Source organism: Camponotus floridanus, unplaced genomic scaffold, assembly GCF_003227725.1.
Source record: "Camponotus floridanus strain SB8 unplaced genomic scaffold, Cflo_v7.5 scaffold52, whole genome shotgun sequence".
Classification (NCBI taxonomy): domain Eukaryota; kingdom Metazoa; phylum Arthropoda; class Insecta; order Hymenoptera; family Formicidae; genus Camponotus; species Camponotus floridanus.
Genome location: NW_020229681.1, coordinates 293,665 through 408,257, shown reverse-complemented (window position 1 = coordinate 408,257; position 114,593 = coordinate 293,665). Strand labels below are relative to the sequence as shown.

Genomic DNA, 114,593 nt, shown 5'->3' with positions numbered 1-114,593 from the left:
TTCAATTTGTTACATCGTAAAAGATTCTGTTTAAATACATTTTATTATTTTAAAAAGATATTAAAATATTATTTTGTTACAATATGTAACAATATATCTTATCTAATTTCTTATGTATAAATTTCAAGAAAAAATCGATTATTATCAGCAAAATCTGATTTCCAATTTGATAAACGCAATTGTTTATGTATTATAATCATTAAGTTATTTTAGATTAAAATTTATATCCAAAAACTCGAAATCTAGATATGCAACCATCCGGTTTAATTGAAAGTTTCACATAAGCCATTTTCATATTTTGATGTTGAACAGTAATTTCTTGCTTAGAACCTTCATTCACCTATAAAATATATCACAATATTTGATTTTTATGCTCCCCTGTCTAAACCTTATGTGCGTTTATAAAATAAGCAAAATTTATTTTCGCAATACAATATTAAATTGAGACAGTAGAATAAAAAAAAGTGATCGTGTACTTGTATGAGAAAATCGATCAAATTTATTAAATATTAAATCAAACTTACGAGGGTATACGGTATAATATTCTGCCATGGTTTATTATTTATATCAGTTGTATCATCAATTTTGGTAAGTCCCTGCACCCGCACAACGTACGGACTATCCCCTTCGTAGCATGTTGTATCGAGCATGATATTAACAATTTTACCACTATAACCCAATTGAAATATAGCCCATTCTTCGCCGATTATCTAAATTCATAACATAAAAATTGTTTTAAACTTATTATCAATTGTAACACATTATAACATAAACAATATACATATACAAAAGCGGCACGTTGTGAAGAAAAACTATTTGTTATATTTTTGAGACGATATTGAAATTAATGTAAAATGAACATTGTATCATAAGGAAAGATAGTTTTCAGTTACAATTTCAGTATTATTACTTTTGCTATTTTCTATGTACCTTATTGAAGTCAGATATATCTGGATTATCTGAGAAGTCTTCTGTAGATCTAATAAGACTTCTCGCAGTTTGCCATCCATCCTTAATGTTAATACTTTTTGAAGGCTTGATCAAGTTATTAGGATGCGTATTGTTATAACTACTACTATATGCTATACAATTACCACCATAAATCTGCGAAACAAGATCGATAAGAGGATTTTGAGGTGATGATCGGATTGGATTGGGCTCCACTTTTCCGTAAACACGTAGTCTACTTATACCCCCGTCTGGATAGATATTGAGTCGCAGATGAGTGCAATCTCTTCCTATTGATGATATCTTAAAAAACTTCTTATTCTTCGATGAATAACCAGGATCTAAAGGTTGTTGTGAGATTAAATATGGCCATTCCTAAAATCACGTTTAATAATCATTAATTGTGTATCAATATATAAAATTATCGAGAAAGGAATAATTCCTCGCAAAAATATTCTCGCAGAAAATATAATACATTAGGGAAAAATTATATAATTATCTACATAAAACTTAACAAGCCATGTTTTTCTTCATTGATGTATTATTTTTATACAATTTTCATAAAAATTGATTTAATAATGATATATAAAAATATATAAAATCCTTTAATGATACAATTTTTACAATATTTTATAATATACAATATTCATTGATAAATAACCAAAATTCAGATTTAGCGATACGATAAATGTAACCAATTGTAAAGTATGATATTTGTTAATTATTAATTGTGCATCTTATGTAATAAAATCATCGAAAAAGAGACAATTCCTCGTATATAGGAAATGTGATGCTTTAAAAAAGTCATATTGTTATCCATAAGAAATTAGATAACAATAAATTGAAATATTTTTCTTCGTTCGTATATTGTTATTATAATATTTACAATAAAAAATAAAAATTTATTGCAGAAATCAAGAGGTTAAATAGCTCTATATGTGAAAACATTTTGACTTTTGTGGCTATAAGAACTAGATACGTGAAAATAGAAAGAGAGAAAGAGAGAGAGAGAGACAGAGAGAGAGAGAGAGAGAGAGAGAGAGAGAGAGAGAGAGAGAGAGAGAGAGAGAGAAGATCAATTTCACATATATACACATACAAAAAATTAATTTTTCTCTGATTAATGTGCATGGGGCATTTTTTTTATTCATATATTTAGCGTAAATATCAATTCAACAGTTTTTAATAAATTCTTTTTTCCTCGTAAAGAAACAGCAAGCGAAAGATTTAAATAAATTGATAAATAATACGGCTCTATGTATTTAACAACATGATAATTAAGAAACGAGCAATAAGAGCCTAAAAAACGCGATGGTAATGCGTAAATTTTTTATGCGAAAGATTTAAGTTCGATTACCCATTCAACAATTATGCTCTAATATTTTTTTCGCTTATGCTTCTTCAGGAATTCATTAAAAATTGAATTGAAATATATTCACACCTGACACCTACATAGACCAAGAAAAATTCGTGTCCAGTACACATTAATTAGAGAAAAATTAATTTTCGATGAAATGCATGAAAACGCATTATCATTTTGTATCTGATATTAGCTGCGAAATACAAGTTTATGACTTAAAAATGTTAAATATATAAAATGCTTTAATAATGTAATTTTCAGAATATTTAATAATAATAAAATTTTTGTAAAACCTTTGATTCAAGTTTGTTAATTTTTATCCATTCAGCCCTGGTAGCACGTCTGCCTACGCTAAGAGGAGTGGCTTCATTGAAACGTTTTTGATAAATAGGAAGTTCTGTGCATAATAAAAAATACATTAATACACATACACACATGCACGCACACGTACACGCATATGCATAAACACACACACACACACACACACACACATACACACACACACATATACATATACATACATACATATGTACAATTAAAAATAAGAGATTAATATCAAGTATTTTAAAAAACAAAAAAGAGAAAAGAAAGAAAGGAAATGCATGGTACAAAATTATTCCTATCAAACCTCTTGAACATAAATTGAGGGCTTGTACAGAAAATTGAAGCGCAACATTGGAGCTGACAAGAGAAGTGGTATCTACGCAAATGAATTGTACTATAGTTCTTGCTGCTAATTGAATGATCACGAATTGGGGAATTTGCTCTCTAAGTCTTCTGGTTACCCATGCATCCAGTGCTATATTTAAATTGTCCTTAATTGGTTCACTCTGCTAAAATGAATATTATATATAAAATATATATATATTGAAATATTATTTATTTAATTATATATTTTTCTGCACATGTTTTCTATATATTCAATCATTGTAATTATATTTAAATATTACTTAAATATAACTATTACTTGTAAATGTAATTTTTTTTAATATTTAAGTAAAAATACTTGAATATAATACTTAAATATAGTTAAATAAATATAGTTAATTATTAAATAATAATTAACTATAGTTTTAATTATTAAATAATAATTAACTATAGTTTTAATTATTAAATAATAATTAAATATAGTTAATTATTAAATAATTATTAAATATAGTTAAATTTTTTTAAATATTTAAGTAAAAATACTTGAATATAATACTTAAATATAGTTAAATATAAATATTTAATATATTTAAATATACTTAAATATACTTAAAAACATTTCTTTTGTAACTATGTTTTATATATAGTTTACATATAATCTTTCAATTTTGCAATACTTAAATAATAAATACTTTTTTACTATACTGAAAAAATATATATTTCTACAATTATCTACAAAACAAATCGATATTTAAATGTAAAGATATCAGATCGGATCATTAATGTATCCCAAATAAGAAATGGTATAATCTAATTATTATACATTTTTTATAATTATCTCCAACGTAATCACTTACTTGAAGTAGATTTTCAGCTACACCGAAAAAATCATCAGATGCAAATAAAATTAATGCCCCATTCTGAAATTCACACATACAATGGATTGTCATATACTTTTTCTTACGGTTGTGACTTAAAAAAGGTTTACGGTTTACTTAAAAAAGTAACATATAAATATAAAAATATACTAAATTATTGCAAAAAATATCGATGCAGAAAATAAGAGAGAACAATAATTTTAAAAAATTAAAAGGAGAAAAATATATTTAAATCTCAATATGAAACAATATGACCAGTAATATAGACAAAATGCGTTATTATAAGATAAATGTAATATATAATTTTCTGTATAAAATATAATTTAGAGAGAGGAATAAGGTTTAAAGCAAATTATTATTAAAATTTAAAACTATATATATAAATATATATATGTGTGTGTGTGTGTGTGTGTGTGTGTGTGTGTACGCACACACACACACACATACATACACACATATATTGTTGTGTTAAAATCTAAAAGTAATATAAAAAACATTCCTAACATATATATTGAATTCTTATATTTCTATTAGTACAAAACCTTTAAGAAGTTACTACATTCACCCAAACAGCATATTTGGCTTGTGTTATCTATTTATCATATTACATTATAAAAAGAAATTACTGTTTGGGATGACACTTCGCACAATTCTGTTATGTTTATCCCTGATGAGATATTCCTATGAGATCCCTGCATAGTTCTGACTGCAATGCAAAAAAACGTATTATTTTCAGATAAAATATAAGATAAGTTTACATCAAATGTTTAAGATAATATCTAGTATTTTCGAAATATATTCTATATCATGTAATAAATATTAATAGACAAATACATGCTAGTATATTAATATATACACAAGCATTAATATACACAATCAGCGCTAATAATCATATATAATAATATTACATTTTTTAATCGATGAAATTTTGATGAAAATTTATTTCGATATCTTAAAACTTAATAATACATCCAAAATAATGTAAATCATTAATAATAATTAATTATAGCTAATTAATATATTCTGTAAATCATTGTAGGTACATAATAATATTCGTATTATAAAATTGTTATATGTAAAATATATTCAAAATTATTTAAAAAACAATATTTGTCCAAATAATAACTGTCCAAAACAACACTTTTGCATTGCTGTTTCTCGATTTAAATATATATTTGTTCTTATCTGTTCTTACACATATTTCCAATCAATGCTTTAAATCAACTAAAATCTTCTTACATACTTCCAATCAATGCTTTAAATCAACTAAAATCTTCTTACATACTTCCAATCAATGCTTTAAATCAACTAAAATTTTAAACCCTCTATGGTACATACAATGTCAGATAAATTCGTTACTGTAAATAAACAGTAGTAACATTTATAAAAGAATATAAGAAAATTCAACTTTATTTGAGTCGCTTGTTGATATTTACTTTTGGTAATTTTATGATTATAAGCTATGTTCCTTCGCTTTTATGCATGATGATTATAGAGGTTCTATTACAAGTGCAATTAAATTTGTCACAATTTTTACGCATACTTGTTACATTTGTAATAAAACCTCGCACATATTTAAAAAAAATTATTAATTTATAACTACGTTTATTTAATTATGCACATAACTAAATTTATTTATAATGAAATAGAAGGATTATATCATATACATTTTTAATACATTTATTAACAGTTTATTATTTTTTTTAACAAATTTATTCTTAATTTTAAAGAAATTGCATCAATTAATAAACACAAATCCCACAGATTTATTATATAAAATAAATTGCTATATATAGAAACAATTGCAGTCATGATTATCACAATTATGGAATTTTATGTCAAATTTGATATCTATTTTGTATATTATTGATACCTGAGTGGTAGGAGTCAATTTGCATAAGTAATAGGAGACAATTTGCATAAGTAATGTGATAGATTTACATCTACAAGATAACAAAATAATATAATAACATTTATAAAAAGTTGATTGAAAATAATAAAGTTTATTGATTATGCATAAAATTATCTGATTGGATATGATATAATTGCTATCGTTTATATAATTACACAATATTCAGACATGTTTAAGTAGAAATTGCAAGAAGGCCTCACATATAAGATTTCTCAATGGTATAATTAAAACTAATGATATAATAAGAAAAGTGTGATTCTATAATATAAGTTGGGAAACTAGAATAAAATTTTTGATTGAAATAAAATAAAAGATTTGTATCCAATCAAGTGCAATCTCCGATCATATTGTATATTAATTTAAAGGATAAATAAACCGCGGCCCATTATCCGCTTATATTTCGGAAATTACATTTCATCTGATAAAGACATTTATTATTTCATCGGATAGTCCAAGATCCATTCAAAACCGATCGGATAAAGTTCGAACGGTTTTTTCCGATTAGAACTGCTGGATATTTTTTTCAGTGTACTCTTTAATAAACAACGACGGCTAAAATCTTTGGAATGTTATTCAGGACGATGATCTTAACAACATATGTCAAGATCAAAGTCATACGAGCAACCCCTTTTATGCAAGTTTACCCTTTTAGCATGCGACGACAAACTTTATTTAAAGATTCCAATTCTCGTTTCTGCAACTTTTCGGAGATATCATTGATACGTAATGAAAAACATTGATGGCTCCTATCGTTATATATACGAGACATAATGGAAAATCAAATTATTTTCTGATGACGCAAAATACTACATACAATTTGGGTACGATAGGAGCCATCAATGTTTTTCATTACGTATCAACGATATCCCCGAAAGGTTGCAGAAACGAGAATCGGAATCTTTGAATTAAGCTTGTCGCATGCTAAAAGATTCCCTTTAATTTTATTATATTTGATGTAAATATTATTTTGATCGAGATTAAAATATTATTTGTTACAACAGCGTAACAGTATTATCTTATCTAATTTCTTTTATCTAAATTTCAGAAAAGATGATTAAAAGTAATATCGGCTTTCCATTTTGATAAATGCGATTGTTTATGTATTATCATCATCAAATTAGTCTAAATTTTGCATTTCTATTAAATCACTCCTAAAACTCGGAATCTAGATACGCAGCCATCCGGTTTAATCGTAAGTTTCACATAAGCCATTCTTATGTTTTGATGTTCATTTCCAATAATAAGTTGTTGGCTAGAACCTTCATTCACCTATAAAATATATATCACAATTAATATATTTGATTAGGATCCGTTTATGTTTAAATCTTATATGTATTTGTAAAGTAAGTTAAATTTATTTTCGCAATGGAATATTAAATTGAGACAGTAGAATAAAAAAAAAATTGATAAGTATATGAGAAGTTCGATTAAATTTCCCAAAATATTAAATATTAGTTCAAACTTACGATGGTAAACGGTACAATATCCAACCATGGTTTATTACATATATCAGTTCTATCACTTATTATAATGCCTTCTCTAAGTCCCTGTACTCGTACAATGTACGGACTGTTCCCTTTGAAGCCTACTGTATTTATTAAAATAGCAGTAATTTTACCATTATATCCTAATTGAAATATAGCCCATTCTTCCCCGATTATCTAAAATTCATAACGCAAAAATTGTTTTATAATTGTTGCAATATATACGAAAACAGCACTTTATTAGAAAACATCATTTTCCACATTTTTCAAACGATATAGAAATTAATATAAAATGAATATTGTATTATGAGGATTGATAGTTTTCAGTTACAATTTTAGATTATTACTTTTTGTAGATTTTATATACCTGATTGAATCGAGTTCGAATAGGAGGACGTGGGAAGCCTGCAGTGGATCTCATAAAATTTCTCATAGTTTGCCATCCGTCTTTCTTGCTAATACTGTATGTAGGCTTGATCAAGTTATTAGGATGTGTATTGTTATAACAACTACTATATGCTATACAATTACCACCATAAATCTTTGAAACAAGATCAATAGTAGATTCTCGATCTGGTGACACGGGAATGGATCCCAACACTTTTCCGTAAACACGTAGTCTACTTATACCCCCGTCTGGATAGATATTGAGCTTCAGATGAGTGTAATCCTGTCCTGTCGATGGTATTATAAAAAACTTCTTATTCATTGATGGATAACCGGGATTTAAAGGTTGCCATGAGATTAATAGCGGCCATCTCTAAAATTACATTTAATAATCATTGTGCATCATATAATAACATTATCGAGATATGAGTGATTCCTCACAGAAATCTTGTAGCAAATATGATACATTTAAAAAAAAATTAATATAAAAATTTATATATAATTATATATATAAAGTTGCAATAAATTGCCATGTTTTCCTTCGTTGATATAATATTTTTAACATTTCCAATCAAAAATAAAAATTGATTTAAGAATGATATACATATAAAAATATATAATATGTAAAATATATATACACTGTAAATATTAAATACAATTATTTATAGTATTATAATATTTATTGATGAATAATTGAAATTCAAATTTAGCATTACGCTCACACACACAAATGTAATCAGTTATGAAATGTGATATTTGTTAAATATTAATTGTGCATCTTATACATAGCAAAATCATCGAGAAAAGAGACGGTTTCTTATACATAGAAAGTGTCATACGCGTTTGGAAAAGTCATAAATCCATCAAATGTTAGGTAACAATAAATTGAAATGTTTTCCTTCGTTCATATATTATTATTAATACGTTCAATAAAAAACAGGAATTAATTTTAGAAGTCAGGAGTTTATATAGCTCTATATGTGAAAGCGTATATTTGAATTTTTCGGCTATAAGAACTAGATGTGGGATAATAGAAAGAGAAAAGAGAGAGAGCGAGAGAGAGAAAGAGAGAGAGAGAGAGAGAGAGAGAGAGAGAGAGAGTTTTTCATGCATGCACACACATGGAAAATTAATTTTTTTCTAAAACTGATTAATGTGCACGGAATATGAGCTTTTCGTAATCCATATATTAACCATAAATATTAATTCGAGATTTTTAATAAGCTTTTTTCTGGAAGAAATGGCAAATGAAAGATTCGGGTTCGATTTTAGATTCAATGTTTTCGCCCTGATATATTTTCGCCTACGTTTCTTCAGGAGTTTATTAAAAATCCCGAATTAAAATATATTCATATTATAGACCAAGAAAAATTTGTATTCTGTGCACATTACTCAGAAACAAATTAATTTTCGGTTAAATTAACGCATTATCATCTCGCATTTTAGTCGAGAAATATAAATTTGTGACTCAAAAATATTAAATATATAAAATGTAATTTTCATAATATTTAATAATAATAAAATTCATATTTGTAAACCTGTGAGTTAAATCCTGCAATACGCAACCATTCCTCGAGGTTAGCATGTGTGCCTATTCTATTAAAACGATTTTGATAAACCTCATCACCTGTGTACAATAAAAAATATATTAATATATACATATATCTATTGATATTTACATATGTATGTGTGTATGTGTGTTTGTGTGTGTACACATATATGTATATACATAACAAGTACAATTGAAGATAAGAGATTAATATCAAATTTCTTATAAAAATAAAAGAAAGAAAAAGAAAGATAGAAAGAAAAGAATCGAAATGCGGACTATTCTTAACAAACCTGTTACAAGTGATTTAGCTTGCACAGAAAATAGTAACGCAACATCCCCGACAAGAGAAGCAGTATCTATGCAAATGAAATGTATTTCAGCTCTTGCTGCTAATTGAATAATCACAAAATTGCACATTCCGTGTCGTACTCTTCTGGTTAACCATGCATCCGGTTTAAATGTTACATTTACTGTGTTTATATTTGGTTCTCTTTCCTAAAATGAAAAATGACTATGCGTATGTAACTGTAACTATATTTTATATATAATTTAAATATAAATGTACAATTTTACAAAATTCAAATAATAAATTTTTACTATAAAAAAATATATTTCTTCAATTATCTATTACAAAACAAATCTATTTTTTAATGTAAATATACTGGATCTGATCTTTAACGTATCAGACATAAGAAATTTTATAATTATTACATTTTTTACAATTACGTACAATGTAGTCACTTACTTTAATTAGATTTTCAGCTACACCGAATGAGTCATCCGTTGAAAAAAAAATTTTTGCTCCATTCTAAAATTTACACACACAATAGTTGTAATAAAAATTTTCTTACAATTGAATAAAAAAATAATATATTTTATATAACATAAATATATATTAAATTATTTCAAAAAATGTTGTTGTAAGAAATAAGAGAAAAAATAATTTTAAAAAATTAAAAGGAGACAGAAATATAATTAGCGATAATAATTTGTAAGTATTTAAATTTCAGCATGAATTGCCAATATACTAGACAAAGCGTGCTATATTAAAATAAATAATTTTCTATAAAAGTCCAAAGATTGAATATAACTTAGGAATAAGCTTTATGTTTAAAGCGAATGATTAATGAAATTGAAATTTAAAACTATATATATATATATATATATATATATATATATATATATACATGTATATATACAGAGTATATTATATATATTGCTACTATTTTGCTAAATTCTGAAAAGATAACATCAAAATATTCTTAACTTGTATTGAATTTTGTATTTCTATTAGCACATAATTTTTAACAAGAAGTAATTTTTAACACGAAGAATTATATTCGCACAAACAGCGTATTTGGCTTGTGTTATCTATTTATCATATTACATTATAAAAAGAAATTATTACATTACAAAATAAAAAGAAATTACTGTTTCGGATGATAATTCGCACAATTCTGTTACATCCATCTTCTTGAGATCCCAGTATAGTTCCGACTGCGATTCAAAAAATGTATTACTTTTAAATAAGATTACATCGAATATTTAAGATAATATCTAATATTTTCAAAGTATATTCTATATCATATAATGAATATTGATAGACAAATATATATTAGCATATTAATATATACACCATCAGCGCTAATAATCACTTATAATAATATAACAGAACATTTTTTTTTAATCAATGAAATTCTGATGAAAGTTTATTCCAATATCTTCAAACTTAAGTATATCCAAAATAATGTATCAATAATAATAATTAATTATAGTTAATTTTATAGTGAAGCTAAATTATTATATTCTGTAAATTCTTGTACATAGTAACACTTGCATTGTAAAATCGTTACGCAAAATGATCAAAATTATTTAAAAAACACTGTCCAAAAAACAATAATTTTGTTTAAATGGTTTCCAATTTAAATACATATTCTTACCTATTTTCACAAATATTTCCAATGCTTTCAATCAACTAAAATTTTAAATCCTCAGATGTAAAAGCCTACATATGTCAGATAAATTCGTTACTGTAAATAAACACAGTAATAACGTTTATGACACATTATAAGAACTTTATATGAGTGGCTTGTTGATATTTACTTTCGATAATTTTATAATCATGATAAAGCTATGTGTGTTTGCTATGTGTGATGCTTACAGATTCTATTGCAAATGCTACTAAATTTGTCACAATTTTTACGCATACTTCTTACATTTGTAACGAATTATCGCACATATTTAATATTTATTAATTTATAACTATGTTTATTTAATGCTCCACAAAACTGAATTTATTTAGAATGAAAATCAAAGGATTATATCATATTTACGCTTTTAATAAATTTATTAACAGTTTATTATTTCTCTTCACAAATTTATTCTTAATTTTATAGAAATTGCGTCAATTAATAAATATAAATCGCAAAGATATATTATATAAAATAAATTGTTATATAGAACAATTGCAGTCATAATCATCACAATTATGGAATTTTAACTTCAAATCTGATATCTATTTTGTATAACGATATCTCAATGGTTGGAATACAATTTGCATAAGTGATATGATAAATTTACATCTAGAAGATAACAAAATAATATAATCGAATAACATTTATAAAAAGTTGATTAAAAATAATAAAATTCATCGCTTATACGTAAAATTATTTGACTGGATGTGATATAATTTTTATCATTTATATAATTATACGATATTCAGATGCTTAAGTAGACAGTGCTAGATGGACCTACATATAAGATGTCTCAATGGTATAATTAAAACTAATGATAATAAGACAAATAATTTCTGTATGAAAAAATTCTGTATGAAAAAATAAGTTGGCAAGCTAGAATAAAATTTCTTCGCAGGAGATTTTATTTTCGAGAAAAGTGGCGATTCAAATTGAAAAGTTAGTAAAAGTTAATAACATATAAAAGTTACTAATATACAAAAGTTGATGACATATTACGTATTTTTAAGAGTTTAAATAATTTCTAAAAAACATTTATTACCTTTAATTGAACTTATATTGATCATAATCACGAAATATATAACTTAACATACATACGCACAACACCTTTTTTATTGAAAAGTCTATTTGAAAAAGGAATCTATTGAAAACATGTATATAATATTTCATCAGTGTGTAATTTAATTTTATTTTTAATTATATTATTAAATATTTAATTATATATTTAATTAATATATTTAATTAAAATATTTAATTATATATTAAATGAATTTATGTTAGATTAATAATTGTTGCCGAGAAATTAAATTACATTACATAAATACATTATATTACATTATATTAAATACATTATATAACAAAATATCATTAAAAAGATATAAATATTAATTTCTAGATAATTAATTTTTTATAGATATTATTTTCTAAATTTCTAAATCGATTATATAAAAAGAAGTTCTGCACATTCTTATACAATTATTTTTATCATGTAGAATCATCATCTTAACAATTGTACCACTTCAAATTGTATGTAGTATTTTGAGTCATCAGAAAATAATATGATTTTTCAAATCATTGTGCGCTTACACGATAATGAGCATGTATGTTTTTCTCTATGAACAAAAATCTCCAATAAGTCGTAGAAGCGAGAATCTGAATTTTTTAATTAAACTCGTCGTCGCATAGTAAAAAATTCCCTTTACATTTTATTATTTTTGAAAAGATATAAATATTATTTTGATTGAGATTAAAATATTATTTTCTTACAACATTGTAATAATATTATCTTATCTAATTTTTTATATGTAAATTTTAGGAAAGAACTGATGATTATAACTAATATTGACTTCGCATTTTGATAAATGCGATTGTTTATATATTATCATCATCATCAAATATTCTAAATTTAATTATTTTGCATTTCGATTAAATCTCTCCCAAAACTCGGAATCTAGATATGTATCCATTCGGTTTAATTGAAAGTTTCACATAAGCCATTTTCATATTTTGATTTTGAGCTGTAATTTGTTGCATAAAATTTTCAGTCACCTATAAAATATATATTTGAATCCGTTTATGTTCAAATTTTGTATATATTTATAAGACAAAATTTATTTTTGCAATGGAATATTAAATTGAGACAGCAGAACATAAAAAAGTAATCAGAAAGTTTATGAAAAAAATCGATCAAATTTCCTAAAATATTAAGTATTAAATTAAACTTACAAAGGTATACGGTATAATATTCTGCCATGGTGGATTATTTATATCATTTTCATTTAATATATTTAACGTAACGCCTTCTCTAAGTCCTTGCACTCGTACAACGTACGGTTTGTCCCATTGAGAGCAGATTTCAAACTTAATAGAAGCAATTTTACCACTATATCCTAATTGAAATATTGCCCATTCTTCCCCGAACTGAAATTCAAAACATAAAACTCGTCTTACAATTGTCGTTAATTATTAAAACAATATATAAAGCGACACTTTGTTAGGAAAAATTATTTTCCGTATTATTGAAATAATATTGAAATTGAAGTAAAATGAATTTTATATCATAAGGAAACATAGTTTTCAGTTAGAATTTAGATTATTATTTTATGTAGTTTTCTTTATACCTGATTAAAGTTAAATGGTTGAGCGAAATCATCAATTCTAAAACGACTTCTTGCAGTTTGCCATCCGTCCTGCATGGCAAGACTTGCTCCAGGCTTGATCATATTGTTAGGGTGTGTATTGTTATAACAACTACTATATGCTATACAATTACCACCATAAATATTCGAAACAAGATCAATAAGCCAATTTTGAGATGGCATATGTATGGGTCTCAATACTTTTCCGTAAACACTTAGTCTACTTATACCCCCGTCGGGAAAGATATTGAGTCGCAGATGAGTATAATCTTGTCCTGTCGATGGTATCATAAAAAACTTCTTACTCATTGATGGATAACCGGAATTTAGAGTTTGCCATGAGATTAAATACGGCCATGTCTAAGGTCACATTTAATAATCATTAATTGTGCATTATATATAATTAGATTATCGAGAAATGAATGATTCCTTGTAGAAATATTTTGTAGAAAATATGATTACTTTAAAAAAAATTATATAATTATCTATATAAAATTGCATAACAATAAATTGCCATGTTTTTCTTTGTTAATATATTATTTTTAATATTTTAAATCAAAAATAAAAATTGATACAAGATGTTATACATACAAAAATATATAAAACGTTTTAGTAATGCACATTTTTACAAGATTTTAGACTACTTATTGGTGAATAATTGGAATTCATATTTAGCGGTACAATCAATGTAATCAGTTGAAATGATATTTGTTAATTATTGATTATGTATCATACATAGCAAATTATCGAGAAAAAAGGCGATTTCCTGTATATAGAAAATGTGATATACGTTTAGAAAAGTTTCATATATCTATAAAAAGTTGAATAATAATAAACTGGAATGTTTTCTTTTATTTTTAATACATCCAATAAAAAATAAAAATTCTTTTCAGAAATCTAGAGATTAAATGGCTTTATATATGTAAACATAAATTTATATTTTGCGGCTTAGAAAAGCCAGATACGAAAGAGGAGGGGGGAAGAGAGAGAGAGAATGCGTCAATTTGACATACATACATACACATCAAAAATTAATTTTTTTCTAAAAAAATCTGATTAAATACATAGAACATAAATTTCTCTTGATCCAAATACTATTTCAATTCAAAATTTTTAATAAATTCCTCTTTATTTCCCTGAAGAAATGACAAGTGAAAGATTTCAGTTTCAGGTTCGATTTAATGATTTCGCCTCTATATATATCCCACCAACGCTTCTTCAAGGATTCACTAAAAATCTCAAATTGAAATATATTCATATATAAATATAGAGATCAAGAAAAATTCGTATTCGCATATTAATCAGAGAATACATCAAAGAGAAATTAATTTTTGATAAAATTGACGCAATATCATCTCGTATTTTAACGATATACAAATTTATGATTAAAAAATATTAAACATATAAAATGTTTTAATAATTTTTATAATATTTGAATATAATTAAATTTCAATTTGTGAAACCTCTGAATAAAGGTGCCTAATATGCGGCTCTACGTTGGTGATAGGTCTGCCCCTTCTATTGAAACGATCTTGATACTCCTCGAGAGTGTCAACATCTGTACATAATAAAAAAAAAGAAATATATATATATATATATATATATTTCTTCTTTTTTAATTATATATATATATATATATATATATATATATATATATATATATACATAAATTATAAGTACAATTAAAAAACAAAAGGTTAAAATCAAATATTTTAAAAATAAGGGAAAGAAAAAAAAGAAAAAAATAAGCGGGAGCTACAAAATTATTGCTAACAAACCTGTTGTTAATAATTGGGAGGCTTGTACAGAAAATTGGACCGGAATATTGCCAGTAAGATAAATAGTATCTACGGAAATGAAATATATTTCAGCTCTTGCTGCTAACTGAATAATTGTAAAATCAGGTTTCCAATTCCTTCGTTTTCTTCTGGTTAACCATGCATCTGGATGACTACATTTAATATTTGGTTCTACCTCCTAAAAAAATGAAAAATCGATAACAATAAGTATATATTAGAATATTGTTCATTCAACTATTTATTTTCCACTACATGTTTTCTATATATTCATTTATTGTAATTATATTTAAATATAATTCTATTTCTTTGAAACTATATTTTATATATAGCTTAAATGTAATTTAACAATTTTACAATACTGAAATAATAAATACTTTTTACTATATTGAAAAAATATGTATTTTTATAATTATTATTGTTAATGTAATGCGAGGATAATTGTGGAAGGATCACTAGAATGATCAATACGCGTTGTTCTTTTTAGACAAAAAAAAAACTTTATTCTTATGACGCTCTTTCTTAAGTCGCTGCAACAAGATTGATCATGCTCGAGTTACCGAACTATATAGGCTTAAGGGTCGTCTACAATGGCCGTAGCATAAGATTGATCATGCTCGAGTTACCGAACTACATAGGCTTAAGGGTCGTCTACAATGGCCGTAACATAAGATTGTAAGGTTGTAAGCGAAATGAACCAAATCCATTTCCTACGGATTTCGTGCGTTCTACGGCGGTCGTGCATACGCAGTCACGGAAAAATTCTGTGTTCTTAATTCTGATTGCGTGTCCGCCGTAGAACATACATAATAGCCGCAGGAAATGAATTTGGTACATTTCGCTTACAACCTTACAACTTTATGCTACGGCCATTGTAGACGACCCTTTATACGCATGCGCTTATGGTACGACACTAGGCTAAACAAAAAGACAAAAGATTATACCGATTTTCGGTTGAACATAGGCGTAACAAACTGCTTTAACAATTACAAAACAAATCAATTGTAAAGATACCGAATCAGATCATTAATATAAGAATGATATAAAAAATTGTATAATCTAATTATTATAATTTTTACAATTACCTCCAACGTAATCACTTACATTAATTAGATTTTCAGCTATACCAAAAAAATCATCGGTTGAAAATAAAATTCTTGCTCCATTCTAAAATTCACATATATATATATTTTTATATAAATTTTCTAACGATTGATTGCAAGAAATTATGTATTTTATGAACATAAGAATACATTAATTAATTGCAAAAAATATTGATGTAAAAAATAAAGAGAAAAATAATTTAAAGAAAAGAGAAAAATTATAATTTAAAAGGTAAAAAAATCTACGGTAATTATTTATATTTAAGTATAAAACAATATAAAATCAAAATAGTATAAAATGCGTTGTTGTTGAGATAAATATATATTTTTCTAAATATAAAATATGTATAAAAGTTCAAGTATATAAAATATGTATAAAAGTTCAAGTACTTAATATAAGGCATAATCTTTCTTGTTTAAAGATTAGTTATTATTTGACTTTACAACTATATATATCGCTATTATATTTATTGAATGTACAAAAATAACATTAAAACATTTTCCCAATACATATTGAATTTTTATGCTTCTATTAGCATAAAATTTTAACATGAAATTACTATATCAAATCAAACAGCATGTTTGTGTTATCTGTTTCAAATTGTTATATTAAAAAATAGAAATTACTGATTCCGATGACAATTCACACAATTCAATTGTGTTATCCATTTTAGGTTTCTTGAAATGGTCTTCTGCACGATTCCGACTGCAATGCAAAAAATGCGTATTATTTTTAGATAAAAATACAATCGCGCGCGTTTAAAAAAGTATTTAATATTTCCAAATATTTTCCATATCATGATGAATACATATCATACTGATAGAATAGATAAATATACATTAACATATCAATATAAAAACAATCATCGCCAATATATAATCATATATATAATACTTTAATAAAATTTTTTTTAATTGATATAATTTTACTTAAAATTTATTCGGATATCTTAAAACTTAATAATATGTCCGAAATAAAGATTTATTAATAACAATTTATTATTATAATGCTAAAGAAAAAATTATTATATTCTATAAGATTATCTTCTAAGACTTCTTAAAGACTATTATATTCTGTAAATCGTTGTATATAATAACACTTGTATTATAAAATCATTATATGTAAAATATTCATAATTATTTCAAAAACACTGTCCAAGAATAATAATTTAGCTTAGATGTTTCTCCATTTAAATATACATATTTATTCTTACCTGTTCTCTTAAATACTTCCAATGAATGCTTTAAATCAACTAAAATTTAAAAATTTTAAACTTTAGTAAGGCATACAATGTCAGATAAATTCGCTACTGTACACAAATAAGTAATAGCGTTTATGATACAATATAATAAAATTGAACTTTATATGTATCGCTTGTTGATATTTATTTTTTGTAATTTTCTGATAAAGCTATGTTTCTTTGCTTTTTTGTGTGACGCTTATAAAGGTTCTATTATAAATGTCGCAATTTTTACACATTTTTACTTGTTACATTTGCATTAAATTGTCGCACATATTTAAAAAGGAATTATTAATTTACAACGTTTATTTAATTTTCTATATAACTGAATTTATTTAGAGCAAAGGTGGCAGAGTTATATCACATATACTTTTAATAATTTTATTAACAGTTTATTATTTCTTTCAACAAGTTTATTGCTAATATTAAAAGAAATTAATTGCGTCAATTAATAAATCGCACGGATTTATTATAAGAAATAAATTGCTATATATAGAACAATTGCAGTCATGATAGCATCATAATTATGAAATTTTACTTCAAATCTTATAATACCTATTTCTGTGTATCAATATCTGATTAGTTAGAATACAGTTTGCATAAATAATATGATAGATTTACAAGATAACAAAAAATATAATATAACAACATTTATAAAAAGTTTATTGAAAAAAAGTTTATTGAAAATTTGTCGATTACATAAAATTCTTTGATTGGATATGATATAATTGCTATCTTTTATGTAATTATACGACATTTAGTTTAAGTTAAAAATGCAAGAAGACTTTACATATAAAATGTCTCATTAATGTATGATAATTAAAACTAATGATAATAAAAACAAATGATAATAAGAAAAGTAACGATTCTATGAAAAAATAAGTTGGGAAGCTAGAATAAAATTTTTTCACAACATATTTTATTATTTTTGAGAAAATTGACTATAAAAATTAAAAAATTAATAAAAGTTAATAACATATAAAAATTAATGACATATTAAGTATTTTTAAGAGTTTAAATGATTTCTAAAATTTTTTTCTATTACACATAATTATATTGACACATTTATATTGACAATAATCACAAAATATGTATAAGCTAATGCATATGACATTTTCTCTATCGAGAAAATGGAATTTATTTGAAAATTTTATATGCAATATTTCTTCAATGTGTAATTTAATTTTAATGTAAATTATATTACTAAATATTATATTATATTATTAAATAGATTTGTGTTAATAACCGTTGCTAAAATAAATTCAATGTTATCTAACAAAAGATCATTAAAATGATATAAATATTAATATTATAGTTAAGTTTTTGTAATTATTGATTTTCTAAATTTTTAAATCAATTTTATAAAAAAAAGTTTCCCACATTTTTATACAACTTATTTTCTTTATGTAGAATCATTATCCTGAATGATTATATCACTACAGACTGTATTTTGCATCATCAGGAAATGATGTTTCTTTCAAATCATTATGCCTCGCATACATAACGATGGAAGCATCAATTTTTCGTTATAAATATTTCATCAAACTTACGAGGGTATACGGTATAATATCTTGCCATAGTGCATTATTTATAATATTTTCATTTAATACATTTAACGTAGCGCCTTCTCTAAGTCCCTGCACTCGTACGGACTATCCCCTTTGAAGCCTGTTGTATCGAGCTCGATAGAAACGATTTTACCACAATATCCTAATATCAACGAAATCTCCGATAGGCCGCAGAAGTGAGAATCGGAATCATTTTAACTTAATCTTGTTGTCGCAAAAAGTAAAAGATTCTCTTTAAATTTTATCTTTAAAAAAAGATATTAGTAATATTTTGATTAAAATTAAAATATTACTTTCCCCATAGCAAAAAAAGTCACAGTGATATCATAATAATATGTCACAATGAGATCATAACAAAGTCATGATGATATATTATATTATATTATATATATATTATATTTATATAATATATTATATTATATAAAAAAAAAATATATATATATATATATAAGTATATATAAGTATATATATATATATATATATATATATATATATATATATAAAAGATCATTTTGTTATATGTGTGTGTGTGTGTAAATCACCTCAAATAACATTTTATTTAATATTACAATGATATCATTATGATATCACTGTGACTTTTTTTGCTATTTGTTACAACACTGTAACAATATTATCTTATCTAATTCCTTATATGTAAATTTCAGGAAAAAATTGTTGATTATAAGTAACATCAGCTTCCCATTTTGATAAACGCTATTGTTTATGTGGTATCATCATCAAATTATTCTAAATTTTGCATTTCTATCAAATCTCTCCCAAAACTCGGAATCCAGTTACGCAGCCATCCGGTTTAATCAAAAGTTTCACATAAGCCATTTTCATATTTTGATCTTGAACAGTAATTTCTTGCTTAGAACCTTCATTCACCTATAAAATATATATTTGATTAAAATCTGATTAATATATTTGATTAGGATCCGTTTATGTTCAACGTTTCCATGTTCAAATCTGATATGTATTTGTAAAATAAACAAAATTTATTTTTGCAATGGAATATTAAATTGAAACATTAGAATAAAAAAAAAATTGATCGGTAAGTGTATGAGAAAATCGATCGAAATTTCCAAAAACATTAAATATTTCATCAAACTTACGAGAGTATACGGTATAATATCTTGCCAAGATGCATTATTTATAGAATTTTCATTTAATACATTTAACGTAGCGCCTTCTCTAAGTCCCTGCACTTGTACAGCGTACGGACTATCCCCTTTGAACCCTGTTGTATCGAGCTCGATAGAAACGATTTTACCACAATATCCTAATTGAAATATAGCCCATTCTTCCCCGATTATCTAATTCATAACGCAAAAATCGTTTTACAATTATAGTCATTTACACAAGCAATACAGACAAAAGCAGCACTTTGTAAGAAAAAACAATTTTTGGAACGATATCATTCATGTAAAATGAATATTGTTTTATAAGAAAAGATAGTTTTTAGTTACAATTTTAGCATTATTACTTTTTTAGTATTGTTACTTTTTGTGATTTTCTATATACCTGATTAAAGTTAAATGAAGAATCATTATGTGGGAAGCCTTCGATAGATCTAATAAGACTTCTCGCAGTTTGCCATCCATCCTGACTAAACATAGGCGTGATCAAGTTATTAGGGTGTGAATTGTTATAACAATTACTATGTGCTATGCATTTACCACCATAAATCTTTGAAACAAGATCAATACAAGAATTCCAAGGTGGTGGCATGAGAGTGGGTCTCAACACTTTTCCGTAAACACGTAGTCTGCTTATACCCCCGTCTGGATAGATGTTGAGCCGTAGATGAGTGTACTCTTGTCCTGTCGATGGTATCATAAATAATTTCTTATTCATCGATGGATAACCGGGATTTAGGGGTTGCCTTGAAATTAAATACGGCCATGTCTAAAATTATATTTAATAATCATTAATTGTGCATTATATAATTAGATTATCGAGAAATGAATGATTCCTCGTAAAATAAAAAAATGTGACATATTTAAAAAATAATTATATAATTATGTATTAAAGTTGCATAACAATAAGCTGCAATAAGTTTTCCCTTGTTGATATATTAGTTTTAACATTTCCAAAAATAAGAATTGATTTTTTTAACATGTAAAAATATATACGCTTTAATAATACAATTTTTATATGTTAAAATATTCATTGATGAATAACCGAAATTCAAATGTACCAGTACGATCAAATGTAACTAGTTGCAAAATGTGATATTTGTTAAATATTAATTGTGCATCTTATATAGCAAAAAGATTGAAAAAAAGAGATGATTCTTTGTACATAGGAAATATGATATGCATTTAGAAAAGTCATGTATCCTTAAAAAGATGGATAACAATGAATAATAATAAATTGAAATTGATGTTTTCTTTCATATATTGTTATTAATACGTCCAATAAAAAATAAAAATTTCCAAAATCAAGAGATTAAATAGCTATATGTGAAAACATATATTTGAATTTTGCGGCTTATAAGAGCTAGACACGGGATAATAGAAAGAGAAAGAAATAGAGAAAGAGAGAGAGAGAGAGAGAGAGAGAGAGAGAGAGAGAGAGAGAGTCGGTCAGTTCCATATATACACATATGGAAAATTAATTTTTCTCTAAAACTGATTAATATGCACTGAACATGAATTTTTTTATCGATATACCAAGCGTAAATATCAATTCAAGATTATTAATATTCCTTATAATTCCTCTTTATCTTCCTGAAGAAAGCGATTTGAGTTCAATTTCCGATTCAATAATTTTGCTCTGATATTTTTTTCGCTTATGCTTCTTCAGAAGTTCATTAAAAATCGAATTAAAATATATTCGCACCCGGTATATAGACCAAGAAAAATTCGTGTCCTGAGCACATTAATCAAAGATAAATAATTTTCAATGAAATTGACTCATTATCATCTTGTATATATTAGCTGCAAAATACAAATTTATGATTCAAACATATTAAACATATGAAATGCTTTAATAATGCAATTTTCATAATATTTATAATTAAATTTATATTTGTAAAACCTCTGAACGAAATTGGTTAATATTCGACCATTCTTCATCGGTGGTATGTCCGCCTACTCTATTGGAACGATTTTGATAAAGCTCGGAATAGTCATGTTCTGTGAATAATAAAAAATATATTAACATATACATATACATATATGTATATATATTTATATACAGAGTGGCCCCAAACGTTCCAGCCAGACTTTGAGATCTTATAGGAAATTTAATTCTGAACAAAAAATTTCCTATAAACATGAGTCGAAAAATACTTCCTTAAGAAGTAGTATAATAGCACGTAATAGTAGAAAATGAATAAAGACGTTTTTCAAGAAATTTATTTAGTTTCATTTTCTTTTTATTTCATTTTTTTTTTCACCTTTTGCTCTTCCTTCAGCAGAGATTTTTGAGCGATAATTTCTTCAGGAAGCATTTTTCGATCCATGTTTATCGGAAATTTTTTGTTCAGAATTAAAATTCCTATAAGATCTCAAAGTCTGGCTGGAACGTTCGGGGTCATCCTGTATATATATATATATATATATATATATATATATATATATATATATATACATATATATATATATATACATATGCAGAAGTACAATTAAAAATAAGTAAATAATATCAAGTTTTTTTACAAAAATAAAAGATAGAAAAAAAATAGAAGAAAAAAAGACGTTCGTTACAAAATTATTCCTAACAAACCTATTGATAAATTGGTAGCTTGTACAGAAAATTTGAGCGCAGCATTGTTGAAAAGATTAGCAGTATCTACACAAATGAAGCATATTTCAGCTCTTACTGCTAATTGAATGATTACGAAATCGCAATTCTGCACTCGTTTTCTCCTGGTTATCCATACATCCTGTGGTAATCGACATGGCATATTTTCTATGTCTATATCTGGTTCTGTTACCTAAAGTAAAAAATCGATGACAATGTTTATATATTTATTGAAATATTGTGTTTATTCATATATTTTTTTGTACATGTTCTATCTTTATCAATCACATTGGTATTATATTTAAATATAATATATTTCATTGTAATTGTATTTTTATATATTTATATATAGTTTAAATATAATTTTACGATTTTATAATACTGAAATAATAAATATTTCTACAATTATCTATTACAAAACAAAACAATTGTTAATATATTATTATATCTGATATAAGAAATTGTATAATCTAATTATTATAATTTTTACAATTACTTGCAATATAATCACTTACTTGAAGTAGATTTTCAGCTACACCGAAAAAATCATCGGATGAAAATAAAATTCTTGCTCCATTCTAAAATTCACACATATAATAGATTGTAATATAAATTTTCAGACCATTGATTACAAAAAATTATGTATTTTTTGAATATAAAAATATATTAAATTATTACAAAAAATATTAATGCAAGAAATAAAGAGAAAAATAATTTAAAGAAAAGAGAAAAATTATAATTTAAAAGGTAAAAAATCATAATTAGCGGTAATTATTTAAATCTAAATATGAAACAATATGATCAAAGCAATATGAAATGCGCTGTTGTTGAAATAGATATATTTTTCTAGAATGTAAAACAATAACATTAAAACGTATTTTAAATACATATTTCATACATATTTATTGAATTTGTATGCTTTTATTAACATAAAATTTTAGCAAGAAATTACTAAAATTGTTAAATATTAAATCAAAGAGCATATTTGGTTTGTATTCTCTCTTAAAAATTGTTATATTAAAAAAAGGAAATTACTGTTTCGGATGACAATTCATATAATTCTGCTGGATTGTTCATTTTAGCCTTTTAATTATCTTGTATTTCGACTGCAATGCAAAAAAATGTATTGTTTTTAGATAATATATAATCGATCATTTAAGAAAATATTTAATATTTCCAAATATTTTTCATATTACAATGAATATTGATAGAATAGATAAATATACATTAACATATTAACATAACGATCAAGAGATAATAATCATATATATATATATATATATATATATATATATATATACATATATATATATATGATTATATATATATATATATATATATATATATATATATATATATCATATAATAGAACTTCTTTTAATTGATAACATTTTAATGAAAATTTATTCCAATATTTTCAAACTTAATAATACGTCCAAAATAAGGAATCATTAATAATAATTAATTATTGTAATGCTAATTATTATATTCTGTAAATCGTACATAATACTACTTCTATCATAAAGTTGTATATGTAAAATGTCTTATATGTAAAATGTTCATAATTATTTCAAAAACATTGTCCAAAAACAATAATTTAGATGTTTCTTGATTTAAATACATTTTTATTCTTACCTGTACTCACAAACACTTCCAATCAATGCTTTAAATCAACTAAAATTTTAAAGTTTTAATAAGAAAAATCTTAATAAGATATATATACAATGTCAGCTTTAGTAAGGCATACAATGTCGGGTAAATTCGTTATTGTAAATAAAATATTGTAAATAAACACAATAATAGCGTTTATGATACAATATAAGGAAATTAAACTTTATGCGAGTGGTGGTATGCGATGGCTTGTTGATATTTACTTTTGATAATTTTATGATCATAATAAAAAAGCTATGTTCCTTCGTCTTTATGTATGACGATTACAGAGGCTCTATCTAAATTAAATTTGACATTCTCTTTCACACATATATTTGCTAAATTTGCATTAAATTTTCGCGTTATATTTAAAAAAGGATTATTATAATTTACAACCATAATTACATTTTTCCCCGCCTAACTGAATTTATTTAGAGTGCGGATATGTGGTATCTTTTTAATAAATTTATCAGCAGTTTATTTCTTTGTTAGTATATTTTCAATTTCAAGCAACTGTGTCAGTAAATATGAATTCACAGATTTATTATATAAAATGGATTTCTATATATAAAACAATTATAGTCTTGATAAAGTCACAAATGTAAAAAATTTTACTTTTAAATGTTATAGAACTTATTTTATGTATGTTAATATTTTATTAATGATAATTTCCATAATTTATAATAATTTTGTATATTTATATTTTATTACATGCAATTTATCCACAAATATAAATAGTTCGACAGATTTATCCACAACATACTGAAATAATATAATAAGTTATCGTTTATTATAAGATGATTTAAAATTATAAAATTATAAAATTAACTAAAATAAATAAATTTAAAATTTATTGTTTACATATAAATATTGTTTATATATATATATATATATATGTAAACAATATTTATATGTACACACATATATATATATACAATATATATATATATATATATATATATATATATATATTAAACAATATTTATATGTAAACAATATATATATATATATACTGTTTATATAAATAAATTTAAAATTTATTATTTATATATAAAATCATTTAATTAGATGCGCTATATAATCGCTATTGTTTGTGAATGGAATCATTCTACTAAACTTGTATATCGTATCGTGAAAAATTCTCTTTAAATTTATTATCATTTTCGAAATGCTAAACTAATTTAAACTATAATATTATTCATTTTAAACTATTATTATAATAATTTTGTTATAATATGCAACATTTTATCTAATTTTTTGTATATAAGTAGCAAGAAAGAATTAATGAGCAGCAATATCTCTTTTCCAGTTGGATAAACGCGATAATTTGTGTTTCATCATTATCGAATTATTCTAAATCAGATTTTCCATTTTTACTAAATATGTTATTATTCCTAAATATGTTATTATTCCATTATTCCTAAATTTCCGGAATTTAATATTCTCGGAATTTTCCTAAAACACGGAATCTAGATATACAGCCATTCGGTTTAATCAAAAGTTTCACATAAGCCATGTTCTTAGTCTGATTTTGCGTAAGAATTAGTTGTTTAGTGCCAACATTCACCTATAAAAAATATCACGATGAATATATTTGATTAGAATTCGTTCATGTTTAATGTTCCAAATTTTACATGTGTTTGTAAAATAAATAAAATTTATTTTTACAATAAAATAATAATTTCAATAAAAGAGTCAACGGCTAAAAAGTGATCTGTAAGTATTTGATCGGTCAAACTTTTTATTAAATCAAACTTACGATAGTACACGGTATAATATTCTGCCATAGTTTATTATTTATATTAGTTGTATCATTTAGACAAACGTCTTCTGTAATCCCTTGCACTTGTACAACGTACGGCTCTTTGCCTACGCAAAATGATGTATCGAGTATGATAGAATCGATTATACTATTATATTTTTTTGAAAGTTGAAATACAGCCCATTCTTCTCCGAGTGTCTAAAAATCATAACGCAAGAATTTTAAAATCATTGTCAATTACACAAGCAATATATATTAAACTGGTACTTTGTAACGAAAAATTATTTTTTTATTTTTTTGGAAGAATTTTGAAATGTAAAATGATAATATTGTATCATAAGAAAAGGTAAATTTCAATTACAATTATAGGATTATTACTTTTGTAATACCTCATCAACGAAGTAATTAAATAAATTTGTAGCACTATTTGAAAAATCTTTAGGGAATCTAATAAGACGTCTCACAGTTTGCCAACCATCTTCATCGTTAATGCTTTCTGAAGGCTTGATCAAGTTATTAGGATGTTTGTTGTTGCAACAACTACTATATGATATACATTTACCACCATAAATCTTGGAGACAAGATCAATCTGCATGTTCAGAGCTGGGGGTATAAAAATGGGTTTCGTCACTTTCCCGTAAACACGTAGTCTACTTATGCCACCATCTGAGAAGACGTTAAGCCGTACATGAGAGTATTCTTCTCCTTTCGACGGTATCATAAAATACTTTTTACTCAACGATGAATAACCAGGATTTAAAGGTTGTCGCGGGATTATCTGTAACCATGACTGAAATCACATTTAATAATTTCATTAATGTTTAGTAAAATTATCGAGAAATGAATGATTCCTAGCAGATATATCTTATAGAAAATGCGATACATTAGAAAAATAGTTATATAATTATCTATATAGTTATCTATAAAGTTGCATAATAAAAAGGTGTCATGTTTTTCTTCGTTGATATGTTATTTTTAATATTTTCAATCAAAAATAAAAATTGCTTCAAGAATTATATATGAAACAACAATATATGAAACGCTTAATAATACAATTTGTGCAATATTTTATAATATAAAAATTTGTATTTTTGAAATATACCTCTGAATTGTACTGCGTAATACATTCCCAGTCTTCGTTGTTGGCAGAATTGTTTAAGTTATGTTTACGTTGAGGAATATCGGGATCTGTACATAATAAATAATATATTAATGTATGTAAAATATATAAATACATCTGTGTACACACACATACACACACAAAATAAAATAAGAAGTATACTTTAAATAAGAAATAAGAATAAGAAATATACTTTAAAATAAGAGATTAAGTCTTTATAAAAATAAAATAGAAAAATACAGAAAAAAAATAAACAAAAAAGAGAAACAGAGGGAAAGAGGGGAGAAGGAGGGAGAAAAATGGAGAGAAAGAGAGAGAGAGAGAGAGAGAGAGAGAGAGAGAGAGAGAGAGAGACCAAGAATGGCTACAGAATTATTTGTAATAAATCAATTAATTAACCTAATAATAATTTGCCAGCTTGTACAGAAAATTCAGGTGCAAAATTGTCGATAAGAAGAGCAGTATCTACACAAATGAAATGTATTTCAGCTCTCGTCGCTAATTTAATAATTACAAAATCATGTTCATAAAATATTTGTTTTTTTCGAGATATCCACGCATCCATAATTTCATATCCATTCACTTTTGATTTCTGTTTTTTAGGTTCAGTCTCCTGAAATAAAAAATTGATGATGATATGTATAATATATATATCTTGAAATATCATATATCCATATCTTGAAATATTATATATCCATATATTTTATTGCACATGTCATCCTTTATATATTTAATCGTTATAAAATTATATTTAATCTATATTTTATAGTTTAAACACAATTTATATAAAAAATTGAAAAAATAAGTATTTTTTTACAGTATTGAAAAAATTAATATTTCTGCTATTATATTGAGATAAAAATATTTAAGTTATTTTATATGCGACTTCTTACTGCTTTTTTCACTTTTTGCATAAACGTGCAGTCGAAATATGGAATTATTTATATAAACAAAAAGGCGTGTTTTTATATGTTATGAAGCAAACCATCATTAAATGTAAATATACTGCATCGGATCATTAATCTGATTGTACAAATATAATTGTTACATTTTTTTACAATACATTCAATATACATTCAATCACTTACTTTAAGTAGATTTTCAGCTAGGCCGAAAGTATCATTGGTTGCAAATATAATTTTGGCACCATTCTAAAATTCAAAAGATCGTCATATTACAATCTATTTTTTGATTAATTAAAAAAAATAATTTTATGAATATATTAAATTACTGCAAAAATGATGATATAAGAAATAGAGAAAAAAATAAATTTTAAAAAATTAAACAAATAAAATTATAAGAATATATATGATTAATGAAAAAAAATCTAAGAATGTATGAGATTATTTAATCAATAATGCAAATTAAATACATTATTGAAACGAATATACGTTTTTCTATACATAAAATCTCAAAGACTTAATATAAACTTGTTTAAAGCGATTTATTTGACTTTAAAATTATATATATTGCTATATTTATAGAATTTAAAAAATATCATACATTCTCAACATATACATATATGTATTGAATTCTTATACTTCTATTAGCATAAAAACTTTCTAGCAAGAAATTAGTACATTCGCTCAACCAGCCTATTTGGCTTGTATTATCTATTAAAAAAAAATTGTTACATTATAAAAAGAAATTACAATTTCAGATGACAATTCACACAATTCTGTTATGTCGTTCATTTTAGACTTTTTTGAGATGAAATTTGAGATTGAATTGAGATTTCTGCACGCTTCTAACTGCAATACAAAAAAGAGCATTGTCTTTAAATAAGATATAATCGATCATTTAAAATAATATCTAATATTTCCGAATATTTTCCAAATCATAATGAATATTGATAGAATAAATAAATATACATTAACACGCATTAAATATATATATATATATATATATATATATATATATATATAATTATCACTAATGTTCATATATAATAATATAACTTTTTTCCTAATCGATGAAATTTTATCGAGAATAGTTTATACTGATATTTTCAAACTAAAAAACCAAAGTAATAGATCATTTTTGTCATTGATAATGATTACTTAGCGTGACGTTAATTATTATATCTTGTAAATCGTTGTGCACAATAACACTTGTATTATAAAATCATTGTACATAAAATATACAAAATTATTTTTCAAAAGTAATACTTTCCCTTTGGATATTTCTCGATTTAAATATATTTACTCTTATCTGTTTTCGCTAACACCTTCAATCGTTGCTTCAAATTAACTGAAATTTTAAGCATTTAATAATGTACACAATGTACACAAGGTCGTTATCATAAATATCTCGAAAAATGATTTTTTAAAAATAATGTTTTGTATATTTTCAATTGCTTCTGTATTTTCAAAAAACACTATTCTTTTACTTAATCAAATTCATAATAAAATCTAAAATATATGCAACACTAGAAAATTTGTATAACATAAAGTTATATCAAATTTGACTATCGCTCCTAATGAATCTATCTTTGACTTTTAACATTAATCTGATAATTATTTGATGTATTCTTATTTTATTTTACATTTTCATATTTAGTTTTTATAAAAAGAGATGAAGATTTATTTTTATATTTGATAATAAGTATTTGCCTTAAATTTGCAATCTATAAAACTTATTAGATGTATAATATTTATCATTATCAAATCTGCAACATTAATGAGCAAATAATAATGATAAATAGCAATTTATTAGCACGCAGAGAATACAATGTAAAAATCATTTATTTATTATAATGAAAAATACATTCAATTTTATTATATTTATTTAAATATATAGAAGGTGTTGTATTATCTATGCATAGTATAATCGTATAAAAATATATAATCGATTATTATTGATTAGATTATTATTTTAAAATTATTTTTCGCAAGCTGATTCATTTATTCTGACGTTTCTGATGATATCGACTAATTCCTTCACTAATTCCTTATCAGTCACATTAATAAAATCATTCTCGTTAGAGCCCAATATTACTCTATTCGCGTAAATCACCATTTTTCGTCTCTTAGCTGATGCATGAAACTCTTTGGCACCAGACTCCATGATTTTGCGAATGTTATCTTTTGTGATACCAGCTCCAGGCATAATTATTAATTTTTGTGCCTTTTGTACTAATGTTTTTATCAGTTCTAATCCTTCCAGAGCGCTATTTCTCTGTCCCGATGTCAGAATCCTCTGGAAACCAAGATCGGCGAGGACTTGCATCGACTGGACAGGATCGACCATGAGATCGAAAGCGCGGCTGAACGTCACCGGCAAAGGATGAGCGGCGGAAATAATTTTCTCACATGCGACAGTGTCGATCTCACAGTCGGAAGTTAATGCGCCGAAAACGAATCCATCCGCCTGATGATCCTTAAGAATCATCAGATCGTGCAGCATAGCGTCAATTTCTTCAGTAGTGTAGACGAAGTCGCCACCGCGAATGCGTATCATGACGTAAAGCGGGATCGTCGTGAAGTTTCTTATTTGCTTGAGTAGACCTGGACTCGGTGTTAGACCACCTTCCGAGAGCGCGGAGCAAATCTCCAATCGATTGGCACCACCCTCGATCGCGTTTCTCGCAGATTCTAAAGAATCAATGCAAATTTCCATCTACAAAATAAAATGACTAATTAATGATAAAAATAATTTTTCTTTACAAATACATATATATTGATTAATTAATTTTTTCAAAGTACAATTATATGTTTTTTTTACATTCCACATTATTTTGGATATAAAAGTCTCAAAGTAAGATTACTAAAGAAAAATTTATATTTTATGAGATATTTCATATTTTATCATATGTAATATTATATCATATATTCTTGAATATATAAGTCAATTACATGATAAAAAATTACATTAAAAGATGACAAATCGATATCTGAAATTATCGATTGAAGGAAACAAGAATCATTTTTAGAAAGATAGACTTTTGTTTTTTATAATGAAAAAAATGATCGAAACGCATGTTCGATTGAATTGAATTGCCAATGACTTACCTCGGTTGAAATCAGCTGGTTGATAATAATAATAATAATTAAATAAGTTGATAATAGAACAATGTGCTATGTGTTTCGTTATATTTTCATTCGAGATTTGTTATCTCTGATTCTATTACGTAAAAATCAGCTTATGTATACTGATAACAAAATACGTGTATATATTCGCGCCGAATATCTCGAAACGTGCCGCGAGAACAAAATTTTTGCCACGCTCATATCAAGCTCACTGCACCTCAACGCATGGTTGCAATACTGAATATCGTTTCCAGCTATCTCTCTGTAAATCGAAGCTGTTGTATGCGAGTCTCGCCATCTGTATTTTTCCGAGAAAAATGTCATGTATATTGTGTAATGATAACGCTATCGTTCGTTGACAAATGCCTCTTCGTTAAATTGCCTAATAACGGCAGTTCAATTCACTTGGCAATTTAACATGAATATATGATAATAACATAACATAAAGATAATTTCCAATGTTCATTGTCAGTAATTTTTTAAATTTTACTAAAAAATCAAGGCTTAAAAAATTGTTCTTCTTTTAAGTGAGTTTACGATTATTTCTTTTGACGATCAGATAAACTAATAAAAATTCTATTATTGTTATATGCTGTGTAACACAAAAATGTCTCATTATTGTCGCTATATATTATATATGCATATTTATTTCAACATCATAGATAATACTTCTTTAATTATCGCTAATTAACGCACATTTACAAATAATTCTTTAAAATTATCTAGCGTATCTATAAATTCACAGAAATATATAAAATTCTTATTTATTAAGGGACAGATTTTTGGATACAAGGTCCATGAAGCGTAATGTAATATTGTATTATACACAACATATATGTAATAAAATAATACCAAGTGTGACGCATATGTAAATAATAATAATAATAATAATAATAATAATAATAATAATAATAATAATAATAAAATCAATAAAATAATAATAGTAACAAATATATCAAGCAAATTTTACGAGCGATGACAAAAAAATTTTTAGAATTGAAGGGAAGAGACACTTTTTTAGTAGTATTACAATTTATAAAGAATCAATTCATTCAAAGTTCGTTTTTTTATTGACAATTGACGAATATACGTACAGTGCGCATATACTCTAGAATAAACTTCGCACGTAACTGAGTTGAACAGGAAGCACGTGTTTTCGTCGATTGTTAATTTAAATCGTAATTTCGCGTCCTCGATTTACAAGTCGACGAATATTGCGATCAAGATGCAGTCACATTTCTTCGATTCATTTATCTAACGCTTTCCAAGCAAGATTATGATTCTCGAAGAGAGAGATTCGCGCACGTTTCTCTTACGTTTGATTCCTCCCGGAAAAAAAGTTTATATATAATTTATATATAATTATATGTAATTATGTATAATTATATATAGTAAGATCTATTTATATTATCTTTTATATGTTATTATATCAAGATATTTATAACTTCATATCAAATTATATAGAATTATTTTGGATTTTCTTTTTCGAGTATTATACTCGATATTTTTGCATAATTCGATGTAGAATTAAAAATATTTTAATATAATTATATGTGTAAATAATCATAATAAATAGGTCTCATTATACATAATTATATATAATTAGATATAATTATATCTATACAATTATATATAATTAGATATAAATTTTTTTCGCGGATGATTACTGTTAAATATACAATTAATGCGTATTCGCACACGGGCCTAACGTAATACAAAAAATGTACAATTTATTATAATTATCATCGCGCATTATTTTCCGACCACAGGCGGATCTAGCTTTTTGTTTTTAAAAAAAATGTCAAAACGATAAAAATACATAAATTTCTTTTCAATTTGATTAATATCTATCTTGCATATTTCCGAGAAAAAGAGAAAGAGTAATTTCCATCTAGATCCACCTGTGAATCCGATTAAAATTCAATAGCGATGTACAAGAAGAGAAAAGAATGAGACGGGACCGTTTGGAAAATCAGAGATCGCCATTTGAGACCGCGATCGGCGATGGGCTCGTGGAATTATTGGAATTCGTTGTCGCCCATTTGTTCTTGTGTGGATCAACGCCAAAGCCCTCGTCGTAGTTTCCCCGTGTGATGAAGAGCTGCTTGAAGTGCGGGATGCAGTACAGTTTGCCGTTGTTCAGCGTAAAGGAGTCCATCCTGTTCGAACACACCACGCCGTGACGATGATTTCGTAACGATAATTTCACATTTTCGTGAGCGAGTTAAAAGTTGTATGCGAAAAATTAAAAAAAAGCAATTATGATATTTAATATATAATATATTAAGCACCATTTTCATATTTGATAAAAAAATTATCTAAAATTAATTGCCAATATTTCTCTGTGCATTAATGATGTTAATGTATCTTTGAAGTGCATCTGAATAAAGGATATTCCACTGTGATTAATAATTATAATACAAACGAGAGTTTAAACGTGTCTTCTTTTATGTTACCTTAAAATGCAATTGCACTGGAGACACCGGAAGCATTGCTTATGGAAGATTTTGTTATTTGTCTCGACCTTCTCCAAGGGGTAGACTTTCTTCTGGCAGCTCTCGCACACGTCCGTACAGCTCGTCTGGATCTCCTATACGATCGTTACGTCAAAAGTGGACGATATAATTAAACTTATATCCCTATGAATACTCCGCGACAGTCGAATAAACGGGAAACGATTTGTCGAAATGCATGATGAGATGTGTGAAGAGGTGTTTCAAGAAGGATATGCGGACGCTACGTGAAAAAGAAGAAGAAGAGGAAAAGCGTCGCGATGTTCTCGAACCGAGAGAGATCTCTCCCTGCTCCTTTCTCCTCCTCCTCTCACTCCCACGAAAGAGATTTAACATCTTCTTTATTTACCACTTATGTATTATCGTAATAAATGTTACACGTGAACAGAACAAAGATCGTTATACATCGATAGAAATGATACGTTAACAGACGCAATAAAATCGTATTAACTTAGTATTATCGCTAACTATGCTACAAATTAAGAGGCCGTTAACGAGAATTAACTTGCTAGAATCGTCACGCGAGATTGTCCCTATTTGATAGCTCGATTAATGGAGCGAAATCAAAACCCAGCTTAGCGCTTTCCGCTACAAATCTCCTCGAATCGCATTCGTGACTCGCACATCTCGAAACTTATTATTGCACAAACGAAAAAAGGAAGACGGGAAATGTACGCTGTCGAGAATGTACATCTTCGAATTTTTTTTTCTCTCCTCCTTCTACAGTACTTAGATTACATGTCTAGGAAAACTCGTACAGTGCTTTCAAAAAGAATCCATTTCGTACTCGATTCGAACTCGAAGAACGATCGCATTTTACCCTGATATTTTATGACCGAAGTCAATCGTGTGTGTACTTCTCTTTTCCAGAAATATAAAGTGTATTGATATAGAGGCATATCGTGTCTCTACATATACGACGAAGTTCTCGTACCTAGATTAGCGCGAAAAATATGTCGAATTTACAGCAAACTTACTACTTTCTTACACGATCTTACGGTAGTATCAAAAGCAGTATGACAGAAAAGAATAACATGACAGATACACACGATAGAAAACAAAAGTTATAAAATCCCATCGATAAAAATGCGTCTCACTCTTGAAAAATATAATACAATGTATCTAGATATAATACAACTAAAGGAGAAAAAGATTGACAACTTGATATTCGCGCTTTGTAAGACAATAAATACCTAATCACAATTTCTTGTATTGCACAAGAGATGCAAATGCGCAACGTGCATTTCGCGAATATTCCAATCGTTCGGATCAAACGGGAGAAAGATATTTTCGTTTCCGTTTATTTAGTCCCCGAGGGGAGATCGTTTCGATGAATAGACGGATATAAAAATCTACTTACTACCGCGCTAAGCTGTAAAAAGATTAGAAATTTAAAAGCGATCTCGAAATAGCTATGTTTCTCTCTAATCGACTAATCAGCTCCTGGAGCACTTAAATAGCGCCTCGAATATATGTATATATATATATATATTCCTCTGTATGTAAATGATAATTCTTCGCTCAGGCCCTCATCTCGCAATTTGGAAAAGCCATCATCTCTCCCTTAGTCATTCTTACGCACTTTTTTTCTCTTTTTTCTCTCGCTCACTTGTTTTTCTTCTCGTTCATTTGTCAACGAATAACTTGGCACTTATGAAAATCAAAAATCTAAAGCGATAGATCGTGTGAAGATCGCAACGACGCAAAAGGAAAGTTCTGTATCTGTGCATAAATATGAGATAAACTAAGATAATGAAAATTGTCGTGTGAAATAAAATGTGGTTTCATTAATTCTCTACTATTTTTATCTACTCACAGTATACATTTTCAAGGAGCATTTTTTGAATTCATTTATTTACTGCTCCGAAAACTGAATTATTCAAATAATAAAAATTAAAATATATTATACATATAATAATTATATAAATTATAAAGATTCCAAAATATTTATTACAATAAAAATTATTATTATATTTATTGAGAAATCACTCAAATTTATTCGACAAAATTTGGCACTCTGTAAAGTCATTGAAATCGTTTATAATGACTTTTGTCTTAATTGAAAATTGTAATATGGAAATGAGATTAATCATATATACTTAATTATACTTCGATTATTTGTGTTTTAAGGGAGAAATATTAAGTTACAAAAATAAATACGCATCGTTACGAATTTCACTGTTGGGAAGCGAATCTCATACGTTTTACAAAAATCTTGGCATCATCGCATGTATGTAGGCACCTTAAAGAAAGAATCTTTGCGAAAACGAAACGCGTTACTATATGCGACACAGATGGATGCTTTTTCTTTCTCGTCTATCTTTTATATATAATGTAAATTAGCAAATAATAAGATTTTCTCTCTTTATATATATATATATATATATATATATATATATATATATATATTAGGATAGGTCGAGCGCGTCGCTGTATAAAGAATATTTGTTTTCTGTAATAAAGTAAAATATTATTAAATATGTAATTATTATAATTTTGACTGTTGAATTTTCCTGGTTCCTTGATATATAGAATTTTAGAAAAATTTTAGAAAAAAAAATAATGATGCAATAGTCATTATATCAGTTAACGAAATGTTTTATGGAACCTCACAATTTGTACAAATCAATATATATCAAATTTCTCACAGAGTTTTTATATTTCTTATATGACTCAGCACATTATCGTCCCAAATGCTTTACAGCCATCTGTTAATTTTTTCTCTCTGTTGGCGTAATTTTCCATTTCTGATTGGACAAAACGCTCGACAGATCCAACAGTCATGCGAACTCTCATACTATAATATAATATGTATATATTTTTATATATATATATTAACACGCAACATATGGTACAGTCTATGGGCTAAAAAGACTCACTATACGAACATAACGCTTAATGTATGTGTGTATGTTAAAACCATCCCTAAGAAAACGAAAAGATCGTTACAGTAACTGACGATAACCGAACATTATTGCCGTTGCGAGAGATTAATGAAAAAAACTGCTTTCCCATCGCGGTTGTCCCAACGACGTTTTTCTTCCTCCATCGATTCTTCTCTTCCTCCACTCTTTTCTTCTTTGCATTCGATTTAATCCAGGCGTATTTTTCCTCCGTCTCTCTTTCTCCCTTTTACTGCTCCGCGTCACAAAAAGAAGATCACTTGATTCTGTTTGCAATTATTTCTCTCTACGATATCACATACGACACAAGCGGGCAAAAAATTTCGACCAAAATATCGCATAGGCAGATTTAAAAAAAAAAGAATGTAAGAACGATAACGACAAATAAAAAAATAATTACACCGATCATGCTTGATAATAATCAGCAGAGGAATAAAGATGGTTGAACCATCGATGCTCGTGTTTGAAAATATATGTATTCGTAATCTCGTCCGCGTAAATTTCATATTTTTATTGAGCTAGCAGATTATTTTTTGTCCTTTATAACAACAGAATTGCAATTTTACCACCATCTGCATTTACATCAAGTGAACAATAATTTCACATTATAAGAGTGAGCTTAAAGAATTATTCGTCACGATGCATCGATACTTCATTCGTATAGAATATTCTGACAAAATATATTCTCATAAAAAAAAGATGGTTTTAAAATTAAAAATTTTAAAAACATAAGCGCTCGGGTAACATATTTCGTCATTAAAACAATATATTTTAAAATTTATCATTTTAAGTACTATTTTTACTCCAAAATGTAATAGCACATATTGGTAATTCTTTTGATTACAAAACTATTTATAATTTTTCTGCTTAATATATTTTGATTATGAAACTAAAAACAAATAAGTAATTTGAAAGTATATTGGCTAATATATTAAAATACACAATAGTCGCCAATATATTACTCTTTATGTAATATATCGCAATTTTAATTTCAACATTATACAGTGGAAAAAAATAAAAAATTAATTTTTCATGCGATGAAAATTATATCATTTATCTTGTAAAAAATTCTGGTAATAGCGAACGGACGTATTTTACATTCGTAGAATTCATTGATTATACGAAGCGGATAAGTAGCGGATTAAATTATCATAAGCAACATTTAGTCTTTATCGTAAAATATATATACGTCGCCAAAATAAAAGAGTGCAAAAATTAATTCTTGTATATATAAACATATAAAATAAAATAAAATATAAATCATTCGTGCTTTCAAGCAGTGTTTTTATCGCGTTTGGATCGTTGTGATTTGTTAAATTAAATAAAATGCGTTTATTAGAAAAACGCGTATCAAAAAATATATTTTTGAAATTTCGACGCAATATAAACACTGCTCACAATTTAAATTTAAAAATACATTTATAATTCCAACATATAAGTTGATAAAGCAGGCAGAATGACGACAATTCAAAATCACACCATGCGCATACTTCATGATGCCTTGTTCAGAAACAAAGGAGGAATTTTCATTAGGAGAAAAATTTGTGGTCTTTCATGTCTCTGACTAACACACACACAATTAGACGCATATAAGTCAGTCAGAGAAGTAGTCTTGTCACGTTCAAAAAGAAAGAATAAAAAAAGGTATGCTTTCCAAGTTTGAGCAGTAGTAGTGGAAAGTCAAGACACAAATGGACGATGGATGAATGTAAGATGATGGATGCAGGACAAATAGCGATGACTATGAACGACGAATCGCGAATATCGTATCGGGTGTGATATTTGTCGAGGGAAAGGATGAAACGTGTGCGATTATATTCGACGAAGTGCTTCCACAAGTACTTACCACGAATCGATTAACTTTGACCTTCGGTGCGCGCGGAGATTCGTTGTTCTGCGAGCCGAGAGACTCGAAACGAGCTCTCAGACTGCTCGCGGATTCTATGCTGGATTGTTCACCAGTACCTTGGGCCATTTCGATTTCGGCGATGTGATGACTGCTGACCTTGCCGTCAGTCTCCTCCCAATGCTCGAACTTAGCACGAAGGGTCTTGGCGCGCGCTGCATTCTGCGCTTGTTTCAAGAACTCGTCCTCCACCTAGACAAGAATAATAGGTGAGAGAATTTCGCAGATTATAGGGTAACACAAACAGGAATGAAAGATAACTTTTCTCGAAACGATTAAACCTAAAATATAAACTTGCTCCGAAAATTCACGTCAATTTATTAAAACTGAATGACATAATCCAACTCCTTTCAGAATATCTCTTTTCAAAATATCAGATTTTAATTTACTTATAATAAAATTAAAATAATGAAAAATATATAATGTGTAAAGAATTTGAGATTTTCAGAAAATTTTTAGATAAGCGCAAAAGAAAAATTTACAAAATTCTATACTTTATATATTCATTCTTACATGAAATGTCTTAATAGTTACAAAAAATTGAAAAATTCTCTTTTTATAAAATTATTAGAAATTAATCCAATTAGAATTTTATACATTATGAGAGAAATTTTATGCTCATTCTTATTATTCTTTACCTTTCATATTTTTATTAAACAAATTCAATGTAAATATTGCATGCATGCACGTATACCTTGTCAGAAGCACGAACATAGTTGGGATCTTTCTCCTCGGCGCTCTCGTCGCCCTCGGATTCCTCATTTTCTTCATCCTCGTCCTCCTCCGAGTCCGAGGCCGTTGCCTTGGCGAATTTGTCTTCGGGGGGCGGAGTGAAGCGCTTCAGGGGTTTTGGACCCTCCGGAAGTTCCTCCTTGCACGCGTTTTCCTCCATCTGCCGGAAAATGGACAGCATCTTTCTTGCCGTGTCCGTGTGAACCACCTCGTCTACCCTGTCATCGGCCCTGACGACATCGGGATCGCGGTATATCTCGCGATCCGGTGAATCCATCTGTTTGAATAATTAAGACGATGTTACAATATGACGATATGATAATTAAATAGCTCGAACCACATTACTTGATCGTCCAATTTTGCTACCGGAAATAATCTCAATCTTTCTCGTTATAAAAAACTTAAGATTGTACAAGACTAATAGGTTTTATTACTTGTTTCTTTTTCAAAGTTTTTCTTTTTTTCAAGTTTTTTTCAAGTTTTTAAGGAGCAAATTATGTAGTTCGATGTTTATTATTGCTCACTTTATGCTCAATGCTTTTATTATGAATTGTTGAGTAGATATTAATACATCAATCACAAATGTTACAAATGTTATAAAAATATCTAAAGAGATGTTTCTAAAATGGAGTATAATTAGAATTGTTAAAAATAACGAGGTTTTTTTCTATTCTTGTAAAACTTTGTAGCAAATAAAAAATATTTAAAAAAAGATGACTTTTCAAACTTATGACTACATTATTATTTTTATATAAAGAAATGACAGAGTTTCATTATGTTTCAGATAAAGTCTTTCATTTTCGCAGATGTGTTTATTTCTTGATAAAAGCATGTGTTTTTAATCGGCGGATTCCTCGACATCACACATCTCTGAAACATTTTTTTATAAAAGGAAATATTTCTTCTTGACATGTGCAAAAGATAAATATATGAAAGAAATAATATTATTACAATTATATGCATTCTAAGCGGATTATATTTTTAATGTACAAATAGTAATTTCAAAAATTTATATTTATTTAAAACAAAATAGTAATAACAATTATATTATAAAAATATTCCATTTAATCAAAAGAAGAGTTTTATTTTTCTAGAAACGTATTAAATAATTATTATAAGATTATTGGAAGTTAAATATTTATTGTATTTAGCTATGCAATTTTTATTCCAAAACTGATAGATAATTAATTGATAAATTATATGATAAGGTGGGAAGGACAGATAATTGAAAGGAACATATTTCGTATAAGTCGTTTATCGCAACGATAATTTTAAATCGAATGTTTAGCCATGATGCAGACATACATATACACGCACATATATGTATACACATCGTTAGGAAGGATTCCAGGTAAGCTGGAGATCGACGACCACAATGTTCTTTTTTAAGCTGACATGAGTCAGCTCTAGAGGTTCCAAGCGTAGGCGATATGACTATAAATCTTGTGTAGAAGGTACAATCTTTTTATTGAAAATATTATTTTATAAAAAAAAGATAAATATATAAATATATAAAATAATATATAATTTTATATATGAAACTATATGAAAAAGTTAGAAAAATAATATCAAAAAAGATAAATTATATAATTACTTAAATAATATCTTTTCGAAAAATAACAAATAGCAAAGTTTGTGTGTATATATACATGTATACAATTAAAAAAATATGTATATTATGCATTCAATTGTAAACAAAAAGCTTTGAAAAAAATTAACGTGTTTTTAAAAAAAAACTGATTTTACAAGAAGTAAAAATCACACACATGCAACAACTGAATATTTACGTGCTTCAAAGTTCCACAATCAGAGTACTGCAATATCAATAAAAGTTTTCTTATTATACAAAACAAAAAATCCCTTTTTTATAAAAGCTTGGCATTTCCTGTATGCATTTGTACCTGAACCCAAGCAGATCAGGTAAAAGTTGAGAACTGAATTGTATATCACGTGGAGCGATCAAAGGTTGCAATATTTTAAAAAGATAATCCTTGCTTTAGTTCAGGTCTAATCAGGATGAGGAGGCCAAGATTGTCGACCGGAATCGTCGGCTTAATCGGACAAAAGGGTCGTTTCAAGGTTGACGACAATAAATTGACAGGTTTAAGAGCAACTCACGCACTCTGTATGGAGCGATCAATTGTCATGTCACTTGCGACAACTAATATCGCTCTTCTCGCTTTCATTTATGTCGACGAATTTGCTCTTCAGCAAAAAATATTGAAGTGCCGTTTCTCTTGAGAGAAAAGCGACACTCTTGAGAGAACAGCAAGAGAGGAAGCAAGTCTTTGAGAACTTGTTAAAATAGATATGTTACAGTTGGGAGGAAATAATTAAAGTAATTAAAGTTCAAATAGATAGATCACGTAATTTTATATGATTAATTCTATATGATGATAAAAAAAGAAAATAGACTACATGCCTCGATTATTATCGTCATATTAACAATTGATCAATCTTAATTCTCTGCAAAAAAATATAACTATGGAAGGTAACTCTAAATTATCTTATCAACAGTCATGTTAAACTCAAACTCCAGAGCGAACTTTTCGTCGAAAGCGACAGGAAATGGAAAATCAATAATTGCTACGCGATGTTTCTATTGAATTATCAGACAGTCCCGGTATTTATCGCATTTAGTCTGGAATTGAGGAATTCCCGTCACATAAAATTATAAGCGAGTTGTTTTATTGCATCTTAATTCAAAATTATTAATATTCAAATATGAATATTATACTACTAATAACTGTTTATTGTTAATTATTATAATAATATTTATCAATAAATTGTCAATAAATTGTTAATCAAAACAGATAAAGCAAAAATATAACATAAATAATAAAATCGGAAATAAAAAATAGTGTATTCTCGAAAAAGACTCATTCATTTCTGGTGCGCTTTTAAAATTTAATTTGGCTAATTAACACGGTTAACGAGGCTATCATTTTTAATTAGGGTAGAGTGAAGGCAACGCGGTTTTGATTCTTGTGGCCAGATTTCAGATTAAGTCGGATTTCATATTGGAGTAATATAGCGGCGAGAGCAGCGTACGGGAGCATACTTCCAGCGGAATTCCATAAAATCACCAGTCCAGAAAGGATATTTGATCACACGGTATCCTTCTGCCAGCACGTCAAGACGCCGCGACGAGATTGCGCCCCGCAAGCAACGTCCGTTCCTTCACAGATTACCATCAACGGAAATGCACCTACGGTCGCGCAACGCGAAGCATTGAAGAAAAAGAGCTCGGTTGTACACGTGTATGTACGTCGAAAAGTAATTAAAACAATCGACAATTCGATGGGAACACGTTGCGCGATTACACGCGTATTAAATGAGATTTTCTCCAAATATGATAATTGCAACTTTCAAAAGTTTCTCGCGCAATTTCCACTTTTCCTACAAAAACATCAGGATGTATCACTCGATCTAGAATAATTTGTTGTTAGAAAAAAATCTATTGAAAAACTGAGTATTTGTATATTAGTTATGGATCTGTATTTTGTCGAGCGCGAATATATGCAATTAATTAAACAGATGGTTAATTATCTTCAGTCATAATCATTTTCATCGACAATTTCAGCGGATCAAAATGTGTTATTCAAATACAATGAACAATCTTTATTTAAGCAAAGCTCAGAAATACTGAAAAGTCTGATCGCAATTGCAGGACATTATTAACCGATGCGTTCATTGATTACTTTTTAATTACTATTATAATTACTAACTCATCAGCAAACGCGACACAGACACCAAATAATTGTTAATTATCAGAATTTCGAATATATCACAATCTCTCGCCGAATATGCGCAAGTTAATCACGATTTGGGACAACGGTATTAAACGGAGCGTTGATTATCTATCAAATTAGAAGCTAGAAACTGTCAACTAGAGACGTTAATCGAAAAGCGACGCGGGTCAGTCACCGAGCGATCCTCGATCGAGAGAAATCTTGAAAGAATATGTTACCGCAAAGAGCCCAGTGCTTTTGACGATAATTAACGATTGCGACTTGACCGCGTTCGCTGCGCGATAATTACCTTTCCGCAATATCTAATAACGCTTCCTCGGCGAGCGGATGAAGACTGAGCGTCGTCGCTCAAACCGTCAGCCACCTTCGCGCTCTCGAGGGAGACTCTCTTTCTCCGGTTCGTGAGAAGTTCGCCGCGACAGCCGGTCGCCAGTTGCTATGCCGTTCACACGAGGAGGATACGACGGTATGTACTCCTCCCCTTCGGGTGTGTGAGTTACTGCGATGAGGGGGACTTCGTCGCGCGCGCCCTCCTTCAGTTAAGTCCCCGGGCCCGCTGGAGTTCCCGGTCTGTTCGTTGCCCGTTTGCTCTTCACGAATGGAAGGATGTAGGAATACTAACGGTAAAAGTATGGTTTGCTGTTGCTGCTGCTGCTGCTGCTGCTGCGCTGACCACTTCGGGGGGGTTCAAGGACAGCCCGGTTTGTTGGAACGTTGACTCGTTCTTGTGTGCGTTTGCGCGCGCGACGCATCGCCGGACCCTTCATACAGGGGGCCTTTTATTATAAGCTGCGTCCACGAACGACGTCGAACTCTCGTTATCGCGCTCCGATAATTATCGATAGACCCGCATTCTAAAGGGATGCACTGACGGAGAGAGAAAGAGAGAGAAAGAGAGAGAAAGAAAAATAGAGGGTTCCTGTTTCTTTTGGAGTACGAGATAAACGATGTTTTATCCTTTGAGAAATAAATATTTCATTCTAAATAAAAGTATTTCATTTTAAATATTTGTATTCGAGCAGAATTTGAATTAGTTTAGAATATTTCCGAAACTTATATTTTTTTATCGTGAAAAATATTTAATGTTATAAAAAAATCGATAGACGTGCATTCTATAAGGATGCACTGACAGAGAGAGAAAGAGAGAGAAAGAAAAATAGAGGGTTCCTGTTTTTTTGGAGTACGAGATAAACGATGTTTTATCCTTTGAGAAATAAATATTTCATTCTAAATAAAAGTATTTCATTTTAAATATTGTATTCGAGCAGAATTTGAATTAATTTAGAATATTTCCGAAACTTAATATTTTTTTATCGTGAAAAATATTTAATGTTATTAAAAAATATAAAAAAACATTATATATATAAAAAATTTATTGTAACATAATATTTTTTCAGAAGGCTCTTATCTTTCTTGAAACACATTGCATGTTGAGTGCATTATATATATAAAATATAGATAAAATATATTCGAAAGGAATTAAAGTCTTATAGCTGTTACTTTATCTTGTATCTTTAAAAAAAACAGAAATTTTTTAATACATATAGACTGCTTTCGAGATTAAGTCTAATAATGATAAGTTCTTTGACGATTTCGGAGTCAATATCTTATTAAGAGATATAATTTTGAACAGTCTTGTTAAATAACACGAGTTATTTAATGCAATGGGAAACATTTAATCAGGAAAAGTAACAAAATCAGTTAATATTAAATTAAGAATAAAGTATTAAAACATAAAACATGAAACTACAAGTTGGTTAAAAACGTGATGCAATACAAAACAGACATCCGTGTATGATTGCAGACATTTCTGCTGTCTTAATTGAAAATGAGATTACGCTGTTTCTCCGGAAACTAATATTTTATGTGCGCGCATTTTCTTACAATCTTATCATAAATATCGATATATATTAATGTTTCAAGATATCTTTACATTTATCGTCGCTTTATCGATAATCGCAAAATCTTTATCAACGAGTAATAACGTCATTGCATGACTAATAATATGTTACATTTAAAAAATACGATAAAAATAAACTATGCCAAAAATAATACTATAAAAAAATAGTCATTGAAAGAATTATCTCTAGTAATAATTTTAATAACGTTATAATTTTGCACCAATTTATTTCCACATCAGTTACTTGATTTAAGCAAATTTTGGTGCCTGTTATATATTTTTTTTTTCCTAACTCGATAGAGAGTAATTTTTTTTAATGAAAATATGTATTCTGTCGAGTATGTAATGCGATTATTATTATATTATTGAATTAGTTAACACGCACACGCACTTGTTAGATTAAAAGTTGCACAGAAGCATGAATCAATCAACGACAATAAAGTCGAAGGATCGAACCTTGACTTGACCGTCGCGAGGAGGCGTGATGCGAAACTGTTTTCGCTGTTTCTCCGGTTCCCTGTAGGACTCGAAGAATTTGAACTTGTTCGAAATTTCCGACGTTTCTACGTGAACCTCCTCGGTTGCATCTGAGCTGCGTACCACATCGTCTGAGACTTGACGACCCATGAACGCCTTTTCCGCAAATATTTCGAAAATAATCCTTGTTACTAGACGCGATGATATTTGTATTTCGCGCAAATGTTTATATGTTTGATATCTCTTGTTCAAAAATTGATGTATGTTTGTTTCAAATGAAGTATTTTACTTGATGCAATTTTTGCTTTGAGAATTTAAACTGAGCGACACATTGAATAATATATATAAATAACACATAATATATGATAATAGCTAATATTATAATAAAAGAAATGTTTAAAGTTTCTTACTTTGAGAAATTAAATTAAATTAAATGTTTAAAAAAATAATATGTATATATATATATATATATATATATATATATAAAATTTTCTAACAAATATATACTTAAATGTATCTTAATAATTGAAAAATTAATATTTTTCATTAGAGATAAATTGTGCAAATTATATTAAAAAAAAAAAAATACATAAAATTTAAAAATTTTCATAATTTCAGACAAATCAATGTCTGATAGATTTCAAGGCAAATCGTAGAAGCGACTTAATCGAATAATAAATTTAAAAAATTGTACTTACGTCTCGTGCACGTCGTGAGTTCTCGGTTGGTGTCTTCGGATGCACTGGCGTTACCGGACGTCCTGTTTTCGCTGCAGAAGCGTCCAGTTCCAAAAAGAGCGATCGCGACTTTCTGCTGATACCTGCGTAAGAGATGTGACCAACATAAATTATCATAAATCAGTTTTGTGATTATAAATTGATAATTAGCATCGCCGATATTTTCTCTCTGCGCATTTCGACAACTTATAATGATCTGTTTTTATCTGGGACAAGAAATAAATCTCACAAAAGCTACTGAATATTAATATAACTTTTTAACACGGTCTTCTATTCTGTAGAAAGTTTTTGCACTAAATCATATTAGTTGCTTTCTTTCAAACTTTTCTCTAATTCATGACATGAGTACGAGAGAGAGAGAGATGTACATCTTTAAAATGTATCTCATAAAAAAAATATTAATTTATCATTCAAATATCACCTCGTATATTACTTTCATTTATTTGTAATTATCGATAATTCAGTTAATTTTAAAATGTAAAATGATATAAGAAGTGATACTCCTTGTATTTTTTATCGTAAATAGATTTTTGTTATATATTTCCAGTTATAACATAATTCCTTTCCGCTTCTTCCGTTCAATGTAACACAGTATTATCGATTAAATGTTTCTTCGATCTTTTTTACGATATAACTATACCTCTTTTTATATCATTAGCTTTCAATTCGCAAGTCATTTAATTAGTGAAAATACCAATTCGCACCTGCTGCGATCACCTCCTCGTCGGCTTTCTCCGGTTTCGGTTTACTGTCGGTTTCATCGTCCGAAGCTGCGATTGGCTCACCCCTTTCGAATCTCTCTTTGATGGAACGAGCGTGGGTAGCCGAGTGCTGGATCTCCTCCGCCGCATTTATCTTTGTGACGCGGTCATTTCCGGCTACTGCCTGTTGATACATTTCCTTCATCTTACCCTGTTTACCCTACAAAGCAGAGAAAGAGAGAGAGAAATTATAATAGTGTATTGCGATATTAATAGAATAATAAATAAATAATATGATGTATAATACTAAGATTATTCTTTTCCACTAATTTTTTTTCTCTTTCGAAATAATTATATTCCATTATTTTTTTATTAACTTATTTTTATAGGGATAAATTACCATGAATAATCGCGAGCGAATTCCTGCGATTTCTTCCTTCCTAGCCTCGCGTTGAATCTCGCGCCTTCCTTGCTGACTGGTGGATTCCCAACGATTCTTGATATCGTCCATCTTCGAGAAACTGATCGGTCGTTCGCGTGTAGTGCGTTTTGCCTTTATGATCTCGGTTTCCACCTCTGAAAAATCGAGAAAGCAAAATTAATACAATTACATTCAGTATGAAAGAACATGTATAAGAGAGCTGTTTATTGGGAAAAAGATTTTAAATTTAAATTAAGGGAGAAATTTACGCTCGTGCTAAATTTAATAAATTTGTGATGCAAAATTTTTATCGCGCGTTTTTCTTTCATTTTTTTCGTAATATCTTTTCATTTATCTCACCTTCGGTCTCCTCCGTCTCCACGTCGTCCTCACTTTCGCTCGATTCCTCGTAGGGTATGCCATTGAGAGATTCGTCCGCCACGCCAATATCCATGCCTTTCGCCTGGAATCTGCATGAGAAGACATGCAAGGCGGTTACAGATATTCCGATTACGCTTGTAACATGTTCTGTTGCTTGTGTGTTTTCTCGAGTTTCAAGTTACGAAAAGAAAACTGCTGACTGTAGAATACCGCGAAAATATCACTCGTACCGGTTATATCGCACGCGAAATAAATTAATATGATTTTCAACGATAAACTTTAATTTTTCACGTCATAATAAAAATCTTGAAATTTCTCTTGATTTAATTTTCTTTACATCCAGAAGTGTAATAATGCAATTATAATATTTTTATTATTTACTTTTTTTATATAAAAACTAATTTTGCCTATTCAGCAACGCTGTCGAATTTATTACTTAATATAATTTATTATTTTCATTTCTTACATAAAAAAAGTGTTAAAAATTTAATCCTTTATATAAAAGAATAAATATGGTGAAGAATATTACTAGCCTGTCGAGAAACACTAGCCCAACGAAATTACAAACTCATCATTATGCATTCTATGGAAGCGAATCTGTGTCACGGTAAGATATCACGGTTTAAGATTAACGCAAAGAAAGTCATATATGCTCAAAGAGAGACGTGACTTGAAGCAGCTAATATATAGACATAATATGAAATTCTCTGCGGATATTGTAAATAGATAGATTTTTAATCAGCGATTTTGCACTTTGTAAGAAATTTGTCATTGATTGCTCACTTGGCCAGTTTACTGAGGATGCTGGGCGATCTCTTGACAGCGATCTGCGACGGCGATCTCTCGATTTCATTGGCATTCTCTGCGGTAGCTTTCTCGAAGACTTGGAAGCGCGACTTGACGTTTAAGCTTGAGAGTTCCTCGAGTCCTAGGTCGGGTTTGTCGGAAGCTGAAAAATTCAGAGAAGAGATTTCTTTACTTCACTGTCCGCGATGCTTCCGTTCCTGTTCAAACATTTAGACACTCTCTCTTCTCGACGATGAATTTGTTAGATCGCCACTCGACAAGACAGCAATTCGCGGAAAAGACAAAGTTGCACACGATTCAAAATTTTAAAAAGCGTCCAAAATGAAAAAGAAGCTTGTTAAAAGAGAGAAAGAGGCGATCGCCTCGATAGTATATAGTCACATTACGTAGATCATATTACAACTTGTACACATTTTTTTACCTTCTCGTGGATGTTGTACATATCTGCATGAGATATCAGATACCGCTCGTTCCTCACGAGCTATTAATAATGTCATATATGCAATAATATGATTTTGACGTTCTTACTCATTCAAACGAAAATGTTACAATTATATATCTATTTTTATTTCCCTATATCCTGGCTATTTCGGAGACTATTTAATAATATCGGATATATTTAATAATAATCTTTCAAGAAATCTTGTAAATGTAAAATAAAATGAAGTTAATATATATAATACATTAAAAACCGTATCAAAGATAATTTTAAATTTTCGCAAATTTAAAGCGTTAATAACGGCATTGCTAATCAAATAATATTGATCACTGCACTTATCATGCAAAAGAAGAGATTAATTTTATTGTTGAGAGTAGAATTAGTTGTTTCGTAATTTCATAAAATATACCAGCAAATATATCATTCATCGTTTTGATGTGATAAAACGAATTATTAATTGACACGCTGATGCGAGACACCCAACATGATTTGATGCACAAATAATCCTTCGATTCGACAGAGCCAATCAATGGTTAAAGAAGCCACTCGCCAAAAGGGACACGCAACGTTAGGAGCAATCTCCGTTCCACACATGTACACACACACACACACACACACACACACACCACACACGCACACGCACACGCATGTCAAATATTGTTACCTCTGACCACATCAGGTGGCAACTCTTTCGGCTCGTTCTCCCGTATGATCAGCTCCGGCTTTCGAGGTCGCACTGCGGAGTTCAGAAGACAAACTCTTTGTCGTATTAACGATACCATTCATTCTCTTCGCGCGCGCGTGCACGCATGTAATTACACGGGAGGAGAGGGAGGGAGAAACAAGAACTCTGTAATTTTAGTCTCTATGTTTCTAAGAGCTTAACAAAGTAAGTCCGCGATATATATACTCGGTATTCCTCTCCTCCCTTTCCAAGTTATGCCAGCAATTAAAGCAGCATTATGCCACATCTAGATTCCCTTATGCACTGCTCTATCTTTGCCTAACGTCGTACAACTTCCTTTCTGTTATCTCTACATCAAGAATGCAACCTTGTTTCCAATTGTCTCTGCATTCTACATACTCATCTTCGGACGTATATCTCGTTATCGGGGGAAAAAAACACGGGACGCATAAGTTCATATGCAAAGTTACAAAACCTGCGACGAGTCGGGGGATTAATCGAGCGCGCCGGCTAATCATTAGAGCGAAAGAAATTTATGAGCATCGCGAGAGCCAACTTTATCTCTTTCAATTTTCCCGTCGAAACGCATCTCATGCGTTTACGTTCCTTTAATACATTCCGGCCGCTTTATCCGCGCAAGGTCCTCCTGGCCGAGAGAGATTAGCGGCTAGACGGGGTTGTCGACGATGGGGATTGACATCGATTAAGCGTCCGCGTTAAGATTTAACGTGTAATATTCGCAAGAGAGCGATATCCGTTTAAGCGGATTAACGCGGCCGCGGCTTAAAAAGCGAATGCGCGACTACGTATCTGCGCGAGAGACATAGTAATCATCTTACCGGGTTGTTCGGACTCCTCGACCGGTTTCGGTTGGAAGAGCTCCTTGAAGTGCGGCTTACAGTAAAGCGTGCTTTCATGACTCTCGTAATTGTCCACGTTGAGCTGCTTGCCGCACTGCACGCACCGGAAGCAATTCTTGTGCCAAACCAGACCCTCGGCCTTTGTCTGCTCCATTTGAAACACGACCTTGCCGCAGCTGCGACAATTCGTATTCGCTTCGCCACCACTTTGACCCACCTGCAACGCGACAAATTCATTAGCGCCTTTCGCGGCTTTCACTCTTCACCGTAGCCTCTTTAGAAGAAGCGAGCAGGTGAATTTCTCATCGTCGTTCTCGGTTAAACGTGTACCGAGATGTGTTAAGCAAAGAGAGTCTAACAAATTGCATCCAGAGGTACTTTCAAATGATTTTAGTGCAATGTGTCAAATATAGATGAGATGTTACTTGGATATAATTTTAGTATCAAATATAAAGGATTCGTAACTTTTTAAGTGAATCATTTTATGTTTCTTCTTAGGATGCTTGTAGAAATTTTTATGTAAAAAACAATATAGTTTCGAAGTTTTATGAATAACGAAAAGAAGGAGAGACTTACGGCATTTAGCTGCTGTTGTACTTTTCCTGCATCGACCGAACGTACGTGAAGAACTGTCTTCTTAGAGAGAGCATCGAATTTGTTAAAGCTTGATTTCTGTAAATATATAATAAAGGTCTTGTCAGAAAGTAGATACTACGAATCTGGAAGCTATAAAAAAGAGGGAAAAAATAAAGAAAACACGAAGAAAAGGTTCCGCAGCATTTCTTCTAGCATCGGAGCAGGAAAACTTTATCTCTTTCGCAATCTTTACTATTCTCAAAATGTAATATGCAAGGAGAGATATTTGTAAATTAGAAAAAAATAAGATAAAAAAATTATCATCGTACGGAAATGGAAATTGTGTACATGCAGAATTATTAAATTATTAAAATCTATTAGGATCTTGGATAAGATTTAGATATTCTATTTTGGAGAATAAATAATTGATACCAGAGAGAGAGAAGGAAGAAGAGAGAGCTAATGTTATACACAATTATTTATTGCAATTTTATTATTTATTTAATAATAAATATTTTCATAAACATTATAAACTGTATTCAACTTCTGCACGAATTGTAGATTTCTAATTTCCACAAAAGAGTAATAATTGATTTTCCGAAATGATCAAGTACAAAGGTCTGAGGAAGCAGAAAAATCAATCGCAAGCTAAAAAAGCAAAGCATATTTCTCTCTCTCTTTCTTGAGAAAAAGATGGCAAAAGCAATGAAAAATTCTAGATCAAGTCAAGTCAAACCTTTGTACGAGAATCGATCTTATCACGCTTTATCTCTCTCTCTCTCGTCAATATTTTTCTTACCTCAAACTTCGGCTTCTCGCATGCATGATCCTTGTCCTTACCCTCGCTCGTTAAGCTTGCCAAACTACAATAGGAAGCCCTCTGTCCCCCGGGGTCGGTTTCAGTGATTGTCAATTTAGGGTTTCGCATGCCGGGAAGAGGTAGACGAGTCGAGAAGAACAAAGAGAAGAAACGGAGGCCGCGAGTTAGTGAAACGGTGGCGTAAAACGAACAACAGGCGGAATACGGTACTCGAATACTTATCACGGGATGCAGCAGTTAGCGATATTCATTATCCACGGTTATGGCGTCGCCAACGACGCGGCCGGAAATTTTAAAGTCATAATTTGCAGGTAGAGATCCCTCACGCGGCCGAGGACAGGTATATACGCGACGACATCATCATCATCGTCGGAGGCGGAGACGGTGCTTGAGCCTTCGCTAATATTTACGTTCGAGAGTATTAATTTTTTTTTCTAAACATACATTCTGTGTACCGTGCACTCAATATAAAATGCATCGTCCTTGAAACGAGCGAGGAAGAAGACGATTTTGCGCGAAGGATCGCCGGTAAAACCAAAAGATATTTGCTTTATGGATGCCACACACATTGTTAAGCAGTCTTTCTTTATCTTCAATATTTTGCTCGCAATCTGTGTTTTAAGCCTTTAATTATTTATGTATGACTTGTTGCTCCCTTTGAAAAAAACTTTTTTTCAATTTGAATTTTAATATCTATGAACACTGACGAGTACGTGTCACTTCTCCGTCGCCTGCATGCGATGCGTTTTAATCGAAACTTTGCCAACTGCTGCATCAGACGAAGGGAGAGAGGACAAACAAAATGAACGACAAAGGACAACATTGGAAGTAGCACGGAATTTATTCGTTGTTTCGTCGCGTCGGCCGATCATTTTACGTCACAAGCTCACATCATCATTTCATCTCGAATTGACTTTGCTTTCGGCACCATCACGCTCTATCAGTCGCATCAATAAGCTTTCTTCAATAAAACGATACGATCATGCACGTTTAATGGGTTGGCATTACCGTTAACATGATATATCTCTATGGAGCATAGAATCATAGAATGGAATTATGTTGAATTATGTATCCTAATTGGAATAAAAAGGATTAAAGTTTTCTCGTCAAATGCACTTCAATTTTCAGATAAGATCGAAGAGAGACTCGATCACGTTGTGGTAAAAGTTAACGAATAAAAAGAGACCATCGCATTTTAATTATTAATTTACCTGAACAGTTCAGAATTATAATTTCTTGATATTTATTCTTTACATGTATATTTATTAATTATTCATGGTCTTATTCTTTTTATTTTATTTTATAGAGACATTCACTAGTTTGTTTTAATTTTGCAATTATAAAATAAAAATTCTAACAACTTTGCGACACATTTAGCCTCATTGCGTTAATTCTCGCGAAAACATTTGACCCGCTTTTCCCGCTTTCCTTTCCATGTTCGGATCTAAGTCGACGGAAAACGGCAAGTACGTGAAATTTCGACGGGACACGCGTGCCCCGTCGACATTCCCGGGGGCGAAGTCGTGCACCGAAAACCCGATAACCGGATAACCGATAATCGACGGATGGAAAAAAAAAACGCATAATCGCCATCCGGAGTTCGCGTTTCCACGCAATCGGCTGAAGTAGGGCAAATGAGTAGTGGTTATTATCAAGTCGGCCCTTCCATAAATGGAGAGACGGCATTCGCGGCGCGATGAAATCAACTGTTCTGCCGTGTGCATGCGAGTTCTCGGAGAACACTGTACTTGACCGAGCGCTTATTCAAGGAGAGAACCCATATTACCAAAATTCCTTTCTCACCTCGCTTTCCGCCGAGAGATATGCGTATTAAGAAATTATAAGGTTAAATCGAAGTTAAATCTCCTGCCCTATATAGCCTTAATATCAAGTAATGCCATGTTTTACAGAGTAAATTTAATTAATTAATGAATAGCGTTAAAAAGAGATAAAGATGCAGATTTATGCCAACACACACAGTGAAAGTCAACTCGATCAGGTTTGCATTATTTTTTGCGTGAGAGCTGTTAACTTTTTCAAATATTAAAACTAAATGAAAAGGAGAGACAAAAGGAAATTAATTGCCTTCCACTTCCACGAAAATGATCGCGAACGTTATACATCTAGAACGCAACGTCCCTATTTTTTCCTTCGTTTGATTATTCGCGATTAATGCGAACGAGGCAAATAATCGACGGTCTTCACAAGTACCGGATAGGATAAAACAATTACACGCCCACCGTCATCTACTGATCGTTGGGCTCGGATAGAAATTGCCGATCGCGAGCCACGATGAAAGATACATGTAGTTTCATTAGATCGAAAGTTCACGATTTATCGCTCGGCCGACTCCGATGTTGTCCATGTCACTTACAAAAAGTACTTACGAGCGCCTTGACCGACACCCTGGCGAAGACTGTCGCGTCTTTGGTGAATTTCGAGTAACTCTGCTCGCATACTCTCAGATCACCCATCGATCTCGCTTTCTACAGTCGAGCGAGAAAGCGTCAACGAGAATACAAATTAGCAGTGAGTCGTTTTTCGAGAGGCGCGAGTTCTGTGAAATATCGATCGTAAGCGATAATGGATCCGTCAAAGTTAAAGTTTCGAAAAAAAGTTTCTTATCCGAAGTAGGATGAAAATATTTCACATGCTGCATATAATTTTTTTAAATTTTATAATAATATAATAATATAAATATTGCACAATTAAAAAAATATAAATAATAATACCTTATTATTTATATTTTTTTAATTGTGCAATAAAATCTGACAAAATATTTTGTTTGCAGAATATTAATCGATATATTGCATTTACAAAATATATTTCCATTTTGTTGTAAAAATTCTGTTGTATTATAAAAAGGAAAAAATAATATTTTTCAGAATAAAAACATTATGCAATTATATTAATATTTCACACAGAACTCGCGCTCTAGATGAATGATTAGTATATTATTAAAATGTTTGTATTATATGATTGAAATTCGTTTCGTTATAAAGCAAATATCGGAAGTAGCTCATGCAATAACAAAGGTTAGATAATGCAATTCATTCCTGTCGTACATGTCATATTATGACGAAAACTAATTTGCGACATCGTTAATAAGCATTTGCATGCTTGCACAAATTTTATCTAGACGCAATCTCTTCTTACTTTGTCATTAAGAAAGAAATCGCAAATAAATTATATTTACTTTACGAATAAAAAAATATTGATTATGGGAAGAATGAAAATTTATAAAAACGAAAAAATTTACTTAAAAAAATTAAAACATGTAAAAGAATCTCATCTTTAAAATTTATTATTTAATAAAAAAATAATTTCAAACCTATTTTATTTTATTTTGTATGAAAAATGTTTTTTAAACTTTCTAATTCGAATAAACAGATGAGCATTTTCCACTTAAATTTGTACCTTACATCATTTTTCAATTACAATAAATAAGACAAAACGAACACGTAACATTCGATGCACGTTTGAAACGGATTATAATAGACATATATTATACAAACCTCCTCGGTCTCCACCGCGTGGCTGGTTTTCCCAAAAGCCGCCTGGTCGCCATCGCTCATGTTCGAGATGTCGCCAAAGCTGCGACACTGTTAGTGACAAAATACATCTGACATATGTATCGGCTATTAACGAAGCAAATTTGTGGCGAAAGCATACGAAACAAATTTATCGATTTTGTCGACAGAAATAGAAACGAGACATTTCCTATCTTATACATAGAAAAAAAATGCTTGATAAAATGAATTTATCTCGCCTGTATTAATCTCCTCACTATATGTATTTCGCTGCCAATGTGTGTATATGTATAAATAATCAATTACGTGTTACTTACTAATTGCTTGATGGACACGCCGGTCGCGATTCGTTCTCTGCACAACTTTTCCTGATCACTACGGCTCGTCTCCGAGACATAGTTCTGTGTCTGCATGCGCAAAAAGAAGAAGAACAAAATGCAGGCGCGGATCAGTGAGTATGCATGCAAACAACGAGTTTTAAGTACGGTCAAGTGCGTTTTTGCGCGATCTCGCGCTGTGAATCACAATTACACGGGGTATTTTTCGCGAGGGAAAAAATATGCATTGCTTAATTATATGTTAATGCCAATCGTCACCTCTCAATCATTCCTTCCGACATAGCAGGAAATTACAACTTTCCCTCTCGTAAAAAGCGACTTTATCAAACGTGCTCGGTCATGCTCATTACTTATTCTCATTACTTACTCGCGTAAAAGCGCAAATTTACTCACGCAATTCCCGAAGGTGACAACATAATCTCACCGACGCCTTTAATCAGACGTCGCGCTAATTATTTAGAGCTGCGCCAGCCATTATTTCCGCGATCGTGTCTAGTAAATCGCGAGATGAGGACTCGGATAAGTCTCGTGCCCGCGTTTATCCATTTGCGGAAAGTTAAAGCGAGAAAATAGCATCTGTCGCGAACACATAAACGCGTTACTAGAAGAGAGTTATAACCGAGAAAAACGAAAAAGACGAGAAGAAAGAGAGAATATCGAATATTTCATTAAGATTTACCTTAAATGTCAAAAATGTATTTTATGCTGACGAATTCTAAGAATTTTGACTTGTTCCATTTACGAAAATTTGAATGAAAATATGAAAGAACATTTTATATAACATCTTATATAATTTCGAAACACCTTGTATAAAGTATATGATAGCGAAAATTAATTTTTCAGATTATAATGTTAATAACAAAAATTGGATTAAGATTCGTAAAAATAAAAGGTTAAATAATGTTTCGATTATAATTATTAGTTTGCGGTTAGTCTGAGCAATACGCTTTAACGAAACTTACCAGCGACTTAACATTGACGTTCGATAAATCGTCCTCGTCGGAGAAATCGATCATCTCTGAATGCGATCGTCGAGTACCCGTATGCATGCTTGCGTCTCGTAAGCTACAGTTCTGATGAAAAAAAAAGAAACACAAACACACTGAGCATGCAATAGTGAGAGATTAATAAGCTGCGTCTACGCTAATTTGTATCGAGTCATTAATCGCGTATGAGATATCAAGAATAATTATCATATGCTGCATTAATTTTATTTACGCGATGTATTCTTTCAGAATCCAAATTTCATAAGTATGAGCATTTAAAAAACTTAATTTTCTGTTCTTTCTAAATTTATGAAAATTTTTTTTATTTCAATTAAGAAAAAAATTCATTCTTCCTCGATAAAAATTTCACGAGCAACTAATACAAAAAGCAATGCATTTACGACAATAAATTTATCTCATATTTTGCTGTTTAAATATACAAGTAATTTATATAATTAATTTATATATAGTAAATATATAATTTATAGTATATATAATAAATTATATAAGTAGTTATATAAAAAAATAATTATATAAATTATATAAATAATTTATATAATAAATTATATAAATATAATTTATATAATAAATTTTTATAATTTTATCAATAGAGATGTGCGTATTTGAACCGATATTATGCAAGAGAGAGCTAACTTGCAAATAATAGAAAATTTATATGCAAAATTAAATTGGCAACGAGAGAAATAAATTTAGCACATTCTAAATATATATACTCACACATATATTGTACTCACGCGATAAACAAGACACATCCCACGATATCGTTAATTGGCATAATTAAGGGATAAGATTCGCATGACACGATTGTTATGAGTACTGGCTTGAAATCATTACTATAGTTGTTTCTATTCGAGCAGTTGTAAGTTTGCCTTATGAGTCAAGATAAATAGTAACAGTCATAACGAAACGATAATACAACTTTCAAATCTTTCCTCTGCAATTGATGACGAGTCGTTTAATGCATTCAAATCCTGCTGAGTCAATCGATTTTTGTATAATATAAATACCAAACATTTTTTTTCCATCGATGTTAACGTCATAAAGGATGATTCGCGGAATAGAAGTAAAAGCTCGCGTTCACGTAGCCTGCAAAGGGAAAACGTCGCAATCTCGATCGATTTATATCGTTCGCTGCTCCACTTCATCAGCGCTTCGATAGCGTATCGGATATCTGATTCTAAGAGGAGCTAAATAGAAAACTCGCTCCTATATCTGTGCCAACGAAACCCGGAAAAACCGGCGCATGCAGATGACGAAAAATGTCAGCTTCCGGTTTTCACCGAGTTTTGATTTTCACCAGAGAGTTTTATCAAGCGAAGCAATAATTAACGTGATAACGGTTTCTGCGCACAGTTATTTTATACCCGCGCATTTTGCATGATGAAGGATCGTCCTCACTTATGTTTCTAGAGTAACTGCCAATCGAATAATTGACGCTTATTGGATAAGAAATCGCGTTGACATATATACGCCGTGTAGATAATTAACGCGACAGAACAAAATAAACTGGTGAGCATAGCGTTTACGTTGCAAAACGTATATACAGAGTGTCCCGGAATAATTGCTGATTTCCCTCATTCACCCATCCAATTGTTTCTCTAGCGAAAAAACGTCGATACATCGATGATAATACGACTCGTCAGAGCTCGAGATTTGAGATAACTTTACACGGGATTTAATTCGACTTGGAGCTTTGATTTGACGTCCTATCAGATTTTCTTTCAACTCGGCTGTTAGAGAATCCGCATGGGTGAACGGATAGCTGCGGGACATCCTGTATATATATATATATATATATATATATATATATATATATATATATAAAATACATACACACATACACACATACACACACACACACACTCGCATACACACGCGCTTGCGCATCTATCAAAACGATTTATCACTTACCACGGAGATGTTCTCCTTCTCGAGATCGCTCTTCTTGCTCTTCTTGGTTTTCTTTGTGCGCGGCGTAAGGTTCGGCGAGGTGGCATCGTTACCTGCGACGCCCTCGATCTTCTTCTTCTTCGTTTTCGTTCCAACCTTCGAGGAGGTCACCACGGAACTGGCGGGCACCGTTTCCTCGCGGCTCTCGCTCTGCGAAAGAATAGAAAAGAATATAAATGAGTAGATGAATTAAATTTAGAACACCCGAGTTTGAATTTTGTTCTTTTTAATCGTTCTCGCGCGTTCTGGGATTCCTCACGCGTCTCGAACAATTAAAATGGAAATGCTAATGGTAATTTCTTCCGTTGGAAATACCGAATATAATTCTTCCGTGACTACATGGTATCTGGCACGCGGGTCTCCCGGAAAGGAATACAGGCCCGTAGAAACTAGATTTAAGCGTGTGCTATTGTGCCGTTCTGGGATTCAATGGACTTTATTGCGCACGTCGACGTAAGTGAAATGCGGTCTTTACGGTGGGACACGAAAGTTTACGTTCGCCCAACGAATGCGATTTGCAAGCAATAATATCAATTTCACGGTATTGTAACGCAATCCTTCCGTCAGACATGTATAAGGCAATGAAAGAAAGAAAATGACATTAATGCACCGTTTACGTTATCTTTGTTATTTGATGATTTACAAGAAAATAAAATTTCTATTCTGTGTACGTAAAATTCTATTGTGGAAAATGTAAATCAGAAAACTTATATTTAAAAAATAATAAATTAAATAATAATAAAAAATAATAATTTAAATAATAAATTACATAGTTTTTGGCCAATAAAACAATCGCAGTTCTTCCTTAAAGAAATCATTTAAAAATTGCAATATCAAGCATCTTTCTCTATCACAATTATTTAACATAATTATTAATTAATTAATATATTATACAATAAGATATACTAGAAAATATTTAAAAAAAATTTTCGACTGAATATTCTCTTTACCGACAAATCAAAATTATTGCTCCAACATGATCTTATCCAAGTATCCCGTTGCAAGCTGTTCTTTGGGATGATCAGCCGCGTATTCTCAGCGCACATATGCATATGTGAGCGTGCATAACGCGATCATCTGCACGTTGGAAAGGCGAGATTTGCGACGGAATATTTGTTTAATCATATGGTTTCACCGGCGCGGGCGGAACTGCTCCGATATCGCACGCTGCAATTAAAGCGTCGCCCGCCTACGTGATTCTCGGGCCGACTTGTAATTGTTCGACTCGTAATAATCCGAGTCGCGCACGCTTACGATAACATGCTGAGGTAACGGAATAATTATCAGAAGAGAGAGTTTACCGCGCTCGGGTCCCACGAGTCAAGAAAAAGAGATCAGGATCATAAATTGAAATTAGAAAAGCATTAATTTTCGAATTTACAAATCAAAAAGGTGAGTCGCTCCTGCTCTCCTCGTCAAACCAAAGCGATGATCCGGCTTTGATTCGTTCGGAATATAGCGGAACTAGGTTTTAACAGCGACGTATCGGTTTTAGAGACGACTGATAAGAGCGCCGAGTGTTCATAGAGCTCCGATTTATGCGCAACGGCTTAATCGTTCGACAAGTATGACTGCCCGACAAGGAAGACTTCCGATAAGAGTTCCGCGCGCGAAAAGCAATATTCCGGAACGCATGAGCTATGCGAGCGTAACGCAAAGCCGTGACATAATGCGCACTGCCGGTAATCAAGACGACGTGACGTTTGCCTATTAATTACCTCGAGACTCAAGAAACACTAAGCACAACATTTGAGTTGTCGTAATGAGTTTATATTTATTTTCATTCGTACGTCGATTGAATACACATCGAATGTAAACATCGATCGATTGACAGCACTATGTTAATAGAAAGGAGAATGTTCGAATGCTCGATACATCTTAGGGAATTAAAACGAGAGAGAATTTCGCGAATCTTGACAATAATTCTGATGCATCTTGTTAATTTTTCTTCAAAGATCTTTAGGACAATTGGAACTCATAGCAAATCTCTTTGAGATGTTTCACAGGCTATTTGCTTTCCATACTTACGTGCTCTCTGACACAAAAGTACGGAAGCAGAGCTTCAGGAGAGCGCTACGTTTCAATCCTTGTATTCACTCTCATTCCGAGGAAGCCGGAAGATACTCGCCTTCCGACCTTTTCTCTACCGAGAACTTTCCCATAGAAAGGCAATCGCGCCGATCACATCATCACTAGTTCACAAAATACAAAATGGTATACCCAAACGGTTCGCGAACTTATCCTAGTAGTCTCTAGCACCGGCCACGCACTCAGAATGACGGACGCGCGTCCACCTTGGCAACGAGGTCGGCGAAGGACAGAGGAAGAAAGAAGAAGTCATTGGAGCCGAATTTCAAGTGCGAGTGAGACGGCCGGCGACCGAAGCGAGAGTGGGAGTCATGTAGAGTGAAAGAGAGAGAAGAAAAAAGAGAAAGAGAGAAAGAGAGAGAAAGAAAGAGAAGACTACAAGGGGGATCGGGGAGAAAAAAGGCGAATGTTCTTGCTCAACAACCGTATCGTCTCCCGCTCGCGGCCGAATCCATCAGCGACTTGCACCAGCACCGATGAATCAGACTGATCGTCGTCCAGGTCGTACCTGATCGATGATCATCCTTGTGACGCTGGGGGCGATGCGAAGAGACGCACAAGGTGCTTCAGATATGTCTGAGAGACCGGAGGAACGCGTCTCCCGAGGAGAGCGTGCGCGTCTCGTAACGGGTTCAGGAAACTCGATGCTCTCCAAAGCGTGGCACGCGCTTCCCGATTGGCCGTTTCCACCGGGCACGTGGAACCGATTGGCCAAGTGAGAGCTCTCTGGATACCGCTGCTCAAGCCAGCAGAACCGAGCCGAGGTGGAACGTCCCGAAGAACAAGCGGCCGGCAAAAGCCGTTCTTACGAGAGCGCAGTACGAGCGTACGATCGATTTTGACCTCGATCTTGGTCGGCCCTTAACTGGTGACATAAAACTGATATTGAGTCTCATAAAAAATAAAAATTCAATGAAAAAAGAAGAGGGAAAAAAATTCGTTGAAATTTTTTAATATTCTAAATTCAAATAAAAATAGGAAAGAAGTGCAATTTCGCAATAAAAATTTACTATTTTTAAAATTTTGCTTTCCAAATACACCGCTTAAGCAAATGCTGCATTGGAAAAATGAGAATAAATAATATATTATTTATGTGTAATATCATCCTGTAACTCTCCTTTTACATTTTCTTAATTTGCATAAGCAATGAAAGCAATCACTGCCCAGAGAAAATTATCTTTTTTGAAAAATCTGCATTGCATAAATAATAAAATAGAAAATTACAGAAAGAGTAAATAAAACTTAGGGATATAATTATCAAGTTTGACAGAATATCTAGAAATATGATACTAGTTAGAAAATGAATCAATTAAGGATGAAATATCTCTTTTTCAAGGATTAATTATTTCCGGAAAATCAATTCAATTAAGGAAGCAAGTGTCATTGTACCGCCGCGTGATAAGCGACGTTTCGCGGATTGATACGAAAATCCACGGTGATAACTCGACTTCCGTTGCCGTCGCACATCTCGCATTTGCATGAAATTTGTGGCGTGAGCGATCGTCACGCGCCGCTGATCGTGGGAGGGTGTACCTTCGAGGGCATCGAGGAGATGAAGGCAGATAATACTGGTTCGGATTTTTCGAGTAATGAGTTGTAGCGAAAGGTACGTTGCGAGTCACAAGTTGCAATTATGCAGGAATGTTGAGATAAATGGATAATCGTAAACAAGGAAAAGAGAAGGGAAGAGGGAGGAAGAGATTATCGATTAATTAGACTTATACTTATTCTCGATTATCCAAGTACGTCGAAAACTGGAAAATTAATTAATCGGATTAATAGTAACGGATCACCGATCGCTGTGTAATTTGTATAAATTACATAAATTTGCTAAAACATAAATTTATTAAAATTCTATGCACATCGATGAGAGTATCACGTTATACGTGGATCCCGCGGACGTTCTGAGAATCGTTTACCTGGAGGCAAACGCTGTCGAAAAAGAGGAATAAACGAGATTAATCGCTCCAACGTGTAAAAACATGCGTAGGAGTTACATAGAGCGATGGTGCAATTAGTCTTGCGGAGATTGCTAAGAGGAGTGAATTCACAATGCGCTCGCAAGAATTATCCAACACAAGCAACCTCGAACGGGCTTGCTTAAGTTATGGCACGATTGCGTCTCTTTCTCTCTCTCTCTTTCTACACGATATGAGATGCGTTCTATGCGTACGCTCTTTACCGGCAAGGGCAGAAAACAACCCTATCAATTGCAAGATATATAAATTACACAATCTGTATATATGTGAACTAGTCGAACGTTAATGAAACGTTTGAAATTATTTTTCGCACAATCGGGCACGATTTTAATGATAAGTAATACCATAAAAGAAGATATTAATTTTTAAACTTTTAACGAGGTGATAACAATGATGTTATTTCACATTGATAAAACATCAAAGGCAAATCATCGGCAATCAGGCATTAATTATTAAACGAAACGATCATTGCTCTTACCTGTAGAAACGACTGGCTCGAAAGAAAGTGCTTTGAAACGGTGAATTTGCTTTGGCACTCGCAAATTAAATCAATGTGTCATTGTCATAAAGTTTATGATAATGACACATCGTTAACTTTAATTCCTAAACACTGAAAATAGTTGCGAGTGCCAAGATTCGATTTATGCAGATATGTAAACGGATCTTGTCGGCTGTTCGAGTCTCTTTCTCTCTCTCTCTTTCCCTCGAGCCGTTTCGTTATGCGTGGGCATCGAGTTAATTCACGAAAAAAGCACACTTACATCGCAGGCGTTAGAAACATCGCTCGTCTCCGTCTCGTCCGGTGTGGCCAGGGGCGCGCGAGGGGACGTCGGGGGCGCGAACGAATCATCCGCTTTCCCCTCGTTATCGTCCCTCGTCGCCTCGTTAATGTCACTGCTGCGTTCCATCTCACGGTCCTCTTCGACGTCGGCTGATTTCGTGGCTTCCTCGACCGTCGTCCACGAGTCCAAATTCTCATCGACGTGCTCGACGACCAGCTTCGTTTCCGAAAAAATCGTCACGCTCGTGTCCGACACCACGATCTCGGTCTTCTCGATGAATGTCGAATCCGACGCCGACAGCTCGCTCGAGGATTCGTCCACCGGGTTCTGCGCTTCTTCCGCGATGTCTCTGGGAGATTCCGAGACGGATTCGCTCTCCAGGATTGATATTGCCGGTGAACCGGTAATCTCTGACGCTACGATCTGAGGTGTCTCTTGATTGGCCTCCTCGCTGAGCATCTGGCGCTCCGAAGCGAGGAACTCTTGCGTACTGATCGTCTCCGTGAATATCTCAGGCTGGCTGAGGATACCATCGTCGGAGTTTTCAAATTGTTCCCGGATGCAGCGAGGATCCTCTTCGTGTTCCTCGCTCAACTTCGAGTCTGCATCTTCGATGATTTCGGAAGGCTGTTTCTCCTGGGAAATAAGCGACGCAGGAATCTTTTCTTCGATGTACTCGGGAGAATCCTCGAGCTTCCCGATATGTTCGTTCATGGGAGATTCTTCGTTTGGAAACTCCAGGTTATTGAAACTTTGATTTTGGTGATGGATCGCTTCGTCGAAGTTGTCGGAGAACTGCTGGCTGCTCGAAAGCAACGCTTGCTCGATGCACGTATCCTGAGCGACGTCTGCATTTATCTCATTTTTTTGATCGGCATCGGTATGATAAAGATTTTCGTCGCCCGGCAATTCTTGCGCCAGTCCCTCCTCCTTAGTTGCGGAGGATTGGGAGATCGACGTGTCGATGAGCTCGTTCGTGACGTTACTAGAATCCAGGACGTCTGTGGCAGGCATGACGTGATCCTCGGTGATTGCCTGATACTCTTCGATAGGTTCTTTTCGATTGGACAGCCAATCGTCATCGCACGTTTCTTGAACGACTTCCGACTGTTCAACAAACACCTGTTCCTCCTCCTCGTCGGGAGAATACACCGGCTCCGATTTTACGACCTCGGCTTTGGCGTCCGGAGATACGTGTCCGTTTTGGTGGGGTTCCTCGATCAAAGCATAATGTTCGCTCTCGGCCGCTATAAACTCGGCGTTAATATCGATAGGATCCGGTCGACGATCCAGGATGATCCTCTTGATCGTCTCCGGTTGAGGGACGGATTGTTCCTCGAGGTCTTCGGCGATGTCGTCGTCGCTCTTGCTCGAGCAGATCCTTAGCGCTAGCTCGCTCTCTATCAATTCCTGCAGGCTCTTGTCCTCATTATCGAGCTCATTACGCGTATTGTTCGTGAGTACGAGATCGTCATCGTCGTCTTCGTCGCATAACGAAATTAGTTGATTGTTACTCGCGGTTAAATCATCCAAATCAATCAAACCGTTGTTAGACTGAACACCGCACACCTCGCTCTTCTTACTACTTACTACATTGATCGATTTCTTCGTCGCCACCTCCGCCATCGTGATCCCTCGTGCGGTCACACTGTGGACGCACCTGGAAGAAGACGATCGGTAATTTAAATCATCAGAAATATAAATAAGCACATTTATAATGCGATATTAAGGTAATCGGGAATTTGTCTCGATTTGAGGAATGTTAATGTCGCAACTGCGATAAGCCTATAAACTTCTTTTATATTTTGACACTTCATAAGAGGATATATGATATGTTGCAATAATGCTTCTATCTCTTCCTAACACGAACAAGAAAAGCACGTATAAATTTATAGACGATTAATGCCGAGATTCATATTAATACAGAGTTGAAACTGGGCAACGGGAACGCAAAATGTAGAACCGATAAATAACATTCACGAGTAACCGGTTTTCCTATGTAATTTCGAGCTAGAAAGTGTGAGATGGAATAAAAATTCCACGAGATGCTCGTTTGCAAAGCAAAGAAACGTAAGACGCTACGCGTAAAATTAACGTTTCGAATAATATAATGAAAAGTTTATTTATAACATTGTTCTTATAAAATATATATCGAATAAAGATGCACGAGTATGTTTGTCAAAATTAAATTATATATACATTAACCAAGATTAAATTTTATATTATAAGAACACACTATAAATTTCATCAAAATAAAATTTTTGTGTTCAAATATTTCTTTCAAAATTCTACATAAATTATGTCATAATAAATCTTTTTACACTCTTGCGATTTTCTCAATCAATCATAATAGCATATATTGAGAATAATAATTTACTTAGCTGTATTTATTATAATTCATTCTTTCATTTTGCGACATAATAAGCATATATGAATCTGATCTCTTCGACCCGCATACTTGACTTTCTCCCTATCGATGAGCAAAGAAAACTCTTCAGGAAGGCGCATGGTGAACCATCTGCCACTCGATGAAGTAGCGTCGGTTTATGGTTATGCAAAATATAGTCCGCGCAAGTGGTCGTGCAAGATCAGGGTCGAGGGGATATATAGCACGCTTGTTAGGCAATTCCTGCCGGTCGCTTAAATAACGCTCGCTTCAATTTATTTTATTGCATTGAATTTTTCGTCGACTTTGTCATATGCTAATTAAATTCATTTGCACGAATATTACGTCGCAGAGACATTAAATTTAATATGTCTGCTGTATGAAAAGATGATGCGTAAAATACGTCGTTAAACGTTAGCAATAATTTTCCGCGTACGTCAAATTATAGCATCTTACTCTGGAGCATCGGAATTATATTATTGTACACAGAAAAAAATTAAGTGTCAAATCAAAACTTATGTACTGAAACTAACGCGTTCATTGTTTTGTATATACGCAACAATTTATAATCTTCTTAGAAGAATTTAATAATTTTAAATTTCAACAATATTATAGTCTTTTAATATTGTAATTATCACCTCAAGAATATATAATTATTTAATTCTATTTTAAGAAAATTATTAATCTTTGATTTAAAAATGTTATTTTTTTATCTAACATTGTTTCTTTTCCATTTAAGAAGATTAAATCTTAAATCAAAAGAATATATTTTTCTTGATTGAACTATATAAAATGATTTCATTCAAGTAAGCAATTATTCAAGCAATTATATATTTCTTTAATTAACGCATTATGCGATATTAAGATAATAATCACTAAGATAATAATACTAAGATAATAATATTAAGGATAATAATTAAGGTAATAATCTCATTTCAAGATTTCCACGTTAAAACTAAATATATTTTCAAAACAAGAATGTCCTTTTTTTCTGTGTACAGCAGTATATGTATTTCGTGCGCTCTCAAAAATTTCTGACCCCGCTTACGAAATCGTCGCAACGGAATGCGTATGATATTCTCATACGCGGATGTGCCAGCACCGAGATGCACCAAGAGCACCAAGTCCGCCACGATATTAACGGAAGTTACGCCTCTATAGAACCCAGTCGCGACTGCGAACCGGCGTTGTTGGCCGGCAAGCCAACCTTCTATTATTAGCCATTCCGCACGTCGTACATTTATACTTCTGCGACGGAATGCACTTTCAAAATATGAAATTCAAAATTCATAATGATTATTTCGAGATAAAATTTTTCGAGCCGTTATCTATAATTTATAATTGCTTTTATCCTCAACAGTATCCTATTTAAACCGTGGAATTAAAAGCAACATGTCCACTATCTATTTGAGATTTCCTGATATTTTTCAAATTATTCGTATAATTAAAACAAAAATTATCTGATGTAATAATTCAGATTGATAATTGAATTAAGAATGAAAAACAATTCTAGGAAATTTTACTCGGTGCTCCAATTCCCACTAAAAGAGAGCCTAGTCTCGTTCATCTTCCTTTTCTGTTGCTCGGGAGGTAACGGGCCCCCGTTAATTCCCTCCTAATTTGACAAATTCCAGCGCTCTATACATACATCCCCAACCGTAAGAATTTATAAACAGTAGCCGGTTTTCGATCCCGCGACGCGATGCGGCGAGTTCAAAATTAGAAAGTAATGCGTGGGGCGAGCGATTTCTTACGCGTATGCATCGGCTTCTTTCCATGCTTAAAACGCGATATCGCGCGCAAAATTTTTTATTTGTTTGTCCCAGCCACCTCCGAGTCTTTTTCGTAGCTGTTTAATTTAATCCCTCTCTCTGTCAGTATCACTGTCCGCGATTCCATCTTCTCTCCTCGTCTTAACGCTTTCTGCTCATTTAACCCTCTTTTTTTCTTCTCCTCTCTCTCTTTCTCTTGCTCGTTTCTCTTTACACGATGTTTCACCGAGGTCGTTTCTCGGGTTCACGACCGAGGCACTCTTTCCCTCCCTCTCGCAGTCTCACTCTCTTCTTCTGCCTCTACTCTCCTTTCCCCTCGCCTCTCTATTTATCCTGCCACGTTTCCTTCTCTCTCATCTTTGGCTTCCCTCTCGTTTCAACCTCTCTCTATTTTTAGAATGACACACTACCGCGATTCAAAGCCGCATCGTATAGAGAGTCCTCGGAAAATGTTCTGCCCAAATGTGGTGTGCAAACGAGAGCGAGCGGTTATGAAAACGATCCAGGAGAAAGAGAATTTTTTCTCCTTTTGGATCGCGCGACAGATGCACGCGATATGTATCCTGCCGTGTTGTAAGGCTGAGTGTAACCCCTGCCACCGGATCGCAGGAAAGTAAAGCTCGCGAGATTGCCCGAACAAATTGCAAGGCGATGGTAATCTCTTGAAAAAGCCGACTTATTAAATTATTTCGGAAAGATTGAAATGAAATTCTAAATATCGCATAATTTAAATTTCACCAAAGAAATTTAAGACACGCGTGTTCGCTCGAGAATTTATAGTCCATAACAATTAACTACGATATACATATATCCTGTACAAAAGGATTGTAAGAATATTGTAACTTTAAAAGCTAATAAAAAATAATTGATCACGCGATTGAAATTTGCTGGGCGTTTCTCTGTGAAAATTCGAAGACTCGATGCTCATTTCACGGTGAGATAAAAACAGTAGATACGCGCAACAACGGGAATTACGATAATAAATAGAATCTGCTTACGCTTTAATTTTGCGCCATTAAAAAGAAAATGCCTCGGTTTGTACGGATCGTGGTCCAAATAGCAGAATCGTATCGGCCTCGCGTTGGAGAATGCACACGCCGTTGGGTGTTGCACATGCCGTTGTCTCTTTTCGTGCACGAAAATGTTGCAATCGCGTTTATATAGTAGTACGCTCGCTAAGTATACCTCCGAGAATACCAATTCTACGTGTATGCGGCAGAGTCGTTGGAAACGCAAGGTCTGCGCGTTCTTAAGAGCACCCACCATCGCGTATATTCGCGATTCTCGGTGCACCTACTATGGAATTAAAGCCTCGAACGGTACCGAGACTGCAGCGTAGACTGTGAACGCGGTCAATGAGTTAACAAGCGACTCTGCGTGCAATTATACTCGATCGAACAATTTGGAAAATAATTTAATATTAAATTATTTCTACGTAATCATATATGTAAGAAGTGAAAAATATCCTTTATCGATCTTGGGATATTTTGCTCTGATAAAGTAATAATTTGGAATAATTGCAGTAGCTAAAAATATATTTAAGTTAGCACATCTCGTTATTATATATTAATCTCTTATTATTAATATACTTGCTCGATTATACGATTCTTGATCATGATTACATGATCTTTAATTTAAAAATTTCCAATTAAAAAATTCCAATTAAAAATTCGTGTTTATTATATATATTTTGTACTAACGCAATTCTCTTTAAAATTCGCCGACTTCTTGACATAAATGATTAAACGTAAAATAGTGTCGTCGCCTTATTTCTCTATTTTATGAAGATGTAACGACTTTTAGGCTGTGATCAATAATGTAAATTTTACTTCTGTTCGGGACTGTTGAATAATGTAGACGCTTCGCTATCCGGATTAATCGTGATAGGTCTTCATCTCAATAGCGTTTTACCGGATAATGTCGCGTCGGTGATTCTATTCAACAAAACGCTGTACTACTTTACATATCTGCGTTAAATTAGAATTTGTAAAGATTGTCAAATGACTGAATCATCGCACACATTCCTTCGTTCAACTACTTCCCGTTTCTTTAAAAGTATTAGAATGCAGATTCCGCTAAATTAATTAGTGAAATATATATCGATTCAATAATGAAAAATATTGCAATGTCAATACATATATTTATTATTTATTTTGCAAAAAACGCAAATATTATTAATCTATATTAATCTATTTTCTATGACGTAATATAAATTAAATAATTATTGATTAATAAAAATGATAATTTTAATTCTAATTAATATAGCCAAATTTTAAAACAAATATATAAATAATTCGAGTTATTTATTAAATTCATCATCAAAATAAAATAAAATAATTATCATAAAAATAAAATTATAGACAATCAAATCATAATAATGATTTTAAAAAATCAACGAATCTCTCTTTAATATGATATAGATTATTGATAACGAATGTGTGTGTGTTTTTATTAAGAACCCTCTGTGCCATCTTCTTCCTCCTCTCTCTGTATGTGTATGTATGCGATACGGATCTTAAATCATCTCTGAAAAATAAATCTGTGGAAACACGATGCACGCACGCACGCGGTCTTCCGCGTGTCTCACGCACGGTGTGCGCTTTCATTGCACAAGCCAAATGCATAAGGCATGGTCCCGGTTCTTTCTCTTTCTCTCTCTTTTGGATGCGCGCGCGGTGTCTCCTTACAGATTTCTATGTGCAACTATAATTAGGTAACCGACACCGGCAGAGACTGCCGCCGTAAGGAATCCCTGTTAACCGTTAAGCTATGCCACGGAGGAAAGTGTGGAGCGCGCGAATATTTTCGGCGCGAGGAAAGCCGAAATTAAACAGCCGGCGTACTTTTACCCCGCAGCAAATCCGGTCTTATTTACTTACTCCCGTTTCCATCTCCACTTCCTTCTTTATTCGACTTTTTTCCCGAACCGCGCGCGTAATTTCGGGCACGCGAATCGGTCGGTGAGTCATAAATCGCGCTCGGCGAGGGGGCGTTTGAGTCTCGCGATTTTTTTCTCTCTCTTTTCTCTCTTCCCGAAAATATTCAAAGCTCGTATCCTTCTGGTCGTACGAGGAATTTCGCGCGATTCCTTCGGCGAATAATATTTTTGCAGAGATGAAGTTGGCGCGGGTCCAATTTTTATTTTCGCGCGACTTAAGGAGGGATTTACTTGTTTGTAACGCGAGACTCTACCTGCGCGTTTACACGAGAAGCAGATTAACGGGATAAAGTTCTATGTCAAGGACTGAAATCCGATCGATCCCCGCCCGCGCCACGGATTTGATCGCGAATGAGAAACGGAGACGACGGAGATGCGTTCGAGCGGCGACATACGATCGCGCGCAGCTTCCGGTTCTATGATTAAGCTCCGCCATCTCGCCGCCTTCCGCAATTTCTATTTCGATACGCAAGTGCATATGCGCGTAGGATACGTAATCACAAAGTACTTCACATGTTCTATTCTTTTCCTTTGTAGAGCCCTATATATTATTCATAAGAAGTATTATTTTTATTAATTTAATTAATTAATTAATTTAATGAACTTCTTATTTTTTATTAATTAATTACTTTTTAATCAAATCACATAACGTAAAAAAATTGATTAATGTTATTTACTGTTTTTTAGATTAAAAACATCTGATCAGATTCCTATCCAGACTTTAAAATTTTTATCATTTTATTGTTAATAATCGCTTTCCATAAGAACGACGATAATTTTGAAGAAAAATCGTAGAAGACTTTAGTCTATGCCGAATATTTTTGGAGCACACAAATATTTGGAGCACAAATATTTAGATAGAACGAGCTGTAGTCGATATGAAGAGGGTAAGAACATAAAAATGGGATGCAGCCTCTTTCGACGCGTTCTTGGACAAAGAACATAGCGCTGATATACGATTCTACGGATCTCTAGTTGGCAAGTATAAATGATGCGCGAACTTGTGTGAGTCTTTATCGTTCACAGGTGCAAATCCGAAATGTCTCTCGTGATAGAGCGAGAGTAACGATGTAACGAAAAGCTTTTGAACCCGTATTTTAACCGTCGAATGTAAAAACCTTTATAACGAATGCATTTTTATATCCGTTGAATCAAGTTCGGAGGCTAGTTAATTTTGTTGAATTATCTGCATGTCATGAAACTCGTTTTCGAATTTTTCTGAAAAAATTGATATTAAAAGACGCTGGAATGTTATTATCTCTTCAAAAGAAAGAAGACATTATAATTACGGATAAATAATATCATTAAATTTTCCAATTTTAATTTTGTAACAAAATTTTCATAATTCAAAATTTAAATTTATATTCAAAATTTTTTCATAAAATTTCTTACAATTCGCAGTTACGCTATAAATCTTCACACTGTTTACATTAGGAGTGTAATATTAATCAAATATCGCGTTTCGTCGCCTCTGCTAGGATCGCTCAACGCTTCCTCTAAATCAACATTTAAGAAACGAACATGTTCTGACATTTCGACAAAGCAAAAATAAATGAAATTCAATCGCGAATCCTGTCGCTATAATTTTGTTAATAATGCGCAATTTTTAGCAAACTGGACCGATTGTGGATATACCAAGACCAGGAAGAACGCGCTTTTCGTCGCAGACGAGCATTGTTCGACAATTGACTTGCCAGACACCGAGCCAAGTATGCGCCACGCATGTCAGTACATGGCACTTACTCACTTCCCGCCCATCTCACGCATTACGCACGCGGCGCGCGTAATAAGAATGCAGGCGGCACGTCGCAATCCTTTACGAACGAACTAACGTATTATGTATATCGCGGGCCTTCGTGCAGCTGTCGATTGCCGAGAGCTTTGTTTCGAAAATAGTCGCGGAATTGATGGTCAGACTCGTGGCTTTCCGACCGCGAAATCGCGTAGAAACCGCGGAGATTCGCTTGATTGATTGAAACTTTACAAATCAATCATCGTTTGATTTAAGAGGAAAAGTAGAGAGAGAGAAAGAGAATATGGAATAAAAGAAAAATTAAATGACAAAAAATATAATAACAAATATTATGTAAATTGAATAAATAATTGGAGACGCATGATATATAAAAACAAATTTAAAAAAGTTTTGTAATTTGTAATATATATATAAATATATTATAAATATAAGAGATAAATATTTGCGTTAACATAACTTTTTAAGAGCAGAAATATAGTTTAATTATGTTAAATGAACAAATTAAATTTCATGTTTTCAATTATATCGTGTATTTGAATATATCTTTTGTGATTTATCTTTTTGATAAGAAGCTGATGGAAATGTGAATTTAAATAGTGATAGTAAAGTATATCTCTATATATTTTCGTAAGTTCTCATCGTTTACTCGAACGTTTTATATATTTTTTTTTCACCGACAATAGAGTATTGCAACATCTGCATTTTATTGAATCTCGCTTTCGAGGAATTAACTTGCAAATTAGACTTGAATCAATTTATCGACAAAGTAATAGAGCGATGCAATTAGTAAGCAATCATTCTTGTATTACCAATACTGTTTTGTCGTTCCTTTATTATATATATAAATTTTATTTTAAATAAAGTCAGAGCAGTGAGAGAGAACGAGAGTGCAGAGTAAATTTAAGATAGCGGAGAAAAAATTTCTTTAAGGAGAAAAAATTTGTATTAAATTCTTCCCGTAAAATATTCTTGATTAACAAAATTACTTAATTAAAATTATTTAAAAAATTAATTAAATTAAAATTATATAAAAAATATAAATATATATTTTTTTATATAATTTTAATTTAATTAATTTTTTAAATAATTTTAATTAAGTAATTTTGTTAATCAAGAATATTTTACGGAAAGAATATGTATATATATATATATATATATATATATATATATATATATATATACACACACACACACACAATTTTACAACTTTATACGTACATACATACACTATTATATTATAAAAAATACTGTGGCGAGATAATTTCGGACACTCTTTCTCTCTCTCTCTCTCTCTCTCTCTCTCTCTCTCTCTCTCTCTCTCGAATATACTCTCGACGAATATATTGTTTTGGAAAGATGCGTCGCGCCGACATCGAGCGACTTTTCCGCAATCCAAGCGAAGCGGTCTCGAGGTGGCCGATGAAGCCCGAGTCCGAGCGGGTTGAACGACCGCTCAAGAATCGGTATTCGCGGTATTTCGCGGAACGAATGAAGATGACCGAGCGAGAGAGCCACGCTCTCGCTATGCCAATTACCACCGATCGTGCATCGCGGACAATGAATGAGAGTTTCGCCCGCTTCGCTTTCTCAGTGCAGAATGTCTTGCCACGCCGAGCCGTCAAGGTCACCGGAAACGGTCGAGCACGCTCTCTCGGCCGGATATTCGCCAACTGGTGCAAATAGTACACCGTAAACGGGAAAAAAGCGAGGAGGAAGTCGCGTGTACCGTGCGTTCCTACACATTTAGAATTTCGCATTAATTAGCGCGATATTCCCGGGTGAGTCTTTCGATTAGCAAACTGACACGTTAACATTTTTTTATCGATATTTTGTCTATCGTACGGAAAATTGTATCAAAGATTTGATTAAAAATATTTTTTAATAAAAATTTGGTTTGATAAAAAAATTAAAAGTTATTAAATAAAATTTCAAGCTTAATAAAATTTCATTATTTACATTCCTTGCTTCTCTCTTTTTCTCTTTATTTTTCTTCATTAAAAAATATTTATACATCAAAAAGAAAATTATCTCTTTTAAATCACTGTGTCATGTCAAACGGTTACAAAAGACTCAATGAATTCGAGAATCAACTCGAAATCAAATCAGGATGACTTGGAAAAATATCCATTTCCGTCAGAATCGGAGGCTTGTAGTATGTTACATGTCGTACATTACAGTTGCATTTCGCATAGCTGACGTGCAAGCATGCGTTACACCGCACGCTCGCGATGTGCGTCTTCGCTCCAAGAAGTGGAAAGCATGTTGCAAAATTCGAAACAGCAACGTCATTGACACGAGCACGGCACCTTCCGTAAGAGAGATTCAATTAAATTTCTTTGGCGTATCCTATTTGCTGAAATATTTGCTCGAGTCATCCTCTTTCTACAAACTTTTCTTTTTTTTATTATTCATTTAACTTTAAACAAGCCTCAATGAAATTTGTCGGCGAATTAAATGATTATAATTAAAATAAATTATTAAAAAGTTAATTATTAAATATATCAAAAATTATTAAAATTATTTTATATTAATTATTAAAAGATAATTATTAAAAATTATTAAAAAATTAAAATTAATTAAAATTATTAAAATTATTTTACGTAAACCATATTTAAAAAGATCAATTTTATATATTAAGATATAAAAGAGTGTCTGTGGATGCAGGAAAAAAATTTCAAATCTGACTATACATGTCATGAATTGAAGAAATCTCTATCAATCATATTTTATTCGTGATCCAATAATTTCATGCAATAAGAATATATTCTTATGACAAGGAACTCTTGACGAAATTAATCTGAACATCCTGGAAGACGACACGGAAGAATGCGGGTGGTATTGCAGGTTACAAAACAGATAGAAGACGGACTTATGCCTAGTAACGCGCGTCGCGTTATATCGTTATGCCACAAGCAAATTAATGAAGCGTGCATGCTCGGGAGAGAAAGCTGACGTTTGATTTCTCGCAGTCGGCGGTATAATCGCATATTATTCTTTTCCTCCAGGGAGCACTCATAAGGAGTACTCTGGGCCATTTACGCTTCCTTGGGCGTGAGCGTTTCACACGCTGTCTTTCCTTAATCGTGGTCAATCGTTGCATTAATAAAGGAAAAAAAACGAAACGCGAGAAGAAGAGAGAGAGAAAGAGAGAAGCAACTCGTGTGTGGCGGAAGATTTACATCTTAAATGCCAAAATGCGTTCGCGTGTAGGCTGACAATGCGTAGCATAATGGAGATATATGAATTATGCGCAATGATCTTAAAGCACAGTCTTAAAATTTGCGGCTCTCTCCACCATGTAGACATCTTCGGATAGTCTGTACACAGAGATGAATATATCAGCGGAAAAATGGAGCTTGAAATTGTCTGTCAGCATCTTGTATAAAAAAAATTAATCTAAAATTAATTAAAATTAAGAAAATTTTGGAAGCTGAATTTTCGCGCAGAGAGAATAACAATTTTAAATTTATTGTATAATTTTTTTAATGTAATGTTTTGTAATAATATTGCAATTGCAAAAATTCGACGAATTTTAATTTTGTGACATTAAGGAAAACACGAGGGAAATACAATAGTAGAAAATAAGGGGAGAGCTTTTGAAACGCGACACACGAATAAGAAGAAATTTTCAAGTGGGCTCTTCGCGCTCGGAGCAAGTCACCCAAACTTAAGGACCGGAGTAGATTTAAGCGTTCGGGCCAAATAGTCGCTCGTATAAATAGACGCTTGTCCTCGATTTCTCGATGAGCAAATGAACCGGATGCCGAGATACTTAATACCCACCAGATGGTTAACATTTCGATTCAGTATTGATGGAGCTTTAACGACATGAAAAAGTTACGTTCACGATCGAGCAGCCCGAAGCACGTCAATGAAATCGGTTTGTCAGTACAAATGCTCGATATCGTACGGATATCGATTCACGTGGCATCTTGAGAGTACGTTTCTAATAGAATGCCCACTTTGTTATCCGCATTTTGTCTCAAGAATCGCATTCTCGACATCTTAATTGACGATTCAATTCGCGTATGCGCGAGCTCGAACGTTCCTAACATTCTCTTATATTGCTCTTTCTAACAACTACAGTAACGAAATTGTAAAAAGACAAGATGATAGAAGCTCTGATTAGTTCACAACTATGATAAGATAATTTAAACTCGCATCATTTTTTTTTCTTTCGATAAAAAAGCAAAGTAATCTCGAAGTAGGTATGTTAATGATTTCTCGTATTTTCAAAAAATTCTTGTCATACAAATCTGAATAATTAATGACCGAAATTGTGTAATTCTTATAATTTGATTTCAATTTAAATATCTGACTTTTCCAATCTAATTCCGATAATTTACGTAATAGCTTGGTAATGCAGACACGAAAAAGAGGTCTCACAGAGAGATCCGATCTGAGAGTAGATCTCGCTTCCTACAATCTCGCGCAAATTATTTCGTTACGCGCCGCCTCTAAACGCGTACACAATCGCAAGTTTAAATTATACGTTCTGCACGTTAGCAAATACCTTATGTTCACCTGAGAATTGTCTTTCTTTCCCTAGATACATTCCTGGTAACAAAAATCCCTTTATCGTTTCCATGTCGATACAATATTGATATAACGCAGCGAGCGACTTCACGATATCTTCCAACAGAACGAAGCTAAAGCAAACGGAAATTGATTATGAGGCACTATCGTTTACTGTAAATTCCGGTTTTCATGCTACGACATATCGCTTGCTTTTGTCGCGATATCTTGCGATAAAAATGAGAAATACATAAAAAATATTTGATGCACTTATAAAATACTATTGGAAGTTAAAGTCATGTTAGATGAAGGTAGATAGATTTAATCTCTGAAAAAGTGATAACAGTTATGAAATTCACGCTTATAATCTCTTATATAGTTGATAGTAAAAAAAAATATAAAAAAACTTACATAATAATACGATTGTTCTTTTATGAATTTTTCGACAAAATTAACTCGTTTTTTCTTGAGTGCATCCGAAAAGTACAAATACATATTTGTTTGAATTATAAAGGAATAAAATAAATAAAAATTTATGAGACATTTTATACTTTAATCAGACATACTTTGATGTGAAATATTATTGATGAAATATTATATATTTTGTAAGAAAATATTTATTTTTTGATCATATTAATTTCTGTACTTTTATGTGCAGAGATGAATCAATTGATATAAAGAAATCACATAGTTATTTTTAAGAAAAGAAACATAGTTGCGCATATTATAAACTACTTGCTTTTTTAAACAACTATGTATTTTCTTTATAATAATTTATGTATGTATATATCTTGTAGTCAATTTCTTTGTGTAACATTATTCGATACAACATCTTAGAATTTTTCGTCATGTCTTCCCTTTAGTTTTCCCGAGCAATTTATCTTTTATCTCCTTTATTATCTTGTCATATCAATCGAAGGGAAGATATATCCTGGAAAATACAAATTTTTAAATATCGCGGACTATCAAACTCGGATAGTCGTGCGTCAGTTTAACAGAAAAATTAATTTTCTGATCAATTTTTCAACGTTCATTATTTTGAAACGTGATAATAGTCAGAAATTTGAAATCATATCACGAAACTTTTTTTTATAATATAGAAATTTTGGGTCACCGAAATCTTTGGATTATTTCTAAGAGAGAAAATAAGAATTCGTCGGATTCTCAATTGTTAAGGCAGGTGTGCGATGAATCGCGCATCGCGGCGAGATTTTGTCTCGAGATGTCGGGTCGCGGCAGATTTCCGGACGAGAGCTCACGTTTTCTCCAGGATTATTGTGCGCAACACTATTCGCGTAACAGATTCTAACACAGACGTTATTTCACGCCTTATAGATCCGCATTCACGTAATAACGATTGAAACAATGCGACCACTCTCTCTTGACATAACGCGCATACCAGATGCGCGCCAGAGATGATATCTTTAAATTTCTCGCACGCAAGATTACTTTTGGTACACGAATTAATTAATAACGCAAATTAGGTAGCAAAAAAGCTCAGAATATTAATCTTAACTGGAGGCAATTTCGACACACGCGATATTTTAATCAAATTTTTTGCAAAAACACAGGAAATAAATCCATCGTATACATATCAATATTTTGTATATCTGCACATGTGTAATATATAATTTAATATAAAATAATTTTACATCAAAGTTTTAGTAGAAATTAATATCAAATACATGAAATTAACGAGTATCATGAATAAAAATTCATAAATAATTAAGAATCTTAATTTTATCTTCAATAGTTCTAAAGTTCTTGATAGTGTAAACAAATTTAAAATGTTGTTAAATAAAAAGTTGTTAAATAAAAAAAATACTTAAAAATAACTAAAAGGGGAAGTTTACACTATATCTCATCATATTGTGAAATTTTCCTTATCATTTTTCATCAAATTTTCAAAAACTTGTATTTATGTATTAGTTATAAAAAATTCTAATTTTTGAAAGCAAAAAACATCAATTAAAATCTAATAGCCCAAAGCACATGTACAAATATTGAAAAAGTCTTATTTTTGAAAATTTTATCTTTTTCAAAATAGATATCACATAATTGAATATATTTATATGCATTTTCTAAAAAATTTTAACTAGAAGCAATAATAAAAAATGTAAAAATATTCTCAATACTATATCAGAACTATAGTAAGAAAATAAACAAAACTTTTTAAAAAATCGGTTAATATAAATTTCATATAAATAGATAAAAAGATATTCTCGGATAAAATTTAGAAATAAAAAAATGATTTAATACTGTTAAAGTTCTTTAAAATATGCGAGAATATGCCCAATACTATAGATCTATTATATAAGAACTATTTTGAAATAAACATTATTCGAGATTGAATCGATATTTCACTTTGATATTTATGCATGTGTGCATTTGGTCATGATTTATTTATTTTAATAAATATTTTTGCTTTTAAAAAAGAGAATTTTTGTAAAATTTATAAATCTTTTAAAATTTAGCAAAAAAATGATAAGAAAGCTTGCTAAACAAAATGAAATGCCTACGTAAACTTTTCGTTATTTAATTTTCTTTGGTTTATTGATTAGAATAATTTGTTTAAATTATCAAGAATTCTAGAATTATTGGAAATAAAAAATGAATTCAAAAATTGAAAAAAAAATAGTATTCTTTATTATATATATGAATTCCAGAAAATAATATGCCAGTTTCACACATATATACTCCCTTTTAAATTTATATCCATTTTTATTATTATTATTATATTTTCTATTATTAATATCATCTCCAATTTATCGCTTTTGTTATTTCTCATACCGCATTGATAACTTCGGCTTATTGTTAGTGAAAAAAATAAGTCCTGTCGTTGCACTTCCGAGTCAATCTCTTCTTCTAAATGCGGTCGCTGGCACGGGGCGTGCCGCTTTTAAAATTAGTCACACGATCGTTGGCTACGACGGCGCCTATATATAGGTTTAATTAAAGACTCGCCAATTGCACAATCGCGGAATGTCTCTCTCTCTTTCTCTCTCTCTCTATCTCTCTCACTCAGCGAGTGCGATTCCTCCCTACCGGTGCATTTATATACGATGGCCCTGAGTGCGGTTAATTACCCGAAGCGAGTCAATCAACGATATTGCTGGCGCTGACGCGAGAAAAGATCTCTGGCGGGTCTCTCGGTCGCGCGTAAGTACAAAGGCTGATGTTAAAAAGTAGGGTGCAATCGAATGACCGAGGATTCGTGCGCACGCATATCTTCGTAAATCAACGGCAATTGATACGTCGATTACACATGGCGGACCCTTGTATTAACGCGGCGAGATGAAAACGTGGCTCTCCTTAATTATTTACGTTGCAATAAAAAGAGACGCACTGCAGTTGCTGTGACAGCAGCTCAGTCTGTTTTATTATCGCACCCTGTTGTCCCATTTACGCGTCCATTTTTGTACGTCATCTCTTTTAATTGTATATTTAATAATTAATTATAATATATAAATTAAGATGAATAATAATACATAATATTAATATTAATTATTAACATTTAATATCACATTCTAATAAAAATAATAATACAATATTATACAAATTATACAAATATTAATTATTAACATTCTAATAAAAATAATAATTAATGATATTATCAATGTGCAATAATAATAAATAGTAATAATGATAAAATTACAAACTAATAACAGAGAATAATAATTAATAATATTATATATCATGTATTATATATCATGTATGTCGGAATAAGCGACATATTCCAGGGAAATATATCTTAAGATTATCCAGAAAAAATACATGACCTTTTTAAGAATCTCGCTAATGCTATACTTGGTACACGTATCTACGTCAATGTATCAGTATTAAGATCGTACGTACACATACTGCGGCATATATTGCGTCAAAAACACCCATCGAGATTATCGACGAATCTATCGAATGCGTCATCGTGGCCACAAAGGCGGGCAATAGGGGCCAGTGGCTAGCTAGGAGATTTTACACGCGTGCGTGCCTTTCCACGAGCTTATATAGACAGAAGGAACGTTTAGGAAGTGGAGCATGCGAGTCCGCGTTTCAAGGGTTATCGCTTCCATTCTGATACAAAGCGCGCACTGACCCACGTTCGATAATTCGCGTCGTCTTTTATCGGCAAACGACAATGCGACGACGATACCAGACTTTTCTCTCGCGCAAAATTCACCGCAATCGCAGGATACGTTCAAGAACATCCGTTCGGCGCATCCTCCGCTGAAATCGATAGTGTCGCAAAAGACAATTACCGCGAAAGAGGATTGGATTGCATCAGCGGATGTAATTTTTTGCAACAAAACAAGGGAAAGGAGATTTTGAAATTTGTCAAATATTAATTAATTTTAATAACAAAAATTAATTCAAAATTAATTTATACTCGTAATAGAAATTATTAGCATCACGAAAATATCGACAATATGATTATCGAATACCATTAAAAATAATTAATTTAGTGTACGTTGAAAAAATAAATCCAACTTAGATATCATGTGACATTTTATAATTCTTATTCATCAGTGCAAGGCTATTCTTTTCCGCCTCTCTCTTTCTCTCCGCTTGTCATACAATAATGTGATATACAACTGTAATATTGTGATTATTATTTATATTCGACTGAAATAAAATGCAAATATTCTCTTAGCTTATATGCAATTTATAAAATAGATGTATGCATAAAACAAAGGAAAGTAACGCAAGGAAAGTATCGAAATAACCGCTGTGCACCAGATACATTAATAGCTCCGCACTTGAGTGGAACGCATCAGCAACATGTTACAGTGATGTAGAGCGCTTAATATTGCTCGATTAACAGTGTTAAAATAAGCGAAGACGATATCATGCGCCTTTCCGTTTCGTTCGATAATTCCCACGAACATCAAACGACGCGGTGGCGAAAAACAGCTGAATAAATTCATTTCATCCATTTAATTCTCGGCAAATGAGGAGATGCGGTTCTTACTCGCGATACACCGTGTCTCCTCTATTCAATTCCAAACTCATTGAAACATTAGTAATCGTAGCAAAGAACGATCGCGAAGTCAAATGACGCGATTCCCAGGAAAAAATCAAACCGAGTAGCTTAAACAGGCTGTCCATAAATTAAGGAAAAGCAACGCTCGTCGAGTAGATTGGCGATCATTACTATCGTGAAATCAACGGCAATCAAGTCACGACGCGAGCAACAAGAAAAATCACTCTTAAAGATCGCTGGCGCAGGATCAAAAGAACAAGCGATTTAAGCGAGATTTTCGAGACGAGAAGTCCGATTTGTTTTAAAATGCAATACCGAGGTATTGCATTAGATATTATATATTAAAAGAAAAAGAATTCTTGATCTTAGCGATCGCTGAACCATATCGGATCGCTATCTCTGCTTGTCGTTTTCATTCTAAGACCAGCTTGAATATTAATTATTATCAACGTTTAACATGCGTTATCTGCGGTTATTTTCACTGTCGTGTTTTCGAATAATGTCACGCAACATTTCGATAACGTCGTGCGATAGCCCAACTGCTAATGAGCGTCTATTACCAACAAAGTATGTGGTCATCAGTAGTCTCTGCGCAGACAGTAGAAAAGGATGCAGCTATGACAGACGCGGCGACTCGACTCGACAGTGTTCGTGCTCAAACAGCGTTTCAAAATTTCTCTTATCGCATGTTTCCCGATGCCGTCTACAAATACTCAGACTACAGATGTTTGTAAGATATACAAATGAAAAAGTGAAAATAAAAAAATTTTTAAATATATCTGAAATATACAAGTGTATATTAATATAAAAATATATATACATAAATAAAATATTCTATTTATAGATATTTTCGTGTTACGTAAAATATTGATGCGCATCAGAATGTAAATTAAATGTTAGTATTTGTACTGTATATATGGTGCAATATTTAATTATTTTTTTCTACATTTAATTTAAATATTGTGATTGCATTGTCTCAATATGCTTACGTAAATTTATAATGTCGTAATCGTTCAGTTTATGGTTGGCGTAAACACTTCTTAATATGATCGATTGGATTCCGAGACTGACCCCGAGAATGTTTCACGGCCCAATATCGCTCGTGCCGGACCATTAGATAATCGAACGTTATCGGAATCTGAATGATTCACGGTTATTTTATTATTGATAATATACAAACAGAAACTTTATAGAATGGAGAAATAATGCGGAGGGAGGAGGAGTAAAAATTAATCGCTAAAGACAATCGCTCGATTATTCGTTACTGTTAAATTCCTTCCCCTCTCTAATGCAATTTATCTGCATTAAAACTATACGATCTAAAAGGGAAGCTATCATTAATTATCAGAATCGCGTAAACGATACGTGATGCGATTAATTCGGAGAAGTAATATCAAGATTGAAAAAAAAACATGCGGAATTTAATGAGTTAGTTACGAATCGTCAGACGCAGCGGATGCGGCGATTCGCATTGACAGATATTGGAGGGAGAAAGAGAGAGAAAAAGAGAGAGATGCATCTTCTCCCCATCACTTTTAATTGCTGCCCGTGACGCAATTCTTTAATCGATAGGTCGTTATATTGGCACTTTAACGAGCTTCTGTATTTCGATTCGTTGAAGATCGTGAGACAACCGTATAAAGCAGAACAAAATAAGACACACGTTTAATGTGTGATTCCAATAAGATACGTAAAAATATATATATATATTTTTTTTTCTTTTGCGACCCATAAACATTCCTTTACGAACAGATTGGCGTGTGAGCGTTATTAACCAATCAATTTCTCATACCATTTATAGATTCTCAGAATTTGTACAGAATATTCCGAAACACTAATCCTCAAAAGTTTGTTAGATTAATTTTGAAATAATTTGAATAATGCATAAGAAGAATTTTTATTTTTATATGTTTAAATATAAATATAAATGATAATTTATATTTGTATTTAATTTATAAGTTTTAAATTACAATTATATGTTACTTTAAATTATTTATATATTTTTTTAACAGTATCTTAGGATTAATTCGTGGTTCTTTCGTCCAAGTAAAGATGCGTCTTCGCAATGATTCGTGTATTTGCATAAATCAGGAGTGATATGTTGCGTACGGGAGGATGATGCTAAGTTTATGATTTCGTGCCTAAATTTACACGAGCTAAAGCGTATGTTCCGTACGCAGCTTCGCGGGATTCTCTGTATGTATGTATATCCGGGATTCTGAACAAGCGTGGTCGCATATGCGTTTGAACGAAAGCCAGGGAGAATTCGCGATGATTTTGTCAAAAACGAAGATATATAAGAATGATGATATTCGCATAAGTGTCTTCCAAAAATTAAAATTTTTACGCATAATTTTGTGCGTAAATTTCATTATCTAACCCACCGACTCTTTAAAAATTTACTTTGGAAAATAAAAACTTGAAAATAATTATCACACTATATCTCTAGTTTCTATAATTTGCATCGTATATTTTATATAACATATCTAATTTTCATCTTATATGTGGCATGTTCCTCGAACCAATTCTCTCCGGATTAATGACTGTTGACAAGACGGTTAAAAACGTCATTGTTTTCATTCCTTTGTTACAACCCGCATTAACCGATTTCACGCTAATTCATTCCGAACGTCGCGTTGCTTGAGAATGAATCAGAGCAGATGCATCACTGTCTCTTGACTCTCGACGATTAGTCATTATTACTAGTTTCGAGTGTGGTCAGTCTTCTTCAAAAGAACAAGCTTATCTGCAAGGCACAAAACAGCGGGAAGAGCCTGTCGCTCACAGACGGAACATTTTTTTAAAGTCAAGAATTCTCTTGTACGCTTTCTCACTAATATATAGGAATCTAATTGCAGAGCGACACAGAAACTGACGAACAGATTTCCATAAACGTCGCGCGGACTTCTTGTTTTGTCATTTGTTGGTGCTTCGTGCAGCGGTACCTTGCCATCTGGTCGGTTCGCCAGATTCTACCAAAAGCACGAAGGCCGGTGAGTCATGCCGATTAGGTTTCTGGCAGTCAGATTTATCTGACTTTGTATGTATAGGGTGTCGTAAAAAGTATCACGACAGGAATTTATCCATTAAGGGGTTATATCTAGTCAGCAAGTCGAAAAAAACGTATTTTTAGGGAATTTAAAAAAAAACTGTTAGGTATTTTTATTTCATCGATTCTTTATCATAAAAAAAACATATATCTATCAAAGAAGCTTTCATAATTTTTTCAATTAAAATTTTCCAGAGACATCTTTTTTCGGAGGCGCTTGGCGTTGAGCAAGATTGCTCGGAGCTGAATTATTTGAAATAAAAAATTCAAAAGGATTTAGCTTTCGTATGAATTGATCTAGTCGGTGAACGAAGGGATTTTAATTTTAATGAAACTTTTTTTTATTAACAAAAAAACGAAAAGTTTTAACACGAAAAATTCGTATTTTTGCGTCAAACGTCTGTCACATTGTCAAAAATCAATTTTTTGTAAAATCCTTCGTTCACCGACTAGATCAATTTATACAAAAGCTAAATCCTTTTGATTTTTTTATTTCAGATGATCCAGCTTCGAGCAATCTTGTTCACCGCCAAAAAAAGATGTCTCTGGAAAATAGCTACTATACCTACATTTCTCGATATTTTTAATTGAAAAAATTATGAAAACTTCTTTGATAGATATATATTATAATAAAGAATCGATGAAATAAAAATACCTAACAATTTTTTTTTTAAATTCCCCAATACGTTTTTTTCGACTTGCTAACTAAGTATAACCCCTTAAAAAAATGACAATATAAAATTATTTCTCTTCTACCTTTTTTACATTCATTGTTTAAACGAATGATCATATCAACGTATCTATAAAGTATAATCATAAAAAATAATCCTTGTAGATTTATCGCCATAATTAAGATACATTGCTAAGATTTAAATTTGATTCTCTTTCGCAAGATTAATCTTCTCGAATCTCTCAAAGGGGATGAACTCTCTAGAATGAACTCTCTCTCCTGTTCGATTGTTCTCGCGTACTTTCTATATGAAATGCTGATAATCTGCAGAGATAGATTGTTGGAGATAAACCCTTCCATCGTCAATTTCGCGTCGCGTTTAAATTGCAACGAGCACCAACCCCGCTTCGCTGTCGACGTTTGTCTCGTCTCTCCCTTTGCTGTTACATAAAATGACATCAGAAAACTTCTCTCTTCACTTCCTCTCATGCATTATGTATTGTCGGTCGAGAATCCTTTGCAACTAATAGTTAATCTCCGGCGTACAAGGCGTCTTTCCATTCGAACGGGCGTCGTGACGAGGAACTGTATCTTCCTACGATTTAATCTGAACGGCGAATCTTTCCGCGCGAACAGTCGCTTTCGATCTGACGCGGGCGTGCAAGGCGGCCAGCTGTTTTTTTCGCAAGTCGAAATCCAAGCGAGCGATTGCTCGCGGCAAAATGTTTAAAATAACTGTAAGCTGCAGAGAGTGGGCCGAAAAATATTTGCGATGCTACCTCGACGATTGTATGCAAGAAAAGGAAACTGCTCCGAGGAAATCCGTCTTTAGAGTTGAATGATTGTAATCATTGAATTATTGTGATTTTAGATTAAAAGTAATTGAATATAGAGAAAATTACAAATAAAGTTACTATCTTAATAATCTTTATCGAGTCACGCACGAATTTGGTTGATAATATCCACAGAAATAATTTAAGTTCTTAATTGAGTCATTGTGAAATCTTTTAGGAAGCTTTGATATACGAGTAAATATCTAAATGGAATTTTTGTTGAAATAAATAATATGGTTCTACATATAATTTGACTTTCGTTTACGACATAAAAATTTATTGATTTTTAGTAATCATTTATTTTTAAAAATAAAAATTTTGAAAAAAATTTATTATTTGAAGATTAACACGTGTATAAAAGATAGATTCGCGTCACCTTAATATATATATTGAATTTTATTATTTTGTACGATTTTCATTAACCGAGAAATATGTGACAAAAATTGGATCTGTCCCTTTGGAATTTTGGAACGTTCGATATATCGGAAATAATCTTTACAATCTTGATTGCGCGATGAAATTATAAAAAAAAAAAGAAAAAACATTCGCATTTGCATGTGGACCATGATCAAAAGCCATCGCAGCTTTACAGTAACATTAATGCGATTCATTAAATGCAAAACAATATAACTAGATGATATTCGTGGCTTTACATACCTCGTTAAAATCCCAAGTTTCGTTTTATAAACTTTTCTATTATATAAAATATAAAATATAAAATATAAAGAAGAGGAGAATTAAAAACACTTTCTTCACACAGACCGGGACGATTTTCAAGTACAATTGTTTTCTGCGTGCACCTGTTCCGACGGAATTAAAATTATGTGAAGCACACTAGATGGTCACACTACCATGGCTTTCATGGTTGAGTCAACGCGAAACACTTCCGTTTGACGAGGACCACTCCGGTCGAAATGCATATGTGCTGATTCACCCTATGCGCTTTCCACACAGATACCCTCACCATGGTCCGTAGTTAACGAAAATATACCGGGTGTACACAATAAATATCGAAATATCTTAGTCCGAGATTGCACAAACGTCTCCGATAATTAAACTATTAAACAACAATTGGAAATAACAGTTTCGCGTAAAATTGAAAGTATTGATTGAACATCATGATCAAAAATTAAAAATTTGGTGTTGAATATAAGTCGAGGAATCAGAATCATTCAAAAAAAGAATTTCTGTATCAATATTTGTGTTTTCGGCTATAAAATTTTCAAAGTAATATTTCAAAGAAGCATATATTTTTAAAACAAAAGAAAGAGAAAAAGAGTAGGAGAGAGAGAGGCAATACGTAAAAAAATGCATCTTTTAGGCGACTCGGAAACCATAGGAAAACTGTAATGACATTAACACTCCGTCATATGTCAGTGTGTCGGCACCTGATCTAATGACATAGATTCATGGCAATTGAATGCACACGAGCAGCGATGCATGATACAGTCAATATTTCACATGTAAACGCAATATATATTAACTTATGCTTTATCACACACATATATGTACATATAAATATTACAATTGCAGAGAAATCGCAATGTTGTAATATTCAAGTCATAAATCTATCGCGCTTGGCAATGGCAATATGCAATTTATATAATGTCACTCAGATAAGATAACTATCGATAACCATCGATAACCATCGTTAACTGGCGTTTTTCTTCTACCGGAGTGCATTGTATGTTTACCTTCTACTATCTATTAAATAGATATTCAGAATTATTTATACTCCTTCTACTTTTCACCGCGCAATAATATAAGAGAATTGCTATTAATTTTTTAATAAAGAATAATATATATTTTTATATACAGTGTATCACGATGTATGCAACATATTAAAAATTTAATTAAAATCATATATTGATATAAAATAATGTTTTTCTTTATTGAAAGAGAGATTTATAATTATATTATAGATATAATTTATATATTATTATATATTATTATTAAATTATTATTAATAATTTATTATTTATTAATAATTTATTTATTATAGATATAATTCATAGATATAATTTATAATTAAAGTTTAAAAATTTTTGAACATTTCTTAAAATATAATAATTTCCTCCTAAATAATTATATATAAATATCCGAAAAAAACATATATATGAAATATATATAAATATATATATGAAACATATATATGAAATACCTAAAAAATTTATATCTACAAATAAAAACAGATAAATTGAGAAAATAATTGAAAATATTTCATAAAAAATTTTTTTCTAAATGATAAAATTTCCTCGCCTATGTTATTTTCAGAAAAATAAAGCAATATAAATTCCGACTTATCTCTCTATTATGTGACTTGCATTGTGAAAGGATATGGATCATGTGACTGGCTGGCTTATGGCGCCAACATGTGTCTCGATAGTCTTTTATAAAAAGATCATACTGTTTCAGTAGCTCGACTTGAGCACGCAAAAATTTTCAAGAGTTCGCATTATCGCATTCTCCACGTTTATCTCATTGCGATTTCTCATTAAAAATCGTACGTTCATTGATACACCATAGACTTTCCATTATCGCACGATATTTATATTGTATGAATTCATTTTCTTCGATTCTCTATAATATTTAAATGTCGCGCATGACACAAGTAATAACTACACATATGTCCGTTCTAATAACAGCACAATCATAAGTTAAGAATAGTGAGTCATAAGTTAAGAATACTGAGACACGAAGCCAAGTTAGACATTATTTCGATGACGAATTTCCGCTTATACAAAGAATTTAACGAGTGAAAGTTTATTATTAAAATTTTTCACGCGTGTATCATTCTCTCGATTCATTAAATGTATTCTTTTCTTTTCAATTTAGATAAAATATAGATTTAGAAACTAAAATACGGAAATTTATGATTCACGATATAATTATAAAACAAAGAAAGCATATGCCACTTCATGGATCTTTCCAGAAAGAAAATGTAAGAGCCTTTTCTCAAAATGCAGTTTAAAATATCACTGATTGAAATAGCGCTAATTTATTCTATCGATGAGATTTCACTGATTTATAATGATATACTTATAACTGATACTATCAATTAAAACTTGGACTATTCATTGCTTTTCAGTAATAATATACTTATTTCATCTAAAAGAGTACAAAAAATAAACGAGTTAAAACGGTTAAATTGAAAACGGATTACACCAAGTGTAAAATAAAATAATAGTAATAAAAATGATAAAACGATATAGAAGAAAAAATATCTAAAAAACATGTGTTCGGAGGAAGATAATGATTTGCTCGTAGCACAAAGACGAGAATCGTTCCGCTTCGTAAAATACTGACTAATTTCGGCTCTGACCGGTAGAAGACTATATTTCCTTGGTTGTAACACTTCCGCGAATGGTTTATAAGACTATCGTGTAGAAATGTTAATTAAGGGATATGAGATGAGAGAGGAAGAAAACTCGGACTTTGTTTCCTGAGATATGTCAAATGAAGCGATAAAACAAAATAAGGATAATTTTCCAAAACAATTTTTAGTGGAAATCTCAAACTATACAATATGTTCTAAATTCATTATTTTTTCTTAACATATTTTCAGAATTCCATGAGTGTTTATTTATTGACACAACTATATCGATGTCAGATAGTCAAATTTAGCTAATAATTAAAGATAAATCTCGAAAATATTCTAAAATGTTCCTCTTTTACACTCTTGTTCGAGAACGTCTAATAAGTTATCCATGCTCACGTTTGTTTCGTCGTACGTGTCGTGTTTAAGTCACGTACAACGTGTCATGTTTCTTTGCGAAATCTCTTGAAAAATTGATTTGGAAAAATATGTTTAGCCTGGAGAATGTATCCGGTCTAATCTTGATGACATTAACTCGATACCATTATTTACTTTGGCATGAAATCGCTCTTTAGCAGATAATTTTTGTAATTATATAAATTATATTTTTCTAATTATATTTTTTTATTTATATTTTCTAATTACATTATTTCTTTTTAAAATAACTTTGCCTCTAATACATTAGAAAATATTTAAAAAATTGTTTAGAAAAATTTTGTTAGAAAAGAAAATAATATAGAATCTTAAAATTTTGATAACATATAATAAATGCTTTTTTGTATATATATTTTATACATTTTAGAGAGCTATAAATAATAAATTATTTAAATAAATAATAAATATTATAATTTAAATTATAATAAATAATAAATTATTTATAATAATTTAAATTATCCAATATGTTTTAATGAAATAAAATTGATTGTTATGTTATTTCTCGTAACTCCTATATTCCTTTTATATTCCTTCTGTGCAACGATAGATCACGAGAGCAGCAAAGTCGCAGCAGGGGACACAGTGTGTCACCCACTCACTTTCTCTGCCTTCGGCATCTATTTGTGCATATGCCGCATTTCTCTCTGCCCGTCGAGAGGCTATTGTTGCTTCTCGCCCGATATCAATTTTGCAAAGATAGAATTTGGCTGCGGAACGCTCTGGCATCCTATATCTTAGCGGCATAAATATTTTTATCAATTTTGCAAAGATAGACTTTGGCTGCGGGACGCTCTGGCATCCCATATCTTAGCGGAGTAAATATTTTTATCTCGCTCATTTTAGCAGAATTTATTAGTGCGCGCTAGTATTTGTTAGAGCGGTGAGTGTGGTAGCGAGACGTTTATTATCTCTCTAACTACTCTTTGCCGCGTTGTCGAGACGAAAATAGAGATCGAGCGGGCAAATTGTATCTATTTTTTGCTACGTTCCAGAGATACACGTGCTTCGACGGCGATTTTAGAAAGATTGTTCCCGGCAACGCGTTCAAGAATAATGCGGTATATCGTTAAGTCGCGCTTTAATCATATTATCCTTAAATGACGCGAAGCGCTTCCTTGATCGCGGGAAAACGGACTTTCGCGCGGCTCGTTTGGCCGATACGATTTAACCGCTGAAAACTCTCAGCAGATGTGCTTGACCGGTAATTACGATGAGTTGCGCCGTACTTAAAGTCATTTCGCTAAGCGAAACTCTAAACAGGGCTTCGCAAGAAGGCGGTGCATTAATGCTGCCGCGGCAAATTGCATGGAAAAAAAGGCGCAGCCAAAGGAAGGAAAACAGTAAAGAGCTTGTTGGGCAGTTGGTGTAATAACGATGCAACGACTGGCATAATTTATCGAGTCTCGTTCGCAAAATCTCGCCACCGACCTTTCCGTATTACTAGCTTTCGCTACATCGGAGCAAAATCAGTTTTAGAGACATGAAAAATCGATTAAAATATAAAAGAAATAAATATCGTTGCATTTATAAAGAATATTGAAATATTAGATTTCTATTTTTTCCTTTTTTATCATAAAATACTATAATTACTTCGATAAAGTGTATCGCTTAATAGAAGCTTATCAAATACAACAGCAGTGCATCTCCAGATTGATCACGTATAACTGTTATTGTGCTCGCGGCTGCTATCGCGCTACTTCCTATGTTTTTACTTGCACGAGATATTGCACAAGAGATAATTGCCAGGCTAACGCGTGCCCTACTTTGCTGCGGGAAAAGCGATTGGCGAAATCTGCGCTATTTTGAATAGGTTTAAGGACTTTGTTTACTAAAATCGTTACCCGTAAATTGGAAATTCTCGCTTGGCAATTTGAAAAATTTATGCGTAATTTTAGAAAATTATTGAATATAATATAGCTATTTCTGCAAATAAAATATATGGATAAAAAAGCGCTCTTTATTATATATTATTATGTAGAATTATATATATTATTATTAGAAAATATATAGAAATTATATAGAATATAATTTATATCGCTATTATATAGAAATTATACATATTATTATTATATTATATATAATTAGAAATTATATTTTTCTCTCCTTGAAAGAATTATTTCATTTTCCCTCTAGTCTCTCTTAAATCAAACGCACTAGCAACGTTTTGCGAGATGTGGCGATGATTGTCCGGAGAAGCAAGCCGCAAACTTTCCGTACACGGAAAGATAATCCTGCGGTGAGATATTGTAATATCCGCGCCAGAGATATATGACGGAAATGTGTCGCGAACTCGTCGGTTTCGCTCGTAAAACATTTCTGTTTTCCTTCTCTTGATAAAAATTCGATAGTAAAAGTATTCAAAAATTAAGTCGCACCTGTTGCAATTGTTTCGAAAAATCTCTCTCGCAAATCTTCGTTTTTCATGTCGTCAATCATGTGAGATGCAGTCACATTGTTGCTGAGTCTTTTTATCGGCCTGAACGTTTTATTTTCGCGTTGATGACTCACATTGGAGTTCGTTACACGCGATATGCCGCGTTTTTATGCAGCGAGACATCGCGAGTCGGCAGATCGCATCTCGCGCACTCAAATGAATCGATTTATGCCGGACCAAGGGCGGAGAACCGATGTAAAGAGACTAAACGGAACACAAAGGACGCTGCCATCAACTTTCCTCTTCTTTTTAGAATCAACTTATTTCGTATAATAATGTCAAAATGTTGATAGATTCGTATCATATGATATATTGATTGAAATTGATTTATAACTGATATTCATGTTAGTATTTATATAACAAGTTGAACGAATTTAAATAATTTCAAAATTGAAATTATACTTTTGTAATTTCACTCGCAATTACGCGTCATTAATCTTCATCAAATCTCTAGGATATAAATTGATTATTTCGCTTGCGCATCATCAACGAAGATAATTCTAAGCAACAGCGTACAACAATTAGTGTTACCGTGCAATATCTCTCATGTCTCGCATGACCATCCGAAGGCCATTGTATGCAATCAGATGCAGCGAGTATTGTCTACAATGAGACAACATTTTTAGCACGTTATACGAATAGAAAGCAATTAAACATTTACAAAAGTATTATTGATTATTTTAAAAAATTAAGAAAATAATTACAAAAAATGAAAAAATTGCAAACAAAACACGACAGAAATGCGTACAAAAAAAAGTTTCATTCAAATACAACAATTTCATTTCAACATATTTTTCATATAATTTCCACGAGGGGAAAGAAATTTAAATATATATCTATCAATATGCGAATTATATCAATATTACTTATTGTTCCTTTTAAATAAATATCTATATTATATTCTTATTATTAAATAGGATATCAAAATCATCAAACCATCTCGACTTTATCGTTAAGAAAAAAATCGGTCAAGAGACCTGTGTTAAAGGGACACCCTGTATACGACTGCATGCAGGCCCTTACACATCGTATTATTTCGGTCGATTGTGGGAACGGATGCCCTCGCTAATGTCAGTCGTGCTCGGTTCCGCGATGCGCGCGAATGCATCTATAATTGTCGCGCGTGAAATTAATGCGGGCGTTTACGCGCCGAGGATGCGTCTGATGCGCATCTTGCATCTCGGTATCGTTGTTGGAAATTCGACGAGGACTTTTGGGTCGACGGCCTTTCCGCGTCAGAACTTGGGACAAAAGAGGCTCTGTGTGTTCGGGAATTCTTGCCCTCCCTTTCCTCTCTCTCCCTGCTTTACCCTCTTCACGCTTTCTCTCTCTCTCTCTTTCTCTCTTTACATCACGTCGATGCCGAGCTCTTTGACATCTCTCTGACGGGTCTCCTCGGACTCTCGCCGTAGAAAATGAAAGTGCATCCGCATGAATACCCGTGTCTCTAAAGCGAGCCGTGAATAATAATTCGTCTCTTGCTAATTAACGAGGGTGGGAGTCTTCCAATTTGTTTCCGAGCGCAACACTCGTTAATCTCGACGCGACTTTTGTCCTCGGACATGATTGAAAGTCAACGAGAGAGTTGTCTGCTCGCTTCTCGCGGGGGCCTGTTGGTAAACAGCCGTATTATTCGCAATTGCTCGCGGGTATCATCGACCATTTACGCGGATAAAGTTAAATTCGCCCCCTACGCGCGAGGAGAACAACAAGGGAACCGATCGAGATGAATCTGGAAAATCGGTGAAGTAAATTACAAGAGAGAAGCTGATGAGAGGAAATGAATCTCTGACGACCTCAATAGAGGGAGACGGAGAAAGAGAGCCGGATAAACACGAATATATTCAAGTCTATCCCGCATATTCCAGCGTCAAAGCAAGATGATAAAACCTTCTCCTCGACGACGCAACGCAATGCGAAATCAAGCGGAAAGGGTTAACCGGATTCAGAAAGAGAGCCGGCTTGCGTAGCGGAATGTAGCGCGCGGGATTCCAACTGGCTGGCTTTAGAAATAGCGACGCGACGCGTTAAAGATTCCGAACGCGGACCGCAACGTTTTCTCTCCGACCGGTCACGTTCGGCGATGGAGCCGTGCAGAGCGCGGCGCGGATCCTCGAAGGTAGGTAGGTAGGTAGGTAGGTAGATAGGTAGGTAGGTAGGTAGGTAGATGCTTCTCGGGACGGACTCGCAAAAGAGAAAAGCACACGAGCGAGCCCGTGCATATATACGATGCCACGGGATCGGACACAGTCGCAAGGCATAGCCGGCCAGACGAAGCGCACGTTTTCAGCACGCGCAGTAAGCGAATTTCACCGAGGTAAAGGGTCGCCGGCAAGGTCGACATATGCAATGTTAAAAGAGAGAGAGATAATAAAGGATGTAAAAAATTAAATATATATATTATCATTGAATACAAGTCATCAGAGAGAGAAGTCGCGCTTGAAGTACCTTCTACTGTCAAAATGCAAAGAATTATATAATTCCCTTGATTGAACTCTTAGATATAAGTAGACTCATTAGGCGAACAAGCAAGAGGTAATGAAGATTAGCTTTCCGCCAAAATTCGAAATTTTTCGCGCACCGACCTTTCCTCGAGGTACGTCAGAAGATCGAGAGGAACCGGACTTTATTCCCGATGGAGAAACCGCGAGACGACAGGGCAGGTCGTTATTTGCGGTTGTCGGGCGACCGCATGTAAATCACGTCCATCGAGAAGAAAGACTCGCGGCGATTCCCCGATGGCATCGCATCGCGACGCCAAGTGTCGACGGGAGAAGCCGTACGAAAGTAACTGGGACGAAGATTCGATAAAGGTGACTCGCTTTCGACGAGGTCGCGAGACTGCGAGAGATCCCGAGATCGATGTCGAATCGAGGCGAATCGAGGTGCTAATTCAGGTCGAATTTCTTCGACATTGATCGTCCCCCGTTCGAGAAAGGTGCGCTTTTGCACGCGATCCACACGCATTTTTGCCGACATTACCTGCATGCAGATTGCTTTTTCGTTTGAAAATAGATTTAGTTGACCAATGCATACATGGTAAACGTTGACTAATTTCAAATTAAGAAAAATATATGCTTGAAACGTCCATATTTCATGCAGAACAACTTGATCTACGTTCTTTCGATTCGAGTTGTGTGTAAACGAATTCCAGGATTTAAATGATTCAAAGTTTCGTGAGATTATTTCGTGAGATATTAACAAGAGATATCTAATTTCTAAATGAAAGATGGAGAAAGGGAGAGAGAGACCGGAGAAGATATATTTTATTCAACGAGACGAGATATAATTAACGGATCTGAGGGACTGGAACAACGAATGATGTTAAGCAGCTCGATTGGTTGAATCAGAGTAACGCGCAAGTACGGTATCTAAGGCGTGAATAACGATGGAACAAAACGCAAAAGAGAGTTTTTCTGATAACGAAGAAAAATTAACTGTCGCACCGAGCTATCTGTTATGGAAATCGATTCATTGCGTACTTTCGGTTGCGCGAGCATAATATTCGATCATTTTGAACTCGATTGCGATTAATTGATACCTGTTACTTTAAATCTATCATTAAATTTTATTTCAGTGCATACATATATTTTTTAACGATTAATTTACATCCGTAGATTCATTATTTATTATAAACTATTTATATAAATTAATTATTTCAGCATATCGTTCAATTTTATTTCACTTCATATATTTTTTATATAGATTATATATATAATAAAATATATATGTAACTATATATGTATTATATATGCAAAATATACTATTATTTTTTTAAATTTTTAATTAAACTATATTAATGGTATATTTTATAATGAGATTCTTTAAACACATCTTTCATCGAAGTATTTTCGCGTATAATATTTTAAAGTTTATCTTCATGTTTCGTTTAAAGTCGATTCTTTTTCTATCGAAAAATTCATAATTAATTACTATATCTTTATAATTTCCTATACGATAGAAGAAAAAATAACATATAGTAATCCGTAATTTTAAATGGAATATTTTATTTATTATATGAAGGTAATATTATACTTTAGAATACTGTATGCAAGAAACGCGCCGCGTGAGAGAGATTTATCCTTCGGTCGCGCAATTCGAATAGAAGCGTCTAATAAAATTCCCCTCGAAATGTGTTTTCGTGTACAAGTACTCTCAACACTGTTATAGCATCATAAACAATTCTATGCCGACACCGAAGGAGAGAAGGAGAGCTTCTTATACCAAGAGTTTCTACTTGTCGTAGTATCTCACGCACTACGTGCGTGGCTAGTTTTTCATTCGCACCACTATATTTACAAACACAGTGCCATATTAATCACCTGACACGAATCTACTTCGACATTATATGTATATACGGGTCTACATTTCGTTCTCCTAGTACGCGATCTCTCGGGGAAATTCGTGAGATCGTGAGATTAACGAGATTTCGCTCTCTCATCTTATCTCGATACTTTGACAAATTTTTGTTATTGTTATTTGTCATTATTGTTAATACGAGATTATCAAAAGTATAAATATATACCATTAATATTATATATAAATTTCCATTTTTGTAGGTAATGTGTTATTTTAATGAAAAAGTAAACGCTTATCATCGAGTAATAATTTTGAGATAGTCGATTTCATTCTATATTACATTCTATCTTGTAGAATAATTATTAGGATACACGAATCATATTGAACGCTAATATACTGCATAGATATTTCAAAGGGTAAACAATGTCATGATACATCGCATATAGCGACATACTGTCGTGCAATCCGGCAATAACTAAAATTAAAATCATTATTTTTAAAAGTCTCGCTCTTTTTTGACAAAATATTTCATTTAAGATTGCAGAATATATTCCTCTATATTCATCATATTCGAACGATTCCTTTTTCACATAAATATTTGATAACCTAACCTTTGATTGGATGTATATATGCCCAGCAAACTGCGTATTCGAAATATGCTACGAATATATTTATTCCTTTCGTTAATTAAAATCTCGTTTTACGCATGCAAGTTCAAAATATTCGATATTCGAAAAGACTGATGTATAATGTTTTGTACGAATTTCAAGCTCGAGCTAGCAAGTGTCAGGCCGAGCAAATGAAGGTCACAGACTACGTAGGGCGTGACGAGTTCCCTTTCGAGGCCTATATTCAACGCTTTTCGCCGAGTCTCCGACGACTGCCGAAAAACCGGGATACCCTCAGACACGCACATGTCCTCCGGTCCTCATCAATCGATTATATTTTTAGTCGGTCGATCTCATACAGCAGAATATTATTAATATTGTTGTAACGTTGCAGCAACATTGCAATATTGGCGCAATATTACTGCAATGCTCTGTGCTGTATGGGATAGTATTCATCCCCCGAGTGACATCTGCAAGGATATTCAAAGGAGCATCTCGCGAATTCGCGTTCGACGCAAAATCGCGAGAGGAGAAAGAGAGAGAGAGGCAGAGGGCGAGAGGCAGAGGGCGAGAGCCGGAAGGGCGAGCGGTCGCTGGAAGGGCGGAGGGCTCGGTTGTCGGCGGCGGCGGCGGCGATGGCGTGGTACGAGGAGGAGATCGATGCCGACGTCTGGGGCCACGACGAGAGGAGGCCACGCTGGGAAGGGATTCCCTCGCGGAAGTATTACGCCAGAGGTGGCAACGTGTGTTTTCGAGGTCGAAAAAACGGAGTAAATTCGTAATAGATAAAGGTGTACTCACTCTCTGTTGCTCGGAGTAGCTCGCTTCCTCGTCGTCGCCGACCTGTCCCTGCCAAACTGTCCGTGGTTCACTCGCAGATGACGAAGGTACACAAGATTAGACGGCGAAGAAGAGAAGCACAAGGTGGAGGAGGAGGGGCAATGTACGGGGGTGTTGTGATAACGTCGGATAACAACACCAGCGAGCCGCTCTCTCTCTCTCCTGCACGTATCCCGTACGACACTCCGCGCGACACTACGCCGAGACAACCGGGTAGATTACTACTTCGCCTGAGTGGGTAGTAGAGGCCGCTGGAAGAGGGGGCGCATCGGGAGAACGTACCGAAAAAGGGGAAGCAGCCAAACCACCGTCGTCCTCTCTCTCTCTCTCTCTCTTTTTCTCTCTAGCTGTCCTTCTCTCTCTCTCTTTCTCTCTCTCTCTATCTTTATCTCTCTTTCTCTCTCCTTCTTGCTCCGTTCGCGCGGGTGTCTCGAGCCTGACTGATACTCGGCTCCGGATCGCGCAGCCGGTCGACCGACCCTTGGCTCCCTCCTTCCCACCCTCTCATCCTCTCTCTCTCTCTCTCTCTCTCTCTCTCTCTTCCTCTTCTTTTTTCTTTCTTCGTCTCACGCTGCTGCCTTTCTTTCTATCTCGGAGCAATCTCGACGACGTTGTTCGTATCTCTCTCTCTTTCTCGTTCTCTCTATCCCTTCCTTCTCGATTCCACCGATGTCCATCGCACATATCGGGTGGTTTTCTTTCGCCTCGGACGCTTCTCGGCAGGAAGTCGGGAATTAGATCGACACCCCGTATGTGGCGGAGCGCACGCAAACGAGCGTTGCGGTTTCTCATGGGGTCCCACGAATTGTTCCAGCTGAGAGATTGTATGTATCGGCGCGCTTTCTATTTGTCATATATGAATGATACTGATAATAAATAACGGGTTTAGGACGAGGAGGTTTTCTAAATTAACGTACGGAATGTGAACAGTGTTTATGTTCAGGGAATAACAAAGATCGTTTTTTTTCTAACCCCTAGATAACACATACAAGGATGACTTGTCAAAATATTGTTTGCGTCAAATACGTTTCATAACTCCCCTTTATTGATTTTCTTTCAAGTATATACAATCGTTCCACCCGTGGGATGTTTAATTTAATAAAACGAGTAATGTAATTACATTTGCAAGCTTTGAAAATTTTGAGATAAACATTTAATAGTAGATTATGGGGGGGGGGGTGATTAGTGGATTTTGTTACATGTAATTCTGGGTAAAGCTTATTACTATTTCATATCCATATCAAAATAATTAATATACGTAATACAAATTATTCCCTAAATTATTACATATAAATAAGTATTGATGCTATGTAATTTTTAAAAATATCAGCAAATTAATTGAGTCAATATTTTTATACATCTATTGTAAAGCAATTAATAAATATTCCTTGCATTATTTTTACATACGTGTGTGTGTGTGTGATATATTTATATTTATTATTATAATAAAAGATGTGAAGGAGACCTTTGCAAAATAACAGCCCAGACAATTTCTAAAGAATATCTACAGAACGTGTAACATATAAGAGACTTATCTTACAGTTTACAACCTTTTGAATGTTCTGAGAATGTTTTCATCACACGTCTGAATCTATTTAAACCTAAAAAATTAGAAGCGAATCGAAATGAAAGCCTGCAAAGATCTAGGAGCAAAAGAGGAATCTAGGAGCTGATTTTCTAGCCGACTTTCTCATGCGGGATGTCTTCGATCATCACACTATCTGTCGGGACCAGTTTAATCCGATCGGACGGCTTGGATCTCATCAGGATGAACGGCAGCTCGGCTGTCAACTCTCCACCTAGAGCGCCCAAGTATAACTTCACCTTGATGGCATAGGACACGACGATGCCGAAAGTGTCGCGTACATCCGGCGAGGTGAGCAAGGTACTGGGTGCGAGTTCGCTCTCTTCCCGTTTTATCATGCCATCCAAAGCGATACCGCGACGGTTTTTATTGTTCCCCAGCTCGGGCTTTAGATAAAGCACCTTCTGCAGGGTCGAGCCGGGATTGATCGGACAGCCATCCTGCGTCTCCACCGCGTCTATCACCGTCCGGAACTGACCGTTCTGGAAGATGACCACGTCGATGCCTTGTTGCACCAGCGTCTTGATCTTCTTCACCACCTTGTTGCTGTTGTTGCGCACGCATATGTTGACGGCGATCGGCTCGCCGTGTTTGTACAACTGCTTGTCCAGGGTAACTTCGAGCTCCAGTTCGCCTGGGCTCATCAGAAAGTCCTTGCGTACCACGGTGCACGGTTGACGACCTTCCTTCGTCGGCGCGTATTGGATCTTGCGGATGCCCATCATGATGGTGCTGCGCTTATGGGTCAGGTCGGTCTCCGTTTCGCCGCAATACACCTTCACGTAGTAGCTGACGCCGCAGGGTTCGCCGATTTCGTCGGGTCCCTGCTGAAGGGTCACGCTGGACGGTGCGCATTGCGGGAACGTGAAGTTAAACGGTATCGCGTTGGTGCCCAGTTTCCTCAGCAATCTGTGCGTTTCAAAGATATACCTCAATTTTTTAATTCGCTAATTTACTTTATAGTTTACTTCATTTTACACTGAATAAATAGCACATGCAGAATTTAAGAACCACCTCAAAGATTAGTCTTTTTATATATCATTAAATGTTGCTGGATTTCGACGTGATTTTTAATGTATACCATGTATAATTGATTGTATAACAAAATTTCTCAAAGTTTAACTTGTATTCTAGTCTAAGAATATCATCCTGACCTGTCCTGCAACTTGGTAGGATTGGACTCGGGCTTCTTAACTTGTGGGAAGATTTGCTCCGAGGCCAGATAGAGATCCTTCTGAAAATTGAGGCCCATCACCTCATCCTCCTCGCGGCCATACCGGAAGCTGCATAAGAGTTGGCACCACACCTTCCTGCCACTGTCTACGTAATCCTGATCGACCAAGACCACTCCGTCGATCGGCTCGGTACCTGACAGATAATCGATGAAGTCGCGTTTGCCGAGATAGACAGCGAGCTTGCCGTTGGGCGAACATTTTTTGTAGACCTTGAAATTCGCCACCATGGTGAAAATATATTTTTTTCTCTATCTTGTTTGCACAGAAGATGACTGGATCGTCGAGTCTTAAATCGAGGACTTATATACCGGGTGGTTACTATGACACGTGATCGACTTCTAAGGTTTCTTAAGGCGTTTAGCGACGCGGATGAAGCAGCGTTTAGATAACTTTCTGTGTTTTTGAGAGACTTACGTGGTATGGATTATTTATGACGCGAGTACTGTCATTCACTTTTTTCGCTCATAATTTAATTTTCAGAATATTATTGCGTTGCAAGAAAACAGACTGGTCCTATCAGAGCATATGTCCTTATATAATATAATATTATTTTTTATAAGTGTAGCTTTCGTGTGACTTTGACTTACTCGTTTGATCTTTGAACTTCTTTTTTGGGCTTCGTTTTAATGTTGAAAGTAATAACAATAATAATAATAATAATAACAAAACAATAATAATAATAACAATAACAATAATAATTTCTTAACAAAGCATTTTATAATATGTATTCATTAAAAATTTTATATACTATATAAGAATTGCATTTTTATCATTCGCTTGCAAAGCGAATTTCTCTCATTTATTTAAAAATAAAAAATATTGTTATTTACAGAATTTTATCTGCAAAAATAAATATATAAAATAAAATACTAAATGTATCTAATTAAAAATATAATACAAATTTAAAATTATACAGAATAAATCAGAATAAATTATTTACAAAATAAAAACAATCAAAACAAATCAGATAAATTATAAAATAAAAACAATCAGAATAAATATTATTTATAAAATGAAACCAATCATTCAAAAATTAAAAGATATGGGAAAAACATTTATACTTTTTTTAATGCTATTAAAAAAAGTATAAATCTTATATTTTTTTTATATTACACAATCAATTTTAATATAAATCATATTACATCAATTTAATAAAACTTTTTCATACGTATATGAAAACTGCCATGTATATACATATATGTATATGTATGTATATAATAATGGAATATAGGCACTCTTGAAATTTCTGTTATCTCAATATGATAATATAGAAAGTTGGTAATTCAATAGTCGATAATTTAGTGTTCGACTATAGCAATATAGTTATGCAAAACATGGTTCATGGTTTGTATTATTTATATTGCTGGAGCTGTGCATGCTGTGCACACAAAAACTGTTTTCGGATTCTCGGTCTTTCTAGAAATCTTCGGACAGTGAATATTTTGGAAAAAAGTGTTCGAAAAACAGTACACAAAAATGTCAAAAAATTCGGATATTGATAATGCGGATGCGGTAAGTTTATTAATAATAAATATTGTTTGATTCTCTTGATAAATCTTTTATGAAAAACATTTTATTTGTTATATCTCATATATTATTCTAATTGATGTGCATGTCTATGGAGGTGTTTTATATTTCAGTAATAAAACATTTTTTCATTATAAAAAATATTACATATTAATTATTAAGATTTTTCATTGTAATAAAACTAAATAAAGGGAAATAAAAAAAATTATTTGATTTACACATTACAGATGAGATCAATAGCCTTAGCTACCCCACCAGACTCTCCAAAAAAACCTGTAAAATCCACTGCAGTGGTAAAATATTCTGCGGTTCAAACACCAGCGACATATGCTCAATTACAGTGTAATACGGATTTGAATCTTCCACCCAGTAACTGGCTCAGCAGTTCAGCAGAAAGTTACGGTCTGCAGAATGTTTGGTCTCAAAGTACAGGATTCTCCAGTTTTCGCATGGCACACATGTTTCCTGATTGTGTTGGCGAAGTGGATGTAGTATCGGATGCAGAAAATATAAAGAAATTACTAAAACTTCCTTATAATCGTGGTGTGATTTCAATGATGGTACATCGCATTGAAAATACATTGCTATTGGATGACTTTGATATACACAAGTATCTACTAAGACAGGCTGAGAGTGATTGGGAATGGTTAAAAAAATTCTTTTATGAACATATTTTTCAAAATCTGGGCGACAAGGAAAAACGCTTTTTCCACAAGGCATATAGTAGAAATAGTTTGCAACAGAGAAATTTAGTGTCCAAGTTTCTCTATCATTCTATAGTACTTGCGGATAATGACAAACAGAATGAGAAACCACAGTTACCTGTGGAAACATTAGAACCATGTTTACCTGAACCAACGCAAGAAGAAAAAGTACCTGATCCAAATTATAATCACAATTTCGCAAGAAATGTTGTGTGGACATTCGAAAATATACAGATGCTTATTGGAACAGACATGCCAATATTTGGTGGTCAGACGCATCCATGTATAAGTCTACGATTAAGAGATATGTCAAAACCAATTAATGTTTTAACAGGAATAGACTACTGGTTAGATAATTTAATGTGTAATGTTCCAGAAGTAGTAATGTGTTACCATTTAGATGGTATTGTACAGAAATATGAATTGATAAAGACAGAGGATCTTCCAAACTTGGATGACTCCAAGTTTAGTGCTAAATTAATTAGAGATGTAGCGCAAAATATCCTAAGTTTCCTAAAAAATAATGCTACAAAGGCTGGTCATACCTATTGGTTATTCAAGGGTAAATATTAAGCTTAAAATATACATGTAAATTTTTAAACTTTGCTTTGACTTTTGAATATTCTATTATATACAATTTTTTTAGGTGAAGACGACGATGTTGTGAAGCTATATGATTTGACATCACTGTGCAGTGACGTTTCAGAAGAGAAAGGACAAAATCCTTTCACCGTACCTGTTGCAATGTTGTTGTACAGAGTAGCTCGTAACATGAAGTATTCCTCTGATTATCATCGCCATCAAGGAACAATTAGAATGCTGTTGAAGAATTGTATTCAACTATTAGCCAAAGAAAAATATCCGCAAATCGTTACATCCGCGCATTTTATGCTTTCGGATTTGTATATACCATCAGACACCGATCCCGCCAGCCCAGGATTATCGGATCAAAGCGATGACGAAGACGCTCATAGCGAATGTAGCATGAATAACGAAAAGGAGAAAGTAGAAGAAGAGAAAATTTGCGCAGCAATCAAATCTTTAACTCTAGCGTACAGTAAGTAAATCTTTAATCCAGGTATCTTTAATCTCCTGTTCTTTTAAAAATTTTGTATAAATTATCATTGATTATTTTTGCAGTAAAGGAACAAACGGAACGCGAGCAACCAAAATATAAAGCTCTGCCGATTTCTGGTACGATAGAAGAAAGATGTTTATTTGGATTAGAACACGTTACTCATGGACTCGATTGTCTTCGATATTTTCCGATTGAAGACAACACCGACGAAGAACAAAAGAAAGCGGAAGAACGCGAAAAAGAGAAACGGAAATATGAGGAAATGCATCCTAATGTAGCGAAACCTTTTCAGGCGATTCCTATGCCTTACACACCGTTAAATAAACAAGATACGAGTGTTATGTCGAAAAAAAATTTGGAAAATCATAGTCCTGCGCATAAAAAGAGAAATAAACAAAAAAAGAAGAAAAATGAGAAAAATGTTACGAAAGAAATAGCGAATGAAAATGCTTTATTATGTAAACTTAAGGCGGAAACAATACCCACATGGCAAGCCCCAAAAAAAAGCGATAATATTTGCTGGAGCGCTCATTTGAAAACTTTGTTATACGAAAAAGCATCATTAATATTTGCCGTACTTGCCGAGAATGAATATGTAAATAAAAATTACGGCGCTTCTCTGAGATATATGTTGAAAGTATTGTATTGTCAGAAAATATTAGAAATTTTCTGCGGCGTGAGAAACGACAAATCAATCAGTTATCTATTAGGTCGGGCGGGAGACTGTTGCTTTATGATAGTGCAAGATTGGAGCAATGTGGAAAAGCATAGAAAGGATTACGATATAAAAAATGAAATGGAAGAGAAAATAGTCGAAGATGTGTTTAGTATGGAAGACTTAGATATGAGTAAATATTGAAATGGCAATATTATATGTATAATAAGGATAATATAAATAATTGTTATTGAAGTGCATATTTTATTACAGACGGTGCTGAATTATTACCGAAGGAACTTGAAAACTTAGAATCTATCTTACTTTCTTCGTATAAATGTTATGACAAGGCTTTGTCATTAGAACTCATGGATGTGGATAGAAGAAACTTGTTGAAACGAATAGGAAACATTCATAACGAGTTGGGTGTTCTTTATATGAATCAAGCAGGATGTACGTATAATTTTCACGTATAATTTTAGTAAAGAACAAATATTCATTAGTTCATTATTTTAATAAAGAACAAATGTTCATTATTTTAATAAAGAACAAATGTTCATTAGAGCAAATGTTCATTAATCGAAAAACCATAATTCTTTGTAGCTCGATTTCAAGGCACTCAAACAAACAATTTGTCGAATACGGACGTAACCGAGCTTCTAACACGTTCATCAACTCACTTAGAATCCGGAATTACGGCCTTTCATGAAATCCATGATGAAACGAATCTGGCGCTTTTGCATTCAAACACAGGACGGCTCATGCGAGTCTGCGCGCATATACACGACAAACAGACTGTGCAAGAGCGTCACTTTTATAACAAGGCTCTCGCAAGTTATCAGAAGGCTCTACAAGTTCTCGGTGATAGAAAAACAAATTCAACCATATGGGACAATGTGATGTGGGACTTATCGACAACGTTATTCACGATGGCTTCACTATTACAAGATTATCCTATTGCTGAATATAAAGTGCAGTAACATTTTTCTTGTCGAAACTGAATAAGAAACTAATGAATTTATAGATAGATGAATTAATAAATTATTCTTGTTACAGGCTGAAGAATTAGAGAGGGAAGTGGTCGATACTCTTCAGAAGGCACTCAAGCATTGCGATGTGGATACTCCCGGACCACGACAACCAGTTTATCAATTCCGCGCTGCAATTATTCAGCATCGATTAGCTTCGTTTTATCATAACATGTATAGAAAATTCGACTCGGATGTGGATAATAACAAGAAAAGAACTACCTTACAATTATCTAAATTATACTACGAGAAAGCGGCCAAATTGCAACTCTCATTGGAACAAACTACGGAATATTTGACGATACAAATGGAAAGAGTCGCTCTGGCGGAATATCAAGCACGTAGTATGTCATTTTTCTCTGAAAACTATTATTTTTTCTGTCATTTAATTTTCATATTACAAGATTTTACATAAATTTAATCTTTTCAGACGGTACAACCTTCAATAGCAAGCTAAAAGCGTATCAAACCGGCTTGGATTTAATTTTACAATGTATACCTATCATGGAAATATTATATGAACGAAATAACGCGACGAGACAAAAGCTGGAAGAAACGATCGATAACAAAATCGATAATAAAATAGAAAATGATAGCGCGGAATGTAAAAAAATGACTCAAGAACAAAAACCAGTGGACGAGAATCCATTGGATGAGAATCAAGTAGAGGAGAATCTCATTATTCTGCTAGAACAGAGATTACAATTTCTTCTACGATCGTTAAATCAACTGTTTTTCAAAAGTCCCACGTACAATAAAAAAGAGTACGTTGCTTTTAAATTTATTATGCGGTTTCTCAAAGATTAAGTGAAGATTTTTAAGTTTTGATAAAACATATTTTAACTTATTATATAGTATATAGAATATTATATAGCATTTAGCATATTTTTAACACTTTTTTTCAATTAAATTTCAGGAACCAGACGCTTGCAAATCTGTACAAGCAATGCTATGCACGAACTTTGCGACCAGATACGATATCTGGAATAACTTTCATAAAACACATGAGAGAGCTTTTACGAGAACTCGACAATATGCTAAAGCATACAAATTCTTAATCATTATGTAAATAATGATTATGTACACACAATTAACGGTTTTAAAATAATGTAATTAACAGAATACCGATTTCGGTGCCATTTTCCCACTCCAAGTGTATGCTAGCGGCCGGCCGCCGCACCGTACTGCCTTTCGTGACGCTTGGCCGCTAGCATGCGTTTGTAGTAATCTAATGTCCAGTGATTTAAGCAAAGAGAGCACCGTCGCATAGAATACTATAAAATAATATAGAAATATATGATTATATATATAATAAAATATATATACGGTTATATAATAAAAACTGTATATATATATACATACATATACATATATAAATATACATATATATATATATATATATATATATATATATATATATTTATATTTATATTCATATATATATATATATATATATATATATATATATAAATTATACAGGAAAACTGTATATACATATACATACATACATTATTTATACGTATATACATTATATATATGTATATATAATGTATGTATGTATGTGTATGTATATACAGTTTTCTCATGGTACAAACTTTAAGGGATGGTAGAGCACACTCTAACAATCATTTTTTGTATAGGAATGTATGGGGGCAAGTGACGCGTTGAGCCATAAACATAGGAAATAGACATGAAAGAAAAGATAAATTGTTTACTTACAGTGTCGTTGACAAGTGCTTTTTTATAGCAATGTACTTCTTATGGGGACATCTGAAGATCTTCGTTTATAAGAATCCAGTTGACTCTGTGGAGGACCTCGTCGCTCGAATATCCAATTGCGGCTGCACGTGTGCGAGAAATATCTGGCATCTTTGAAATTGTACGCCAATCACTCCATCGACGCTGCCAAGCATGTATTACTGTTGGTGAACAATTTTGAGGAATTATTGTAAACATTGCTATAAAAAAAAGCACTTGTTAACGACGCTGTAAGTAAACAATTTATCTTTTCATTCATGTCTATTTCCTGTGTTTGTGCCTCACTTGCGCCCATGTATTTCTATACAAAAAATGATTATTAAAGCGTGCTCTACCACCCCTTAAAGTTTGTATCATGAGTTCTGAATCACCCTGTATACACTTTATTATAATTATAATCCGTATATGTTTTATTATATATATAATCATATATTTCTATATTTTATATATATATATGTATTCTATGCCCTTTTTGCTACATTGGATCTAATGCATGACATAGACGATATTGCTTTTTGCGGCGAACTGGAAAACGGATCCGGACTCTGATAATTAAATGTGATGCATTTCTTTAATCTTTCGAAATAAAAGATTGCGTGTATATATATACATATGTATAAAAGTGTTATGATGTTAATTGCTATGCATTGTTATGCATAATAATAAAATAACTGAATCCGTATCTTTTTTATTTTATTAATATACGGCTATCTCGAGAAACATTTTTACTCTAATGTGTTTACTATAATATGTAAATAAAATGTATATTTTTAAATTAAAAAGAAGAATAAAAAAATTATTTCTCTCAAAGTATGTATTATATTGCATATCACTTTATACCCTAAAGATCATAATCATATTCGCGGACCAAATTCGCAATGAGATATTAGATTCTCTCTCAATAGTCCTGTCGCTCTTATCAAGTCTAATTAGTACCCTGCTTTTGGTGAGGGTCTTATCTGGCGACGGGTAGATGTCGACGTGACACTTTAATTAAAATAGAAGTAAGATCGGAGGGCAAAGTTGTGAGGTCTAAATCCACCGTCAAGATCGGTGTTTCGTATGTGTGTTCTCCATGTCTCCGGTCGTCGGAAAGACGGATGGTGTAGCACAAGAGTTTGAATGAGTCTCCACACTTGGTGCGCGGCTTGTACATAAGTTTCTGATATAAACGAGAACGCGAGAAGGTGTTCTCGCTTGATTCGGTCGAGCGAAAATTCGATAAAAAACTCATTTGTTAGAGAATTTGAGATGAGAACTGAATTGTGTGTACATACGTGTATGCTGCACGGTTAAAGTCGAAGACTAAAGGAAGCGAGCCCTGCGGCAAATCACTGACTGCTGCACGCTTTATTGTATGTATATCAAAAACGTCGACAAGAGTTTCCTATAAAATGAGATTTTTTTTCGTTAGAGATTCAATATCAGAGATTGAAAAGTCTCTTTAAAAAAAACATCACAGAAAATTCGTATCTATATATATAATTTAATGTAGTATTTCCATTCATGTAGTATTTACATACATTTATGTAATTCTTTGTTTAATTTGTTTAATGTGCGAATTTGTTTAATAACGCAAATAGCGAAATAATCGATATTGTATAATTTATCAGAAAATGTAATAATAATATATAATAGCTTCATTGTTTTAATACGGACAAACGTACAGAACTTAACAAAAGATTTTCAAATAGAAGCTACGTCGTAATAATATTCATTGAAGTTCTTCCTTTTCACGTTTATATTAATTATTAATATATAATTATAATAATTATATATAATATATAATTATAATATAATATACAAAATTGATATTCTTAATTTGTAGAATGATATAAATATATATTAAGATATTATATTATATTATAAGATATATATGTATATTATAAGAGACGTAACAATAGGTAGGATGAAACACTTTCTTAATGTCAATTTTACTTGAATGCTAAAAATGCATCTTGCACGTTTGTAAAATTTCGATTCAATAAATCATGCGATGACGAATTTTATAATTTTGCAATTTTTTTCTTCTTATTGAGATTCTATCGGCCGCAAATCCAAACAGAGAGTCCTGCCACACAGGATATTCCGTATATTCGACGACATGCATATCCAAATGATACATACCGCGAACTGTTACGATAGGCAAGGGCAATCGCGACGCTTTGCTTGATTAATTTTAACGAAGCAACCAATTCATCGCGCGTCGACGGCGACGATGTCGAGGCCGATCGAAGATCGATGAACTACGAGCGGCCGCGTCCGTTCGGGGTCCACCGAGAGATATAACAATTCTAGCTGTCAGTCGCATCCCTCACGCCCGAATGGATTCGACTTCCCTCTCCCGGAAAACGGAGAATCGGACACTAGCGGAGAGCGTATGTCAAAGACAAAACAAAAGGAGCAAGCGGAAAAGGGTCGGTCAATTTGCTGTCTCCTTCCTGCTTTCATTTCCCGCCCGATCCTGGTTACGTATCCCGCGGACGTTCATACGGTTTGACCTTCCATAGTGGCGGACACTCGCCGATAGGGACGGTTTTACAGAGAGTGGTCCCTTAGGACCTCGATCGTTGAATGGCATCTAAATCGTCCTATGAATTTATAATTTTCTCCATTCATTTTTAAAGTTTATGATAATTGTCTCCCAAGAGGAGTATTAATTTAAAAATCAAATGTCCACTTTTTTGCCGGAGATATAATAATCAAATAACAATAAAAATACTTGTTTAGAATTGAAGAATAATCAGATTATTTTAAGACAGGAGGAGAAATATAAATATTTCTTTTGCGCTTGGAATTTTACTTATTAATTTTAAATTCTGAATATTTATTGCTGATCCTCCCGCACAAGACACAATCTTTTTCGATATATTATCGCGACATTTCGACATCGACGTTGCGGTTAAATATCTGCCAAGCTTGAGGACACGACCCACCTAAATCCGCCACTTTTAATGAAACATACTTGACGGGGGGGATGACAGGTATCCCGGAAATGTGCACTGTGGAAAGAATTCGGATATCGCGATTTATTAAAAGATACACTTGTCAAGAGTGGAAAAGATCGACATATCTGATCGATGTGTCATCATTGGCTTTCCACAATGAACGTTTGCGATAACTCCCCTTGCCGTTCTCTTTCGTAAAGATTTTCGAAATTTAGCAGGAAGACTTTAAGGAAGTATAAACTCTCTATATCTTTACAAAAAGTCATTTTTATCGCGAATTATTTCGCGCATTATTCTCGATCTTCATCCCGAAATCTTATCTGCGGGAAAGTTCCCCTCAATTCGCGGATGAAATCGTGCTCTTTCAGAAGAAATAGCTTTTTTTCCCCTTTAAGAACACCAACGATTCAAGGTATCGTGTAACCGCGGTTAGTCCGAGGACGGATCTTCCCCATTTGTCCCCGACGTCGCGTTCGTTATTTGTCCTATCTTCTTGGCGGAGGGACCTTCCTTTTCTCCTCGCACGAAGCCGTCGCCCGCAGCCGCCGCCGCAAATATTAATCCGCGAAGAAATTCGCCGCGAAGCGCCGACCATGTCCTTTCTCTCCTCTTCCTTCATCCTTTGTTCCCTCGCTTCGTGAACGTTTATTCTCCTACCCTCTCCTGGATTGAACACACGCAATTTATGGCCCTGGTACCTTATCTTCTGCACACTTTCGGGTAAAACGGTAAACACAGGCGTAAATAGATGAGGGTGCACCCAGGATTTAATCCTCTTTATCTGGTTTATTTTTACTTTTAAATGCTATAAGGATATTGCTCATATTACACTTATATAAATTCTCCGATTTTTCCTTTCACATGTTTAATATTTTATAAATTTTTGAATCAAAAAATTATATTAAATCACATATATAACATCTATTTATCTCACAATCAGATATTAAATATGCGTAGAAAACAAATAGCAATAGTGTTAATTATTCCAGCTGAGAGAAACAAGCTAAAACTCTCATATGAATATAATTAAAATTATTTTATAGATATTATATTTTAATTCTGAATATAATTCAACGAAAATTCCTCCATAGATTGCATGACGTCATCGGTTAGCAAAGTTCCAGTTGATTTAATGGAATTCCACGATACTGTCGATGATGCTGAATGACACACCGGAAGAAATAGTCTGGCGAAGTTGAAAGGTTTCGCCGACAAGAGTGGAATTGCGTGGAATTTTGCGAGAGGGTCTCTGTATTCACGTCTCGTTCTTATCCGACGCGACTCTTATCTGCTCATATCAATTAGGTTCTCCGGCAGCGGTCTCTCTCTGGTTCGCTGTCCGCCGCATTCCTCTCGAGTCCTTTCATCGCCGCCTTTTTGCCCGTTTTCCGCCCGCCGGCCATTCCGACCATTTGCCCTTCGACCTTCGAGCTATCGGCTCGTTTCCGGACGATTGGTTTTTCTAAGAGAGAATATTTTCGGCAAGCCTGGCGTTCCATCCACAGACGCGGCCGGCACGCGACCATCCTCGCGATCACGTTTACGACGTTGCCTCCTGGCACTTTCCACACGAATCGTCTTTTCGTCTCTGACGCGAACCTCAGTGTTCAGTAAATCGTGAAATATGGGCCTCGACAAGGCTTTTTGTAGATACTATTCAGAACCCGATGTAAGAATTTTTGGCGCTCGATAGAGATATTCTAAGATGTCTGCTGTTAGAATTATTGATATTATTTTGATGTTGAAAAGGATAACACAAGGTGACAAGGTTTTTCTTAATAAGTGCGAAAAATTTTAAGAGATGATTCTTTGTCGAAAATTAAGGGGCATTTTTCATATAAACATATACTCCTACATCTCTTTCTGAAAAATTAGGTTTTTATTTTTTTCTCAAATTTGGAACAAATTAAAGAAATGAAATTAGTTGGATATTTTCTACTAATGAAAAGGTTATTTATTAATATTTTTCAGCCTTTCGTATTGTTATAAGGGGATGAAACTAGCAATCCCTATTCAATTTTTTATTAGAACTTTCTAATGGGCTGGAATAGGATCATCTAAAAATATGCATTAAAAAGTTTGATTTATTTAGAAACTTTTTTATTTCTTTTATTTTTTTAATAAAATCAGTAGTTTTCAAGAAAAAAAATGATGCTAAATACCTAACATAGGTGAATTACGAGAATTAGGTGAATTACGAGAAGTTAAATTTTAAAATAAAAATAAAATTAGAGTAAATGTTGGGAAAAGTGGAACAAAAACAAAATTATAATAAAAACTTAAAAACCTAATTTTTGCCCTCATTTTTGGAATGTAATTCCACAGAGAGGGATGTAGGAGTATATGTTCATATGAAAAACCCCTTTTCATTTTCCACAAAGAATCATTTCCTAAAATTTTTCGCACTTATTAAGAAACATCCTATATATAGAATTTCTGATTTAATTCAAAGTGATTAAAATCAGGACGATTTCATCGATAAAAATTCTATCTAAAATGAAAGTTTTTTGTCAGAGGAACAATTCTATATTTTTCTAAATGACGAAATATTTCATTCTTATATACATATTTAATCCAAATGCTCTACATTTCTCCTGTCGATCAGAGAGACGAAAGCATTGCCCTAAAGGGGGAGTAAAGAATAATTAAAAATTCTAAGTAAATAATCGAGGGCCGCGATATCTTCCGGCGATTTTAAAATTTAAAATTCTCATATTTTCTCGCTCGCGAATAATCATCACGAATATGTCGTCTTCATTCCGATGCGGGACGCAGGTCGGTAACATCGCCGACGATAATCCTCACGTACGACGCGTCCGTTCGTCGCAAAGTTTGGATGGTATCGGGTGATGAATTATAGCCGCGACTAGCCCGGATTATTCTATTACGGGCACGCCATAAGACGGCCGAGGTGTTGTAACGCGACGTAATGTGGATTTTAAACGGCACGTTTCGCACCGCGAACACGTGCGGTTACGTCGACTTGGCACACAATCTCCTTGCAATTCGGGGATACTGCATCCACCCGACCACCCCCGCACCCGCTTCGTGAAATATTGGTTGGTGAACTTCGCCGGTGGGTCGCGCGAGCGACTGCAAACCTGGCAAAGAGAAAGAACGGGAGGTCAAAAAGTGGAAAGGAAGGTGGAAGAGAAGGGGTGGCGA

At 32.4% G+C, this 114,593-nt stretch overlaps 7 protein-coding genes across 19 annotated transcripts; 1 reads left to right on the top strand and 6 right to left on the bottom strand.

The window, feature by feature from the left end:
* Positions 1 to 214: 214 nt before the first annotated feature.
* Positions 215 to 17,941, bottom strand: LOC105259479. The gene is made up of 21 exons (XM_020030057.2): positions 17,895 to 17,941; positions 17,308 to 17,386; positions 16,682 to 16,744; positions 15,560 to 15,758; positions 15,245 to 15,339; positions 13,764 to 14,141; positions 13,369 to 13,563; positions 10,601 to 10,666; positions 9,915 to 9,977; positions 9,460 to 9,664; positions 9,156 to 9,244; positions 7,598 to 7,990; positions 7,213 to 7,407; positions 6,925 to 7,015; positions 4,443 to 4,540; positions 3,814 to 3,876; positions 2,937 to 3,141; positions 2,602 to 2,705; positions 931 to 1,323; positions 525 to 710; positions 215 to 340 (listed from the first exon to the last, which is right to left on the bottom strand). The coding sequence occupies exons 2-21, from the start codon at positions 17,347 to 17,349 to the stop codon at positions 215 to 217; spliced, it is 3,249 nt and encodes a 1,082-aa protein (XP_019885616.2). The 5' UTR covers positions 17,350 to 17,386; positions 17,895 to 17,941.
* A 2,218-nt stretch (positions 17,942 to 20,159) lies between these two features.
* LOC112637053 (probable allantoicase) lies at positions 20,160 to 24,923 on the bottom strand. Its single transcript, XM_025412566.1, has 8 exons — positions 24,875 to 24,923; positions 24,275 to 24,345; positions 23,755 to 23,817; positions 23,222 to 23,432; positions 22,532 to 22,629; positions 21,014 to 21,397; positions 20,605 to 20,805; positions 20,160 to 20,377 (listed from the first exon to the last, which is right to left on the bottom strand). Exons 2-8 carry the CDS (start codon positions 24,314 to 24,316, stop codon positions 20,255 to 20,257), a joined length of 1,122 nt encoding a protein of 373 aa, XP_025268351.1. The 5' UTR covers positions 24,317 to 24,345; positions 24,875 to 24,923; the 3' UTR covers positions 20,160 to 20,254.
* Positions 24,924 to 26,171: 1,248 nt separating this feature from the next.
* LOC105259504 (probable allantoicase) lies at positions 26,172 to 29,996 on the bottom strand. Its single transcript, XM_020030061.2, has 8 exons — positions 29,978 to 29,996; positions 29,425 to 29,523; positions 28,861 to 28,923; positions 28,172 to 28,385; positions 27,755 to 27,840; positions 27,041 to 27,442; positions 26,649 to 26,849; positions 26,172 to 26,456 (listed from the first exon to the last, which is right to left on the bottom strand). The coding sequence occupies exons 2-8, from the start codon at positions 29,464 to 29,466 to the stop codon at positions 26,325 to 26,327; spliced, it is 1,140 nt and encodes a 379-aa protein (XP_019885620.1). The 5' UTR covers positions 29,467 to 29,523; positions 29,978 to 29,996; the 3' UTR covers positions 26,172 to 26,324.
* A 583-nt stretch (positions 29,997 to 30,579) lies between these two features.
* LOC105259478 (copper homeostasis protein cutC homolog) lies at positions 30,580 to 32,253 on the bottom strand. The gene is made up of 2 exons (XM_011271435.3): positions 31,783 to 32,253; positions 30,580 to 31,390 (listed from the first exon to the last, which is right to left on the bottom strand). Exon 2 carries the CDS (start codon positions 31,388 to 31,390, stop codon positions 30,653 to 30,655), a length of 738 nt encoding a protein of 245 aa, XP_011269737.1. The 5' UTR covers positions 31,783 to 32,253; the 3' UTR covers positions 30,580 to 30,652.
* A 1,183-nt stretch (positions 32,254 to 33,436) lies between these two features.
* Positions 33,437 to 99,416, bottom strand: LOC105259477 (xin actin-binding repeat-containing protein 2). 13 transcript variants are annotated; one of them, XM_020030069.2, is made up of 21 exons: positions 98,872 to 99,410; positions 64,064 to 65,744; positions 59,197 to 59,385; positions 57,241 to 57,351; positions 56,258 to 56,347; positions 55,926 to 56,012; positions 54,798 to 54,896; positions 52,390 to 52,470; positions 51,591 to 51,686; positions 50,994 to 51,231; positions 50,134 to 50,205; positions 49,007 to 49,172; positions 48,203 to 48,312; positions 47,822 to 47,997; positions 47,425 to 47,641; positions 46,682 to 46,803; positions 45,963 to 46,139; positions 39,817 to 40,131; positions 39,063 to 39,314; positions 34,257 to 34,390; positions 33,437 to 33,959 (listed from the first exon to the last, which is right to left on the bottom strand). In XM_020030069.2, the coding sequence occupies exons 2-21, from the start codon at positions 65,708 to 65,710 to the stop codon at positions 33,773 to 33,775; spliced, it is 4,566 nt and encodes a 1,521-aa protein (XP_019885628.2). In that variant the 5' UTR covers positions 65,711 to 65,744; positions 98,872 to 99,410; the 3' UTR covers positions 33,437 to 33,772. The 13 variants fall into 13 exon arrangements, with proteins under 13 accessions (XP_019885628.2, XP_019885624.2, XP_019885621.2 ...); XM_020030065.2 differs by lacking the exon at positions 45,963 to 46,139; XM_020030062.2 differs by lacking the exon at positions 50,134 to 50,205.
* A 904-nt stretch (positions 99,417 to 100,320) lies between these two features.
* LOC105259476 (phosrestin-2) lies at positions 100,321 to 102,018 on the bottom strand. Its single transcript, XM_011271432.3, has 2 exons — positions 101,650 to 102,018; positions 100,321 to 101,404 (listed from the first exon to the last, which is right to left on the bottom strand). The coding sequence occupies exons 1-2, from the start codon at positions 101,955 to 101,957 to the stop codon at positions 100,588 to 100,590; spliced, it is 1,125 nt and encodes a 374-aa protein (XP_011269734.1). The 5' UTR covers positions 101,958 to 102,018; the 3' UTR covers positions 100,321 to 100,587.
* Positions 102,019 to 103,094: 1,076 nt separating this feature from the next.
* Positions 103,095 to 107,998, top strand: LOC105259475 (erythroid differentiation-related factor 1). The gene is made up of 9 exons (XM_011271431.3): positions 103,095 to 103,242; positions 103,485 to 104,523; positions 104,608 to 105,018; positions 105,102 to 105,887; positions 105,968 to 106,147; positions 106,298 to 106,665; positions 106,751 to 107,066; positions 107,153 to 107,486; positions 107,639 to 107,998. Exons 1-9 carry the CDS (start codon positions 103,207 to 103,209, stop codon positions 107,778 to 107,780), a joined length of 3,612 nt encoding a protein of 1,203 aa, XP_011269733.1. The 5' UTR covers positions 103,095 to 103,206; the 3' UTR covers positions 107,781 to 107,998.
* Positions 107,999 to 114,593: the final 6,595 nt, after the last annotated feature.

Coding starts and splice junctions, on each gene's coding strand:
- LOC105259479 (XM_020030057.2), bottom strand. CDS start 17,349: ATGGATAACACAATTGAATTGTGTGAATTGTCATCGGAATCA. Junction 9,665..9,914: donor TAGCTGAAAATCTAATTAAA/GTAAGTGACTAC, acceptor TTTTCATTTTAG/GAAAGAGAACCAAATATAAA. Junction 7,408..7,597: donor TTCGAACTCGATTCAATCAG/GTATATAAAATC, acceptor TATGAATTTTAG/ATAATCGGGGAAGAATGGGC.
- LOC112637053 (XM_025412566.1), bottom strand. CDS start 24,316: ATGAACAATCCAGCAGAATTATATGAATTGTCATCCGAAACA. Junction 21,398..22,531: donor TTAACCAATTTCGTTCAGAG/GTTTTACAAATA, acceptor ATATAATTTTAG/ACATGGCCGTATTTAATTTC. Junction 20,806..21,013: donor CTTCATTTAACTTTAATCAG/GTATATAGAAAA, acceptor GTTATGAATTAG/ATAATCGGGGAAGAATGGGC.
- LOC105259504 (XM_020030061.2), bottom strand. CDS start 29,466: ATGAACGACATAACAGAATTGTGTGAATTGTCATCTGAAATT. Junction 28,924..29,424: donor GTGAATTGTCATCTGAAATT/GTAATTTCTTTT, acceptor TTTGAATTTTAG/AATGGTGCCAAAATTATATT. Junction 28,386..28,860: donor TAGCTGAAAATCTACTTAAA/GTAAGTGATTGA, acceptor TTTTTATTTCAG/GAGACTGAACCTAAAAAACA.
- LOC105259478 (XM_011271435.3), bottom strand. CDS start 31,390: ATGGAAATTTGCATTGATTCTTTAGAATCTGCGAGAAACGCGATCGAG.
- LOC105259477 (XM_020030069.2), bottom strand. CDS start 65,710: ATGGCGGAGGTGGCGACGAAGAAATCGATCAATGTAGTAAGTAGTAAG. Junction 40,132..45,962: donor CTCGCGACGGTCAAGTCAAG/GTTCGATCCTTC, acceptor TTATTCAAACAG/ATGGATTCACCGGATCGCGA. Junction 33,960..34,256: donor CAGTGCAATTGCATTTTAAG/GTAACATAAAAG, acceptor GTGTTCGAACAG/GATGGACTCCTTTACGCTGA.
- LOC105259476 (XM_011271432.3), bottom strand. CDS start 101,957: ATGGTGGCGAATTTCAAGGTCTACAAAAAATGTTCGCCCAACGGCAAG. Junction 101,405..101,649: donor CCTACCAAGTTGCAGGACAG/GTCAGGATGATA, acceptor TGAAACGCACAG/ATTGCTGAGGAAACTGGGCA.
- LOC105259475 (XM_011271431.3), top strand. CDS start 103,207: ATGTCAAAAAATTCGGATATTGATAATGCGGATGCG. Junction 105,888..105,967: donor TATGGAAGACTTAGATATGA/GTAAATATTGAA, acceptor ATTTTATTACAG/ACGGTGCTGAATTATTACCG. Junction 107,487..107,638: donor CCCACGTACAATAAAAAAGA/GTACGTTGCTTT, acceptor ATTAAATTTCAG/GAACCAGACGCTTGCAAATC.